Genomic DNA, 107025 nt, shown 5'->3' with positions numbered 1-107025 from the left:
AGAGATAAACAAAGTACAATTTGGTGATATATCTATCAATCCGTAATATTGTATATGTTAATACGTAGTCTGAGAATATCAATCAGATACATCACAGTAGTGCGGTGTAGCTGCACTAATGCCCACAAGTTGGGAGGGGAGCTGTCAGTTGGTACTCACACTTAAGGCAAAGTGATGGGTGTCTCTGATCAGGGGCCTTTTAACAGCGTGTCTGGACCCCTGTCTCAATGGCAGCTTGCAGAAAGTTGAGACCAGTCCCAGACCCCAGCAGCCAGATGCCACTGGAACCAATGAATTCCTTCCTCCTACCTAAAATATATGGAAACAGGAGGATGGCTAAACATATGTAAATTCTGACTTCGGTATGCATGTGTATCTGTATGTGTAAATACACAAGTCTGTGTTCATTTCTACATCGTGTATAAATAATTAATATGTATTCTAAATGTTATTGGGAGATGTTTTGTTTGCACTTTTTTGTAAACACAACATTAATTAAAGTGTGGAGGATATAGGGCACTAATCTAAAGCTATGGCGTTTATTTTAGTGTTGGTTCTGCAAGTCCCAACCTAGCAAAACAATTTTATATTTTTGACATGACCTAATTGCTGCATAGCAAACATCTTTCCAAAACAACTGACCAGTGTTTGTGGAATATCTAAATATAACTGTGAAGTGGAGCGCTATAGTATGTGCAATGATTCTCTAAATAAACACACTTATCTTAAAGCATGTCTCACAGTTACATCTCTAATTCAAACCTCCGTAAAATAAAATACACAAATCATAGTGTAGCACGATATAATATATATATACACAAACATATAATAGGGTGCATTGCACACTCACATTAACGTGAGCTAATAAGCTAGCTCTTGCTGTGTTTTCTTCTAGACTAGGTTAGGCAGCCTCTCTCCTCAATGGACAGTATATCAACACCAATATTCCAGCCGCCTCTACATCCACCTCTCAAAAAAAGGATAATGCGGCAATATATTATACAATAAGACCAATAAAGACAATACACTCACATTCAATGGAGCCAAAACTAATGGTTCGACAAGATGGCAGTGTGTGTGTATAAACTCTACAGCCTTCTCCTTCCCTCTGAGGACTTCTCTTCAAAGCAGAGACAATGTAGTATATTGGAATACGGCTTTATTCAGTAAACAACTATATAAACATAAAATAAATACAGAAATGTGTTTCACCTAAACAGGATTCTTCAGTCAAATAAGTCATCCTCCTCTAGTTACCTTTGTACACTCCGACGTCCCTTTTACTTGGAATATCTTCCTGGCGACAAACCAACAACCCCAGGGCATTTAGGAGCAAAGTCATGATTAGGGTTCATGGGAAAAACTATGCTGCAGAATATGTTTTATATCTGAAAACCAACAATTGTTACTGAAAGGAAAAAGTGATGTTCTCATTAATGAGAACAATATAGAATCTATGTGTTTAGATGTATTGCACGCATTAACAGTTGGAAGCCTACATCAGTAAGCAACCGATATAACCAAAGCATATTCAGTGATCATAGTAACATTCTGACCGTAATAAGACTGACATTATACAAGCTCTGTTACTTATAACAAATTGTCACCTGTAACACGGCAAAATGAATGCTAACTAAAACCAGACTTGAAAAAGCCTCCTTAATGTCCAGCTTGTGTGAGTTCTAACAGCCAAGATAAGTATGTTTAGCAAACACGGGTAATTAAATATGCACGCGTATACCATTTATTTGTAGAAATCAATCTGAATATGCATGAAGACATGCATACCTTAATCACATGCTAATTATTAAGCAAATTTCACATTAATTATCGTATGCAATGCAAAATAAGCATATGAAGAGAACAAAACGGAAATATTTACTGAAACAATTGTAAGCTGGACATTCTGCTTAGAATTAACTTCCAGTGGAGTGTCCAATGTGATAAGTTGTCACTTACAACATACCGTATTTTCCCGTTTATAAGACACCCCCATGTATAAGACTACCCATATTTTTTAAGCCCAAAATTAAGAAATGAATATTTTAAACATCATAAAGGACAACTTTGATATTTTAGAGGTGACTTCTGAGGAGAACAACACACCTCTGATTCTCATGCCTCTCCTGTGCTCTATGAAGTTGATGACTCTATAGTGCATGCTGGGAGACTACAGCTCCCACAATACAGCAGGTGTTGTGAGGGAATGCTTTGACATCACAGTAGTATTCCCTCTGCTCCCTGATCCCCATTTCCTCCCCCATAATTATAAATCAGAAAGCAAGACCGTAATATGGCTGCTCCTTTTATGGTGTGGCATATGTCTGGAGCTCCGTTGGTGGCCATTGCTGATGTCTGCTTCAGCTTCCACTAGGGTTGCCATCTTTCTTGGGGAAAAAAATACCAGTCATACTAATTTACATTATTAATTATGCATGCGTGACATCACAAGATGAAAATCACAAGGAGTGACATAACAGAAAATTCTATAAAATTACCAAAAAAACTACTTAGTTTGATTCTGCCGTATAGTGGGATTGCTTCCACTGTTTCCCTGTCTCACAGCGCCATGACCCCATTTCTCTCAGTATCCACTAATGTCTCCCAGTGTTCCCTAGTGCCTCAGTATACTCATGTCACCCTTACTGTCTCAGTGTCTCCATGTCTTCCAGTGTTCCCTAGTGTTTTAGTGATGTCCCCATGTTTCCCCTAGTGTCAGTGTACCCTAGTTTACCCATGTCTCCCAGTGTTTCAGTGTCTCTATGTCTCCCAGTATTTCAGTGTCCTCATGTCTCACTGTGTCTCCTAGTGTCTGTGTCCCCTAGAGTCACCATGTCTCCTAGTGTCCCCTAGTGTCTGTGTCCCCTAGAGTCACCATGTCTCCTAGTGTCCCCTAGTGTCTGTGTCCCAATATCTTCTAGTGTCCCCATGTCTCCCCTAGTGTCTGTGTCCCCATTTATCCCAATATCTCCATATCTCCCAGTTTCCCCTTGTGTCTTTGTCCCCCTGTTTCACAGTGTCCCATAGTGTCTCAGTGTCCCTAGTGTCTCTGTCCCCATGCCCCCCCCAGTGTCTCAGTGTGCCCATGCCTCTATGTGCCCTAGTGCCCCTATGTCTCTGTGTCCCCCACAGCTTCAAGTGATTAAACTCTAGCCCACTGAGTGAAGGGTGTAAAGGAACTGGTTTATTATGGCCAAGTTGCCTGCTTATATACACAAGCCCAAGACTGGGATCTCCACACAGTACAATGCAAACCCCTCCCAGAGATATCTGTGCCTGGGCAATAATTGCATTAAAGACTGGTAAGTTGGGGGCGGGGCCTGACCGCTGAGCTGAGTGGACGCAGGCAGCAATATCTCCTGCGATAAATGGTGTCCTAAACGACGATTTTCCCTCAAAGACACTGAAACTGGTCACCCACGGGCTGGCAAACGACAAAGCGACCTACGCAACGATACCACACATATGGATGCCCTACTCGAACTCGCCCGGCGGTGCTACGAGGCCTACACTCATGCGAGGCGCGGGGGAGACGGCTGCTCTCCCGCCGCCCATATACTCGACTGACCTCTTCACATGCCCACATCCCCCCCTATGGACCGGTGGGGGTCATCCCGGTCCCGGGAGAGTACCCTCGGGCGCTGTGGCGGCAATCTGAGCTGAGCAGAACCGGCCCTAAAAATGGTGGCGACCGGCCCGGAGACACTCACCGCGACGCAAGAGACAGATAGCCTGAAGAGGCTGGATGCCTTACTCGAAGCCTTCTGGCACAAGCTGGTAGAAAGACAGGCCACAGCAAAAAACCAAGAGCGAGCACTCATTGAAGGCACAGCCCTCTCGCACTCAGTTCAGCAGCACAACAAGACGAAAACTGCAAGCCGGAAAATGGCGCCAAAGACAGCGCAACATTCCATCGACACACGAACATCGGCGCCCACAACTGAAATCTACCCCAAGCAGGATGAAGCCAGCCTCATCCCAGCCTAAAACAAAGCCAAGCAGAAAAACCATGCAGAGCAAGCAACCATACTCACACAGGACCCAGCCGACGAGGACGTACAGACCTGGATGCTATACAGCATACCACCAAGTCGGACACACACCGGGAAACCTAGCATCAGGACTCTGGAGACTGGGACCTGGGACGGCTGAGAAAATGGCGGCAACAGCAAGATCTATTGACAACAGCCCACAACTCAAAGCTACTGATGGACTGAAGCATCCACCTGCTAACAACCCCCCATCCCTGGGCATAGGCTGAACTTTCTAACACGTGGACTGCATCTGAGCTGCAGGTTTACTAGACCCAACAGCTTATATGTGTTCTCTAATGTTACTATGCAAACCAATTATTTAAGCTTATGTTTTAGTTCAACCTTGTAATCACTCTGCTAGGCTGCAGCAGGGCTCACTTAGTTAGATCCCAACGTGTGCTATCCCATCGGTTTACATCCCTTCCCACCACACCTGCTGGTATAGCCTCTTACCTCACAGCTCCCTTATCACTATCACTGCTCGGCTGTCCCATAACATGGTAGACGGGGTCCTATACCAGCCTGCAACCTAACTCTGACAGACCCAGCCTACTTCGACAGGTATACTAAATATAGCTGAACCATACCAAATGCAGGAATGTCTTATGATCACTAACGTATATACTAGCAACCAACGCCTGTTCTGTTCATGCATTACCAGCAGAGTAATCAAATTATACTTTTAGACCTGTCTGAGACCCTTGTTCACCTTTAGTTTTACTTGTACGGTGCACTGTTTAAGAAATTATATAGCGTGCCTACCAGGGGGCCTCGCGGCTCGCCAACCTAACACTAGAGTTTAATCTGTTTCTACTTTATAAAAAAATCTCAGATATATAGCTGACTAAGACCAATCTTGTTTATATGCGCTATATACTAGGAACCTTGCATACTTAAATCAAAATATTGTCAGTTCAACACAAATGTCCTGCTATGCCTTTCAAGGCAATACTGTTTACACTCTTGTTATCCTTTCTACTACTTTGAAAAAAAAAAGTGCAGCATATCTTGCCTTGTGTCATTAACTCTGCAAAAAAAAAAAAGACTGGTAAGTTAATTATCTCCCAGCAAAAGAGAGGCAAACACAAAAACATAAAAATACCCCAAAACATCATAAAAATATGCAATAACCCCACAAATATGCAATAACCATCCCCAAATAGCCATGATCTGAGCGCCCAAGTTATCCGACTAGCGCTCAGATCCATGCAGTGTAGGGGAAATGCCACCGTGTTAAAGTTCTGACCAGCAGCACACATGGTGTGCCCAAATCTTATGCCCAAAATAGTTCCAGGGCGTTCGGTGCTTTTGCCGGTCAACGTTCGGGAGCTCCTGCAGCTGCAATGCAGGGTGCTTTGCCTGGCTCTCAAGTAGCATTTGTTCCCCTTAGTCTCAGGCATCTTACCTCCAAAAAGAACCAAGTTGTCTGGGAACGGCACAGTCACCTCATGCCGAAAACAGTTCCATAACATTCCCGGCTAAGTACTGCTGAGGTGACCGGGGACCCAGAAAGTCCTCATGCTGAAATTAGTTCCACAGCGATCGCTGCTAAGTACCGCTGAGGACCACTCGTGGGTTTGGTTCATGTGAACGGCTGCCAGGGAGCTAGCGTTCAGTTCTATTCGAATGAAGGGAAAGTGCCGAACCAAAGGCATCCAGGGAGGGCTACTAATGGCGGCTGTGTAGGGTAACTCTTAAACGAAATCTCCGACCTGGACCATAGTTGGTGGGGCAGGAGGCCAGCTTCCACACTCCTCCATGAGTTTGTGGCAAACGTCCGAGGAAAAGAGTGTTTGTCACCCCCTTGTCCAATTTTAACCCTTGCAATAGTGTTACAGGGATTTGCTCTGCTTATGTCACCACAGGGATTGCTTGCTCATACTAATCCTAACCCTTAACCTATAGGAACACTATAGGGTCAGGAACACAAACATGTATTTGATCCTACAGTTTTAAAATCCCTATCTAACCCCCCGCTCCTCTAAATATAGTAAAATCTCACCTTTATTACAGTCTGCTGGTGATGGCTCTGCCCCTGATCCATTTTCCTGATCTTTTCCATAGAAAATAATTTGATTGGCTGAGCTTGTCAAGGAGGTGGGGAAGCGGGCATACCCAGATGCCACCCTAGTCAGTCAGCATCTCCTCATAGAGATGCATTGAATCAATGCATCTCTATGAGAAAAGTTCAGTGTCTCAATGCAGAGGGTGGAGATACTGAATGTAACTGTGCAGCACTGCTCCAGGAAGCTCCTCTAGTAGCTATCTGAGAAGTGGCCAGTGGAGGTGTCCCTAGGCTGTAATGTAAACACTGCATTTTCTCTGAAAAGACAGTGTTTACTGCAAAAAAAAACCTGAAGTCTTTTCTACTCACCAGAACAAATACAATAGGCTGTAATTATTCTGGTGACTATAGTGTCCCTTTAACCCTAATTCAAACAACAGTTTTAGTGGAATTCCCACTGAGGATGTCAGAAGAGGGAATCCCTTGCTGATATCTGCACAGGACATCTCTCATAGAGCAGCATGCTTTACAAATGCAGCGTGCAAGGGATTATTTCCATCTTTGCTGTTAAATCATATTGTGACAAAATGTTACAATTTTATTTAATGCCTCCTTGCAGTAGGAATGACAGTGATCAGCAATGGGCAGCCTGCTTGGTGATTGCCCTGCTGGGGGCTTTCTGGGAGACCCAATTGGAACCTGCGCATCTGCCCTTTTAAAAAAAATCCCTGGTGACATAAAATATTACATCACTGGGACCATGCCTGAGTCCGTTAGTTCAGCCATGGTAATTTAAAGAGCACTGGATACAGCTCATCTGTCAGCATTAGGCTAGCCCCAGTTGACAGACAGGAGACTCAGGTATTGAGTGATAGATAGGGTTCTCCATTTACCAACAGGGAAACAGCCCATGCTGGTAAATATTGCACGACAAAATTATTCTGTTATGGGCCTTTACGAAAAAGGACATTCATGACAGAATAATTCTGTCATCGGTCCTTAAGTCGTTAATATCAAAGTGCAACCATAACATGCAAGATTTTCGCAGAACCGAGGAGCCTATGAAAAGTTAGCCATTGGGTGTGGTATATATTTTTTTCAATATAAATTCTCACGCATTCTCATTCTAGCCATTTATATGCCGTGCTGGCAAACGGGTATGTCAAGTAAATGAAATTAACCCTGCAGTGCTGTACACATGGTACATGCCCGTGTTTGGCACTGCTGAAGGAATGGAAGAGAGCACATGCGCTCCTATGGCATTTCCGCATCGATACCATGAGCATTCCCAAGGCTTGATGAGTTGTCCACAATGCGGATATGCAGCTTAGATACGCTTTTTTACATACCTCCACAATGTTATTAACCCTGGTATATACTGCAATAATGTATACAGACAAATGAGAGCTACCCCTTAAATTACACTCTTTTCTTTATTACGGAGGTTTCCATTGCATTGGGAAAGGCAATGCTGCTACAGTAAACAATCTATTGTGGGTCATTGGTTGTTCCAGCCACAACCAAGAGTGCCCCACAGTAATGAGTTGGGAAGCAATTTTATGACCAATGTAAAACAATTATAGGGTTTATTCATTAAATTTAGAATTCGGGAGAATTGTTAGAATTTAGAATTGAGGAGCCAAATTGTTAAAATTCTCCATCTCATCTATTTTAGCTTGAAATTCCCCTTACAGCTTCCCTGCTATTTCTGGCCTTGTGGAAGCCATGTGAGTAAAGACCTCTTTACATTAGTATACCGGTAATTTGCATTACATTGGGACAAGTGGCCGCTGTACAACCACAAGAGCAATTTATAACACATTCCTCAATGTGACCTGGAGTAACCCTGTCCCCGCCCCATTCCCAAGCCACACCCCCCATCTCCCAACGCGCCACTACAGCCTGGCCAATCGCGATCGACCTCTCAATCGGCCTCAATTGACAGCAGGAGAATGGGCACGGGCTCGCTGGACTGTCACACCTCTTCAGAGGCGCGCGCTGATTGGCTGGGGGGAGGTGTGGCTCTGACGTCGCGCCGAAACCGTGCGTGTTCGCGGCCAGTGTCACCGGCGAGCATCTTGTGCGTGAGTGTGCTGCGTCCGTCATCGGAGACGCCATCATCAGCCGGGGCACCGTGCCCTCCCTCCCTCTCTCCTGGCGGTAAGTTGCCCTCTGGCTCACAGGGGACCTACCTGCTCCTTCCTGTTTCCAGATAATTGCTCCCTGTTGTCCCCAGTGCCCTCTGCTTCTATCATGGCCGGTGTCTGGCGGGTGCTGAGACCTAATGTCAACTTTCCAACAGACAGCATGTTTATTATTTACATTATTCATTCAGTAAATGGAGGATCTCATTATTACTAACCTGTAACCATCAGCAGGTCCCTTCCATCTAGTGAGGCTGGGGTCATATAACAAATATATTATACTGTATCCTATTAATATCTTATTATACACACCTTGCAGGGATTATTTATTGCCCTGTATTTTGATAAATTAATTTAGTCTTCTTGTTAGATGGGGGATTCCCCTTTGTTTAATGCCTCCAATGTATAGCCCAATAATGCCCTCAGATACCCATTCTCCCAGTCATTGTAGGTCTTTGTGTGCTGGTTAATGAATACTACTAACAGGGTTATTCACTAAAGGATGAATTGTCTGAGAGCAAAGAGAATATCATCATATTTTAGGCTCAAATAGTATAACTAGGGGGAGGGGGGGAAATATCACCAAGGCAAATATGTTTTCAGTTTAGATATTTAGGCCTGAAATGTTTAATTTCACTTTAATTCCCTACAACTTATAATTTAGACTAAAAGAATCGTGTATATATATTTACGCTGAAGGTCATGAACTTGCAGACAAATCATTTTTTTTTTGTTTCACTTATATATTTCATTATTAGGAGTTTTTTGGATTGTAGGAAAGCACAAGAATTCAATACAGTAAAATTTGTTTTTCAAGCAGTTTTTATTTTTTTTATTATTATTATTATTGGTGAGCAAGATATGTATGTTTATGTATTTGTCTCTTGTTACATAAATTAAGCTTTTAGATTTGGGACTTAACTTGTATAGTTGACTAAAATCCAAAATACTGTGTAATGTGATTGTGGAGAAGAATGGGGCGTTTTACTGTTTAAATAAGTGTGCTATGTTGTACTTGGCATGTATTTGTTGGATATTAAATGACAAAATTGGTTTATGCAAAAACGTGGCACTTTTTAAAACGGTGTTGTGGTGTATTGAGGGTAGTTTGTAAAAAATCTTCAATTCCTGTTTTGGTCCCTGTCTCAGCTATTTTGGATGATCTATTTTCATTGGTTAGCCAGTGTATTTACTTTCTGTTTTCGTTCCTTCTGACTGTTTCTCTTTAACGCTATAGGAAGAATGTAAATATAGATGGAAATCCCAGAGTATTGAAGCATGTCAATGTTTGCCTATCATTGGTCCAATACATACGCATCTTGTGACAGCCCTAATGTGTTTTCTAATTAGTTTTTATTTACAAGATTCTTCTTTTCCTCATTTTGAAACCAGCACCGATGTCTACAGCAGCTGCTCTGGAACCTACTTCAAATAAGCCCAAATGAATATTTCAGTACTTGAGAGTTCTGTATGCTTTGTACCTCTAATATCCTACTACTTACAGCAGTAAAGAAGCAATTTTTAAGTTATGCACATAAATCCGATTGCCATGGTGATCCAATAATCACATTTTCTGGATATCTGTTACAAGTAACATAATTTCAGTTGGAAGTAAGCCATGCAGCGATTGTATATTGAATGAACACTCAAAGAACCATAACCACTACAGCATGTTGTAGTAGTCGTGCCCTGCATGCCACCATTGGGTGCCTGTAACCAACAAGCTATGCGTGCTAAGAGACGTCCAATATCCTCAGAATTAGCAGTAGCCAGCCCAGAACTCTTGATCTGGTCTGGCTAATAAAGCTGGCAGATGTGGAGTCACACTTTTGGCTGCAAAGGTATTTTAAATGAACACTGTATTCCTAGAGCTACAGCCCTAATGCCCCTTCTCAATTACGGTAGTTCCTTCCCAGGGTAAAATTAAAAAGAACAAAATATAAATAAATATTCACCTTTTCTCCAGTGCTGAGTCTACCTTGGGTTGCGTCATCCTAGCATGATGGGCCAATCCAACTCTCCTTATAGAAGCACATTTGGGGAACTTGCCGGTATGCACCTACAATTCCTTCATAGAGAATCATTGTATTCAATGATTCTCGATGTCCGACCATGACGGTACTGCACATGCACGTTTGCCATCACAGTATGATGTGTTTATTGTGTTATTTTCTATGCCTCAGAGCTCTCAGTGGCTTTACTAAAATAGATTAATATTACATACATACCTTGTGAAGCCTATTCTCCATATTTCTTTTTAGTATGATGTGGTATGAGAACCAAGAAGTAGGATTCCTGACCCACATACCTAGAGGACTTGGAGGTGTGGCTTGAAGCGTCATCTTATTGATGTTGTTAAAGTGCCTACAGTGTTCCTTTTAATTTTTTTTTTAAAAAGCTGGTCCAGCCATCATCATCACTTCAGTCTGCTGCAGTGGTTAAGATGTAAGTGGTACCCTGGCCCCGTTACCATATAATGAGGCAAACCGTTTTGGAATGGTTTATACTGTTACCTGAGACCCCAGTGGGTTCCAAGCATCCTCTCTGCCCAAGGTTGTGCTTTGTCGATACCATTAGTTGTGTGAAAGCATCAACTGCCCATTATCAACAAATAAATACAACTGTGTGCATATTTTGCTGCACATACCCCATTGCTGCACATACAGACTCCAGGCACCATGACCACTTCAATTCACATATTGTGCTTATAGATTCTGTTGAAACTGTAATCTAGAAATTGAAGCATGTTTGTAAAACAAACTTGATCTAATTGTGTTTTTAGGAGCCATCAATTAGGTGCATCTGAACAGTTTTTTCCTTAAAATTACTAGTTTGCTAGCTTTGGTTCCTGGATTTTCTCCTCTAACTTTTGGATATCAATGTTCACAAAAATAAAATAACATATGTTTCTCTTGTCTGTCTCTGCTACAGATTGTAGTAGAGCAACATTTTTCTATGACTATACAATTAGTATCTGTAGTTTAAATGTGAAAAGAAAAAGGGGTTAAGGGCTGCGCTGTTAGTAGAAGAATATGTACCATAAAACCTTTACCTATAGGTTGGAGTATATAAACAGCAAGTAGTAGGACCTGAATAGGGTTATTTCTATGCAATAATATATATAAAATATTTAAATATAAAAATTGAAAACAAAGTCCGTCCAAATATTCAGTGCAAATCAAATGGATAAAAATATATAAAATAAAGTCAATAAAAATCAGTCTCACTAATATATGGATAGGATGTGTGTACAATCCTCAGGAGTTGATCCGTCCGGGTTGTAGATGATCCGTATATGTGAAGATAAAAAAGTACAGAGAAACTGCCAATAGTGAAATATTGTAGCTCCAAGATAAAAGTAAATAAAAAGGAGGATTTTCCACTCGCATTTGATGGAGCTAGGGCCAGCTTTAGGATGAAGGGAGCCTGCGTGCAGACATTTGTAGGCAAAAAGTAAGGCTGTAGGGACAAACAAAGCTCCAAATGTGCCTCCTACTTTACAAGTTTTTGTAGTACTCATAAAAACAGATTGTTTCTAAAGGTTTGGTGTACAATTTCTCTGTGATATGTCAAACTTTAGTTTTGCTAGTAAGATGATATGATGCAGTTCCCTGAATTAACTTCGGAACTGCTTTTTAGTAAATATTCAGATTGCAATCCTTGGGAAAATGTTGCAATTTTCACAAATTTTATAATGTACTGTATTTGGAGGTTTGCAAATGACACTGTTTTGCTATGGAGAAAATATAGGATTTCTTTCATTTTCAGGTATATCATTCTGCCTGTGTCCTAACGTGATTCCAGATGTGTTTTTGCAAAGGTCTCTTGAGCCACAGTTTCACCTTGCAGTCTTCAATTTCAAGATTGTGTTCAGACATTTAGCAGGGATGTGCTATTACTGTTAAATCTCTTCTTATTGAAGACGGCAAGAACTGCAAAGATGCTGTATAGATCTGCGAGTTTAGAGAAAACAAGTAAGAACTGCTTCTGAAGGGAATCCACTGAGCTAAAGCCGATGAATCGTGGGCAAGTGGTTCTCATTCATTAATCCCCTGTCCATTTCAGTGACACTGAGAATGCATTTTTTCTTCATCGACTTCAATGAGAAATGACTAAACATGCATTCATGATGTCAAAACAAGTGGGGACTTGAATGAGGTTATTATATGATCCAGGCCTTGACAACAGAATTTTAAATTGTAGACCAAAATAAAGCTGACTTGGAATATTTTTTTTTCTAGATCGGATATTTTGGTCCATAATTTGTAGCATCCTTGTGAATTCTTGTTTTGTCGATTTTCCTCTGTCCGTAATCCTTTTTGTTTGGCAAGGCCTAAATTGACAGAGAACATTCTGTGCGATTTCATAAGCAGCTGAGGAAAACCAAAGATCAGGGATTTGTTTTCAAATGGCAAATTTTTATTTATTTATTGTTTTCTTTCCTTTTTATGTGAATTTTTCCATTAACGTAGACTGAACATATACAATAGATTGTCTTATTAGATTCCTGTTGTACTGTTTGTTTCCCCCCCCTTTGTTGCCACCACACTTTCCACTTATTAATATGAATGCAGGTAAATAACTATAAAATGCTGTAACATCCGCAATCTCTGCAGACAACCACAACTAAAAGGCATGTAAACCTGCGCAAAACCACAAGTCAATATTGAGGCACTAGATTTAAAGATAAATAAAAATACTATACTATTTAGACTTAACTTGGTATATAAAAGCATGGCAGCAAACCTTGAATAATTCCATCTTTGTAGTCTCACAATGTCTAAAACAATTTGTGATTTGAGGAGCAAACCTATTAATTTTATTATGTTTATACTGATTGTGTTTTTTTTTTTTTTATGATTATTGAGCCATGGAAGACATGCAGCTGTTGTGAATTTATTAATTTTATATTTTTGGTAAACTGTTTCAATTCTGTACTTTGGTATTAACCCTGTTAGGAACCCCCGATACATGCTTGAGCCTTATTTCAGTGGTTGCTAATCATAATTCTGAAGATGTTTGTTAAATGCATTCCCCATGACGATCAGCTAGTTAAGATAGTGACATTGATCGTGGCTGAGGGCGGCTTGGGCATGTGGGAAATGTAGTTGGCAAACATGAGCAGTGCCCAGTAAACCATCACCTTGTTTAATTTTGTATTTGGCTTCAGAACAAACCAATGCCACAAGGCTTACTTTATCACAACTTTATATTTGCAGAAAGATGTATTTTAATATTTGTTTGTTGTGTATATACTCATGTAAACTCAATCAGGTGGTGCGCTGCTGTAAGATGCTAATCAGGTTTTGTCATTTGATTGTAAAGTACAAGAAATTATACTATGTTTGATTATAGGTGTATTTTTTTTTCTTTCAGGCGCGTACCTGCCTTATGTAAGTTTGATACTTATATGATTAATTTGTGTATGTATGTATGTGTGTGTTAATGCAATGTTAAACTCAAATACACACACCAGGCAAGCCATAAGACTTGCTTTTACCACAGAAAAAGCTGCCCCTCTGAAAGTGCCGCCCAAGGCAAATGCCTTGTCAGCTTGCGGTTAATACACCGCTGGGCATAAGACAAGATAGAGGTTGCTTTGTCTTGTGGACTATCCAGTTCATAGCAGAATGTGCTGAGAAGTGAAGCTGCATACTACTTTTATCGCAACTTCTTGTTCTTTTTCATGAGATGTCACTCATCCCCAAGGAGGGAGAGTTTCAAGTAAGTATATCTCCCCTCTCCAGGTGCTATTGTGGAAGCAGGTCTGTTACCATGGCTGTATATATTTTTTGTTTTGTTTCTTGTTTAGAAAAATACAAAATGCCACCAGTGACAATGTGGCTTTAAGTTTGGGCTCTCTGTATGCTTCTTTGTCATGGTTCTGTTCTGACTCCAGTCACTAAATACGTAAGTCAGTTGGCACACCTTGTTGTACGAATACGTTGCTCTGTCAACAAAGATCGAAACATAGTAACACATTCTTTTTATATAATTTACTCTGAACTGTAAAATAACACTTATGCTTGCATAGAATATTTATCGAAGAACTAACACAGAATATTGCATTATAGATGCATTGTATACACTATATCGGTTTATTACAGGGCTTGACAAATTTGCTTGCAATCTAGGAGCCAGCTAAAAAAAGTTATGAGCTAGTTTGTTTTTTTTTGGGGGGGGGGGGGAGGGGGAGGGAGTACAACTCACTTTATTCCTGCCACACACCTCTTTTATGAATTGCACCTTGCATGGGGTTTCTCTGTCAAAATTACAAGGCTTTCTTTCCCAAGAGCCCCCCGACCACCAAGACGAACGATGATAGGTTTTTAAACGTGAGAAATACAATTCTTAAAGTGACACTATAGTCACAGGAGCCTTTACAGCTTAATATTGTTGTTCTGAGGTCTATATCATGTCCCTGCACACTTTTCAATGTAAACATTGCCTTTCCAGAAGAAAGGCAGTGTTTGTGTTGCTGCCTAGTGTCTCCTTTAGTGACAATCAATCAGATGGCCTCTAGAGGTGCTTCCTTGCTGCACAGTGCGCAGCACCTATGTTAATGCTCCCCATAGGGATGCATTGATTCAAGTTGATTGGCGTGGTGTTTTGCCATGCATGCGCAATAGTCTCCCAATGCTTTGCTATGGAGAAGCATTGGATTGGCTGAGATTAAGATTGATGATCTCAGCCATGGAGGTTTGCAAAGTGACGGTATCACCACCATGGTGTAGGAAAAAAGGTGAGTAAAAACACCTTTCCCATGTAATTGGAGGGGGCATGGTCAACACCCCTCCCCCTCTCCAACACTCGCAAATGATTTGTTTTGTTTTAATGTGTCCACACAACCTACCTAAGTTTGGGAGAGCTGAAGTGTATCAGTTTCTCTTGGGTCCAGTGTGGCTGCTGTCCTTTCCCTCTTGGATGTTTAGTGATGTGGTGCCGGACTAACGTCATATTCTGGTTCCCGGCATCACTGGAGGGCGTGCGAGGGAGCAGAGCAGGGAGATGACCGCTCCCTCAACACCTCTGCGCTCATTCGACCACCCGCCAGCATGTTTCCCTCAGCTCTCCGTAAACCCAGCCCAGCCGCCAGCCAGCCTCCCTCAGCTCTCCATGAGCCCAGCCTGCTTGCCTCACATAGCTCTCCATGAACCGCACCTGCCTCTGTTCTCAGGCAGCCGGTCAACTAAGGCCTGAATGGGCTCACAAATCCCTTGGGTGTCTGGGATTTGTCAAGCCCTGGTTTATTAGATGCTCTAACAGTTCTGTAAACCTCATTGTGCACTGTAGTCTCTCTCAGAGCTGGCTCAGATTTGAATTGCATTTCTCCGTCATGCCTGTGTTTGGCTACAACGACAATAGGTTTATGGCAGGGGGACACTCTAGCGGTAGGAATACACTTTTGTATACCCAACGCTTTAATGTTTCTTTCAATTCTAATTTTCGGAAATAATCCTGTTAGTAATTTCTCATTTGACTGATAGCCAATGTCTGTCTAACTGCTGCTTGTGTTTTCTCATTCACATGATTGGGAACTGCTCAAGCAAGGCCTTCTTTGAATTCACCGTTATTGCGTCTTTCTTTTTGTTTTGCTGAGGCTCACATAAGATTCCCTGTTTGTTTATTCTTTAGGACAATATTGAGAATCTTTTTGTGTTTTTTTTTTCCCTTTTTTGTTTTGCCTCTTTTTGAGAATTTCTCTTTTTGCCTTTTAAGACCTGGTCTTTTGCAGGGACAATGACTCTTTGTATATAGAAAGGATGCTTCTTTTATATAGGCCTGCAAGTTAAATGAAACAAAAGGTTCAGAAGGCCACCTGTTTGAATTGTAGAATGAGCTATTATAGGATGTATTGTTACTTAATATCCATATCAATAAAACGTATGATTCAATCTGGGTTTATTTATTTTTATTTATATATGGCTTGTGATGAAAATGCTGAAAGATGGACGACATTGTTCATGGTCACATTGCAATGTAGTGGTTATGGTGCCAGGAGTGTCTTAGTGCTCCCCTATTGTAAGTAGTCAAACACTTTTAGAATGACTTAAATTCTTACTTGAGGTCAACCAGCTGCCATTCCTACTGCTAGGACTTGGCTCATTGGCTGACCGTGATCAGTGCACGCTCTCTGCCAATGAGTTATCCCCATTGCAGGGCAAAGCTCATCATTGAAAATGCTTAGGACTTTCCTGCTCTCTATCAGAAGTCGTGGTTGTGAGGAGCGGTGCCTGACGGTCCATAGTTGAGCAGTTAAACCTACAGAGCTTTAACTACTTACGGTTGTGGTGGTGGAGTGAGTGTTACCGGTTACTGTGCTTGGAGTATTTGTTTAATAAGAATCCTTTAACTTTGGAACCAGCAATGTTATTTATGAATGCTTTGAGATAGACAACCCCCATCCCACACATTTCACTGGAAGAAGGGCAATTTGTCTTTTACGCATGGCTCTCACCTGCTGTGTAGCAAGCCATTCGCAGTGTATCAGTGATCAATTATCATGGCACTTCCTTCATTATCGACAATCTATCTGTTGGAGAGCCTGTGTTAGTTATTGTTCCCATTTCAGATTATAATAAATATATAATTACATTTTTATTTTAAATTTTTTATAGCTTAGACATGGTTTTATTATATGTCTGGGTGTCTATCTAGTCTGTCTATTGTTGGGGATGTCAGACTGAGCATCCAGGGATCCTTCAATTTAGCCCATTATATATCTTTTTTTTTTTTTTTTGTTCCCTCTCGTGTTAAGTATGCAGTATGGCATAGCGACCTCTCTTGGTTGGTGTCACAGCCTTCGATCACCCAGCAGCAAGCGGCATGACTTTCCATAATGTTTAAGAGGCAGATGAATGCTCTGCTTTTACTGTAGTGGCAAAGTGATTCAAGAGGCCATCTGTCTTGTATTTGAGTCTGTTAGTACACAGAAAGGAGATTAAAACAAGGTTAACTCTAGTGTTATTAGTGTGTGGGTTTTGAATTCATATATTTCTTGCTTTCACTTATTTAGAGGAGTAAAAATATTTTAACTTCATCCCTTTCAACTTTTGATCCCTGTTACTGTATCACTCCTCATCTTTGTGAATCACTGTCATGTGTACTTATCTGCTTATCTAATTAAATTCCTTCTCACTTACTTTCACACATATATTACTTCTTTTATTTTCACTTGCAGATCTAGATCTCCCATATGTTGGCTTTTGGGAGATTTTTTTTCTTTATTCTTTACATATAATTACTTTTTTGTAATCACCTACAACAAATTAGTGGCACAATTTTTTTTTTTTTTGTAAAGCTGCACTTTGAGAGAACTTGTCCCCTTTTCCTCCACTCCACTTTTGTGTCAAGACATTTTCTACCATGTTGTCAAAAACATGTGGTTCTCCTGGCGCTTTAATGGAGGCCCCACTGCTGATGTAAAAGTGAACATTTGACTTGGGCCATTGATAGACAGAGAGAAGTGGTCTAATCACCCCCCTCAACACACACCGTCCCTCCAACACAAAGTAGTGGTTCTTGCTTAGCATGTCCCTTTAACAAGTTCTTAAATATTAAAATGTTAAAGTGCTGAAGTGGTTATATGATGCTAGGAGTACCTTGACTTGGGTCCCCAGTAATGGGGAAAACCATGCAGTAATCATGGTGCTTGGAATAACCCCTAAGTATACAACTTCCTAGCACATTGTATACCAATATCATGTATGTTTTTATAAATTCTTTATTTTGTGTGTGCAAAGAATAACAGAGCCTCAAACAATGCCACAACAGTATGAATAAGTGCGTGAGTTACTCAAAAGGTTACATATGTGGCTTCGAGTAGACTGCACATTTTAGAAAATTATTATGCATGACAGAATTATACATTACAGTAGCGCCATTTTAACATGTAGTACCAATGTATCCAAGCAAAATTAGTAAGTATTCGAATTAGACTTTGCAGTGGGGATACTTTCAGACTGCTAATACAACAGCGTTGCTTTAAAGTTACAATATTACGGGGGGCGTGGCCAACCACGAGACTGAAAAGACGTGTTTCTGCGGCGCTCTGCTTCACCCAGAGAATTAAACCCAAAAAACCATTGACAGAATTACCGAAGCGGACCACCCACAACCTCACCCCACCAAATATAACATGGGGCGCAAAAAATGCAAACCTCAGGGACCAGGCACCTCCAACACCAAAGATATAAGGCTGGCATTTGGGCGGCCTACACCGCCGGCGCCCTCCAAAATGGCGCCCGCGGAGATCCGCCAAGTCGAGACCTCGGAGGAATCCCTGGAGGAAGAAGAAACTGAACTTACATCCTCTAGACAAGGTGATTCTGATGGGGCAGAAGACTCGGAGGGTGACCAGGCCCCAGCGACCAGAGGAGATATAAAGCAAATGCTTCTGGAGATGCGCAGAACGTGGAGGACGGATCTCCAGGAAATCCGACGAGACATGGGGGACATGCGGTCAAAGCTACAAGAAGTAGAGAGAAGAGACGCGGCAAAAGAATCCCGGCTGCAAACTACCGAAACCAAAGTCTGCACTCTCACGCTGCAGGTCCAGAATCTGTCCCGCACGGTTGCTTCCCTGGAAACCCGACACAGGCGCCGCAACATACGCCTGCGGGGTATACCTGAAGAGGTGAAGGGGGAGCAGCTGCTACCATACTCCCGCCGGCTACTGACAGCTATAGGCATCGCAGGGGAAGCAGACCCTGGAATGATACTCACTGTTTTCAGAGTGAGGAAGGCAACGACAGCCCCAGAAGAAGCCCCGAGAGACGCAATACTAGTAACCAGGGACACGGCTGTCAGAACAGCCATCATGGCCCGCTCCAGAGAGCTAAGGGGTGCGGAGTTGGACGGAGCCGTCATCTCATTCTTCAACGACATTCCCTTCACTGCACTGCTGGAAAGAAGGAAACTGGCTCCAGTGGCATAACAACTAAGAGACAAATCAATGCGGTACAGATGGGGAGCAGACGGAGCGTTGATTGTAACAAATGGAGGAACATCCACCATAATCACCTCAGCGGATGACCCTGAGACAGTACTCCAGAACCTAGTCAAAGAAGCCACACCGACCGAAGTGAACATGAACAGCTGCAAAGAAAAGGAGAAGCGGCGTACTGGGGAAGGCAAACTACGAGCCGGGACCAATATATATAGACTGGGAGCCTGCAAAATGTGAACGTTACTAAGCCAAACTCTAACACAACTCAGGGGACACCTATAATATAATTAAATGCTTTCCGCGCTGCAGCAATACTCCAGTTAGAAGCACACACCCATGCACGTACACACTCACATACCTACTAGCCAACCACGAGACCACACAAAGAAACATACATGTCCAGGTTACCACCTGAGGTTAACACAGGCATCCACAGATCTAGCGCCTTGTTCTAGATGACTTGTGAGGCACAGAAATAGAGCCCAGTTATACGCCAATTAAGATGTTTTAAAATATATCTAAACCCGTGTTAATTGTAATATGTCTTATCAAATGTTGGAATAAGTATTATCAATTGTTGGAATATGTCTTATCAAATGCTGTGAATTTGTCAAATTGGAAAACTATACCCTGAAGTGAATATCTGCTATATTGCATGAAATTCAATAAAAATGTAAATATAAAAAAAAAAAAAGTTACAATATTACATTAGGTGGTATGAGTTGGGGTACAGAAAGAAAAACTCGGGAGGAGCTTGGTTATTACATGTGTTGTCATAACAGTTTAACAAGCTTTTCATTTTAATACAATTTTAGTCATTATCTAGGGGTGGGAGTGGGGTACAAAAAGTAGAGAAGGTGGGGGGTACGGTACACTATCACATACATTTTCTTTGTTGTTGTGCTGTGTCGTTCCCGGTCTGTTTGTGTCGTGGTGATATCATGTATGTTTAAGTTTTTAAATTTGCTTGTAAACTGTTTCATCCAAAATGGTTTAAAAAATAAATTTATAAAAATAGTTAAATAGTTCTGCGCACCTGCTTTTGTGTGTTGAGATACCATCTTTGAGTGTACTGCACTAACCATTATGTCAGTACACAATTCATATACATTTGCTTGGTACATACTTAAAGCACAGTGTAGTCCAGTTTGTGTTTGGTGTATTCAATTTCAATGGTGCATGTAAAAAAAAAAAAAAATCTCACTTTTTGACCATTCCGATTGTGCTGAATCTTCTCAAAGATGCAATACAAATGAGAACCTAGTATGCATAAATTCTGTTATGTCAATGAGTTCATATATGCTGTGATGCAGTTTCTCTTTCCCCCCTCCCCCCCCCTATACATCCATCCATCCATCCATACACACACACACACACACACACACACACTGAAGAAGCTCACTTAACATGCTATCTGGGTGGCAGGAGAGGGTAGGGTCTATGTTTTGAAAAGTTAGTGTGTCTGGGTGTTGGCTTTTTTGGATGATTATCCGCAGTACATGTGTACACATGAAAAAGTGAAGGAGAGACTTGCGTCGCTGCTACTAGGAAATCTGACTAGCTGGCCTGGAAAATACATTTTTGATTTTGTAAGTAAAAGCAGCTCACTTACATAAAATGAGGCATGCCTGTAGGGGACAAGCACAATACACTTTTTAGAACTTTTTTTTCTTTGTTCCTTCTCAAAGGGACTCTGGTCACTAGTTACACCTTGTTGTATGTAACCAACTGTGCAGCTTGTAAATAGATGAACAATATAACAAACACGCTAGACTATTGTTGCAACTATCCCTATTGCCAATGATTACCCACCTAGGCTCACATTTAAAGAATAAAATAGAGGGTGCAATCACGGAGCATAAATAAATATCACCATGAAAACAAACTGTGATACTTATACAGACAAGTTTAGATTGAAAGCTGATTAAACATAGCAGCTTAAATCTGTATAAGAAGCCTAAAATATAACACTCTCATGGTAAAGTATTTTTTGTGATTAATTAGAAATGGCACAGAACCGCTCACATTTCCCAGAGCCTCATATAGCACGCTCTGGCTGAGATCATATTGTATTTGGTCTTTTATGTAGCCTCACCAACCTCTTCTGCCTCCACAGTCTGAACAAAAAGGAACTCAAAGACTCGTATAAACAGGTAGACTTTAATAATTTAAAACCGTAGCAAGATAAAATAAAACGTAGCATATAAAAAGCTAGTAAGCACAACATGTTTTGACAAAGTTAGTCTTTTATCAGGTACATGTCAGTCCATTCTATTCCTCTGTATCCAAGTATGGAGTCTGAAAGTTAAATATTGCGCCATTTTTGTTGTTCCCCCATCGTCCGTCTCAGACGCGCATCCTGGTATCACCTGGTGCGCTTCTTGATGGTGATGCAATCAAGAGTGATGCACTTTCGGTGCATCTGCCTTCCATATCCTAGCTGGCATAAATAGATGTGGTCGTTACCAGCTCACTGATTCAGATATTTTTTTTTTTTTTTTATAAATATCTTTCATGATCTTCACCAGCCTGCATGATAATCTTTGAAAGCCAGATGCAGAACAACATTTCTTAGTGCTGCTTAGGTGTGACTATATGTTTCCCTCCCACCTCCAAAAGTTTAAAGGGTAATCCAGACGTGGACCCCTTGCTCACGGTGCCTAGAGAGATATAAGCTATGTCTCACTGATGATGCCTAACAAGGCTGAATCGATCGTCTGGGGTTGCTGTATCTCTCGTGCAGAGGGAACTTGCTGGCATTTCGGATCTGGACTGCCCGTATGGGTGGCACCAGTCTGATATGTTTAGATATGTTCTCTCTGTAATGGCACAACATGAGCTTAAACCAGCTTGACATCTGAGCGGGGACCGACCGAAGGGCAGGCTATTTCAGCTGCTGCCCGTTCTCAGTATTCTCTTGCGACCCATTTTTTTGCTCCCACCTCCAATAGTTTTATATAAGTAAAAGTATCTTCCTCACTATACAGAATTTTATGTCTAAAACTGCAAACCTAAAGAAAAGCAATTGCAGTGCATACTAATGACTTGGTATGTATGCATGTATACATACAGTGTGGTCCAAAAGTAGGTATACAGTATAGTATTGCACCAGTACTGCTTTGTTCCAATACTGTTCCATATAGCATTGTTCCAGCACTGCTTTAGAATCCACTTTCTTAGTTATTGACTCTGTTATTATTCACAATAACATTAAAGAAAAATAATTATTTTAGCTGCCCTCTACTATTCTTTCTAACTGCCACACTTTTCTTTAAATGCCTGAAGTTTTACTGCCACCTTGATGTGGTTTTGGGGTATGATGCAAATCTGGGTAGCATTTGAATAGTTTCTGCCATTTGTCTCTGTATATTCTCTCAAGCTTTGTCAGGCTAGGTGAGTACAGTCTTTGGCGAGCAATTTTCAGGTCTTTCGAGAGTTTTCCAATTGGGTTAAGGTCCAGGCCAAGTTTCCATTAAGGACATCTCAGTATTTTGCGGCGTTTAACTTTTTCTCAGTCCTCCCAGTCCATGACACTTAAAAAAAAATCCCCAAAGCAAGATGTTGTCACCATCATAATTACAATTGGGATGAGAAATGCTTGGTTTCCTTCAGACATGGAACTTTAAACAGTTACATCTTGTTTCTGATATTCTGAGAATCCTAGTTGCTTTCATGTGCCTTGCAGTGAGGAGAGGCTTGCGTCTGTCCAGTTTGCAATAATATTTTCCCATGTCCACACATGAGCTCAGAAGCCTATCCAGATTCACCATTGAGTTGTCGGTCACCTTTTACCAAGACCCTTCTCTCCTGATTGCTCAGTTTGGCCAGGTGACCAGCTGGTTGTCTCACATCTTTTAATATTTATGTAGGCCACAGCTCATGGGATCCTTTAATATGTGTGTGTGTGTGATATATAATATTTTTAGGCTGATGTGTACTGTAATCATTGCTGCCGCCCAGGAGTAGTGGGTGAGTAGTTTGAACGCAGGGCTTAATTTTGTATGTTTATAGTGAAGTCAATTTACCATCAGTCTATTATCACTATCCCAATGTCTGTATTGTGTGTTACAACATAAAAGGGGGCCTATAATAAGATAGTGTTCTAAATGGGACCAAGCCTTTGTTTGCCTCTCACCGTTCCCATCCCAGGAATCCTCCAAGAGAGAGGGAGGCTGGCCCTTCCTCCTGAAAAACCACTAAGGTCATTCAGGTACCGTCAGAAGCATGACATGGTTATATCCTTGGCAGGGAGGAAAAAATAAAAGGTTAGGATGGGGAAGGGAGGGGTAAGATGGAGTGATTGGGTCCCGCTTTCCCTCCACCCGCACAACGCAACCCATATCTCATACTTGCCATTTTGGAGATGCTCTGACCCAGTCATCTTGCCATCACTATTTGTCCTTTGAGAAAATCACTCAGATCTTTTCACTTGCCTATTTTTCCTGCTTCCAACATATGAAATTCAAGAACTGACTGTTCACTTGTTGCCTAAAATATATCCCACTCATAGATAGGTTCCGTTGTAGCTATATAATCAGTTATTCACTTCACCTGTCAGGGATTTTAATGTTGTGGCTGATCAATGTATATACAAAATGTTATCTTGACATCCATAATGCTCAATATCATGGAATCAGAGTAGCCTCTCTCTGAATTGGACATTCGTTTTTATAGATTCTATCGTCCTCCACCAGATTATTAGTTTAAGGGGAATAGTTGAGGATTTCTATCGAGGGACTAAGAGGAATAACAATTAGAATGTGGATAATCACTGCAGTTAAGGGTCTTAGAATGTTTGAAGAGATCACTTTGAACAGTATGGGAAGTTCTCATGTGAAATGTAATTCTAGTGTTGAAGACTGCACTCTAACTAAACCAGCCATCTATTCGTGAAAGTGGGAATTGGGTTATTCCTTGGTACCGTGCACTTCTTTTGACTATGTGTCTGGTGCTGTCGGCTCGGCCTGTATCTGATTTTTATGCTAACAGGAGGCTGGGAAGGGAAGTAAGAAGCTTTGTTGCTCCCATCACTCAGTGACAGCCTGAGTAACATCCTATTACATGACGTGCTTCCTCTCATGCCTTGTGGAGGCATAATGTAAAGGAATGAAATCAAATGCACTATTCCTATCTGTCTGCTGTTAATACAGTAATATCCAGCCTGATTTATTAAGCAGGAACAGTCACTAACTAGGGTTTTTAATGTTTCTCTACTTATTCCATACATTTAACCCTTTAAAGGGATACTATAGTCACGAGAACCACTACAGCTTAATATAGTGGTTCTGTTGTCTATAGCCTGTCCCTGCAGTGTTGTCACTGTAAACACTGCCTTGTCAGAAAAAAAGAAGTGTTTACCTTGATGCTCAGTAAGACATCTTGTAGCAGTCACTCTGAAGGCTTTCGTTTAGCGTCTTCACGTTCTCCAAAGAGATGCATTGTTTCAATGCATCTCTATGAGGGGATGCTGATTGGCCCAGCGGTTTGCTGGGAAAGCATTGGGTGGGCTGAGATCGTTAAGATTGAGTATCTCTGCCATGAAGGAGGGGTCAGCCACGGCGAGACTGGTGCGGCTGTGGAGAAAAGGTACGTTTGAACATTTTCATCTTCACGGAAAGGGGAGCAGGACACCTAAACAGTGATTCTTGCACTATGGTGTCAGGAATACATATTTACCTAGTTTTCACTTAAAGTGCCACTGTCTTCTCCCTCTGAAAAAATAGATAATCTTTATGAAATACTCATATTGACTGTGTTAGAATTTCACTGAAATTCAAACCCAGTCAATAAATAAACTGAGTCAAAGTAGTATATTTCCTATGTCTGACATTTCTAGACACTGGGTGGAGCTGCCACCATCTAGAAGTGTCAATCCCCCAACCGTCACCAGTGGATCCTCCGACTGAGTGCATGCACAAGAATTCAGCAGTGACACTTGTTCCGTGAGGGACAGGTTCGAATAAAATCTCACTTTTACCTGCCCCCTGACATCTGCAATGTCAAAGGACCAAAGTTATTTTTGTTGTGTGTGTTTAACTGCAATTTCCAGCCTTTTCATTTATTACATCAACACAAATTATATGCCTGTTTTTAAAGGACAAAAAAGACTTAAATTTGATTTTCCATATACATATATACATTCTCATTTATTATTAAAAACGTTTTTTAAAAAAAATTGGGGGAAATACTCCCCCCCTGCCTCCCCTCATACAGGTTTAGCAATACGAATGTCTGCATAATTAGTGCAGCTTACTAAAAGTTATTAGAAATAAATAAAAAATTATGATTTGCAGAGTACATCATATGTGTAGGATTCCAGTTTATTTTTGGTTGTTACAGGTCACACAATACAAGGAGTAAAAAACAAAATTTCAACATGGAGTGATTTAAGAATTTTGTATGATTGCCTTGTAAGTGTAATAGTCATCACAATGTAATAAAAAAATAATAATCTCAAATTAAAATTACAGGGGAGGGTGGGGTGGAGAATCGTTCTGCCCAGGATGGGCACATAAAATAATATTTATTGGTAACCGCGACACAACAAACACATCTGTTTCGGCCAGTAGGACTAATCATGTATGACGTTGACAACTTTTTTTTTTTTTGCTATAGTTCCATAGTTTTAATTTTAAGCAATGTACTCGAAAGTTACAATATGTCAATCAAATCCCCATTTTCTTCTTTTTTTTTTTTTTTTTTAATTAAAAATATTTATCTGGAAAGCAAGTAAAAACAAGATAAATGTTCAATTGGAGATGCCAAAAGTATATCAAATATCTGCAGCTTGGTGAAATTGGTAGCCATAATTCCTCAATCATCAGGGAAACTGTAGAGAATGTGGTAACGTCCATCTTGAGAGTTCTCTTACTGCACATTAAAGGACTATAGTTACTTTGAAACAATTTTTCAATATATTTATTTTTTAGCAAGTTTTGAAAAGAAATAGATGAAGTATAAGTGAAAATAATAACCCATCCCTTCCTTTTAGTATGCGATAGAACCCTTCATGGACCCTGGGTCTGTGTTTGAAAACAGTCTATATAGTCATCCTTGCTTGGCCTATGGAGACTGTCCGTTTTCAAACACTGTCGGACCCAAGGTGCTTGTTTATGGATGAAAGATCCTGTCGTATAATTAAGGTATGTGTGTTGTTGTTCTGTGTAGAACTAGTTTGTGCTCAATCACCGGTCTCTTCCTTTGCAATGTTCAGTTCAGGGAGGAGAAAGCCGATCAATATGCTACTCTTGCACACAATCTCACCTTTCTAACATTCTTCTTGGTGTCCTGAATTATTTCCTCAAACTTTATATTTCACACCTCACAAATACATTTTTGTTTAAACACAGGGATAAGTAAACTCAATATTAAACATCTTTGCAAGTGGTATTTCACTTTAAAGGGACACTCCAGGCACCCAGACCACTTCTGCTCATTGGAGAGGTCTGGGTGCCAACTCCCACTACTCCTAACCCTGCAAGTGTAATTATTGCAGTTTTTTATAAACTGCAATAATTACCTTGCAGGGTTAACTCATATTTAAATTTTTTTTTTTTTTTGTAAATCTCTTTTTTATTGAGGCACAAGAGTTTGTGGGTACAGAATGTAAGAAGGGATACAATAAAGTTTCATACAAGTAGGGAGTAATACAATGCAGAGTGTATCATCTCTAAATATTTGCTAGCCTCTTTTTATGTTATGAATAAACAATGAATATGACATCAGAAACAGTTAAAGATAACATTACGTTTAAATTCAAGTTTACTGAACATTATTTTATGATAAAGGTATAGTAGTTAAACTGCGCTTTTTCAATTATATTAATAAGAAAAGTGGTCAGCGGAGGGACAAAGCGTTTAGAAAACTAGCCTGATTACACTGACTGGCTACACAAAGGGTGTAAACAAATGAATACGTTTTAGCACATGCTGGGTTGGTTAGTAAAAATGTTTAAGCCTAGGTAGGAGGTATGTTAGATAGGTACGACATTGTATTGTTACAGGTGATCGAGTGCAGGTGGGCTTCAGGTGTTAATTGTTAGGTTGCATCTTGCTGTGAGATGTGGGATCAGTGCTGGAGGCAGGCATTTAACCCCATGGCAGCGTGATGGCTGTTATGCCTGCCGGGTGCCCATAGCAGTTCAGCTAATACCGATCGGGTGTTGGGTACAGTCCAGGTGCGTGTAACAGTTCATATCACGCTTAAACAAAACAATTACGCTATCGGTAAGAACAAAGGAAATGGAAAGAAAACTTTCGTTTGCATGAGGTAACATAAGGTGTTGAGTAGTATGTGACAGTGAGTACAAGTCGGTAAGCGCGGCTGTAATTATGTTAGGCATGCCATCTGGTGTTTGGTTCGTAGTCCTCTACAATGGGACCTGTCAGTCGCTATGTCAGTGTTGGTCAGTGAAGGTAATGAGCGTGTTATTGGCGGTTCTAGTCGACCTGCTTAGGTGTTTAAATGCCCCGCTAGGTACAGAAGTTGGGAGGCGAGGGACAATGCTAGACACGGTACCTGTACAAGAAACATCTTGATTGTTGCCTAGTGAAACATTCCCCTTAATTTGCTGTGGTCCCCTATCGAGTTATTGGTTATCGTTGCATCTTCCTACGTGAGGTGATAGCTATACTGGTAAGGTACGACTTTTTAGCAAGGCGTTCTGCCATCGGTTCGGTGTACTGGTCTCCGCCTGAGAAAGGGCAGGCATGTTAGCTCAAGGCATGGGCCATAGGTATCAGTGATTAGAGTAATGGTTGGTTGGTATACAATGTGTGGCCGGGTGTACCAAGCTCCTATAGGTAATGACTTGGTAGAAAACTGTCAGCAACGTTACGTCCGTCCTATAACATGGGGCAATATTAATCTATGCTGTCTAAGGTATAGGGCAGCCTGCCATGTTATGATAGCAGGGCGCACAAGTTGCGATAGGGCATGTGAGCATAGTGTGCATGCAATCTACTAAATACGAGCTAGGCAAGAGTGGCAGACCGGGTTCACTGCTGGTTTAGCCGCTTCTACGCTTCCGTGTGCATAAAGCTAATCTTTAAACGTTCAAGACTATGTCATAGAGTGTTTGGGTCGTCGGGCTGCCAATACAATTGGATAGATATGAGAAAAAACATATATGGCAAAATCTGGCCCTCTTCACCAAGCAATACAATGGATTTAAGCTACTCCCGCCCACATACTTGTTGGTGAGTAAAGGCATTAGCAGTTAATCACAGTTAGTTATGCAGTCTGGAAAGGGTCAACCTAAGTACAAAAATCAAATAACAAAATGATCTGAGAGGGTCGGTAGTACATACAGTTCGTATATGTCTCAGTGAGGTCTGATTCTGTGGTGAGAGAAAGTAAAGTCTCTCATCTGAGGCGTCTTGAAACAGGTGAAAAGAGAAAAAAAAAACACAAAAGAAAAACTGTGAAAGCATTGTGGCCAACTCCATAGTGAGGTGGTATGGCTCAACAGGAGCTCAGTGGAGGTATCTTCAGTAAGGAGTGATGAACTAAGGATAACATGAGGATCTCCGGCCTTGTGTCGGTGTCAGGGATCAAGATCGCCAATGTTCCGACTGGTAACATATCCGGACACCGTTCACTTAGTGACCGCTACATATGGGTCGGGTGTCTGTCCTTGAGGTAGGAATGGGACTATTCTCGACGGGTCCCAGGAGTGGTGTGGTGAGTCAGTGCCTTGTTGGGCTGCCTGGTTGAGGGAGTCTGTGGGTAGGCCCAAGGCCTGCAAAAGTTGCACCGAGTGTGCTGGGTCTTGTAGCCTGTGGGATTCCGTTCCTCGCCGTACTACGAGCATGTGGGAAGGCCGCCAGCTGTATTGTAGGTCATGCTGTCGGAGTAGTGCGGTGATCGGCTGGAAGGAGCGTCGCCATGCCAGGGTCTCGTTCGAGAGGTCTGAGAAAAAGGTTAGTGTTGTGTTATTGAATTGAAAGGGTGTCTTACCCCTAAGGGCTGTGAGGATTGTCGTTTTGTCCCGGGTGTTGCGAAAGACAATAATTAAGTCTCTGGTGGCCGCGGTCGGCGCTTTAGGTGGCTTGGGAATCCTGAAGACGCGCTCAGGGCTAACGGTGATGGTGTTCGAGGGCGCCAATATATTAGCAAGCAATTTCTTAACCATTCGCGGGAGCTCCGCATCAGGTATGGCCTCAGATACCCCACGCACCTTCAGGTTGGTTCTCCGCCTAGCATCTTCGTATTCCGCGAGGCGGAGTTCTTGCCTCCGCTGTCTTGTTTGCAGGTCGTTTACAGCCCGCTGAAGTTCCCCTATATCTTTGGTGTTGCTAGTGGATGTCTTCTCAAGGGCGCCCATGCGGGTTGTCAGGCCCTTTAGGTCTCCTCGCACTGCTGTGATGTCCTTTTGCAGTGTCGTTTGGAGGTCGTTTAGCAGTTGTTTTAAGACCGCTGTAGTTACCGGAGCGGAGTCCGGATTAGGTTTGTTCTGTTGTGGGGGTTGTCCCGTAGCAGGTGTTGTCAGATACTCCTCTCCAGATTCTTCCTCAGAGAAATCTGAGCAGCCTCCGTGGAGCGCCGCCATGTTAGATCCGCTGGGGCCTCGCGCCTGCCTCCACATGTCTCCGATGGTAAGCCCTGAGGACGGTTTGTCCGTGATTGTTTTTCTATTTTTTCGTCCCATGTCGATGGGGGCTCTCAGGGGGGGGGCCTTGCCTTCTTTTGGAGGTCCGTTTAGAGGGTATAATCCCCCGTTTATTATCTTTGAGCCCGGAGCTCTCTTTTGGTGCGACCGCTCGCTCTTGCAGCTAGGCTCCGCCCCTTGCAGGGTTAACTCCACCTCTAGTGGCTGTCTACTAGACAGCCACTAGAGGGAACTTCCTGCTTCATAGCACAGGTTTTCTGTGCTAGAGCGTCGCTGGACGTCCTCACGCTGTGTGAGGACCTCCAGCGTCGCTCAAATTCCCATAGGAAAGCATTGAAATTAGTTTTCAATGCTTTCCTATGGGGAGCGCTAATGCGCATTAGGTCTCCTCGGCCGGTCGGTGGGATCAGTCTCGCCCATCGGCCGATGGAAGCATAGGGAGGAGCGGCACAGAGGAGGAGGCAGCGACGAGGGACATCGCCACTGCCTCAGGTAAGTGACTGAAGGGGTTTTCACCCCTTCAGTAACCGAGGATAGGTGGGTGGGAGGGAAAGGGACCCTCCAGTGCCAGGAAAACTGATCGTTTTCCTGGCACTGGAGTTTCCCTTTAAGACTATTAAAAAATAAATAAAAAAAATCAGTTCAAGGTTTGCAAGTAGTTGTGAAACTCCTAACTGGTGTTCTGATTCCTCTTTTAGACCACCTTATATTTCTTCATGTTCCCTCTTATAAAACGCAGTTGAAATCAAATTCTGTCAATTTTTGAGGTTTTTACATATTTCGTAAAGCCCCCTGAAAAGGACAGATCCATTGTGGTTACAGTAAACGCAGGGTGCAGGTGAGGTACGTTTTACTTACACCAGGCCGTCCCTTGCGGTTGCCACCATCTTCATACTGCAGGTCTTTTTTTGGGGGGGGGGGGCTCCTGGCACTTCGGACTAGTAAACCGAAAGCTAATCTAACCTAAAAGTATCTCGCTTAATTTCCGAATGTCTGTCTGATGCTCACGCTTTTGCTGATTTACATCCTTTGTGGTTTAAAATCTTAATATTTTTAAGTAAGAAAAAGATTCCAATAAATGATGCTACTCTGCATGCGGATGTTTGTTCCACATCATTTAGTGGTAGTAAGCCAAGCAATGTGTAAGGTTTGTTTTGGAATAGACAGAGCTTCAATACACACAAAACTGGAGAATCCACGATTACTCATTTCCTTTTAAAGAGGACCTTTGACTGAAAAACTAGAATTATTTTATTTTAATTTTTGAGTTCTTTATTTTGTGCATGCCTTTCCTATGCTATGTAATGGATGGACAAAAGTACCTCTCCTTGCAGTTATTCTAGAATTCTAGTCCTGTCTCTAGCAAAGGTTTACTTTAGCAGGTTCATGTTATTCTGATGATGCTCTGCAAACGTTCCAAAATGAAAAAGGAGATCTGTGGCTGGCATGACCGAAGTCAGTGTTTCACACCAAAGGGAGTTGTTTGCCACTAACCAATTTTAGTTTACTAATATACAGCTTTATTTTTGTTCTGCATGTAGTTACAAACAGACTTGCAGAGCCTCGACAGCTGTAGCAAACAATTAAAAAGGCATAGTAATAAAATTGTATGGCATAGCGTTAATAATGCACGTTTTTAATAATTATGGCAAGAAAAGAAAATACGGTACTTGGCGTTAAAAACCCCAAATAAATGAACCAGTTTAAGCATATGCACGGAGTAGCTTAGAAACAACATAATGTACCACCAGATAGAGTGGTTGTTAAATTGCTATATGCAGTAAAGAAAACAAGCTAGGTTAGGCTTGATCAGAGTAATTTCACACATAGGAGATTTTGCTTTATGTGTACATTATGGAAGAATTAACAAGCTGCAGCAAAATGTCTAAGATGCAGACAAAACAATGTTATGAATCAAGCTAAAACATTCTAGACATGTATGTAACATGTTGGAGAGATGGGAACATAATGTTTACAGGCTGGATTACTGCTGACCAGCCAGTATCCCACCCCACAGGACCCCATAGGTGAATGAGGACCACAATGCTCCGTAGTAAATAGCCCACTGTGTTCTCTGCCAGGAAGTAATAAACATATATGTATCAAGCACACTAGAAAATCGAGCAGCTAGGCTAGACAAGCAAGGCCATGTTTAGGCCAAAGTCAGCCAATACCTGCGACAGGCAAGATAGTGTCCCATGAGGCAGCGTGGGTTTGTCGGTCCGGTAGTTTGAAAGCTGTGGGTGTGAAGTCAGGAAAACTGTGCAACCTCTTCTGTCTGCTGCCCGCTTAAGAATCTTAGGGCTTGCACCCTGTAACCCTGGAGCAGGCCTGGTCACAGCCCGTCTCGAGTTCTGCATTCTCCGTCTGAGGCGCATTTTCCGTGAGTCGGTAGCCACCGGTTGAGGACGACTAGTAGATTTCCCAGGTGAGCGGGTTAGTAGGTTTTGTGGGGCGGTATCTGAGGTGTAGCTTCTGCCAGAATGCTTCAAAAATGCTATCCAGTCTTCCGAGAGCTCTGGCCAGCACTCCTTGAAGATCACTGTCACACGTGGCGTCCGCCATTGCTAGTGTGCCATTGAAGGTGCCCTTGTTGGTCTCTGCAGGCTGATTGCGGTATTGCGGTGGAGGGCATATTGCTGGCAATCCGTCACGAGGCACAAGTAGAGTGTGCCGGGATAACCCCCACTGGCGGGGGGGGGGGGAGATGGAAGGAGAGGCTGCAGGCATAGTATACAGCAACATGCTGAGGGGTCTGCCACCTCCCCTGCAGGTACTGTGAGTAGGCCTCAAATCTGCTCCCAATAACATTCACCGATCTCGACTGCTGTGATCTCCCTCTGTTTCCTGGAGAGGTCCATAGTAGAAATTCAGGCATAAAACTGGTGTTTTAGAGGCTGCTTTAGCACATTTTTCCCTAGAGCCCACAAGATATGCGGCTGGTCTTCAGTATTGTTCCTTTCCTAGATGAGGTTAGCCTCTCATCCTTTTGTAAGTTGCTGTTTGCAATGTATCTATCTGCAGGTACTTCTTTAGTGTGTAGGGGTAGTGTCTCGGGGTAACCTGCTGTGATTTGATGGATTGCACTATTAACTGAGCCAAGTTAATGATGTAAATCCTTGTGGTGTTGGTTCTCCAGCATGTTTCTGGCCGCAAGAGTGGCCATTCTTCCTCCAGAGATTGATGATTCCCCCCCCTTTCTGTTACATTTGTGTGACATTGTTTGCAGGCTGGAGGGATGAGGTGTCATTTATTGCTGTGAGGGTGTATTCCTGTGCAGTGTCATTTGTGGTTAGTAGCTACCATGTGTGGTACTGCCATGGCAAATTGCCAGGAAAGTAAGCATTAGGTACAATCAAGTTTACGCTTTCCTTTTTGAAGATTCATGTATAAAGTTTTTTTTCTTTCTTAATGCATGTTTGTTTAATTGATGGGTGGCTCAAATATGTAGCTTCTAGGTGGCACAGGATAAGCCTAAAATACACGTGTATTGTTTTGGTGCTGCCGCATTGCAAGTTTCCTCTTCCTGGTTATTCAAGGTTAGTTGTAGTTGTGCAAAAGTCTGAGTTTACTCTGACTCACTTCTCTGCATCCTCTTCTGTCACGTGAAACAAGTTATTCCCTCGTCACAAAATTTTGACTTGTCTCTCTAGCCGTGGTTAAGGGGAGTTCTGTTAAAAGCTGATGCTAATCTTTTCCTCTCCCCCACTCTGCGCCATCATTCGGGAAGCTATGACCACCATCACTAGTCCAAATCTTGTGACACATAACACATGACTTGTACATCTACTACAGTTTACTATTGACTCTTACAGGTTTTCCTGCATCATTACAGGAGTCACCATGTTCACGGGCTACACAGAGTTCAGAGGCAAACTTGTCATATGACCCCCTAACGAATGATATAGATAATGCATTAAAAAAGAGATATTAAGATATACTTCTGACACAGCTTTTACACTATTTATAAGGTAGAGCCGGCACAGGATACAATCTGCACCATAAACTTTTCAATCATGCTTCAGTGTTTACATTCCTTAAAAGGTTACTCCAACCAAAAAAAGTGTTTTAAGAAAACACTTGCTTTGGTCAGAGTAACTCTTCCTATCCTGGTCCCCTCAAAAAATAACGAGGAAAAAATAAAAAATGACTCAAACACGCCTCCATTCCAGCACCAAGGCCAAGTTCTCTCTTAGTCTGAGGTGAGGACTGGGCTGGCATGGTGCGGGGAGCTGTGCAGCCATGCGCTTTGTCGCCAGCATGCTATGGCTCCTGGCGACAGATTCCAAACATGTCCAAAAGTGCATTAGCCACCAGGAAAATGTGTTAAATTCTGTACTCCTAGTGAAATGCTGCACGTATGGACTCCAGGCACCATGGCCACTTACAATAACTGAAGTGATCATGGTGCATAGAGTAACCTTATAATTTGTGAAAAAAAAAAATTTCTTACCCCGATGCACTGTTAATAGCTTGCTAGACCTTGCACTAGCTTCCTGTATGTGTGATTTTAAGATTCAATTTACAAACTTGAAAAAGTAAGATCTAAAATGGAAACAAATATTTTTTTCCCCAATGCAGGCTGTGTCAGTCACAGACAGGGGAAATGTGGTAAGCGCTACATAAACCGAAACAAAAGTGACTTCACTCCTAAATGGCAGAGAATTAAGCTGTGAATCCTCAGAGGCGTGGTCTATACACACAAACTGCTTCATTAAGTTGTTTTAATGATTATATTGCCCCTTTAACTTGATAAAGTAGTTTTGTAGATGGCCCCTGCCATCTTAATTCTCTGCCTTTTAGGAATGAAATCAACTTGTTTTAGCAGTTCTATCTCACTTTCCTTGGATGAGACCCACACCATGCTTAAAATATCCCTGTAAAGGAGCACTTCGGTAACCAAAACAACTTCATCTAAATGAAGTTATGGTGCCAGGAGGTCTCCAGACACGCTCTTTAATGCATTAAACCAGTGGTAGGCAACCTTTAGATGTTGTGGACTTAATGTTCTTACAGGAATAATGATGGCAAAGCATTCATGTGAGATGTAGTCCACAACATCTGTGCCAAAAATTGCCTACACCTGGGTTAAACCATTCTTGAACGGTTTAACCCCAAAGGCAGGCTCCTTTAATTAAGCTATTATGTGGTTACTGAATTATTTATCCCATACATCTGTACTTCCCAGTGGTTTAGGGGTTGTGCACAAAACTCCCAGTGAAAACACTGGGGTGATGAGGTCTGACTTGAAAAACTCTGCCACCTCCTGGTCTCTTTAGACAGAGTGGATCTATGGCACCGTGGTAAATGGAACATTTCAGAAGTAAATATATTCTCTTTATTCTGTAACTTAACTTTTGTGTTTGTGACAGTTTTCATGATCTCTGGGGGATGGGGAGGTCTCTCCTTTAAGTGAGTAATTAACAGTTGGACTATTACATTTAAAAACTTTGCTTTTCCTTTTTTTTTTGTGCCTCAAGGGGATCCACTTTTTCGTGCATATCTGCCTTTTACTTTTGCGATGGAGTAACTATTGGCTATGTACTGATTGTGGTTAAACTATAGCTTCTAAACAGTGTTCAAATCTGATGTGTTCGGTTTTGGTCACATAAGTGTCATTCTTTAAACTGAAGTTGAACTGTCTTCAGCGGTTTAAAAAAAAAAAAAGTGACAAGTCTGCTAATAATCGACGGCAATAAAGTATTTGACAATCCAAAAGTTCACAAAAATCATGACTTTTGAGGGATCATTCTGTCTCGTTTCAGCTCCTTGTATTATTGTTCCTTATCTATTTATTTCAGCAGTCTGGTTTCCATGCTGGCACACACTTCTTCCAGCCACGTTTACATGTACTTTAGCCAACATTGAACTAACATTCTGTATGAAAACTGGTTCAAATTTGAATCATTTCTGTTAGTCATTTAAAAGCGAGTCATACACACCATATTGGAAAATGATGCCTTGATAGATTTGCATTTTAAAGGAATACTCCTTGAATTTGTTCATTTTAAACGGTTAGTTTATAAGTAGAGTACTTCATCTCCTGCTGGCAGAGGTAAGGTGTAGTAAGTATTTGTGCCAACCTCTCTTTGGAGTCTCTAGGTTCAAATCTAATTTTTATCTGAGTGTTGGATATCGTCTAGATTGTAATAGGAATAGTGTGTGTGTGTGTGTGTGTGTATGTATGTGTATATACAATTTCGAATGGGTCGATCAGATGGATGTAAACTTTTATATGGATTAAAGTACCACTTCACTTTATAAAGACCACAGAGTACATCTCCTTTTTTCAAATATTATATATATATATATATATATATTTGGCACCCATTTTACATTGAGCATTGCCACTTTACTTTGGTTCCTAAGTAATATGTCCGACAAAGCCCTACTCTGTACCGTAAAATGAAATATTACGGTTTATATAGCCCTCTTAAAGGGATACTCTAGTGCCAGGAATACAAAACTCAGGATGCTGATTTCCTCGGCACTGGGTTGTGGCTCCGCCTATTTTAATGTTACAGACGAGGAGGTGCTAATGCGCATGCCTGGCGAGTAACACACACATTAGGTTCGCCCTATAGAAAAGCATTGAATCAATGCATCCCTATGGGGAAAGGTCCGACGCTGGACTCCAGAACAAAGGAGTGAGAGTATGCAGCTCATCATCGATCTAATGGATGTGAAGGACACATGAGCATAAGGCTTTCCATGGCTGCTTTGGATTTTTTTTACATTTTATTTTATTTTGTATATTTTGTTTTTTTTCATGTATAGCAGAGGGTCACTGTATTCCTAGTGATAAACTATGTAGTGCTTTACATTTACTGATTAGTAGATACATGTCTGTTCGAATAGTTGTATGATGCATGTTTTTTTTTTTTTTCTTTTCTTGTTTTTTCTCCAGGTATCTTTCTGTTTACACCATCTCCGTTTTTGACTTGTCTTGAACCAAACGTTTTAGAATGCAGATAAAGGAAGATATAAATCCAATTCTTCTCTACCTCTTGCACTTCTTTATGTGGCTGTATGGCGTTATCACATTCGTGCCCTGGTTCCTGATTTCTGGTGCAAGAGAGCGTCAGAAGTGTGCAAAGCGAATAAAAGCCAAACCTCTAGCAGAACATCCTGGCAGTCCGTACAGATCTGTTGACAGTTTCCATACTTTGGCATCCTCCATTTACCCAGGCTGCGATACTCTGGACAAGGTCTTCAAACAAGCTACGGACAATTTTAAAACCAATCCTTGTCTAGGAACTAGAGAGGTACTGAATGAGGAGGATGAAGTCCAGCCTAATGGGAAGGTGTTTAAAAAGGTGGGTGAACTGCTTTCAGTAGTAGACAGATGTGTGTATGTATGTACCAAACAAAATTACAAACGCAACCCTTTTGTTTTTGCCCCCATTTTTCATGAGCTGAACTCAAAGATCTAAGACTTTTTCTATGTACACAAAGGCCTATTGTGGCAAGCCTAAGGCACACCTTTGCAATACTCATGCTGTCTAATCAGCGTCTTGATATGCCACACCTGTGAGGTGGATGGATTATCTCGGCAAAGGAGAAGTGCTCACTAACACAGATTTAGACAGATTTGTGAACAATATTTGAGAGAAATAGGCCTTTTGTGTACATAGCAAAAGTCTTAGATCTTTAAATTCATTGCTTTGTTATAGTCTAGCTCTAGAACAAACGTATAGCACTCTTTTCTGGAAGTTCTAGTCCCCTGGGATCAAATATAATCAAAATAATGACTGTGATTGTTGACACTCGTCTTGTTAATGACATTCCCAATGTTAAGCTGTAGTGCCAAAGGTTTGCAAACACAATCCTTGTGAACTACATATCCCATAATGCTCTTACAGCCATAATGCTACCAAATCCTCAAGAGAGATGCAGTCACAGCATCCGGAGTGCCAAAGGTTGCCTACCACTGCGGCTTTGAGTATTCTTGCTTTATGAATCAGAGGTATCAAGTATCTTCCATGGATGCTATTATTATTATTATTATTATTATTATTATTATTATTATTATTATTATTTATTGCCATTTATATAGCGCCAACAGATTCCGTAGTGCTTTACAATATTATTAGAGGTGGGATTTAACTCTAAATAGGACAATTACTAGAAAACTTACAGAAACGATAGGTTGAAGAGGGCCCTGCTCAAACGAGCTTACAGTCTAAAGGAGGTGGGGTGTAAAACACATTAGGTGGGAGTGAAGCAGAGCTGAAGGCGAGAGTAGAGTGCTGCCCTTTAGGAGAGCGCAAGAGACATGTATGTGAGGTAGAGTTTAGGCTATAGGCTTTCCTAAAGTATGTTTTAAGGCACTTCTTAAACGATTGAAGACTAGGGGAGAGTCTGATGGTGGTAGGCAGGCTATTACATAGGAAAGGAGCCACCCACAAGAAGTCATGCAAGTGCGAGTTGGCCGTACGGGTGCGAGCAGCGGACAGAAGAAGGTTACGGGCAGAGCGGAGAGACCGAGAAGGGGCATACCTATGGATCTGTGAGGAGATATAAGAGAGGGCTAAGATTATTCAGTGCTTTATAGGTATGGGTTAGCACTTTGAATTGACTCGTATAGTATACAGGAAGCCAATGTAAGGACTGACAGAGGGGTGAGGTGTGAGAGGACCGACGAGAGGAAAATCTGGGCAATATGGCTATTGGGAAGACCAATTAGGAGAGAGTTACAATAGTCCATGCAAGAGATTACTAGAGTATGGCCAAGCTCTTTAGTAGCATCTTGTGTAAGAAAGGGGCAGATCCGGGCGATGTTTTTGAGGTGGAATTGGCATGATTTGACAACAGACCGGATGTGAGGCCAGAATCAAACGGAACACCAAGACAAAGTGCTTGTAAGGATGGGCTGATATGAGTACCACCAATCTGAAGGGAGAGCGAGAGAGGGGGATTAATATTAGGAGGAGGAAAGACAAGAAGTTCTGTTCTGGAAAGATTCAATTTCAGAAAACGGGAGGACATCCAATCAGAGATAGAAGAAAGAGGTGGCACGTTGCAGGACATCAGGGGAGAGGTCCCGGGAGGAGAGAGAGAGATATATATATATATATCTATATCTATATCTATATCTAGTGTCATCAGCGTACAGGTGGTATTGGAATCCAAAATAGGTAATAAGTTTGCCAAGAAAGGCAGTATAAAGAGAAAATAGAAGGGGATCAAGGACAGAGCCTTGGGGGACTCCAACTGAGACAAGACGAATGGTGGAGGTATCATTAGAAATGGAGACACTGAATGAGCGTTGGGAGAAATAAGAGGAAAACCATGAGAAGACAGTCACAGAGACCGAGTGATTGAAGAGTTTGGAGAAGGAGAACATGACCAACAGTGTAAAAAGCAGCGGAGAGGTCAAGAAGAATTAGTATGGAGTAGTGACCTTTGGATTTAGCTGTGATAATGTCGTTAGTAACTTTGATAAGGGCAGTCTCAGTAGAATGGAGGGGGCGGAAGCCGGACTGAAGAGGGTCAAGGAGAGAGTTTGAGTTAAGGAAGCAGGCCAGACGGGTGAAGACTAGTCTTTCAAGAAGCTTTGAGGAAAAAGGGAGCAGGGATATAGGACGATAGTTAGAAGGGGAGGATGGGTCGAAACATGGTTTCTTTAAGATGGGTACTGCAGTAGCATGTTTAAGGACAACAGGAAGAGTGCCTAAAGAAAGAGAGGCGTTAAATATGTGTGAGGGCACAAGACAAGAGGAGAGAGATCTGATAAGGTGAGACAGAACAGGATCAAGAGGGCAATTGGTGGGGCGAGAGGAAAGGATAAGCGCAGCCACCTCTTGTTCAGTAGCCTGGGAGAATGTCGCAAGGGTTGGAGAGGCATGATCCAGGTGAGGTTGAGAAAGTGAGGGGCAGAGTGGTGAGAATTTTTTCCTTAGCTGTTCAATCTTGTCAGTAAAGTAGCATGCAAAACTATCAGCTGTAAGGTTAGTTTGGGGAGTGGCCGCAGCAGGGCAAAGAAGAGAGTTAAAAGTATTAAAGAGACGCCTGGGATTGTGAGAGCATGAGCGAATAAGAAAAGTATGACTGTTTGGCAAGGGCAAGGGCTGTGCTGTAGGAATGCAATATGAATTTGTAGTGTATAAAGTCTGACTCTGTGTGAGACTTCCTCCAGCAGCGTTCAGCAGAACAGGAACATCTCTGCAGGTAGCGTGTTGACTTAGTGTGCCATGGTGGGGGGCGTATTCTCATCAAGGTGCGTATTTGGAGGGGGGCTGCATTGTCCAGGGCTGAGGTGAGAGTAGAGTTAAATGAGGCGATAGCCAGTGAGGGACCTGAGTAAGCAGGAATGGATAATAGTTGGGAATCGATATCAGCTGACAACTGCAGGAGGTTTATAGAACGCAGATTCCTTGTGAGTTAAAGGGGGCTATTGAGAGCAAATGATAGGAAATGATGATCTGAGAGAGGAAATGGAGTGTTGCAGATGTTGGAGACTGTACATTTATGAGTGAAAATAAGGTCTATAGTATTGCCTGCTACATGCGTGGGGGAATTAGCCCACTGTGATAGCCCAAAGGAGGAGGTAATAGAAAGTAGTTTTGAGGCTGCTGGGGTCAAGGGTGGGTTAATGGGAATGTTGAAGTCTCCAAGAATTACAGATGGAATGTTAGAGGAGAGGAAGTAAGGAAGCCAGGCAGTGAAGTGAGGAACCAGGGGGACGATGGATAACAGCAATGTTGGCAGAGATGGGTTTGAAAAGGCAGATTGAATGAATCTCAAATGATGAGAAAGAGAGGGAAGAGGGTGTGGGTAGAGGTTTGAAGGAGCAGTGAGGTGAGAGCAGAAACCCTACACCACCACCTTTATTTTCAGAGTTTCTTGGGATGTGGGAAAATTCAAGACCACCAAAGGATTTATCCTCTGTCCATCATAGTCTCTATTTACCCATAAATACACTAAGGGCAAAAGTGTTTTGATTTTTTTTTTTTTTTTTAAAGGTGTATTCTTTAGTATTACAACAAAGATGATATAAATACAGTATTTTGTCATCTGTGGTAAAATGCCCTCTGAATGATCATATCTGCAGTTTTATTTCTTGTCACTAGAGGGTAGTAGTGTCCTTTCTTATTTTTCTCATGCCGTTCATTTCTGTGAGTGAAAGGTCAAATGCAGTACTGAGACAGGCTCCAGACTATCACATATATATAAAGTGTATTTTAGGGTATAGCCCTTTTAGCAAGATTATGATTAGTCCAGAAAATGTCTTGTTGGCTTTAGTGTCAGTCTGAAAAATTACATTTTCAGCTACATTCTTGTACAAAGAACCTTTATTTTAATTTTTTTTCGTGTACCACACCCGAATGATTGCATGGGGGGGTAGGCGACTGGTCTATTTCAACTTGTACAGGAACTAGAGTATGCTGAATAAAAAGGATTAATAACTGTTTGTGCAAAAATGAATAATTAGTATAAAAAGTTTATTAATCATTGAGGTTCATTCACTAAAGTAAATGCTATGGGGATTTAAAAGATTAGGGCCAAAAAAGAAACTGAAATCACAGGTGAATTGGTGTTTATTATTTTTTATTATTATTATTTTTATCTTAATTTTTGTTTTAATTTAAATTAACTTGAGTATAAGTCGACCCGAATATAAGTCGAGGCCCCTTTTACCCCCAAAAACTGGGAAAAAGTATTGACTCGAGTATAAGACTAGGGTGGGAAATGCAGCAGCTACTGGTAAATTTCTAAATAAAGATCCCCCCCAAAAAATATTTAATATTTATTTACAGTGTGTGTGTGTGTGTGTGTGTAACCTTGGTGGGGTGTGGCCATTTTTATGTAAGTCTCTGCCGCACTGAGTGTTGCCACGTTAACCCGTGGCAACGCTCTGACGGCCGCCGCGGCTCTCGCTACAGTGAAGCTGAACGGCACGGAGGAGAAGGGAGCTGACAGGAGCTGCCTGCCAGAGTAAACGCTTCCTGCCAGCCCCCAACAGGACCGCCGGGCTTGTAATGAGCCCTGCGGTCCTGGTCTGTATTATGGCAATGTAAGTTGCCATAATACAGACATTGACTCAAGTACAAAAAATGTGCCGAAAAACTCGTCTCGTACTCAAGTATATACGGTAGAATAGTTGTATACCCTTTTCTGTGCACATTTTAATATTTGCCATGCAATTAAATGTCTGAAAAACGGTATCCAAATGGTTTTAATTATTTGTTAGCTACATTTTCTGTCCTTCGTATTATTTAGAGGGCGTTTATTTGATTGACAATCAACAACAACGAGCAGGTATTTTTAATACCGATGGTCTTTGTTCTGACACAAATATTCTATACCTCATCAAAATGTTTTTTTTTTTTTTGTTTTTTTTTATATTTTCAAAGTTGTTATGATACTTTTCCAAAAGAAAACATTAGTCAACCCTGAACAAAGTTCTGAGATGGCTTGTCAATTCTGTGCACAACTGGCTTCTTACACCACGTACAACAAACCTATATTCCTGACCGTGTTACATTAACTATTTAAGTCCCCAGCACAACTTGCCTCTTAGTAAAAAGGTGTTTCAACTTCCCATTTTTTCATAGATGGTGCCAGTCTTGCCGCAGCTGGTACCACTTCCTTGGCTGAGGTCATCAGTTTTGATGCTCTTAGCCACTCCAATGCTTTTCCATAGGACAGTGTAGGGAGGCGATTGCACACGCGTGGCACCAATCAGTATCTCCTTGTAGAGATGCATTAAATCAATGCATCTCAATGGGGAGTGTTTAGCGTCTCCATGCAGAGCTTGGAGATGCTGATTGTAGGTGCTGCACTCTATGCAGCACTGAGATAGGTGTAGCACCTTTAGTTGCCGTCTTGGTGACTGCATTTAGAGGTGTTACTAGGAAGAAATGTAAACATTGCCTTTCTGGCAGTTTGCTGATAAGTGGTGCCGATATTTTGTACATTTAAACGTTTACCAAAAAAAAGTAATACCATTTCTAAACCAACCTGGCATTAACTGAACATGCTGATAGCAATCACACTCCTATCAGCTAGTACATGCTGTGATCAGGGAGATCCCAGCTTATACAGTGTTGCTACTGATAGGAGTGTGATTGCTCACAGCCAGTCCAGTACATTACGATAGATTATTCTGTCTCACCTCCCTGCCTTCAGCTGAGTTCCACATGAGGAAATTTTAGAGGTCACAATGTGGCGCTTTATTGGCTGGCAGCTACGGTTTCCAGATTCAGTAGATGGCGTGTGGTGACTGGGTGAAGAGAGTAAGTTATTGGTGTGACTGAGCTCCTGTACTCCGGCAGAGTACCCGCTTCATAGCCATATGGGATTGCTTAAACTCTTGGCGACTGGTGTCTCTCTGGAGGTTTTCCACCCAACCAAGCTGCAGCTCTTCTTCCAGGCAGTTATCGTCCCCTCTGCCTATTCCACCGTGACGCCTCTTTCAGACTGGCATCGCCCCCTCTGCCTATTCCACTGCAGCACTTCTTCCAGGTAGGCATCCACCTGCTTGCAATGTGATTGCTATTGCCTTTACACAGACACTTGCAGCTCTCAGGTCTAGTTCTCTTGATTTATCCCAGGGCTAAAGCATCAGCATCAGGTCCGAAGACTGTTACTGGGATCCCTAAAAATCCTCACAAAACACAAACTTCCAAACGTAGCGAATATGCACCGCTTTAATTTTACTTGGGACTAGCTCATATGCTTATTACATCAAGCTTGCTGTGACAAACTTGGTAAAATACAAATAACCAAAACTTGTCTGAAAACATACAAGAAATGTATAATAACATATTTATAAAGCAGTGGGGAACACAATATTTAACACAAGATCTCTCTCTTGCTTGCAGATTTAGCAGTATGCAAATCTACCTGAATATGCAAGTTAACAAGCCTTGCTATTCAGGTAGTGCTTATAGCTGTTGCTACCAACCGAGCCATACAGGCTCCAGAGACAAATCTATTTAGTTGACAGCAAGCATCAGCAAGACAGGAGAGCACAGAAAACATTTAACTGTATTATAATTGGTACAGGGTGACTAAAACACAAGAACAAATATGTAAAGTGTCCTTCTGCTCCTCGTCACACAGTGTAATTCAGGGTAAGCAAGAAGCCTCAGGCCCATAGTCTATAGGCAGGAGGCTAAGAGCATGTGGCAAGTGAGCATTTGCTAAAAAAAAAAAGGCCTATGCCGAGTATCCGCTCTAAAAATTAGCGGAACCCATCATTGGTCTATCCCCAATAGGCAGTACAGCAAACTCACTTGAACTTCATAGTAAGTTGTAGTTCAAATACAAAGAACATTCATTTTTTTTTTTTTTTTGTAGGTTCAATGTCTGTTGCTTGTTTAACAACAATGGTGGCATCACAGGACGTATTACTGTGTGTTGGGGAACGTGGGATATTTACACATTTTCTATAATTGTTACATTTTTTTCTATGTTTTTGTTTTTTTTTGTCTTTTGTTTTCTTTACTTTGTGGTCCTTTATCTGGTTTTGACATGCATGGTTACTGTTGCATACATTGGGGACACCCTATTTACATGTTAACTAGCACTCAGTGTTCGTAATCCATCCTCAATGTTTACGTTTCACCAGGTGATCTTGGGGAATTACAATTGGTTGACATTTGAAGAGGTCTACTCGTTGGCTGCTCAGTTCGGAAATGGTCTTGCTCAACTTGGTCAGAAACCAAAGTCTAACATTGCCATATTCTGTGAGACACGATCAGAGTGGATCATCACAGCCCAGGCATGCTTCATGCACAACTTCCCTTGTGAGTATGTTTCAATCATTAGAAGGGTGTGATAGATGGGAGACACCAGTGTCTAGGTTTATGTTCTAAAATACAGTTTTGATACCGAGTTGTGGAAGACAATTAATCGGCTTGAAAATATTCTGTAACTTTCATATAATTGTCGTACGAGATCTAATCTTTTTCACTAAAACAGAGCAACAAATCACCATTAAATTCCCCACCCTAGCTGTGCTCTTTGTTTATCTATTTATTTGAAACATTTAGATATCAGACACAGCATATAATAAATATATATGCTGTAAGCATAAAAAGTTGATCTAAAGCTTGGAATAAATGTGTTCTATATTTTAATAATGTTGATGTTCTTTTAATTGTTCATAATCTGACCTGGGTAATCCATGATGCCCCTTAAGCTCTCCAGTTCTCAGTTTAATTTTATTCCTTTCCATCCCTAGTTTCATTCTTCTTCTTCTGCATGTTACTATTCTTTATTTTTATTTTTTTAAATCATATATAAAGCGCCAACAAATTCAGTGGAGCTGTACAATGGGTGGACAAACAGACACGTAATTGTAACCAGACAAGTTGGATGCACAGGAACAGAGGGGTTGAGGGCCCTGCTCTAATGAGCGTGCAAGCTAGAGGATATTATAGGCTTATATAGATGACAACATTCTGTAAAAATGTCAGACAATCCTCTCCATACATTCTGAACTATTTCCTTCAAATCTTTTATATTTATATGTACTCTATTTTTAATAAACAAATGCTGCTCTGTATTTAAAGATTTTCCTTATAAAATAAATTGTCTAAAATCCCTGTACTTGCCTAGTCCTCAATTTGACCTACAATATCCCAGAATTATGCAACAACTTGTCACAGGCTTACATGTCACATTACTTCCCATCACCCTGCCTCTTCCTCCTCCTTATGCAATGATCGCCCCTACCAACGGCTAAACTTTTAAAATTCCACGTTTACAGAAAACCTGAGCTTTCTCCACCCCCCTCATCCTTTGTGAAATTAAGGAGCTTTATTATCTAATATAATAAACACTCTCCAGTCCCCTTTTCACCCCTGCTCTGGTTTTCCCATCAAGCTGATGCCCTGCAGCAGGATGTGAGGGGGAGAACAGTGTACTCAGGACATGAGCCTGCTCTGGCTTTTTGAAACGTGCTGTGTCTCACTGCTGGCCTTTCACCCAACACACCAACTGCTATTCTTGCACTTTATACACTGAGCCCTGAGACTCGTTAGAAAGATTAATGTGTTTTACTGACATTTTCGTGTATGTGTATTATGTATATTTTAAATAATTGTGTGTTTTGGAAAGTTAGCATGGGCATGAGTATATTACATGCACAGGGTGAAAGATGGATCACTGAGAGAGTTATAACCTTTGTCTTTTACGCTGTGAACCTCAGCGAACATGAACACATGGAGAGGCTGAGATCTCTCCGCTTATCCTGGTCCTCCTGTTATTTTAAAGGTTAGCATCTGCTTTAGGCTCTCTCATAGCTTTGAGACTGTGACAGTAACTGCAGAATGAAGGCTGGGCGAGACGCAGGAGCTATACAACATAACAATCTCCTGTTAAAACATCTATTGAAAGAACACTTTAATGTTAAAGGGACACTATAGGCACGCATACCACTTTAGCTCATTGAAGCGGTTTGGGTGCACTGTCCCTTTTGCACTTAGTGTTGCAATGTTAAACATTGCAGTTCCAGCGAACTGTAATGTTTACATTGCAACACTAAATCTGCCTCCACTGACTGTCTACCAGACATTGACCGGGGGTGCTTCCTGGATCCTAATGGACCATTGGTTCGGTATCGGATGCTGGATGTCTTCACGCTCTGCATAAGGACATCCAATGTCACGTTTTTTACCCATAGGAAAACATTGATTGCTATGTACTGGCAGAGGGGACATCGGCGCTGGGATATGGTAAGAAAATAACGAGTTTTTAACGAAGAGGGGGAGTGATGGTGTCAGGAATACAGCTATAGTATCCCTTTAAAGATACACATCGAAACATAGAATGTGACGGTAGATAAGAACCATTTGGCCCATCTAGTCTGCCCAATGTTCTAAATACTTTCATTAGTCCCTGGCCCTATCTTATACATAGGTATTAATAATGTTGGTGGGCCCATGTCGAGCTCCCTTATAAGTGTAAGTAAATAAAATTATACTTGCCTTTCTTCTTACAGTGACTTCTTCTCTTCCTTCATGTGATCTCAGCCAATCAAATACTTATCTATAGAGCAGCATTAGGGGCAGTACTGTGCATTTGTACTGTTCCAGTAAGTGTCTCCTCGTAGACACTATAGGGACACTATAGTCACCAAAACGACTTTAGCTTAATGAAGCAGTTTTGGTGTATAAATAATGCCTCTGAAGTTTTCATGCTCAAGTCACAGCCATTTAGGAATTAAATCACTTTTTGTCCATGCAGCCCCAGCCACACCTCACCTTGTCGTGACTGACACAACCTGCATTAAAAAAAATATAGATTTTACTTTCAATCTTGTGTAACTTACTTTAAAGGTTTTTAACTCATGCTCTGTAAATTGGGCTTTAATGACATACAAGAGGCTCCTGCAGAGTTTAGCAAGCTATTACATTAAACAGGATGTGCAATAAAGGAAGTGTACACATTAGATGACTCTTTACAGGAAGTGTTCAGGAAGGCTGTGTAAGTTGCATGCACAGAGGGCTATATAAACAAAGTGATTTAACCCCTTAAGGACACATGACATGTGTGACATGTCACGATTCCCTTTTATTCCAGAAGTTTGGTCCTTAAGGGGTTAACTCCTAAATGGCAGAGAGTTGAGCTGTAAGACTGCATGGACTTGATCTATACACCAAAACTGCTTCATTAATCTTAAGTATATTTGGTGACTATAGTGTCCCTGTATCTGTGTTCTGCATTCTTGTGACTCCGAATGTGAAGATTGATGATATAGATATAGATATAGATATAGATATAGATATATATATATATATATATATATATATATAAAAAAAATTATTTTTTTGGGGGGGGGGGGGGGTGTCTTCAGTCGGATGTGCCTTATTAGTGGTTATTCTAAAATTAAATACAATTAACTCTCCCTAGAAATTCCTGAAAGAGGCTTCAATGTCTCATCCTATCCCTTTTCTCAATATTTTGACAGAGTATGTTACTTATCCCTTAAAATCCTGCATATAGGGGTTTATAGGAAATATGGTTCAGTAAGCTTCTGCTGGTTTGTTCCATAACTTTGTGATTGAAACTAGTTATGTTCACAAGGGAACATGTATTTTCTGAGTAAGCCTGTTGTGAGGGACTATGTGATGGGAGTGAGAACGCACTGTGAGTGTAAAAAAATAACTTAACTAAGACAGTATCCTGCGCTATTCTCCAGTTATATTAACTCTACATGTTTAGACAATGCCCATTGACACTATAATATTGGACAAGAGCCCTATCTATATGTTGGGGCTATATTCAGTAGTCAACACTAGTGGCTTAAGTCGGGGTACCTGGTATTTGAGCCTCAGGCAGGTGCAGTCACTGTTAATCTCTGCAATTTTAAGCTGCAAACAAGAAATTCAAGGATATTACCTAAAGGAGTACTGTATAATAATAAAGTCCAAGTGTGTTTGGGAGATAAATATCTCATTAATCCCTTATTATTCCATCACATGGTCTCCCAGAATGCCTTTTGTTTTGTGAAAAAACTTTTAAATACATTTTTTTTTTTTTTTTTTAATGAATTACATTTTAGCTTCTCAGAACATGTATGTTACTCTGAGAATTGTCAGATGCTGCTGGTATCTATGTAGCTTGCTTGTTTATCCCATTGGGGGAGAAAAGGTCCCATGCATGCGCTCCCACACGAACGCTGTCCCTGAGAATACAAAGCTATCTGCACCTCAGCTGAGAGACACGGGATCAGCCGATTGCAGTGTGCAGTGCTGTAGCAAACAGCTGCTTCCTTTCCTGGCTCATCAACTCTCTGACGTCAATGTAGTGATTTTTGGCAAGTCCATGAGCATGTCAGGCTGGTTAACCTCACCGGGGCTGAAGTGACCGGCAAAGCAGTTTTTACAGTATTGGCCGTGTTTGTTTCTGTGTATACGTTTTGTATTTAAATGTTTTCGAATCCTTTAAGGGTTATTTACCAAGTTGTAAATTGTGGAGAACTGATGACCACTGAACCACATTTAACATTTTAGACTAAAATTACCAAACGTATCAGTTCTCAACTTGGTTTTGTTTCCAGTTGTTACAGAAATTACATTTTGCCACATATTTGTCCCAGTTTATAATATCGTCGGCTGTTTTTTTTTTTTTTTTCTCCCCTGCTCTGCTAGCAATTCTATGGAGTGGTTAATTGCATGAGCTGGGGAAAGCCTGGACCAAGGCTTGTTTATGTAACTGAGGTCAGAGGAGAGAGTAGAGCCAGCTTGTGGGAACCGTCCAAGACACTTGCTCGATCCCATCAGCTGAAGTAAAATGAGTTAGGCATGACTGTGCATGTGTGTCGGCCTAATGTTTCCATCTTAACTGGCCCACACTGATGGACTTGGAGTATAAATAAAAGTGAAGTTTCTGGCGGAGTTTGACTTAATGATTACCAGAGCTCTGTTATATTTCTACATTAGGCATTGCAGACCTTCTTTTGTTACACACTGCGTGCAAGAAACGAAGCCTCGTGTTTGGTAATGCCAACGGTTACCGTGTGTATTAACTGTCACTGAAATAGATATGATTATTAGAAATGTCACAAAAGAGGATTGACTTGTAAAGGAGGTCACATCCCGTGATTTTAATATTTTCTTTCTCACACAGCATCCTGTGTCTCCATGCTGTAAAGATGGGATTTTATATCACTTTGAGTGCTGTCTGAATGCTATGTAGTACATCGGACGCTGTCTGCAGAGACACCACGCAGAGACTGCCTGGTTCCTTGCAGTCTATAAAAGGATGGTTTGGAGAGATCCTTTGATTGGCTTGGACCGCCATGGAGTGACCTTGTTATGAATATGAACACATAGTCTCAGATACAGTGATGTTTACAATTTGTCAGACTACAGGGACAGGGTCTATACACCAACATCACTACATTACAATTAATGATTTTGGCACTTGGTGTCTCTTTTAAATAGGAGTAAATCATGTTGAGCCTGCTTTTTGCAGGTACACATTGCCTTGCCGTTATGAAAAAGTGACATTTTAGAATGGAATGTCCACTCCTGTAGGAACAGCAGTCTTCTATGGAGCGTCTTACATTAATCAAGCAGTGCATTGCAGGTTATAATGACAGTGTAGAATGTTCTTAAAGGGACACTATGGTCACCAGAACCACTAATGCTTAATGTAATGTTCTGATGTGTATAGTATGTCCCTTTCATTGAACTTTGTGACAAAAACCCAGATAATATACTATTATTTGTGAAGTTAACTTGGTGAACGCCTTCTTTTTAATTAAAACCCCAAGTAATTTTACTGCCCTTTTTCCTCTCTCCTTTCCTCTGCTCCCAGGCAGCCGTCCCCTAATGTAGCCCTCTCTGTGGGGAACAGGAAAGGAATCTGGACTCCTTTTTAATTGTCGAAAGATCCAGAAGGCCTTCACTTTCAAGCATCTGGTGTACATTAACTCTGATATGTTCACCACTGCACCGAAACCATGTCAGAAGTCTCTTTTTCCCAAGGATTTATAAGACACGGTTAAAATAGAACATTTTATGTCATCCGTACTGCTTCTGAAAATCTGTTAACCACAAAGCATGTGCTTTGCAAACACTAATGTTTGTAGTTGTTGTTTTTCTCGGGTAATGCTGTAGCCAAAAAACCCAAAGGCAGTCAGAGGGAGTAAGTCTGTGATGTTCTGTTAGTGCCCACATCTATTCATCCCTCACCCCCTCACTCAATTCTGTGTACATATAACTTTTTTTTGGCAGTACACTATCTTTTAATAACAAAAACAGATTTAATATTGTGCAATTGAAAGTGTTATGATCTTCTTATTTCACTGAGCTAGCTAGAATACTTGATGTTCAAGATGAAGCAATGGCAGACATACTCTATACTTGTGTGTGTGTGGTGTTTGGGGTTGCTTGTAGAGGAGAGTCTGCTTATGGGGTTTATGTCTGTCTTTGAGGCTGGTTCTAGTGTAGATTGTAAGGGGGGGTAGGGGCAGTAAAAAAAATATATAAAATATATATAAAAAAGGTTTTATTCCAACGCCCTCTCAGGTTTTTTTGTCAGTAAGGGGTGAGAGGAAAATCCAGATCCCTGATGGTTCAATTCTTGTCTGCACATCTGGTGGGTGCAGACTCTCATTGAGGCTGGCGCTGGGAAAAGTATCAGTGTTGCTACACGATCTGGAGTAGACGGCTTGGTCTGCACTGCGTGAAGTGAGGACCGCCTTCTCTGCTCTGCCCCGTCCTGTATTAAAGCGAGTTGGCTGTTTCTCCTTATGACCCATTTAGCTCCCTTTCTGAGCCGGAGTTGAAGAAAGGTTGGCCCTGCATGTGCTGGCCGGGGTTTTCCCCTGTTGGTCTAGTTATGTGGCAAGCTCTGCCCACCAGACACGAATCTGATAGGTCCGATGGCTGGACATATGGTATTCAGTTTTCCAATTTTGGTCTGTCCTCTGTTCTCGTTACCTTATTACATACAAGTCATATTTAGTACACCTTGTTCTAGTGTGTCCTGTTTCAAGGAAACTTACCATAACACAATCTTTTAGCCTTGTAGCATTTTTTTGAAACCTTCAAAACTACAGTATGATTAAAATAATCTTTGTTTATGCTATTATCTTATAACTCCTCCCTCCCAATATCAGCATCCTGAGAAGTGGAAACCAGTAAAAGGGTCTTAAAGGGGGCAGGCCAGTGAGGCGCCCATGTCCCTGGCTCTATCCAAAGGGAGTGTCTCCGCCTGAAGTACTGGCAGGTCAGCCTATGTAAATGCATGCCAGTCTGTCTTTCAATCACCCAGGTCAGCCCACTGAGGCTAGACCATGCAGGGAGTACTGTTTCAGTTCTCTCTGCTGGGTCCTAGAGTCCCAAGTGTCGCGCATGTGCGCCTTATGATACACTTTTCTGGGGACTGTTCCGTGTTGTCCCATATAGTGGAACACCAGGGAACAAAGTGGGAGGGATATGAACAGACTTATTGGGACTGTCCTGCCACAATCCAGACAGTTGGGAGATGTGTATTATGCCCCATCACTTTTCATAGTCCATTTACGGTACGTATCCCAGCTTGACTCTAAAGTTTCCATTTATCTTATCAAATCCCTGCTAGTTCCTAGTTTAGTTAATAAACTCCAGCAATAACTATCCTGACGGGTTGGAAAACTGTTGTTGTTGAAGTATTTATACTAAGGCCTTCTTCTGAATGACGTAGATTAACCTTCTGAGTTTTTGTTTTTTCCCCTCTTCCTCCTCTACAGTGGTTACAATTTACGCAACATTGGGGGGTCCTGCGATTGCACATGGACTGGTGGAAACGGAGGTCACCCACATAATTACCAGCAAGGAGCTGCTGCAGACAAAACTCAAGGTAACATACATTTCTCTACAGTCCTTTCTAAAACTTCATCATTGGTTTTGTTATTGTGTCAGTCTCTTTAAAATTTTGTTTGCATCTCTTCATTTACCCACACCTTCTGGGCTCCTATGACTGTATGAATGAAGCAAACAGCAATGCACAAGTGTAAATGTATTCACTTTTATTAACTGCATATTGCTAACTGTACATTTATGTATTTAGTTATTTTTAAGAAACGGACACCAACATTCATCTGACTTTCCTGGAATGTCACTGATGTTATTTTCAGTTCTTTGCATTTTTGCAAAAGTTTTAAGTCCTGCATTCTTCTTTGACTGTCTTTTGTCCAGTCTCCGAGTAGTATCTCTGCCATAAGATTTTCTTGTTCCTTTACCAGGCATCACAGATGTGACTCTTCAAAGTCCTCGCTCTTCTAGGGTTTTTTGTCAAAGCTGTCTTTAGTGGCTGTGACGGCACACCCAGGCATAAAATGGGTTAACAGCCATTTAGTAGATCTTCCCTTTCCAGAGACACAGGCACAGCTACTGTAGACACCACAGTGTCTTCTATCCTGGAGATAATTGGGAAGTAATCCAATTATCTCCAAGGACAGAGGCAAAACTCCATTGAACACATGGCAGTAAAATACAATAAAATACACAAGGTTGCATTTATTACATAAAATACAGACATGCAACATATCCCCAGATAGCTTAGGTCTGAGCGCACATTATTACTGAATGGCTCTCAGATCACACATATACAGTTCAATTGCCATGGAGCCAAAGTCTTTTATTACACGAATAGGTTCCATGGCATAGCTATCTGGGTTAAATGAGTTAATTCAGTAAATCCGAGAATCTACCGAACGCCAGAGCAGAAATACATGAATAGACCTTTCTACATAGGAAAATAAAGTATTTAAATGCCGGTCCATAGTCAAAAGGCAGCAGGCAGGCAACCAGGCTCCTCCAATGCACAGTGGCGAGATTGGTCTCGTCACAGTGGCCAAATAAAGAATATGACCAGAGTTGCCAGTAGTGTGAACCATGTTGTGAAATTACACAGTATATCCGTGTAAAATCCAATTTTCGAAATTCCCTGATTAAAAAAAGAAATGCATTTTTCCTTCACTTATAGTAGTAAAGTTATTTTTTAACTTTTCTGGTAATTTAATACATCACTCTGAAAGTCTCTATACACGCACCTCTAGGTTTCCTACCAAGTGGTGGTGATGTGGGGGTGTTCGACATAATGGGGTTCACTATAGGTCTCTCTATGGGGAAAAAATGGTTCTTTGTGTTGAAGTATTTGTATTGTGTTAAACTACCCTAAATTATTGCATAGAGGATTGGGGATAAGCTGCTTCAGACTTTTGACCCTGTTCATTTAAAAAAAAAAAAAAAAAAAAAAAAAAAATATATATATATATATATATCTTCAATATTTGGCTTGTGCTCTCTCTTCAAACACACATCTTTCTGTTTGTTTTTCCATTTGACAAATGAGTCACTGGCTCTGTATTTTTTTGATTAAAGTCTAAGGAAATTTTTTTTTTTAATTGGTATAAACATATACCATATATGCAGTGTGCATGTTCAGGGATATATATATATATATATATATATATATATATATATATATTCTTTTTATACCAAGTGGTCTTGCTTTTTTGGTATCGTGACCTCTGTTCCACTACAAGCGTATATTTATGTATAATCTATATTGCGTACATGTTTTTAAAAAATAAAACTTTTTTGTGGCTTCTGTATATGTAACTTTCTCATATTACTTGGCTTAAACTTTCTTATATAACATCCTTATCTGTTTGATATACAGTCTAATTTATTATTATTTTTAAACAAACGCTGCTGTGCCACATGTTTTCAGATGGCCGCTGGTGATTTGAGAAAGGACTGTGGTTTTGGAATGGTAGATGACTTGCTTCTCACAGACATTTATATTAGTCATATGCATGGTTATACAGGGTTATTAGTACATGCTTCTAAACAATCCAGTTTGAATGGGACAGTCCCGTGACACTCCCCCTCCCAGCCCTTATGGCATTATCAGTGATGTCCCACCCCATCCTAACTTTGTACCCCTCAGTGTTCGAAGACATGTTTGTAGGCAGAAATTCAGAGTAAACTCCAAATTTTATAAAAAATTAACCAATCTGACACTGTGGCTGACTTGGGAATTCAAATCGAGATGCTAGTGAATTTCACATTTTGGCTAAAATAGACAAATTAGAAACATTTTCTATCAATTTGCAGTTTGGTTTATAAACTCGAAAGTACACCAATTAAATTCTTATCACATCTACACATAATAGTATTAATGTCCCTTTTCTTGTCGAGACCTGTATACCACTCAATCAGTTTCAAGCAGAGAGCCATATGGAAAGGGACCACCTTTATTCCCATTATTTTGCTAACCGGTGAAATAATTGATGTCATAGAAAATAATAAGATTCTAGGTGACCTGCACCTCTCAAGAACAAAAAAGCAAACCTTGTGATTAAGATCTGTATATTATTATAGTGTGTGTGTGTGTGTGTGTGTATATATATAATATACACAATATATATACACACACACACACGTGTGTGTATTGCTTATGATCTGAATAAAGAGCTGCATTTGTACACTCAATGTTTCTATTTTTTTTTTTTTTAAATTCTCAGGGCATCCTTCCTCAAGTCCCTCTTCTAAGACACATCATTCTTGTGGATGGCACCAGCTCGCAGCCTGCAGACTTAACACAAAACATTACTGTAAACAGTATGGCCTCAGTACAAGCCCTGGGAGCAAAGAGATGTAAGTCTATCCTATCCAATTCTTCACTTTGTTGAGAAAACTCAACATTTTGTGCATGTCAGTTACACTCTGTTTGTATATGCATGATTGTGTTGAATGCTAAATATTAGCCCAAATAAATACTGAGTATATGTTGAATGGCTTCACCGGTAAAACTAATTTCATATTTATTGTATTTTGTAGCCGGCACACCATCTATCTTTTTACATGTCCTGCTGTTATGGTTTTGGTATATAATGGCAGGAGGGAACAAGTAATCTCCCTTGTATAGTGATAGTACAAACAGAATGAAAAAACACAAATGCAACTTTTTTTTTTTTTTTCACGTCCACAAGGTAACATAACCAGGTTGACACGGCATAACAGCAACTCCTTGCAGCTGTCAGGAGCAATGTGTGTACTCAAGCCAGTGCTCAAGAGAACGTGATGGGGGTCTCTCTATTCATGCAGCGTTGAGATGCTCTGGGCATCTGTTCTACTTTATCCAAGAAGATGCCTGTTCCCATCAATTGCCAGGTGACTGATGGGGCAGGCCAGGAGAAAGCTTGTTGAAGTTCAACCTTTTGCCACATTTTTCCAAATGTCTTATAACAAGACAAATGGTCTCTACTTTTTTCTATGTTTTGCTTGAGTTGGAACTTCCGTATAACTGCAGCTCGATCTGTAGGTGTTTTTCGCAGGTTCTATCTTTTATAAAAAAAAATTAAAAAACCCTCAAAAATGAGAGCGCATGTTACTTTGATTTATTCCTTCCAATTTACTCCATCTGTGTTTTCTTCTGTCAGCCAACGTCACTGTAGGGTTAATTTTCAAACTATTAAAAAAACAGGATATCCCCAATCTGAGCCTCCTCCTCCACAGCAGGAAATCCAGAGTCCTTGGAGCAAATGATGAATTGAATACATCCCACCCATCCCCCCCTTTTAATTTTTTTAAATTGATTTATTTGTGTGTGTGTGTGTGTGTAAAGGATTTCTTTCCATGTGAACAGATGCAGTAGAAGGATGTCTGAGAGATGCTTCAATCTCAGGCCCAATACATCTGGTCCAAATAACATGAACCTGATGCTTTTGTTCCCACAGTAAACTGTTGCCTTACACACTTTCCATACATTGTCTAGCTCACCACTCTCGTGATTGAATGCTAGTTTCGTACAAGGAGCATATGTTGTAATGTAGGCTATTTATTACACACGGCAAAGCATATGTGACCTTTTCTGTTGTCCAAAAAAGGTTTTTTGTGCAGGGCGGTGGGAATGTTAACTCTTCCAGTTGCAAAATTTGTGACACTTGCACAATGCATTTGGCTTTAATTATATAGCACATAATGAGCTATTGGTATTATCGGATGGTTCTTTCTTTCAAGGTTTAATGCAACAGCTTTGGGAATCATGCTGTGGTGTGGAGAGAACACAACATGTGTAGAGTTTGTGGATATTGATTTATAGAATACTGTGTATTCATAGATTTGGTGTTATAATGTGAATCATAGAAGATGTTGTCATTTAGGGTTGGACATAGGGAAGGGTTTTGGAAGAAACATAATTATATGTTGGATGGCCCGTAACATTTACTCTTTGATTTTGGCCCCTGATCTTTTTGCCACCTAATAAATGTGCCGGATTAAAAGAGCCAGTCTTGGCAATAAAACTGCTACAGCCACTGTAGTGGTTTTTGTTCTAGCAGGTTACTGGCACCATCCCCTGTCTCTGTGTCAAAACACTTTTTTTCGGGCAGGTATAACCTAAACAGAGGGTCCCCCACGTGCCTATTGCCCGGCCCCCTCCCTTGCTTTATTTACAATATCAAGAGTGTCATAGAAACCTAGACTGTAACGGCAGATGATCATTCAGCCCATCAAGTCTGCCCAATTTCCAGAGATTTATTAGGATCTCTGATCTGTCACCTTTTTGGTGTCAGCTAGTAAATGACTTTTACTTTAACCAGCAACTATGTGAGATTTCTTCAGGCAGTCCTGGTCTTCCTGTTGTTTTTAGTAGATTTGTATAGTTCATCCATTTTAAGTAGTTTCACTAAAGTACCTAAATCACACAAATGTGAAAGCTAGCGAGTTTACTGGTACGGGCTAGTTGCTGAAATCATTGTTGTGACTTTCATGTAATTTCGCCTCTGGAAAATCACTAAATTTGGCTTTAGCTCATGTCTCCACTTAAACTTGTCAAGACCCTTCGTCAGGTCATACCCTTTCCAAGTCTGTTCAGAATACATCGAAAATGTTTAGTGTTCTCTGGCAGAAAACTAATGCCAGCTCTGCTGCTTTGAGTATGTTCATGTTCAACTCCCTGTCAGTGTCTGTTTAAAACAAATGGAAACCTGACTGCATCTTAGCGAGATCTGTAAATCTAAGCAGCCTTTTTGAAACTAAGGCAAACTTCGGACTAACTTAGATTCTTGACTTGTATTCTCTATTAGCGAACCATTTATAATTGGATATTTTCTGTATTTGGTTTTTGTATAAACGTTAGGCACAAATTAGGCCCAAAGGTGTAGATTGGTTGTACGGTGTCTCTTTGATACATTGGTTAATCTAGCATCACGCTGTTTTCTAAATATGTAGTTTTTAGATTGTGTGTATTGCTGGGGAATAATGTAAACCAAGGACTTGTTCATTCACTTATAACTTTATTATGTGGCAGTAAAGAGGATTTATTAACGTACTAATTTCCGGCCATTTGCCGGAATCCAGAATGCAGGCATCAGCACTTCTAAGTTTTTCTAAATTTCCAGGCACCCTATAAGCACAGGCCGGGATCCACAGCTAACTGGAAAAAGGGCTTTGATTTCGGTCATCCCAATTTATCTTAGGGAAATTCCATAATTTATAAACTTTGAAGACCTCGCTCTACCAGGCTTTTTAAAGTGTGATGGTGATTCATATTGTGATTTCGTGTCTAATTGATTAACCCCGTCATGATTCTTTTATTTCTGAAGTTGTGTCCTTAAGGGGTTAAATCATTTGAGTTATTTAATGTCAGCAGGTGGTTATGAAAAACCATCTTGCACGCAAATAGGGATAGTCCACAAATCTGAAATTTGGGAATGTTCTGTTTTGATAGATCTATAGATCTTTTTTTTATGTTTTGATATACATTGTGTATTAGTCTCTGTAAATAATATTGATGTAGAATGCTTGTCAAATAGCGACCAGTAAATAGAATTCATTTAAGTCTAGTGACAGAACCTGGTGATTTTTTTCCTCTCATGAAGTAAAATTGTTTACTTTCCTGATGATCCCTACAAGCGATTTCAGCTCTGTGATCACATCTTCAGTTGGCCATAATTTGTTACTCTATTAACAAATTATGCCCCAAAGGCATTTGCCTGAGATTGCGATATTGTGCATTTTCTGTACGCGCTGAATGCTAACAGACAATACGCCTACAAGGGGAGGATAACTCTTTCCTCCCTCCCTCCGTTCAACATTGGTGTTTTTTGTGTTTTTTCACTCTCCTTTCCCTCGTCTTCCCGCAGCCCGCACATGTGCTCTGAGCCGTGTAAAAGGTCCGTTTAAAGGCTTCTCCATGAAAAGCCTGTGATCGGGCCGCGCACGGCCACAGTGACTACTTTTTAGTAGTGGTTTTACTACTTTTTCCACTAACTGAGGACCTTCTCCAGTGTGCCCATTATTACATATTACACCAGAATGGTCCCCTTCTCAATAGGATCACAGTAACCCTTTAAATTGTATGTGTTTAATACAGCCTTTGCACTCTCTCTCTCCACAGCAAACAAACCGCAGTCCGTTCCTTTGGCGCATGACATTGCAGTGATCATGTATACAAGTGGTTCTACAGGCATTCCAAAAGGTGTCATGATATCTCACAGTAATCTGATCGCTGGCATCACTGGCATGGCACAAAGAATACCCAATCTGGGGTAGGTTACCACTTGGTTTGCAGATCTTAAAACTTGTTCCTGTGTTTTGTGTTTGTTTTTTCTGAGTGCTGGAGCCACTGTTATCACCGGGAGTGACCGTCATGTGCACGTGCGCTCTGGTTTATAGTTCAGGCCAATGAGCACAATATCAAGGAACTTTTGCTTTGTATGTTATGCCTTAACAAACTAGCCCTAATCTTGTAATCACTAAAATCTGCCCAATTTGCTCCTACAACTGGTTCAATGTCTGTACTCTTCAGAGCCTCTGTCTTGCTCACAACTGCAATAAGAGGTTGAGAGCTGTGATACCCAGTGTTTGATAGTGCTGCTTGTTCAGCTAGTCTTATCCTGCGCTTTAATAGATCACATGTGAGGAGTTGGGAACATGTGTAAACGGATTAAAATGGTTCCCCAAAGTGTGTTCTTTTTCTTTCAGGGACACCGATACCTACATTGGCTATTTGCCTTTAGCTCATGTTCTAGAGCTTAGTGCTGAATTGGTTTGCCTTTCCAACGGTTGCCGCGTTGGCTACTCATCACCTCAAACTCTATCTGACCAGGTAATATATGTTTGAAAGGAAATGTCTGATTGTTATTATGTTCAGTAACAGTGTAGAGTCATGTTTAGAATAATTACGTGAGATGCTTTATGTGCAGGCCCTCTGGACAGTTTTTTTTTTTTTTTTTAAAGTGTATAAAGTTCTCTGTGGTAGATACCAAAACAACAACTTAGATGGTACTCTCAGTGGACTCTAGGGCCGTGTTGATAATGAGAGAGGAAATTCGCCTATTACCACAATACACTTCTTCCAACCTGTTAGTTTGTATGAAAGTGGAGCAGATTAATGGGTTGTAAAAAAGATCTCCATTGCACTGTACCAGTTGGTGGTATCACGCAAAACAACTTATTTTGGTCAGTTGATCGATTTCTGACGAACATGATGTGCCTCTTCTTATAAATGGTACCCAGTTAAAAAAGCATGCAAACCAAATGGCTAAGGACTGCTGATTTTAGATATCTCACATATAGCAATCTAGAAAGCCCCTCTATACGGCTGGTTTTATTATAGAAAGAGTCATTCTGGGGCAAAGTGCTTGAAGTGGAAGCCATTACTATTACCTCGCCCCCCAAAAATTTCAGTTTTTGCAAAGCAAGATCTTATAGAACATAATATTATGTACGTTCCTTGTGCTCTTGGCCTTTCGATTGAGCAATAAGGAGAGAAATGTGAACCTACCATAGCTGCACAGTTTGCTCTCTGTCCTTTAGAATATATAGAAAATATTGGAACATGGAGTTCTCTACATTTTATAAATAGTCTTGTGCTTTACTATTGTAAATCTAGTCCTTGAGAGATGAGTGCTGAGAGCTAGTAGGTCAGAATGTATAATTTAACGGTGAGCTGTATACGCACGCACATGGTATGCTTGGTTCTCTTTAGAAGAAGACAAAAATCACTGTGTGAAGGTAATCTCTCTGCTGCGTCATCCCAATGTTATGTTCCAGCCACTATCGTGTGTCTGAGCTCATCCTCACAAGTCTACCAGCTATAAACTGTTCAATATTTTTGTTTACTTTTGGATTTATCACACTTTCCCCACCCCCCTCTCTTCTGCTTGCAGTCCACAAAAATCAAAAAAGGAAGTAAAGGTGATGCATCAGAACTTAAGCCGACCCTCATGGCTGCGGTCCCGGTAAGTTTCTCTGACCTAGTGACCACCTTGTGCTTTTTCTTACGGTAAATGACTGTATATTGCACTCCCCTGACGTTAGGCCATCTTTTACTCACTGTTCCCAGTCTGTTCAGAGTGTGAAAAGAAGCAGGGATAAATATTTACACTTGTAGCCTTCAAGTGGCAGAGACAAAGCCTCTTCCTGCCTTGCATGCCCTGGGTAGCTTTGCTGTCTCCATGTTTAATTTTAGTTTTCCATAAACCAATTGCAGCATAAATGGAAAGCAATACTCTCTTTATAACATGCATTGCATATAGACTGGAAACCATAAATACTGCAGAGCTAGGCAGCAGGAAAAGCAACCCACACTTTCCTCAGTGGAACTATTTCTGTAGGTTGTGACATTGTGAACCTCAGCCAGTTAGTATTCACAAGTTCATCTGGAAAACCTGTGTTGAGAAAAACCAGCAACCTTTGTGAAGCAAATGGAATGAGAGGATATTCCTTTTATGATGTATGGAGGCATCATGTCTGAATCTGCTTTATTCTTTTAAGTTAGTTATTTGCTGGTTTCACTATTTCATTCCTAGAGTGGTATGTCAGACATTCCCCCAAATATGACTCGCTCTCAAACGTGGCTTGTATTTTTTTTTTTTTGTGCTTAGTTTAACCCCTTAAGGACCAAGCTTCATTTGCCTCCTTCACTTAAAGGGCCAAAGCAATTTTTGCTATGTGTGCGCTCAACCGCAGTATCCATCTTTTAAATGTATTGCACCAACACATATTCTATATCATTTTTTTTTTTTTAAAGAGACAGAAAGGGCTTTAATGTCAAAAAAGCCAAATAAAAATCCATAATTCCCGTTGAACTTCTAAAATTAAAAAATCCAGTGCGAAAAAAAGAATCTATCATCACCCAACCAGGGCACCGTGCAGACTGTGCTCTGCAGGGCAGGAAAGGCAGCCTTCCCATGCCCATACAGCCTTCCCATGCCCTGCAATTTGACTTTGAGTGCTCTGATTGATTGGGCCAGGGGAAGACAACAGGTTCTCCTCTGTCTCCCTCACCCTGCCCCCCCTTGTTACTTTTGGCCACTACCCCGCCGATCATGGGTGAGGCAGTATTCCCCCCCCCCCCCCCTTTTTGTTTTATAGGGTATTTAGGGCCCCCACCCGCCGATCTTGGTTTGGAGAGATGACCATAGCTCCCCATGCCGTTGAGTAGCCCTCACTCACGCTGCATGGGTGGGGCTGGGGGAGGACACTATCTCCTCCCCTATTAATTATTTTAGTATATGCCCCACCATGGGGGACCTGTGCTAGGTCACTTTTTACTTGATTTGGGGTGTGGGGTGTTTTTTTTTTTTTTTTTTTTTTTTTTTTTTATTATTATTATTATTATTATTAGTGAGCAGCCTCTGGCTGCTCACTGTTTAGGAGACACGCCCCTACTCGTGGCATAGTGAGTAGGGGCATTCGGGAGTTTTTAATCTCCCTTATACTCATATTGACACTCATAGAATGACAAGGGGGCATGTAGGAAGTGGCGGATATCCCTGCTCGCCTCCGCTTTTAATTTCACATGTTACAAGGAGGGAGCTGTGAGTCGATCTCCCCCTCCTTGTAATAAACTAAACGAAAGAAGAGGACTTCGTTCATTTGTTTGAAATTTCTAGGGATTGACCGATATTGTTTTTTTAGAGCCGATACCGATAATCTGTAAACTTTCAGGCCGATAGCTGATAACTTGCCGATATTCTGTACATTTACCATTTTGAAAAAAATTAACTATTTCTAAAGGTAAATGCACAAAATATACATGCCACATGTTGTGGATGCAGTGTGTTTAGACAGGGGAGCTGTGTGAGTGTTTGTAGTGGATGCTGTGTTTGTAGTGGATGCTGTGTGTGTGTAGTGGATGATGTGTGTGTTTATAATGCAGTGTGTGTTTGTGAAGGGATGTAATTTGTGTAAAATGGGGAGGGTGGGGGGCATTTTTTATTTTAAGTTTATTTTTAATATTTGTTTTATTTATTTTTTTGTCCCCCCTCCCTGTTTGTTACCTGGCCAGGGAGGGGGGCTCTGGCATTCTCTGGTGGTTATGTGGCATGTACTGAGCAGGGGGAGCCCACAGCAAGCTGTTGCTTACCTCCCAGCAGCTTCTCCAGCTCTCCTGTGTAAATCTCACGGCCTGCGTGCCATGCGCAGCGTTGCAATGATAACCCGTGGCAACGCTCTGACGGGCGCAGGCCTCGCGAGATTTACACTGGGGAGCTGCTGTGAGGAAAGTAACAGCTTGCTGCGTGCTCCTCCAGGACCGGCGGGCTTGTAATGGGCCCGGCGGTCCTGGTATGTATTATCAGCATCTCTATTGGCCAATACCGATATTTCTGAAAATGCCGAATATCGGCCGATAATATCGGTAAAATCGATAATTGGTCAATCCCTAGAAATTTCTATTCATTAATTGATTTTTCTGACGAATGAATGAATAGACGAAATTCCCAAAGAAATTTCAGACAATAGAGAATGCCCTAGTGCAGGGGTAGGCAACCTACGGCACTAGTGCCATGCACGGCACTCGAGGTGTCTTTGCACGGCACTCAAGGCGGCTAGAGCCAAACAGGCTCTGGCCTGTCTGGAGTCCCAGTAAAACTTCAGATATCTGCTAATACGAAAAGGTGGTGAAGGACAATCCTCAGTTTATGCATTGCAGCACATAGAGGAAGTGACCTCAGATCACCTCCTCCCAGCACTTGTGAATGGGAATCCACACTGTAGTAGAGCATCACGCAGTTGCTGTTGCAGCTCCTGTCCTTGACATGTACCTGGCCAGCCTGGTCTCCACTGGAACCCAGGGAAGCCACCCACACTGCTAGATATACACAGACCTGCAGAATAAGCCTCCCCTCATACAAATAATACGAACAGCCCACACACAAACATACACACAATCCCCACAAACGCAACACCACTAACAATCCACATACATGCACACAACCCCACATGCAATACCCCAAACAGCCCTCACACACTACCAAACACACACTGTGACATATCCATCTCCACACACACAATCCCACAAGCAGCCCCCATACACAGCCCACATTCATATGTATCATACACAATACCATAAACTACTCATGAACATATACAATGAAATAGCTCATATACGCAGGGCCATCTTTAACGCGGGGCAAACTGGTCAGCTGCTCCGTGAGCTCTGCTGGCCTCAACTAATTCTAACCCTCTGGCCGGTAATCCGCACACTAAGGAGGCCCACCGGGTGGCCCATGCACAAAGGACCACCCGGTGGGCTTTTGTCAGCAGGGGCCCGGTTGCACGCTGAGGCACTTTAACAGCGCAAGCGGGCCCTTTGCTTTTCGGCAGCAGGCTGGGAGGAAGTGACAGCCGCACATCACTTCCTCCCACAAAGAGAGGAGCGCGCGGGAAAGAAGAGTAGGCAGATTGGAGGGGGGCTGGCCAAGAGCGCTAGACCCCAACTCCCAACACCTTCAGCCACCAGCAGGAAAGGTAGCAAACTGGAGGGTGGGTTTTAAAGTGTATGTCTGTGTCAGTATGTCTGTCAGTGTGTGTGTGTCATCTGTGTGTGTCAGTATGTTTGTGTGTCAGTATGTGTCAGTATGTCTTTGTGTGTCAGTATATCTGTGTGTGTGTGTCAGCATGTCTGTGTGTCAGTATGTCTTTGTGTGTGTCAGTATGTGTGTCAGCATGTCTGTGTGTGTGTCAGTATGTCTGTGTGTGTATCTGTGTGTGTGTGTGCAAATTTCAGTGTGTATATATCTCTGTGTGTGTGTATATGTGCATACATCTCAGCATTCACACACTAACACTACACACAAATACACCCCTGCATTAAAATTTCAACACTACGTCCAAACACATGTCTGTGTTACACACCAAAATTATATGTAAATACACCCCTGCATTCAAAAACCAACACTACGCAAATACATGCTTGCAATCACGCCAACACCACATACAAACATATTCCATACAAAAACCTGTTTACATTAAAACACACAAAAACTGCTTAGTGCTAAATACAGACCTGCAAACATGGGTAAATGGTAGAGCCCCAGCTGTCAATGCATTTCTGGAGTTGCCCGACAGATGGGGATCTACCTTTTTAATCACCCGGGCAACAGGGAGACCCCGAAAAATTATTGCACCTCTCTACTTTAGGTCTGCCACTGCATTGAGGTGGAGGATGTGATTGCATGCCTGGGGAGGGGGGACAGGGTCCAGGGGGCCTCAAGCAAATGCTTTGCCCAGGGTCCAGTTACTATTAAAGACGGCCCTGCATATATGCACAAATACAACGATACAAAGCAATTACAGTAAAAATAACACAAGCAGAATACGGCAGCATACACACCTCAATTAAAAAAAAAAAATAAGACCGGCACGCTACGGGACATCACATTCCTATATCGGCACAGTGCCTACCCCTGCCTACCCCTGCCCTAGTGTTTACTGGGCATGCGCCAGAATTTCACAGCACTATCTAGTGTGGGCAGATGACGTGTCCCACAGGGCTTTCAACTGTCCACACAAAGACTGCGTCACCCAGGACCTAGGTCCGGGCACAATATAAAGTAATACCTAGGGGCATTTGGCGGTGACTAGTGGGGCAATTAGATGTAATGGAGTCAGGAGGGGGATTAAAAAAATAAATAAATAAATAAAAATTGATGCGGTCATAACAGTGCCGCTTTAACTACAAATAAACGACTTTAAAATGTGTTTTTTTTTATTTTGTTTTTTTTAATATAACCCCTTACTAACAACACTACATTTTCCAATTTTCCACTGACCTCCACCCAACTAAATCACCAATTTAAAATAAATAATTGTAACCCCTTAGGGTACAAAAAAACTACTAAAATTACAGATCACAGTAAAGTACTGTGATCTGTATTTTGATCACTACCGTGATCAAAGCTTGGTGAAAGCTACACACAAAGTAACTGTCTGATCTGTTTCTTTCCACTTCACAACTCACATGGTGGAGACAGACGTATCACATATTCCAACAGCACTGTGATAACTGTGATTCACTGTCACAGCATTCACATTTGCTGGGACAGTGCGATTTGCTTTTGTTGATCTGCGTTAATTGGTAGTTGGCGAAATTATTCCATCATTGGTCCTCTTGGCACGGACTGCCATGACGGAATAATTCCATCATTATTATTAAGGGGTTAATGTACACCACATGGTTCCACAATGTTATGTCGTCTTTACAGCAGGAAGAGAGAAAAGCTAGGAAATGGTTCCCCAATGGTACCCTAAGCACGATCTCTGATGTTTTTTGGCGACCCACTTCTGGAAACATGCAATGTTCCCATAAAGAGCAGCATTATTTGCGGCTACCTACAGCTGCACAAGGCTATGTCAGGACACTTCTGACTAAATTAATTGCTTCACCTGTGCTGTAAGTGTATTCTCCAGATTGGCTGTCTGGCACACATGGGTACCAGAGATACCAGACCTCCTTTAAAGCTTCACTTCACCAGTGATGTTGATAGGCACGAAGGCTTTCTGTAACTCATTGTCTGGGTTTGCTGTTTCTCTCATGCAGAGACAGCCAGCCTGAATTTTGGTTCTGTTCTGCCCTTTTGGGTGGAATCAGGCTGATATGCGAACGATGAGCTAAAACCAGCTTGAGAGCTGAGCAGGGACCTACCGAAGGGCAGGCTATTTGAGCTGTTGTCTGTTCTCGGTACTCTCTAGCACCTTGTTTTTTGTTTTTTTTTTGTTTTTTTTTGTTTTTTTTTTGCTCTATGTGGCTCATGCCCCAGATTCATACCGCCCAGTTTTGGGAGGTATGCCTCAAAGAAAACCATTTCCTTTGTGAAAGAAAACTCACGGCTTTTGTTCCTGCGTTTTCCAGCTGAGGATAGTGGGATTCATTCAAAAATGAGTGTCTCAGACTCAGAAGTCTTTTAACTCAGAAAGTGCTTCTGTTTCTCCCCAACCCCTGAATGGGAAGCGGTCCAGGATCAAGAGTTGCATTGACCTGTACAGCAAAGTCCGACTCATCTTATTACTGCTGTATACATCCCATAAACATCTGATTAACACAGGAATTTATAGGATATGTACTTAGAAACAACAGTCTTCAGGAGCCGCTATCAGACGGTTATTGCAGAACTCCAGAAAGGGTCCCTTACCTGATTGCATGGACAACGTCCTTTTTAAACCTCTGGATTAAGTGACCACTTGGATTAAGTGAGGTCAAATCACTTCTTCCTAGTATTCGTGGAAGCCATGTGGGCAGTGAAAAAGGCACCAAACAGCCCTCTACCAACCTGATCCCCCTCTGGGCAGCTGCCCTCCAGGTGTAAAGTGGCAACTAAAAAGGAGCATTGCTAAATTAAATGTATATGTGTAGCATAGAAGGTGTTTACCAATGTAATCTCTCTCTCTCTCTCTCTCTCTCTCTCTCTCTCTCTCTCTCTCTCCCTCTCTCCCTCTCCTCCCCCTCCCCAATAAATTACATGGTAACCACTGAGTGCAGCATATTTCAGAAGGTAAATTCCCATATTATGAAACTATTGCAGTAACATGATAGCCGTACATTGGTAATTTGTTTTGACTTGTCATTTCTCCTCTGTCGCTGACTCATTCAATTTTTTTCCCCCCTAGGAAATTATGGATAGGATTTACAAGAATGTGATGAGCAAAGTTGCCACCATGAGTCCAATCCAGAAAGGCCTTTTTTCTCTGGCTTACAACTACAAAATGAAACAGATCTCCAGAGGCTACAGTACTCCGTTATGTGACAGGTATATCCTGGCTTAATTCAGACAAAATCCCAGCCTGATTTTATTTATTTTTGCTTGCTGTGATTCTAAAGGAAATGCCCCTCATTAGATTACTGGGCCCTGTTAAATAAAGGAAAAAAGTTAAACTCTCCTTTTATAAAGCACCTTCTTAGCCTTACCCTGGTAGTTGCTCCTTCCCTTCTTAGACCATCATTATTGATCACTGGCCAATCCACTGCATTGGAGGCCTACGGTGCATGCAGAGTAATTGCCATAGTCCACATTAAATCCATTGCTTTTCTATGAGAACCATTAGCAGTTTTGGGCAACACCAAATGTGAGGACTTTTTCAGTAATTGAAAGTCTTCACGAGGAAATGCCACGAGAGGCATTTTCCGTGACCAATGTGAACATGGCTTATATCAGAAATGGTAATGTTTACTGCCCGGATCTTTACACCAAAACTACTACTTTAAGATGGTTACTGGTATGTCCCTTTAAATATCCAGCAAGTTTACCAGCATGTGATGTGTTCCTACACATTAAATGATTACTCTTTTACATCTGGCTCTTTCTTTTTGGAATGCAAAATGTGCTCCTTATTTTCACTTGGAATTCCTGTGCCCTTTTTTTTGGTCCTTCCATTGATCCCAAAATACACTATACATGTCTATATTTATTTTTAATTATTCTGTGGTAAAAGTAGCCATAAAATAGTCCGTAGGATACAATGTTTTTTATATTCTTCGTTTATAGTAGTTTTCTTTTGACCTGTAACGTTCATCTAAAGTATGTTGCACAAAGCTTTTTTTTGTGTGTGCTTATGTGCCTTTCTTTTCCATTCTCTGAAAAATCAATGGGAGTGCTTTTAGTGTGATTTTTTTTTTTTTTTTTTTTTTTTTTTAAATGTGGATCACCAAATATATCACCGTATAACAGAAACCCTTGTTGTACCAACCCTCCCTCTCATTTCATATGTCATTTAAGTTTAAAAGTTCAGTGGCTCAGTGTTCTAGCAGCATGATAACAGACTGCATTTGCTCATCTCTTTTGTAGCTAGTTAAGAGCAAACCTTTCCGATTCCATGTATACATTAAGCCGTGGTCTTTCACAGATGCCTTGTGTCTTTTATCTTTATAGAATGTCCGTTGTTTACCATTATTGGGATTTTTCTTTTTGTTGTTTGGTGTGTGCGCATTATACATTTCCATTATTTCCCTCTCCCCCTTGGGAAGCTTTTAAAGCCACGTCAGTCATTTTAATGTTGATGACCGTATATTGTTTAGCAGTATCAAGTCTGGATAGAAAACCATGGTGAGTGAAGTTATTCGCTAAAGATTTGTATATCTTCCTGATGCTTGTGATGAGATCTTATTTAGTATAACCACAAGTTTTTATTAAAAAAAAAAAAAAGGCAGCAGCTTTACATAAGCTCAGTTTTTAATATCCTTGCTCTCAAACTCCCATCACTTGTGAATGGACGGATGGGCAAGTCTTCGGCCCCAATTTATAACAAAACGTCCAATAGAATGTACCTGTTTACTATATAAAACCTCAATGTACATTCAAATAACTGTTTTAAATACCGTGATTTTAATGATACTTTAACTTGGGGAATATGTTTGTTTCAAATACGAGTAAGATCTTATTTAGGACATTTAGAGTCATGGTTATTATACAAATGATCACTTGTAGGGCATTGTAAAGACCCCACTTCCCAAGGCTTACATATCTGCTTTTATGATGGCACCTGTTGTGAGAGGTCCATATTATCTGCAGCTCCTGACCGTTTCATATGCCAGGCTCTCAGATTACTGAAAAGGGGGGAGTCATCGATCCAGTGAGAATGCAGGATCCTCAAAATCTCATCAGATGCCAGAGATATCTACTATCACAACCGAAATGACGTGATTTAAGCCGTTTTTAAATCCCATCTTTTGAGACACTGCAATTCCAAACCCAGTTTTTTTTTTGTTTGTTTTTTAGTTTTTGTTTATTTTGGTGACAATGCTACTTTAAGGGTAAATTTTTTTAAGACTATTTAAAATAAGAAAAAACTGTTAGACGGACAATTCAATGTGAACGTCTGTACCATAACAGGCAAATAATATACTGTATATAATTAAAAATAAAATCAAAACAAGCTTTCCTATTCACTGTTTCCAGGATTGTGTTTCGGAAGGTGAGGAAACTGTTGGGTGGAAAAATGCGAGTCTTGCTATCTGGTGGAGCCCCTCTTTCAGCTGCCACCCAACGATTCATGAATATCTGTTTCTGCTGTCCGGTGGGCCAGGGCTATGGCTTGACAGAGACATGTGGAGCTGGGACTATAACAGAAAGTGAGTGTGAACAGTTCTCTGGCATTCGATAAGCACATTTTTACAGATGTATAGAAATATATGGCTCAAGTGTGCCAAAAAAATAATTATTGACCAGATTAATCACACTTCTTTGAATTGGAAAGAAAAGAAAATCTGATTAGATTACTGCCTTTGGCAACAGTTATCAGATATACCAGTACATTTTTCATAAACGGCAAAGAGTCTCCACATTTCCATGCAGAATCTGTTGATCAATCTATGATTTAAGTTGTTGTATTGTGAGATAGTAGTAGGCTTGACCGTAAATGATTTGTTCTCCTTGTAGATTGGTTTTATACTTGCTAACAGCTTTTACATTTCACAGTGACTGATTACAGCACGGGGAGAGTAGGAGCACCTCTGATCTGTAGTGAAATAAAACTCAAAAACTGGGAAGAAGGTAATATTCCTGCACACGTATTGTTATATACTTTCTGCATTTATGTTTCACTGACCCACAAAGTTTTGTTATGTATTGTAATATTATGACAAGTTAGCTAAAATTAGGATTCACTAACTAAGGGCTGTTTATGTGTGTATGTGGGTGTGTATAGATATGTGTAAAGCGTGTGTTAGGAATTAGAATCTTTTTCAAAACATGTCCAGGGATAACCTTTATAACACCATCACTTACCTTGTGGTATATACTTCTGTATTTCTCAGCTGGAGTATGGAGTTTGGCATTACAACACACATGTGCACCATCATGTAATTTTATTTGTTAGACCTGATCAAGATCGATGTGTGTATGTGTCTTGTGTATATATTATAATATAAAATGTTTTACCTAGATGGGATGACTGCTACATCAGATTTGAGTCTTGTAGTATGAGTCGTTGGGCTTTAGATAGAGACTGAGGTTTTAGGAGTAAGTTGGGTAGATCCTTGCAGGGAGAATGGGTGTTCGAAATATAAAGACGACTGTGTTTGACATAAGATCATTATGGAGTTGAATGTTGTTGCTGAAGATTAATACATATAGGTTGTCATGGATTTAATTTAAATATGAAACATTTCTGTGATGTATAATTGTTAATCTTAGTTTCATGTGTTTTGGTCACTTGTGACAGTGATATAATTGACTAAACCTTTAAAGTGCAAGATAATTTGTTATAGTCAAACAGAGACAGATTTCTTAACACTGTATACATGTTCCCAGGGGCTCTTTGATTGACGAAGCGTGCCAAAATACACATACAAAAATCAGTCTTTCTCAAGTAGATGATAGTTTACTGTGAACATACACAAAATCTGCTGCTCTGCATAACCAGTAGGAGTCAACAGTCTTAGACTCGCATTGTGTGTTTTCAACTCAATGTATTTTAAAGTAGACCTGAGATCTCCATTTGTTGGCATTCTGAAAAAGTCACATTTAATAACTCATTTAACCCGTACAAAAGCAGTTCGAACTTTTTCAGAGGTTGCATTGTTCAGATGGTATGTGTGCTCTGCGGTACTTTAACCCCTTAAGGACCAAACTTCTGGAATAAAAGGGAATCATGACATTTCAGACATGTCATGTGTCCTTAAGGGGTTAGATCTTTGTGGCTATTAAATTAACTCCATAGTACATAGCATGAAGGAGTCCAGTTTTAATCTTTATTTTGTAAGTGATGGTAACTGAATGGATTTATTCACTGATGCTTGAAAAGTAACCTCCTATGTCTACCTCACCCAAGAGTAAAGCATTGTGGGGCACAATATAGATGTTGCTAGGTAAACCTGGAATTTCAGTGAGCCAGGCATTGCAAATTGAGGAATATTATTGCTCATCTATTAATTTCACATCATCCTCAGAAAACCTGTTTGTAGTGCGTCGGTTATTTGTGTTTAAAAATGTTAGAATGCTGTATTTATTATAGTTCCTAAGTACTACAAACTACTTCTACAGGTGGCTACTACAATACAGATGAGCCGTACCCAAGAGGAGAAATCCTGATTGGTGGTCCAAATGTTACAATGGGCTACTATAAATATGATGCAAAGACTAAGGAAGACTTCTATGTGGATAAAAATGGGCAAAGATGGTTTTGCACAGGTGACATTGGAGAGTTTCATGAAGATGGCTGCTTAAAAATCATTGGTGAGTGCAGGACCAAATGTCCTTTGCTGGGGCACATTCGCAGGGATTACTAGAAGAGAAGAGGGCATTTTCTATTTCTTTCTTTAAATGTTAAAGGCACAGTTTAATGGTTATAATTATGTAATTAAAGAAAACATATGGTTTGTCTTGGGTGGGGTGTTTATCTTTTTTGTATACGTTTTTCAAAAAGCTGCTCAAGACCCTGATATTAATGTAACCCTCGGCATTATCTCATTTTCAAAACCCGATAAAGGGTGTTATGCATGCCAATGAGTTAAACTATACATTACTACTTTGCTTGATAGTAGTTACAACATTGTATAAGAAATAATCCCTCATTATTCAGTTACTTAGAAGAAACCTACAGCTGTTAGTGTACTTTTCCAGTGTGGTGTTTTTAAAATAATTTTCCTTTTTTTTTTTTCTAATAATGTAAGTTTAGCTATTGAAGTGATGCTCCAAGCACCTTAACCACTGGGGTGTGTAGTGTTTGGAGGCCATGAGTGCAGTCACAGCTCAAAAAACAAAGCAGACTGCTTGCTTTCCCCCCTCTTTCCTCCCCCCCCCCCCCCTTTGTTTCTCTTCATAATAATTGAACAATGTTATCATTTAATTTACTATTAAAAAGAGGATTCTTTCACTCAACTAGGTAATTTTGTTCTTGTTTTTAGCTTGAAATGTTAAATCCAATATATATGTATTGGCTATGTGCGATGACAACTTGTAATCCTAAGGTACAAAGTTCAATTTATAGCCTGATAACGTCTTTCACATTTCCCTTAGCCTTTCTATAACTGGAGAAGCCCACAAAGCTTTCTAGCCACAGCTAATTGTAGCCGCTCTCTGTAATCACTAGATTGGATTAGTTCTTACTAATGGAACCTTAACCTCTTTGACCCTGGGTTGTAGACCTCATGTGCACCATCTTTTTTTTTAAATGTATTTATTTTTATTTGACAAGGGAGCAGAGATTTGGAAAACCATTGCAACATTTATATATGAGTGTTAAACAATGTACTCCCACAAACCAATGTCCCATCATAAATATTGACCCTCAAACCAGGACTGGGGTTGTAGAAGATAAGTAAGCAGAGTGATTTGGTGCATTCACAAGCCCAGGGATCTTTGCACAAGAGTTACTTTATTAGGGTCTGAGAAGTTAACATGGTACTTATAACCTGCCCTAAGGCATAATATTATTTATAACGGATAAAAAGTATCTTAATCTGGCTTGGTAACGCTTACTCTGAGATGTCTTGTTTGTGGTCTGGTTTCTTGTAGATAGGAAGAAAGACTTGGTGAAGCTCCAGGCTGGTGAATATGTTTCTCTGGGTAAAGTGGAGTCTGCTCTGAAGAACCTCCCTCTTGTGGATAATATATGTGCATATGCAAACAGGTAAAGATACCGTTCCGTCACGTGTAATAGTAAAGTAAGACCGCTGATTTAGAAATGTTCAAAGGACTGTATGTACAGGGTGGACCGTAAGTCCTTACCCATCTGGCACACGTATACACAGGATACATAAGCTATATGGATGGGTAAGGACGTACAGGCCACCCTGTACAGTTGTCCTTGTATTCACACCAACATGGTTTCTCTCTATAATTTTATTAAATAAAATCTTCGTATTTAGAGTGATTTCTGGTTTTGAAATACATTGCTATTTGTTCCTAAAATGTTTGTGTATATTACACATAATTGTACCTCTTCACACAAACTTTGACGTTGTGTGAGCTGTGCAACTATGACACATCCTGAGTGGGTCTCAAATGATTCCCTAAAAGATATTTTCAAATGAACACTCAATTCTTCCGTTTGCTTAAACATGTACATGTGACTCTACGCATGTAATCCCAGCGTAAAGGGAAACTGCAGTCACCATAACCACTGCTTTGTACTGTAGTGGTTATGGTGCCAGAAAACTGTCCTATTTACATACCTGCTATTTTTCTCTTAATTTGCCATAGAATTCCACCTCCTTCACATTGATATCGTATTGGAAAGGCTAGCCGCTCCATTGAGCCATCCAAACACTTGGACAGCATGAGCATGCATAGACTGCACACACTAGTCAAACAAGTCATCTTTACTTGTAGCAACAAGTGAACATACACACACTGCAGTTCCCTACCTGGCTTAGAGCGATGAGTAAAATGGGGAATCATGCCTTGTTCACACTGTTATAAACAAATAAATTTTTTATACAATTTAGTGATCAGTCGTATGTGATCGGTTTTGTGGTGCCGAATCAAAAGGAATTGTCAATTCTGGCTGCACAGAAAGGCGTAGAAGGAAGCTTTGAATCTCTCTGCAACAACCCGACTATGGAGAAAGAAGTGTTGAATGCACTGAGAGGGTCTCCTGCAGCAGGTGAGCACACATAGTCAGGCAGCTAGAATTCAACTTTACCCTACAGCTGTGCTAGAAATGTGAAATTTAGGCATAGACTTTCAAAAATCCATACTCCTGTTTAAAGAAGAATGTGTTGTTATATAATAAAACCTCAATAGAGGATCTGTATTTATTACAAAGAGTACCACTAGGTGGAATATGTTTTTTTTCAATACATTTCAAAAGCAATTATACAATCAACAATACCAGATTTAACAGATCAGCTGTTAAAGGGACACTATAGGCACCCATACCACGTTATGTAATTGAAGTAGTCTGGGTGCAGTGCCCGGTCTCTTTAACCCAGCGATATAAAAACATTGCAGTTTCTGATTTCTTCCAGACAACCACTAGAGTTGCTTCCTGGTCCCCAATAGAATTTTAGTCTGTTACTGTTGGATGTCCTCATGTTCTGCATGAGAGTGTCTTACATCTTCAAATTCCCCATAGGCATACAATGTTTCAATACTTTCCTATGGGGAAGCTTTAATACGAGTGCCACTCATGTGCATTAGGTCCAACCATCACTGTGACATCACGGGAAGAGGAGAGCTAGCCAGTGCCGAGGGACCCTCATTGTTGGCAAGTTTAAAAAAGTTTTTTTTAGCCTTTTAATCATCAGATGATGGGGGGTGGGACTTATACAGTTTTGCCCAACGCTATAGTGTTCCTTTAATGTTGCATCCTTCAAAAGAATATACATAGCGTTTATCCCTTTCTAACTAGATGTTTGCATCCAAGGATGACTAAGGCAACTTGCCTGTCTCCATTCTTCCATCACCACATTGTATTCTTTATATACTGGATGCTGGTGGCAGGCATGGGATTTCATTTAGCATTTTTTAAGTACTGCTTTTCCTCCTTCTGGGGAAAAAGTGACACTTTGAATATCCAGTGCAATATTTTCTTTTTACAGTTTCGAATTAAACCCATCCCAGTGGATTGTGTCATTCAAATTCTAACATATCTAAAATATATAATTTATGTGAAAAATAGTGACCAACTTAAAATTTGACTAAAAATGTTTTCTTAATGTTGGAATCTGCTTTTAAACCATACTGGTTTCAACTTTCTTATTTCCAAATTCCCCAGACTCTCTTTTGGTGTTTAAACAGCTGTCAATGGGCAGCTGCAACAGTTTTCCAAAAACGTTGAGTCCTCAACCTTTTGTGGGAATTTTAGTGTATTAAATGACCGGCTGTGTGTGCTTCTAAACATTTCTGAACAGTTTTCTGGACGAATTGATCCATAGTGTTTAATCTTCATATTTAAAGGTAACCTGATATAACTTACCTCATTCTTCGATCCAGGGCTGCTATGTCCTCAGAGGTGGATGCTATGCTTCTGTAACACCCACCTGTTTTCTGCCAGGTCTCCCCAGTGATGCTTTCCCAAGCAGGGCAGACCTCCTCTACGACGCCAACAATCTGGCTTCATTGTCAGCATGCCGTCATCTGAACGGGGTGACATCGCAGTTCTTTTGAACCGTAGCCAGCGCTAGCAGCGTCGGCTAGTGTGTTACCCAGAAATAAGTAAATAAATGTTGCTCTTATAACTGCCTTATGAGTTTCATGCAAACCAGCAAATTGCCCCCCCCCCCCCCCCGCCCTCCCCCAACCCCAGGTTCTTGTGTTGATGCTTTGGACCACCACTGTTGCTTTCAACCGAATTTCAAACATACACCTAAATTAAAGGCTCCGTGGAGGATTCCAGCATAAAAAATCCAAACGATCCTGGATAAACCTTTTCTTTCAATTTATTGATTCTTTACAAAACTTCACATAATAGTACATATATTGGAGGACCACGTTAGCCCTCCTTACATGGTTCATGCAGTAAACCTACACTTAATCATAAGAATCGGAGTCATGAGAGAAACACACCTATTTAATCTGCAATTTGTTAATTGTTGCAGCTCACCAGCCAATTAGTTTCCAGAATAGAGAGGTGTTTTTTTTGGTTAGCTTTTTATGTTTTCTTATTTAGTGGGCTATGTCATATTTGTTTTATGTTCTTTAAGTTTTGTGTCACTGGCATATTTTATTGCTTTAAGAGAACATTGTTTTTGTTTAGTTACTTTATTTTATGGTGTTGTATACAGTCTTTAGAGTTTTGTCAGTTCAGGTGCTTGTGGTATGATCGCATGTTTTGATTTATACTATATGGTGTTGTATGAGTTGCTGTTTTGTGGTTTGTTTCCCCTCCCCCACCCTATTATTCTTTTTGTTCTTTGTCCTGGAATCCTCTGTGGAGCTTTTGCATTATGTGTATGTAGTGGGTTAGCACATGCACTATGGTTGCTATGTGAGGAGAGAGCAGAAGGACCGCCTTTGTGAGGTATTTTCTGCTCTTCCTTGTCAATCAGTTCTTCGGCATAGACTATGTTAAGAATTGATTGACAGGTGTGTGAAAAACAATTTTAAATAGGTTTTCTCCCAATCTCATACATTTACTAACAAATCTGATGGCACAATTAAAGATCGAATTTAATGCTCTTTAAAAAGAAGAAGGAAAAAAAAAAAACCTGCTATACCAGTTTCAGTTCTGAGTTTTATTTATTTATGTATTTTTTATTTTTTTATTTTTTCCAGCTACTCTTGAAAAGTTTGAGATCCCAGCAAAGATCCGTCTTGTTGCGGAACCCTGGACACCAGAGACTGGACTAGTGACGGATGCTTTTAAACTTAAACGGAAGGAACTCAAAAGTCACTACCAAGAAGATATAGAGCGGATGTATGGGGGAAAATGAAACCGGAGTCTTCTCCTACATCCACCTCTAGTGTGAGAATGGAATGATTATTAACTTATTACACCTGTTGCAGGCTTCTTTAGCAGTGGTTGGGACCAGTAGGCTTTACATCATACTGCTGGGGAAAAAAGGACATCAAATGGAAAAACTTGAATTCCCATACATAAATATTATATAACCAAACCCCATATAAAAACTTTCCATTCAACCGTGAAATAGATTATTTTCATTCTTCGTTAATTGTTGGATTTTCAGGTATAAAATATACATCATATTTTTAGACTTGTACTCTCTTTGACCAGCCAGGCTTTAAAAAAATGCAAATATTAGTACCGTCCTCTGGCCAATGTCTCTGCCTTACATGTTTGATTCCTTTAGATCTGTAAACCAAATGTAAAACTGTTTCTCCTTTCTGTATGGTGTTCAAAGGATGTGTGAATGCAACAGCACATGTGGATGAAAACTCATCATTGTATTTTTGTTTTTCCAAAAGTTTTGTTATCTTGTATTTGATGCAGCAGTCCTTCTTTCCACCTCTGAAAAGCAACGGCTGTACATTTTAGATTCTTATTTCAATATATATTTCTACTTTAGATGGGTTCCTTCTATTTTTCGTTCGCCTTTGCTGAACTCCAGTGATGCTTGCCTCACAGCGGTTTGCAATATCCTTGGTCTAGTTTGTCTTTGTTTTAGTTTTTCTTATTGGTATGTTGGTTGAAGCATGCAGAATATAACATTACAATTGTACAAAATGGTTATCTCATGACTAATCTTCTAAGGCTGCTTGTTATGTTTAGCTGCCAAATTGGGGACCATATAAAACCACAAGGAGGCATCAAACTCTGGTCATTAGAATCTTGGAAACATGTAGTTTAACCTGTTTCCATCCTTACCTGTAAAATAGTGTGTGAGATGTAGTCAGAGACCAGTTTAGCCATCCCAGACCTAGATAAGTGATAAGGAACTTCCTGGCACTGCATCTGTTTTAGACTAGTTCTCATTGCTTCTTGGTATTATAGGAAATGCCCACAAATTCTGTATTGTTGAAGCTTTACTGTTTTGTTTATAGTCTCCAAATTCATACTACATTCTATGAAGAATGTTTGCTTTCTAATAAGATTTGAAATGTTGGAGATATTTCACTTCTTTTTGTATCTAGAGCCTGTTTATCTGCTGCATATTAAAGTGTCTTAGAACCGAAGCTAGCCAAGCCATTTCAGGAGAGCACCCTAGTTCTTCAGTGGCCAGTGTTTTGCCTTGTGGGCTACTCTTGCCTTAGACCAGTGGGAGGTAACAGACACCACTCCTGAATTTGTAGACTACATCTCACATAATGCTCACAGCCATAATGCTGGCAAAGCACCAGGAGAGATGTAGTCCACACCATCGGGAGTGCTGAACGTTGCCTGCCCCTACCGTAGAACAAACATTAGATTTTGCACCAAAGTATAGTCTCCAGTGATTAACAGTTATTTATTTACTGGTCCTGATATCGTACTTTCCATCGCAAAGAAATATGCGAACAAAATCAACTTTCTCATGGTTTTCACCTCATTCATGGGCTGCTGCTTTAAATATAAAGATTTTTAAAAAGTGTACACCTGAGGAACAGGTGCCATTGTATAGTGTGAAAATGTAAACCGATCAAAAACATTGATAAGACTGATTCTGGTCTCTAACTTATTGCATTGTTTCCTCTTGGCCTATTGAACTATATTTGAAAGTTTTGTAAAGTATGTAAATGTGTCTTGTTATATAAAGTTTCTTCTCTTTGTAACATTTTATGTGTATATTAAGGAATTGGCTTACTCCGACCATGTAAAACAATCCCATTCAAGAAGAGAAAAATGCCCCTGCCTTCTTTCAGCATGTATTTTCTTAGTCCCTTTTCTTGTAGGCAAAGTGTCACCAGTGTCTAAACAATCTGATTCCCCATCTTTATTATTGTTGGCCAGCCGTTTTCTGTCATTTTATTTGACCTCTTGCCTATGGAAAGGAGCCATGTTGGTGTATCCATTCATGCTTGCATGATATAGGTTGGGTGTCATCGGAAACTGTTAAAGCAGGAATTTGTGAAATTTTTCTTTACATTTTACTGATATTGTAGCGCTCATATTTGCGTGGTGTTCAAAAATCCACCATATCAGTTTGGTAGTAGTTACTGGACGGACTCTGTTTATAATTTCAAACCTCTAGCCTAGATCAAGATTGCAAATACATCTTTCTTCCAGACTGATTTTTGTGCACACTGTGATCCTCCATTAAAACTGACATTTTCTACATTGCTTATATATAACTTGTATGTCCTTCTTCAAGGTACCTTCATGGTTCCTTGGTTCTTTTACAGTGTAAAACATTATGTTCTTATAGTGGCATCTACATAACCTTGAATATATTGGTTTTGTACTTGACTGCTGGGTGAGTTACTTTTTAGGAAGGTTATTTTATTTAAGTGTAAATCTGGGCTACTCAATCCATTTCTCTGGGCTGCGCTATGGGTCTAGTGTTTGATTACCCAATTCTGTAACGCTGGAAAAATCTGTAAAACCTGTCGTGGTCCTTCGAACAAAAAATGCACCTTCCTAGTAAATGCTGGTTTTTCAGTCCTTCAGGAAAAACAAATTAATTTACCCCTGTGACACCTCTACACGATTCTCCAGGCTCCCTTAAGCAGGCTCTGACAAGTATGCTGAGGTATTAAATTAAATTAAATTAAAAAGTGCAGAGTAAGAGCATGCAGAACCCTCAGGCACTGTCTAAGAAATATATATGATACTATATATATATATATATATATATATATATATATATATTCCCACACAATTCAGCTGTTAGTCCACTGTTGGGCTGCGTATATTAAATTGACCGTTTCACCTTAAGTACTAGTCTTGGGGTTTATTTAAAGGGACAATTTGTGCAGGCAGTATAACCATATCCTCTTACTGAATTGGTTATGATGCCTGGAGTCCCCTGGCATTGTCCTTCCATTCAGTGTTAAACCATTTTTTAGCTGTTTAACACTAAAATGGCTGTCCATCCATAGCTCTGCCACTATTGGAGGTATGGCTAAATAGCAGAGATTACACATTTCCTGCTAGCCATACCAATTCATACCAGCAATAGGAGCTGTGATAAGGTGAAAGTGGTCAGCTGATATTCCGCCTACTGCAGCTCAGGCAGATGCTTTATTATTAGGCCAAGCAGCACAGAGGGAATAAGCTGCTGGAGACCGTTTAGCTTTAAAATCGTAAAAATGGTTTATCACCTAATGGAAGGACAGTGCCAGCGGACTTCATTAGACACTATAACAACTTCAGTAGATTAAATAATATTAAAAATGTAGAGAATCTTTGATTAAGCATTCAATAATTCTTGATCTGCATGCAAAAATTGCATGAAAGTAGAAGAAAAATTGAATAATTTTGTACATTTTTGTGGGAGGGGGGGTCTGAAATATCAAATGGCACAATGAAATTTATATTTATTTTGGGGGGTTTTATGTGTATTTTTTTTATTTTTATTTTATTACTTGTCCACTTAGCATGTGATTTCTATTAATTAAGTGATTATGTCAACCAGGGCTCAACATTTCCACTTTCCACTAATGAAAAATTCACTGTGACCAGTAGAAATTCTGTCATTGTAATGATGTTATGGACACCCCAGGCTTACAGTGGCAAGTAAATTTCACGACCTGGCTAGTAGCGTAGCCCATGAAATCTTTAGCACTACTGTCAACCTACACCTCCTTTCTATTAGAAATACTTTCGGTTAGTTTTCGACTTCATTTTTAAAGTATTTAGACAATGATCTTATGAAATATGTGGAATGAACAAGGGTTCTCTCATTCATACCTCAATATACAGGAACGTCTATGAAGTAAGCATGTTTTCTTGGCTGAAAAACTTAGCATTTATTTGTGTCATGACGATGGATTGGCCCAAGTGCATACTTATATAAAGGGCCCACAATGCTGTGCATGTTCTCTAACACTAGCAAAGTTATTAACTGAAGTGAGAACTGCTGGGGTTTCCAAGTGAATATCAAATTTAAATGGCCACTAACCTTATATATATATATATATATATATATATATATATATATATATATATATATATATATATATATATATATATATATATATATATTTTAATTCCTAATGGTTATCAGGTGCCCCACCTCTCCCTTAAAATCCTGTATAATATAATCTACGTAAATTTACCTGGAATCCAGCGCCAGTCAAAGCTCCTCTTGCTGGATTTCACACCTGGTCCGATGTTGAAGCATCCCTCTCCTTGGTCCAATTAAATGCTTCGTAATGAAGCATTTGATTGTACCATTCTGTTAGCACCGCACATGATTTATACTGGGCAGTCTGGAATAGTTTCACGTGCCAGAAACTGCAAGAAGGGCCAGTATCTCTGAATGTGCATTGTTTGAAGCAGAAACGCTGCACATACAGATTACTACCACCATGACAACTTCTAAAATCAGTAGTAACCCTTTGAGCCAAAATATATATTTAAAACCGAATGCACTTGGGGAAATAAATTCTAACTGGGCTATTTGTCGACTAAATTTTGAAATTCATGTTGAATCCCTGGTAATTCGAATTTTAATGAATGGCACCTTTTACATTCCTTCAGTTAGCTTAGGGAGCGTTGCTCTGTCTGTTTGGAACTGTTTGATCTGTTTGGAACCCTATGTTAGACTGTAAAAAAAAAAAACAATTTTTTTCTTTTCTTTTTCATTGAATGTAGGGGCTAGCAGACTTGATGACAGTGATTTGCACTACAAAAGCACTGCTGTCAACTCAGCCAGTCGAGGTTATGTAAAGGAAGAAAATGTCACTTTCTGCTGTTTCAATTTATTTATTTGTAACTTTAGAGGTTTTCAAATAAACTATGTGAATCAAAAATCCTCGTTTTCATTTGCTGTGTGTTCAAACTGCATTTTACTTTTAATCATCGTGTGTTGGTAGGGATTTGAGCTTGCATCTTTTCACTTTAAGACTTAGGTTGTTATGCAAACAAGTCACTTATTGGTGAATACTATAATGTATGCACATGTTTTTGGAGTACACTGATATTGAAAGTAGCAGAGTGCGATTATGTCTATTCTCTATTCTTGTACGCTCTAAATATCCTCTGGTTGTCTGAAAGGGCATTCCATTACATTTTTGAACATTGATGCAGATAAGTGTTACTTTCATTCAACTACAAGAATATTTGCATGGCCAGGCAATGTACATTGTACACATTAGTGTACATAGAAGTCCTCTCTAATTTTCTGTCTAGATCTACTTTTGAGCTCTACAAGTATTGTATGACTGTTACCTTTTCCATGCCTCAAGTCTCACTCGTAGTGATACCGGAGAAACTGACGGAAGCCAAGCACAGAGAGATGGACACAGGTTTCTTCAGGAAGGAAGAGATTCTTTATTGGATCACCGATCGGGACTCAGAGGGACTAGCGTCACCAAAATACCACAAGTTCTGAGCCCCGGACAATAGTGCAGGCTCCTTATATAGGCATATAACTCCTCCCATATTAAGCTCCACCCGCACATTCTCTTAACCAATCAACACAAATAAGAATTAACTTCCTGTTTGACCGCATGGCTTGTCCAGCACAATGGAGGAGGGGAATACTATATCCTGTATTCTTGCACATGCTCCGTACACTACTGATCGTATCTTGCCTCGTGCAACCAACTGATCGATACGTCAGCATATGCACGTACACATGCCACGTGGTAATCTCGGCCTACTAAATTTATTTTTACCGAGATTCCACCACATTCCCCCCTTTGATGCCTCTTGATATTTTACAATTACTTGAGGCATCACATAACCTTAGTTTTGCTTACACCGCAAGTTACCTTGAACCAGACCAGACTTATCTTATGATGTGAATCTTTTAACACTCATCTTCCTGCATTGGTTCTCCCTGATCTAAAGCCTTATACTTATAAATCGCCATTATCTGTGCAGCAGCCTTCCTCTCTGCTATACTTCCTATCAGGCTTTGCACAGACCTGACTACTAGGGGTATAAGACACGGCAGGAGTAGACACAACATTAAAATCAGTAGGACTCCACCTACCACTGCCTTAAGCCCTCCAAACCACTCATACCAGCTACCAAACCAACTACTTGGATTGTACCCTTTCCATACCTGAGTAGGCACATGCGCTAGTTTAACCATATGGCTAGTAAGCTCAGCTATTGCTTGCCCTTCGTCGTCTATTTGAAGACAGCAATTGCTTAGGTTAAACTTCCCACATACACCTCCCTATACTGCCAAAAGGTAATCCAAGGCTAATCTATTTTGGTAGACTGCTGTCCTCATCCTGGTGTTATGCTTCGCTAGAAGATTGAGCGCTTGTGATGTCTCATTTGTGATAATCTCAACCACCGCCTGTAATCTTATAATACGGTTGAGCATATAAATAGGGGTTCTATAACCAAAGGTACCATCCTCAGCCCACGTGGCTGGCCCATAATAATCTATAATACGCTGGGGAGGCCATTCATTATCTTCCCAGGTGCCTATCTCTATGGGTCCCCTTTTCTTCCTATGATTCACATCATACACTTTAACACCTAAAGTCTCACCTGTTTCAATTGGTAACAAGAAGAAGGATGGTTTGAGCATACCCAACACACATGCCCCTTCCCAGTCCTGTGGCAACTCCGAATAGGCTTTCTTACCACAGATCCAGTACAAATTTGCTGGGGCTCTCCAGGTAGATGTGATGGATAAATCAAACCACACATCCTTTAAATTGGCGTATCTAGCAAACGGGTTAGATGGTTCTGAGACATTTGAAGCCGACCACCAAGTTGTATTCTTTGTATCATCATCATAAGCTTTTTGCCCTAGACAAGTTAATTCTCCTACAGAAGTATTATACATTATTCCTTTCCTTGCTATGCAAACATAACCTATGATGGAGGTCTTTAATCTCCACTCAGATTTACCTCTAACACTCAAATGATAATCGGCTTGTGTAGATATTAGTTGGTCAACTGCCTCAGAACCGGACATTACCTCCTTTGCTTCCCAAGGCCATTGGTCTCCCATGTTAGTACCTCCACACACATAGCAGTTGGTAACATTAAGACTACCGGCAATACTTTCAGCTAGGTCAATGAACAGGTTTTTAGCGTTATGGGGGATCTTATTATCTATACTCATCTCTTCATAAAAGGAATGGTATACTTGATGAGTCTGGGAGGATACCGTATCAGTCTCTATTCCTATAAACAATAATGTCCCAGGATCTAAACCCGTCCCGTATATCTGAAACCCAAATAAATTGCCATACTTATCTAAGAACTTGTCGGGGTTATTTATAAGTATATGGACTGGGTTGCATTCCATAGACTTACAATAAGGGCTAGTCGGCAACTTAGTCACTATCATGTCTTTATCTACTGTCTGTCCCCAAGTCGCCCACCCCACACAAGACCAATATGGGCAAAAGTTATAGTCTTTATTTGGGCATCTAGGACTTACATATTTATTTTTACTACTGGGACAAATATATTTATCATTAGACCCATACGTCCTCTCCCATCTAAGATCCCCACATACATTCCACGGTTTTCTACCACTCGCAATCGCTTTACACGCATCAAATAGCAGAACACCCGAAGAATGTACGGATTCTAACACCGTCTTATTAATTAGGGTCCCCTGAGGATCTCCATTCCTGAGAGTCAACCAAATTGTACGAGGTTGATACTCTGGACTGAAGCACTTAGGTTCTCCTACTCCTAAATGGCACACACTATAGTCTATATTTAGGTATCTACATCTTGATACCTCTCCTTTACACTCGTATTGTGAATGCCAAATTAGGGTTTGGGAAATATGGTTACCTGTTCTCGTAGTCTTAATGCATACCTCACAGCTAGGAGTGTCGGTACCTCTACCTTCCTGAATATAAAAACACATGTAAATAAACACAATCAAAAGCACATCTTTCGCCGTCATCCTCAGTCTTCGTCCGTGCGATGGAACCTCAGCTTCCAGGATGTGAGGGCTGCAGGGAATGGAGTTCTGCTCGTCTTCACAGGTGTCCCTTCGAGACTTTCCTGGCTTATACACTATGTGTTGGTAAGCGGACAGGCTTTATTATGGCCTTCTCACTCACACCTGTAACAATAAAATTTGTAATCCACAATAATTCCTCGTTACTCCGACTGAGTAGTGCGTTTCAACCGGATCTTGCAGGGATTCTCTGGATCTGCTGTAACTTGCCAAGAATCGACTGCTGCTGGCTTAACCCTGGAGTGATGTATCCACGGAGTCACTTCGGCTACTTTTATCGCTGTAGGGGTAGACAAAAGAACAACATAAGGACCTCTCCACTTGGGCCCTAACGGTACATTATTCCACTCTTTAATCCACACTTGGTCTCCTGGATGATAACTATGAACAGGGGGATAAATATTCACAGGTAATCTATCTTGTACCCATTTCTGTACCTCCTCCATAGTCTTACCCAACTCTACAACCTGCTGCCGGGTAATTCCTTCTCCCAACTGACTCAAATCCCCCCTTAAGTTACCAAGTACGGGAGGTGGTCGCCCATACATAATTTCAAAAGGAGAGAGGCCCATCCTTCTGGTAGGGGTACTGCGGATTCGCAATAGAGCTATGGGTAAGAGAACGTTCCACTTAAGTTGGGTTTCCTGACACATTTTAGCCAACTGGTTCTTAATAGTTCTATTCATTCTCTCTACCTTACCAGAACTCTGGGGTCTATATGCAGTATGAAGCCTCCACTTTATACCAAGCATATGAGTCAGTTGTTGTAGGCACTGGTGAACAAAAGCTGGACCATTGTCCGATCCTATAGAACAGGGTAGTCCATATCGGGGTATTATTTCTCGTAGCAGGAATCTCACAACTTCTCCTGCTTTCTCTGTACGAGTAGGACATGCTTCTACCCAGCCTGAATAGGTGCACACAATTACCAGCAGGTAACGATGTCCACCCGATTTAGGCATCACTGTAAAGTCTATTTGTAGATCGGACATGGGGAGTCCCCCCATAAACTGGACTCCTGGTGGCTTTACTGGTCCTTGTCTTGCATTATTCTTAGCACACGTTACACATCTGCGTACAATGGCCTGAGTCAAGTTGGACAATCTTGGTATGTAGAAATGTTTCCTGAGAGATTCTTCAGTACTGTCTCTCCCAGAATGTGTCCCGTTGTGATAATTTTGGACAATTTCTACTGCTAGTGATGCTGGTATGACTATTCTTCCATCTTCTAGCTGATACCACTTGTTCTCCAAATACTTTCCCGGCTCAGTCTTTAACCACTCCTCTTCTTGAGCTGTATAAACTGGAGTCCATTGGGACAGTGGAGTTGGTATAAGAGCAGCTATATGCCCCACATACTCCTGTCTTCCTGATTCAGCAGCACGCTTAGCTGCACTATCTGCCATCCGATTTCCCTTGGTTACATCACCATCTCCTCTCAGATGTGCTCGACAATGTATGATACCGACTTCTTTCGGCTCCCACACTGCTTCCAATAGTTGTAGGATTTCGGCTGCGTATTTGATTTCTTTGCCTTCTGAATTCAGTAGTCCTCTTTCTTTATACAAAGCTCCGTGGGCATGAGTGGTTAAGAACGCATACTTAGAGTCCGTATAGATATTCACTCTTAAACCTTCAGCCAATTGTAACGCTCGTGTTAGTGCTATTAATTCTGCCTTTTGTGCTGATGTTCCTTTCGCCAGTGGCCGAGCTTCTATCACCTTGTCTATTGTTGTTACTGCATATCCTGCATAGCGGATCCCTTCTTTCACATAACTACTGCCGTCGGTATAATATTGAACATCGGGGTTCTGGATGGGAAAATCACGAAGATCTGGTCTACTTGAAAATACTTCATCCATTACTTCCAAACAATCATGTTGACTTTCAGTAGGTTGCGGCAAAAGGGTAGCTGGATTTAAGGTGTTTACAGTCTCTAAATGCACTCTTGGGTTTTCACACAACATTGCTTGATACTTGGTCATACGGCTGTTACTAAACCAATGATTTCCTTTGTAATCCAACAACGTCTGTACTGCATGTGGGACTCGTACATAAAGTTCTTGACCCAGAGTGAGTTTATCGGCTTCAGCTACTAGCAGGGCGGCTGCAGCTACGGCTCTTAGACAAGGTGGAAGTCCGCTGGCCACTGCATCCAGTTGCTTAGACATGTAGGCAACAGGTCTTTGCCATGATCCCAAGTACTGTGTCAATACTCCCACAGCCATTCTTCTTTGCTCGTGTACATATAAGTAGAATGGTCGTGTGTGATCAGGTAGACCTAATGCTGGGGCACTCATCAAAGCCTTCTTCACATCTTCAAATGCCGTTTGCTGTTCTTGGGTCCATAAGAAGGGGTCGTGCTCTGTACCTTTGATGGCTGCGTACAGAGGTTTTGCCAGTATCGCATAGCTGGGAATCCATATCCTACAGAAGCCTGCTGCCCCCAAGAATTCTCGCACTTGTCTTCTATTCTTGGGTATTGGTATTTGGCAGACAGCTTCTTTTCTCTCTGGCCCCATAATCCTTTGACCTTCAGAGATATGGAATCCCAGATACTTGACAGTTGGCAAACACAACTGAGCCTTCTTCCTGGACACCTTGTATCCTGCCTTCCAGAGAATATGTAGTAGATCGTGCGTTGCTTGCTGACATTTTTCTTTTGTAACTGCTGCTATCAACAAGTCATCTACATATTGTAACAATACACATTCTCCTGGGATAGACTCGAAATCCAGTAGATCTTGACTTAGAGCTGAACCAAATAGGGTAGGTGAATTTTTAAACCCTTGGGGCAGTCTTGTCCAAGTCATTTGGCGTTTTGAGCCCGTTACAGCGTTCTCCCATTGGAAAGCGAAAATACATTGACTTTCTGCGGCAATTCGGAGGCAAAAGAAGGCATCTTTGAGATCTAAGACTGTGAAGTAAGTAGCCCCGCCCGGAATTAAAGCAAGCAGGTTATATGGATTGGGTACAACTGGATGTATACTAACAACCGCATCATTGACTGCTCTCAAGTCCTGCACAGGTCGATACTCATCTGTACCGGGCTTTTGAACAGGCAGCAATGGGGTGTTCCAGGGGGAAGTACAGAATTTTAGGATACCATACCGTATGAACTTATCCAGATAGGATTGGATGTTCTTCTTAGCCTTCTGTGGGATGTGGTATTGTCTTAGGCTCACTGGATAAACCCCAAGTTTCAGTTCAATTTTTATAGGTGGAATATTGCGGGCCAGTCCTGGTGGGTTGTTCTCTGCCCAAACTCCTGGTATGTTAAACAATGTCTCATCACTCCTAGGGTTTTGGCTAGTCAACACTGTATAAAGTCGCCACTCTTCTTCCTTTGGTACGGATAAAGTCATAATACCTGAAGGTCCATTAAACTTTAAGGATGTTGTTCCATTTGGTAGGAACGTAATCTGCGCTTGTAATTTTGATAGCATATCACGTCCCAGCAATTGGACTGGACATTCAGGCATATAAAGGAATTGGTGTTTTACTACGTGGCCTCCCAATGTACAGAGTCGACTTTTAAGAACCGGTTTTTCAGCACTTCTTCCAGTTGCTCCTATCACAGTAATAGTCCTTCCAGATGGAGGAGCAACTAGATTAGTCACCACTGAATGTTCAGCACCAGTGTCGATCATGAACGCACTCCTTTTTCCCCCTATTGATACATCGACCATAGGCTCCGCTCGACCAAGGGGGATGGAGCCCGGTCGGTATCAATAGTCCTCCATGACCGTGTCAGCCAATCCTACGAAGTCCCTACCTTCTCTATCGCGGGACCTTTGCGCTGCTGGAATATACCTGTCTTCCCTAACACTTCCTCTGTTCCCATTACTCCCTCTATAACCATTACTCCCTCCGGGGCCTCCTCTACCTCTCGCTCTGCCTCTAAAGTTTCCGTAGCCTGCCCTGGGTTGGTCTCTCTCGTACTGCTCTCTTTGTGGACATTCGTTCCTCCAATGCCCTTCTTCCTTGCAATACGCGCACTGATCCCTACTCAAAGGAGGCTCCCTACTCCATCTATTATTGCCTCTATCTGGGCCCCGTTTATCTACGCCTGCGATCGCTACCGCTAGCATATCAGCCTTTTTACGCATCTTGCGCTCTTCCTCTTTCTTACTTTCTGTATCCCTGTTCATATAAACCTTATTAGCTACCTCCATTAGTTGGGTGATGGACATACCTGCAAACCCTTCTAACTTTTGTAGCTTGCGCTTAATATCTCCGTATGCTTGGCTGACAAAGGCAGAGTTAACCATTCGGGAATTGTCTGCGTCTTCCGGATTAAAGGGGGTATACAAGCGGTATGCCTCCAATAATCGGTCATAAAAGACACTGGGCGCTTCATCGCTTTTCTGGATCACCTCAACTGTCTTCGACATGTTAATGGCTTTCTTTCCTCCTGCTTTCATGCCAGCAATTATAGCGTCTCTATAGGCTCTGAGTTGAACCATATCAGCACCATTTACGTTCCAATCGGGATCAGTGTTGGGATAATGTGTTGCGGCCCATGCTGCTGGATTAGCTTGGTTCAAAACACGGGCTCTATCCTCTAGTGCTTTTATGGCTGCTTGATTTATTCTTGTCCTTTCCTCATTATTAAATAAAGTCATTAGTAACTGCTGGCAATCAGCCCATGTCGGATTATGCGTCTGTACTATTGAGGTGAACAGATCAGTCATAGCTTGTGGTTTCTCAGTATACGAGGAATTATGGGTCTTCCAGTTTAAAAGATCGGTTGTGGTAAATGGGACATATACGAAGACTGGGTCAGCGTGTGCCATTTGACCTGCGGCATCGATATAAGCTGACCCGGGATTCAGACGAAGAGGCATCTGATAGTGCTTTAATTGTTGGGCACCAGTCAACTGTCGGGTTTGGATGGGGCTACGTAGAGAGGCGTCAGTCATGGGTTCCGGTCGGGGAGAGATAGGGTATGGGGATGTGGGAGGTTGGTTTTGGGAAAAGGTCGTAAATAAAACACTTCGAGCCGAGCTAGATGAAGCTTGACCGGAAGTCTGAAGTGGCGCCAAATCAGGATATTCGTTTCTAATGGGGGTGGGTTCTGGTTCCGGAAGGGGAGATTTAGTACGAGGGGGGGTGGATCCTGTACTGGAGGAGGAAGCGGAAGTGGATGAGGGTAATGAGGGGAGGGGTGCAGGGCTTCCTGCGTTTGCGTCACTTCTTCTTAACGGAAAGTAAGGTGGCGGCAAAGGGATCTCGGACTCAGGGGGCGTGTCCAAAATGGGCCTAACACCAGTCCTAGTGGATGAACAAGTCCTAGCTACCATGAGGCGACACTGCTCCTCGTGGCATGTCTGGAGCCATTTTGGCGAGTCATTTACGGCCTGTCTCCAACAGTCAATATAAGGAAACTGGCCGTAAAGTTCAGGCCTACCTGATACAGCCACGTGTATGCGCTGTACCAGAGTTAGATCCAAACTGCCACGTGGCGGCCATGCCGCAACCAAAGTAGGCCACTCCCTAGTGCACAAAGTAACTAAACGCACAGGAGACATCTTAACCCCAAAATCACAAGTTTTGAATCCCTTTTTAAAATTCTTCACCATACAACCTAAGGGATCCGGAATCGTTGACTGCGACGCACCCATACTTAACAATGGAACGTCGTCGACAACGAATACTATACACGCGTACTTATTCAACAATCACACCCATTTCCTCTGGCAACAGCACCACGTGGTACGGTTACCAAGTGAAACGTACACAATAACAATAAACACTCAGGGAATTCCCGTACACACACAGCTGTTACACCAGTCACTATATAATCAATATTATGCCCTTTGGCGTAACTATACAGTCACCCACGCTATAATTCTCTATATACGAATTACCCGTCTATAACACACCCCAGTAACATCGTCTTTTACAAATAGCGGTTTGTGGCAGAAGTAGCCACCAGAAACCCGTATTTACAATGTCATTTGTCCCTGTCAATGTATCTTGTATATTATGCCAGCATGTTAAAGAAGAATCCATGTGCACATACCGTTATTGGGTCCGTGGGTGGCCGCCGTTCGCCTAATCTCCACGTGGCGGCGGCCATCTTAACTGCCGAACAGCGGTGTTTGGTCGTCGAGCGTCTGGAACTAAAATCGGACGCTCGACTACCCAGACACCGCTCAGACCTCCAGGATCACCAAATCATATGATCCAAACTGCCGAACGGCCCGCCGTTCGGTAGTTTGCATTCCCCAGTCTAGGGGATTCATCCGAACCAAAGATTGGGGTCGGATGGCTGAGCTGTTCGGCACTTTCTATGCAGTGAAGTAGACCGACTACAGGGCCAGAATCTATGGAGCCGTTTTCGGCTACTGTGTCCCTGCAGTCGGTCAAATCTTTACATACCTGTAACTCCCGAACCCCTGGTCTGATCTGGGTGAAATTTGAATATGTTACTCACCCAGAGCAGACCTACCAGGGGACCCCTCGTTTATCCTCGTACCCCCCGTATTTAGGGGTCATTCAGAAACTGGGGAAAACTCGGTCCTCTCTAATTAATTTACCTGCTAATCTAAGGGGAGGAGAGGGAGGGGAGGTGATTGTGAGGGGATTGGTTGTTTTGAGTTACCTCCCTTGCATGGGAAAAAGCCATAAAAGAAATTGTGTGAATAAAGCTGACAGTTGACCTCCAAGCTATGTGTCGTCTAGTTCTTGGAGGGAAGGGATTGTAACCACGCTACCCGTTTGATACCTATATTGGATTGCTGTTCCTGTCTACCAGCGGAGCTACCTTGGATCGTACCTCTACTCCGCTACAATTGGTGGCAAGCGACGGGATCGTACTACACAGCAAGAGGCATTCAGCAGGAATTAAAAAGGACTGAATGGAAACAGATTATACCCTCTTGAAACGGGACACGCTAAAAGAGTTACTGGAAGCGAGAGGGAGGATAGCAAGCAACAAAACAAAGGCTATCCTAATCGCAGAACTCATGGAAGGAGACAGAGTCGCAGCTGCTGCAGCACCCCCAAGGGAGGGGGAAGAAACTGAGTTTACCAGAGAATATAGGGCCAGGATGGCTCTATTCTCACCAGCCATGGCAGCACAGAAAGCAGACCAGGTGTACAACGATGTACAGGCTCTCTTTATGCAGCGATCAGCGCAGGGAAGCGCAACAGCGGCCCCCACCCCGCCAGCGAAAGCTAAAATACCGTACCAGGTATTCAAAGCATTTAATGATACCGAGGGGGACATTGATGGCTATTTACAGAACTTTGAACTTTTGTGCCAGCTACATGCCATTAGCACTGAAGAACAAGTACGAGTGCTAGCGGGTAACCTATCCGGCCGCGCAGCAGATGCCTACCGAGCTATGCCGGCAGAGGATATCAGGGACTATCAAAAGGTAAAACAAACCTTGCTCGCACGGTATGCCCTTACACCTGAAGCATACCGAACACAGTTCCGGGAATTACCCAAATCAGAAAAAGACTCACATGCAGAATTTGCACACCGCCTACAACGGGCAGCTGACGGGTGGCTTGAGGCAGCCAAAGCCGTCACGGCCCAAGAGATCAAGCAATTGATGATGCTGGAGCAGTTCTACCGACGTTTGTCTCCACAGTTACAGATCTGGGTAAGAGAACGTAAGCCCCGTACTCTGCATGAGGCCGCTCAACTAGCAGATGAGCATCAGGACTCCCGACGGGAACAGCATGTCTCCAGTAGAGTGCAATCTACGCCAGCTGTTCCCCAGCTTACCCCAGTAAATCCGCCCCGACCAGGGGGGACCTACCAGTCTCAAACCCCCCGGTACAACAACCGGGCATCTGTCCGGTGCCATGCATGTAACCAGCTGGGTCACATGCAACGAGACTGTCCCCAAAACCGGGCCAGACCAGCCTGGACCCCTCAACGACCACCAACCACCCCCCGAGCCGCGGTACACTGCTATCAGGGCAGGCCCTGGGCTCAACCTTTCACCTCTACCCAAATAGCAGAACCCTTGGGCACCCTCCATGAGGTCAACCCGGTCCAGGCGGCCTCAGACAACCGCCAGGGCCACCGACAAGTGGTCCATGTGGAGGGCAAGCGGCTGGAGGGGTTAAGAGATTCTGGGGCCACCATCACTCTGGTACGGAACCATTTAGTGGCCCCGAACCATCTCACTGGGGAGTGCATTGCAGTTCGAGTGGCAGGGGGAGCTATCTACAAGGTACCCACTGCTAAACTACATTTGGACTGGGGAGCGGGGGCAGGACAAATTGAAGTGGGGATGATGCAGGACCTACCTGCCGATGTGATTTTGGGGAACGATTTGGGGGAGCTAACTTCCGCGTTTGTTACCCGGCCTCCTCCACAGGAAGCTTACCCGGTCGTCACCCGCCAACAGGCTCGCACCACGGCACCCCACCTTGACTCTGAGGCTCAGGTAAGCACAAACCCCCCTGATCACACTGTATTACCCTGGGCTGCCCCATTAGAATTTGGTAGCGAGGTCGCCCTGGACCCGTCCCTACAGGTTTACAAGGACAGGATAGATAAAGACCAGACTGGCAGAGAGGGGGAGAGATATGCTTGGGATAAGGGGTTATTATACCGGTATGCAGAAAAAGTAGTAGCCGGGTCAATTCCTGTACCCATTAAACAGTTAATTGTGCCTCGAAAGTATCGACAAGAGTTAATGCGAATCGCCCACGACATTCCCATGTCCGGACACCTAGGGATCAGCCGAACCAAACATCGGCTGCTACAGAACTTCTTCTGGCCAGGGATATCACAGGATATTAAGCAGTACTGTAATACTTGCGATACCTGTCAGAGAGTGGGAAAGCGGGGGGACCGATACAAGGCCAAACTACACACCCTGCCCATTATTGAAGAACCCTTTAGCCGAGTAGCGGTAGACATTATCGGACCACTGAGACAAAAAAGCCCGTCTGGTAAGAAATACATATTGACCGTGGTAGATTATGCCACTAGATACCCCGAAGCAGTAGCCCTAACGAATGTACACGCAGAGACCATAGTAGACGCCCTCATGCGTATCTTTACCCGTATGGGGATCCCCCGGGAGATCATTTCAGATCAGGGTACCCAATTCACGGCCGAGGTCACGCAACAGCTTTGGAAAGTATGCGGGGTCCGAGCTATCCTTAATTCCCCATACCACCCACAGTCCAATGGCCTCTGCGAACGGTTTAATGGGACCTTAAAACAAATGATCCGCACGTTCGTAGCCACTCAGAAGAACTGGGAGCGGTTCTTACCCCATCTCCTGTTCGCCTACCGAGAGGTGCCCCAAGAGTCCACTGGGTTCTCTCCCTTCGAACTGTTGTTCGGAAGGAGGGTAAGGGGACCCCTAGACCTAATAAGGGAACACTGGGAGGGGGGGACGACCATTGACGGCACCCCTATCGTACCCTATGTGTTGGAGTTTCGGAACCGCCTGGAGGAATTGACCCGAGCTGTGCGCAACAACCTCCAGGCGGCCCAGACACGCCAGCGCCACTGGTATGATAAGGGAGCCAGGGACCGCAGCTTTCAGGTCGGCCAGAAAGTACTAGTCTTACGCCCCGTCCCTACTGACAAGCTGCAGGCTTCCTGGCGGGGCCCATTCAAGGTGGTAGAGCAGGTCTGCGATACCACCTATATAATCGGCCCCTGCGCCGGGACCGAGGACCGACGCATGTTCCATGTGAACATGCTGAAGCCCTACCACGAGCGCACAGAGGAAGTGTCCGCCATCTGCGCCTCGGCTGCAGAGGACACAGATAACCTACCCCTCCCTGACATGCTGGCCCGAGAAACGCTACAAGAGGATCTCGCAGCCGTACAGCTAGGAGACCGCTTGAATTCCCAGGAAAAAGCTCAGGCCCAAAGTTTAATTAGGGAAAAAGGAGCCACTTTTTCCAACCTCCCGGGATATACCCCGTTAGCTACCCATCGGGTAGAAACCCTAGATCCGGTCCCACTCCGTCAACCGCCCTACCGCATTCCCGAAGCAGTGAGGGGGAACATGTACAAGGAACTGAAGGAAATGTTGCAGTTAGGGGTAATTGAGCATTCAGATAGCCCCTGGGCATCCCCCGTAGTACTCGTGCCGAAGCGGGATGAAACTACCCGCTTCTGTGTAGATTACCGGAGGCTCAATGATAAAACCATATCCGATGCCTATCCCATGCCCCGGATAGACGAGCTATTAGACAAAATGGCTAGGGGGAAATACTTAACCACCATTGATCTTTGTAAAGGATATTGGCAAATTCCTCTAGCCGAGGACGCCATTCCCAAGTCGGCCTTCGTCACCCCATTTGGCCTGTACCAATTCCGGGTCATGCCATTTGGGATGAAGAACGCCCCGGCCACCTTCCAGAGGATGGTGGACCGACTATTGGACGGGTTTCAGGAGTACGCTTGCGCCTATCTAGACGACATAGCCATCTTTAGTTACTCCTGGGCCGATCATTTAGACCATATCGGAGCAGTGCTAGACCGCATCAGGGAAGCCGGACTGACCCTCAAGCCCAGTAAATGCCATATAGGGATGGCCGAGGTCCAATACCTCGGACACCGAGTAGGCAGCGGCCACCAAAAACCCGAACCAGCCAAAATAGAGGCCGTAGCTAAATGGCCAACCCCCCGCACTAAAACCCAGGTACTAGCCTTTTTGGGGACGGCAGGATATTACCGAAAGTTTGTACCTAACTACAGCGCCCTAGCCAAGCCCCTTACCGACTTAACCCGCAAAAACCTTCCCAAATTAGTAGTATGGGCCCCAGAGTGTGAACAGGCCTTCCAACTCCTAAAAAATGCCCTTGTTAATGCCCCTGTGTTGGCTGCTCCCGATCCGACTAAACGCTTTCTCGTCCATACAGACGCTTCAATGTTCGGATTGGGAGCAGTACTGAGCCAGATCGGAGCCGATGGCGGTGAACACCCCGTAGCTTACCTCAGCCGAAAACTTTTACCCAGAGAAGTAAGCTACGCCGCCATCGAAAAGGAATGCCTTGCCGTGGTGTGGGCCCTCAAGAAACTACAGCCCTATTTGTATGGACAAACATTTTCCCTGCTCACAGATCACAACCCGTTGGTCTGGCTGAACCGGGTGTCAGGAGACAATGCCAGACTGCTGCGCTGGAGCTTAGCGCTTCAGCCCTTTGATTTCAATATCCAATATCGCCCGGGGAAGCTCAATGGAAATGCTGACGGGTTATCCCGACAAACGGAACTAGACAAGTGATCTGTGGGTACTCCTCCAGACATCCCCAAGCCGATCCGTTGGGATCAGACTGTGTATGCTGGCTTGGTTCTGGGGGAGCATTGTGGCAGAAGTAGCCACCAGAAACCCGTATTTACAATGTCATTTGTCCCTGTCAATGTATCTTGTATATTATGCCAGCATGTTAAAGAAGAATCCATGTGCACATACCGTTATTGGGTCCGTGGGTGGCCGCCGTTCGCCTAATCTCCACGTGGCGGCGGCCATCTTAACTGCCGAACAGCGGTGTTTGGTCGTCGAGCGTCTGGAACTAAAATCGGACGCTCGACTACCCAGACACCGCTCAGACCTCCAGGATCACCAAATCATATGATCCAAACTGCCGAACGGCCCGCCGTTCGGTAGTTTGCATTCCCCAGTCTAGGGGATTCATCCGAACCAAAGATTGGGGTCGGATGGCTGAGCTGTTCGGCACTTTCTATGCAGTGAAGTAGACCGACTACAGGGCCAGAATCTATGGAGCCGTTTTCGGCTACTGTGTCCCTGCAGTCGGTCAAATCTTTACATACCTGTAACTCCCGAACCCCTGGTCTGATCTGGGTGAAATTTGAATATGTTACTCACCCAGAGCAGACCTACCAGGGGACCCCTCGTTTATCCTCGTACCCCCCGTATTTAGGGGTCATTCAGAAACTGGGGAAAACTCGGTCCTCTCTAATTAATTTACCAGCTAATCTAAGGGGAGGAGAGGGAGGGGAGGTGATTGTGAGGGGATTGGTTGTTTTGAGTTACCTCCCTTGCATGGGAAAAAGCCATAAAAGAAATTGTGTGAATAAAGCTGACAGTTGACCTCCAAGCTATGTGTCGTCTAGTTCTTGGAGGGAAGGGATTGTAACCACGCTACCCGTTTGATACCTATATTGGATTGCTGTTCCTGTCTACCAGCGGAGCTACCTTGGATCGTACCTCTACTCCGCTACACGGTTACAGTACGGTTAGCATAGGTCAAAGCACAAGTTAAGGTCACAATACAATTATTAGTGGTTATGGTGTTAAACATGCAATGGATGATTAGTACTTATATACAGTGTCAGTAAATATACAGGGTTATGGTACCGTGCACTATAATACAGCAACACACTATTAACACTCTCGCTAGACGGCTGAGCTCGCGCTATCTAACAAGATATACACTTTACTAAAACAATCGTTAACACATTTACAATTCCCAACTAAACTATTGGCCAGTACCTTGAATGGACTACCTAAAACTATATACACCCGTTTTGGTTAGCCACACTGCCCAATCACCACATATATAGCGAGCTAGAGAACCGAATTTACACAGGCGCCTCTTAGTCGCACTATCAAAAGTCTAGTGGGTTCCAAATTTACACGCCTTCCCACTTAGCCCAGATAGGATGAGAACTAGCGAACCGAATTTACACAGGCGCCGCTTAGTCTCCCGGTCCCTCCGACCTAGCGAACGTAATATACACCCTAGAACGCTAGTCTAGACAAGACACCGGTGTCCGGCTAGGGCTATTTACACCAGGACCTCGCCTGACTAACCAAATCAAACGGTCTGACTAAAGAGCGTTCGATCGAGCGGTGCGCCTTCGCTCCTTCCCTCCGACAGAGGGGGCAGATACACAGATTCAAAACCCCTTTGGGCCTACCGCACAATCGGTATACCCCTAGTGGGTCCTGCCGTCTAAAACAGCAGTTGTCTTACCTCCTCGTTCCTGAACCTGAGTTCACACTCATCGACGGGGACACCCCAGCACTTCTCACGTAGAGGCCGATGATCTCCTGGACAACAGACCAGTGGCGCCGAGACGAAGGGAGGTCCACGCAGAAGTTCAGGGGTGCAGCCGTAGAGAACGTGGGCAAAGATAGACCGTCTCACGCCTCTGCCTCTCAGCTACCGTTGAACGATGAGCTTCCCGGCCAATGCACCAAATGATACCGGAGAAACTGACGGAAGCCAAGCACAGAGAGATGGACACAGGTTTCTTCAGGAAGGAAGAGATTCTTTATTGGATCACCGATCGGGACTCAGAGGGACTAGCGTCACCAAAATACCACAAGTTCTGAGCCCCGGACAATAGTGCAGGCTCCTTATATAGGCATATAACTCCTCCCATATTAAGCTCCACCCGCACATTCTCTTAACCAATCAACACAAATAAGAATTAACTTCCTGTTTGACCGCATGGCTTGTCCAGCACAATGGAGGAGGGGAATACTATATCCTGTATTCTTGCACATGCTCCGTACACTACTGATCGTATCTTGCCTCGTGCAACCAACTGATCGATACGTCAGCATATGCACGTACACATGCCACGTGGTAATCTCGGCCTACTAAATTTATTTTTACCGAGATTCCACCACAGTAGAAACTGAGCTGTGAGCTGGAATGAGAACAGTTATGTCTTGCTCTGCACAACGCTCTGAGCCGTGCCAGAAACGTCTGTGTGCATAGATTCCAAGTGATGGACAATGATTTGTAAAGTGTGAGCATGCAGTCACTCTGTTTAAATATGTGGGTAGGTGGTTGGTACATTGGGGAACTTATGAAGAGGGATAACTGTCAAACCAGTAAAGAGACCGTTTCCTAGCCGTAACTGCAATACAACTGTATGTTATATTCCTTGACGTGTAAAGACAATTCAACACCTTTAAGTGAAGTTCCATTCTTAACCGACAATGACGTTCCAACAACAATACTACTATTTGTCTGTCAAGCTTGACCAAGATGCAAACAAAACATTCCTGGGTTTCTCATGGTGGTTATGGTAATCCTGAAGTGTTTAAAACACCACTTTGTTTAGTGTGCTACATCAGGGGGGTATATTCACACTGTATATAGATCTATTGTTTTATAATGCGAGAGACTGGGCAATTGCTAAATCTGCCAGTCTGCTAAAACTTGAAGCGTTTGGAGTGTCCCTGTTAAAATGTTGCAGAGGCTTTTCCTTTCCTGATATCGTAAGACAGAGCTTCGTGTTCTGCAGCATGCGCTCACCAAATGTATGGAGTGCAATAACATTCAACATCACCTACCTAATTGGCAGAACAATTACATTAAATGTTACTAATGTGTAATTGTTATTGCTTTCAAATGTACATTCCCACTTGCTCACCTAGCAACGGACATTGATATTTAGCATAGCAGTAAAAAGAAAAGCAGCTTGGGACAGGTACATGAAAACGTATACATATATGCAACAAAAGTACAAGAGGCCATAAAGTGAGTTGCAGTTATAAATTAGCTTAAAATGTCGGTAAGTACTGCACCGTTCAAAAATAAAAATGCTTTGCTTCAAAATATGAGTGGAATTGCTCAAGTGACAGATCCACTTTAAGAGTAACGATAATTCTCAAGGTGGAATTAATTTGGATTTACAGAAATCATATGTTTAAAAAAAAAAAAAAAAAAATTACCAAAAATGCTTTCTTGTGCTTTCAAATGGGCATATCCCATTGCAAGAAATACATGTATTTTCCTTTTATGCTTTTATTAAAAAATTATCCTTTCATTGGACTGAGTAATGTGATAATTGTCTGGGAGACTTAAGTCTGCAGCTTTCCAAATGACCTCATTGAAAGCTCTAAAGTACACTTATTTTAGAATATTTCCCTGGTGAATTCCTTGCATCTTGTAAGTCAATAAGAAATAACGAATATACTAGTGTGCGTGTGTTTATATAATAGATAGATGTGTGTGTGTGTGTGTGTGCGCATGACTCCCATTCACACACAATGAAATTGTGGAATTTTAGCATGTGGGATCTTACCATTACCAGAATGTCCATACTTGTCTCTCCAACTTGTTTCTATTCTTATCTACACTCAAAAAGTCCCTCCATTGGCAATATTTGTCAAACCACAGTAAGCACCATGTTTCACATAAAGAGGGACCAACTCTCTAGGCGTCATGGGAACGGATCCATAAGAACATATCCATATTGTTCACTAAACTGAACATAAAATACTTTGGAAACTGGGTGGCCATGAATCTACCTATGGATAGTGGCAATATGGTTTTAGGAAAACAGATCTGTATTCCTAATGCTATAGTGTTCCTTTAATTCAGTGAAAATAGAATTTGAAGGCAACACAAGAATTAAGCAAAAAGTGCTGCTGTGCAATAATTCCTCAACTCTTCTATAGCCACTACTTGACTTTTTTACCCTACATTTTGCAATTTCAGTTTACTATAGTTTGGGGTTGGGAACGGCTGATGTTACAGTTTACTTGAGTGCATCTGACAGTTTCTCATGTAACATGAATGTATATTTCAAGTGCTCAGCCATAGCTTGTCAAAAACTGCTACCCTGAGGACTCAAACTGCATCTGACTTCCTAGAAAGTCAGTGCAATTAAAAACAAAGCCATCTGTTTCCTGTACCCCAACACAAACTGTGTATATTAAATGCAAGCGCTTTTAAAGAGCCATGTCACATCAGGGAGATAACATTCAACGGCAGCTCGTGTATAGCTTGTATCCACAACATGGGCAGTAAATGTTTGGTGACTTTGTGATGGCAACAGACTGACTGCATGCAGGCAGTCATATCTGTTTGGCAAATGCTGCGTGTTTTACCCTTCTGTCTTTGGACCTTTTCCATACAGTTCAATTGTTTGATATGTGTGTTTTGTATACGGAGAAGACAACCTATCTTGAAGGAACTGGTGTGGATTTTTTTGATTTTTATTTGCAATAACCAACAGCTGCTATGAATTAGATGTGAACTATTTAGGTCAGTGTTTCCCAAACCAGTCCTCAAGAACCACGAACAGTCCAGGTTTTTTGTCCCTATCTCCATTGGAATAAAACTGGGAAATACATAAATCCTGGACTGTTGGTGGGTCATGAAAACTGGTTTGGAAACCACTGATTTAGGTCATAGCAGATGCTGTGACGTTCAAGTACTGCCTCTAGCATGCTAAGCATTATGGGATTTGTAGTCCGCAGCAACTACAAAGCCAAAGGAATGGAAACTGGTTTTAATGGACCATTTTAACGCTAGGAATTTATATTAGGAGGAACACCTGATTAAATCTGACACAAGACGTATACAAAGATCACTTAGAATATATCTATATGCAAAGCCTGCAAATTATCTTGTTGAAGATGCACTGCCAATTTGCCAGCTGAACATGTAAACAGATAGTGGAGGAGAGTAGGGCACGACTTTGTAATAAACTTGAAAAGTTGTTCTAACCTCCAGGCACCTGAATTGCAATCATCTTACTGACTGGGCAACATGCAAAAAAAAATTTAAATAATCAACGATGGTTTTTTTGGGGTTTTTTTTTTTTAATCCCACTATTTTGGCACAATATTTAAAACGAAGTTAGAATTTTCAGAACTTCGCACTTTACAGAGTTATTCACTGAAGAAAGAACTGCTGGGAAATCAACAAGAATTCTAGGTTAATTTCAAATTTTACGCTAAAATTATTTAGAAAAGAGAATCTCTGTGAATTATGTTTTTAGTTTATGGCCTTAAAATTGTAATTAACTTTCAATTCTCGCAACATTAAAATAATGTTTTTTTCTTTTTTTTTTTCTCTTTTCTTATTGTTTACATTTCATTTGTGCGCCTTGTATCTTAATGATTATACTCCCATATTTCCACATTCCATTATTTATATGTATTTTATTTTTTCTTACTTGTGCTGGATCTAAATACCTGGCTGTCTCCATTTTCTTCTCATCGTTTGACGTTTACCCACAATCAATCTGTTAAAGGAATCCCGCTGAATGGCAAATTAGCTTAGCAACTGAAATGGAACTTTGCTTACGCTCCACCAATTGCAAATGTTTCCTAAAGATCACGCTCCCTATAGGAAAAAGTAGTACCTACTTTTTCTTATGTATAACTAAAAAAAGTCAGATTTTTTTTCCCCCATAGGAAATCATTGAATAATGCTTTCCTATGGGGAAATCCTAATGCGAGCGTGGCCATTGCTGCGCATGAGGTCTCCCACGCTGGCTTAGTTGGTGAGGAGGAGCATGGGCGGAGCCTGACCCAGTGCCGAGGGACATCTGCGCTGGATTCAGGTTAGTGACTGAAGCCCATTCAGTAGCGTGGGAGGGGGCACTGCGGGAGCCTATAGTGCCAGGAAAATGGGTTTGTTTTCCTGGCACTATAGAATCCCTTTAACAAAGGAGATAAGAAATTAAACCCACAATGCAATAACATTAGATCTCTTTTTACAAGATATGTGTATTGAGGCTGTGTCAGTCACAGCCAGAGGAGGGTCTGGCAGCATAAACAGAATCATAAAACATAATTGAGAAGTGAGACTACTACTACTATCGTTGTTTTGGAGCTTAGAGTGCCCTTTTAAAGACTCGTATTGGTCTTGTTAAGCCGTTGCATTGATCCAGCAGACCCATTTCCTAAAGAATTTCATATTGAGACTTTCTGAGCATGTTTTCATGTGCCGTGAATATAAAAAAAAATATAGTTGGTTTTCTTCATAAACCGTGTGCTTTTTTTTTGACAATCTTTATTTTCAAATTTAAATGAGTACATTACATGTGAACAAGTTGAGCTGTAGTGCACACTTAACATCAAAGACATAAAAGAGTAACTCCGGTGTGTGGCATAGGAATTTACAACACAGCATAATTATAGCGAGTATGAGCCACATACGGAGCCTTCCAAATTAAACATAGTGAGCAACTGGTAGACAAGCATATTAGTACATCTGCAAGGAACCATGATAACCTGCGTGTGGTCCGGAGTACGCAATGGTAGAAAATTGTGGGTAACCTCGAACCATTGGCGCGTACAGAAGTAAATCAAGAGTGGAGTGTATTATACAAATAGCATCACGGGCTGGTAGGAGTCAACGTTAGTGAGCTTCTGTTAGGGTTGGTAGCCCATTATAATAGATTCTTGTAGGAATCACACGTGGGGCATCTCAGCTTTGGCATAGTATGAGTCGAAATTCCCTACTATGTGAGTATAGGCTGTGACAATCAGCAGACGGAGTATGGGGTACAAATTAAGGGATAGAGGTAAGCGCCCGTTTCGCAACACCTGGTCGAGAAACGGCTACGGGGTAGTATGGTGGGTGTGGGCTGGGGTCGTCAGGTACAGTAGTCTAGGGATCAGGGTCATTCAGGGTCCGACAGGCCGGACAGCCTTCGTGAGTGGGGTCAGTGTCGTCAAAGATGTGAGGGGTCAATGACCCTGTGTCCGAGGTCGGATAATAAATGACAGATGTCCTGGGTATGGCAGGGCCTGGGTGGTATATGGCCAATACTTCATAGTAGCGGAGTAGGGAGGGGAGGGGAGGGGAGAGGGGGTGGAGAGGGATCCACGGTCCCCGGCCCCGTCCATCATGAGGTACCACAGCCATGGCAACCAGGTAAGGTCGCATCTCTCTAATCTGCCCATTCCATGTGGCGTATCTCCCCTACTCTGTCTAGCCACCGCTGGAAGGTGGGTGCGCCCTTTTGTCTCCACTTGGCGGGAATTAACGCTATGGCCGCAGTCAGGAGGTGTCTGACCAAGGATTTTTTGTAGGCCGAGATAGACATGTCCGTATGGTGCAAGAGCATGGTGAGAGGGTGGAAGGGGAGGGTGATATCCGTTATGAGACTGATAGCTTCTCTGATCTGTGTCCAAAAAGGCACGATATCGGGGCAATTCCACCAGATGTGGAGGAAGGAACCGTCCATGCCACCGCATCTCCAGCATTCCTTAGGGGATCCCGGGTCTATGCGGTGCACAACGTCAGGGGTTCTATACCAGCGCGTGAGGATCTTAAAGCCTGTCTCCTGAACCTTAGAGCTGATGGAGGTTTTGTGTGTTAGTGTAAAGATCTTGTCCCAGTCCTGGACCGTGAGTGTAGTCCCTGTCTCTTCTTCCCATTTTGCTACATATCTGGGGTGTGTCTGATGTTCGCTATCAAGCAGTGTCGCATAAAGCAGCGATATTCCCTTGTCCGGGTGGGTTCGGGAGGTGCACAGGGACTCGAACTGTGTGGGGGGTCTGTGCAGGCACTGTTTGTTTGAAAAGGTGTTATAGTAAGCCCTTATCTGGGCATAGTGGAAGTGATCTAGTCCTGTGGGAACCTTGTCACCCAAGATGTCAGTGAGGGGTCTAAGGTGTTGTCCCTGTAGGAGCTGTCGGAAGCTGAGCCAGTCGGAGTCGGTGAAGGAGCGCAGGTCTGCTGGCGTGAGACCCCCGCCCACCCTCGGGTTGTGGGTAATGGGTGTAAGGGGGCCGTCGGTGGTGGTGAGCTGACGTGTATACCGTAATGAGCACCAGACCCGTAGTGTAGCGTCGATCAGAGGGTTGCCCGTTTGCAGCGATGTTAAAGTGAGAGTGCTGAGCCACAGGCGGGAGGGGAGAGCGCCCCTAGCCTGCGCTTGTTCAATGGGGACCCACTGCTTGGCCGTGGGATGGGCATGCCAGTCTAACCGTGTGCTTTTTAAGTAAGAAAGGAACATACTGATAATGAGGGTGGTTCATTCTGTCTTAGCCTATTGTAAATTCATATTCACCTAAAGCACCTTATTCTAGTTTTTGGGAGACTCTGGCTTTTTTATTTCAAGTCATGTGGAGGACTTGTTTTATTCCCAATTGTTTTATTATTCTCTGGTTTCGTAGGTTAAATTCATCTCTGCTTAAAGGGATATTGCACATAAGTTCAGCAGAAGGAAGTTGTTATGGATGGTGAGGAGGTCATCAATCAACAGTTTAACCATTTGAGGTAAGCTGGTGCCAAACCGTTTAACCCCAAGGCCTTGAATCTAGCGCTCATCAACTCTGTGCGGTTACATGCAATGTAGTCTGAGGCTTGATTCAGGACCTGATGAAAGTTTTTACCATGAAACTGAAACTTTGATGAATAAAGGTTGTTTTTTTTTTTTTTTTTTTTTTTATTAGTCCTAGAGTGCTATCCAGCTTTTTGATTTTTATTACTGCAACTGCTGGATTCGAGCACTGATCCTAAACGTCATTTTTGTCAGTCCATGACTGCAGGTACTTTTGATGAAAAGTCTATCTGTATATGTATCAAAAAATAAATTTGCGAATTTACACGTCATCTAAACTGATTGCGATTAATGAGAAGAAAAAAAACCAATCTCAGCACTTTAATTGGCATTAATTTGGTTTAATCCTACTGAACATTTAAACACACACCAATTATTTCACATAATATTTTTCCAGGCCGTAAGCTGAATTTTGCACTTCACATACAAGTAAATAGTGTACTCTAGATGGGTAGGAATGCACATGTATATAGCTACCCAGTTACAGTTATTTATTAATAGTCTGTCTGTTTTCTTACTCTGTTAGTAATGAAATGTTCTTGTTATATGCTCTCTATTCTGGGGGGATAAATCTGGGCTTCCCTTATGGTTTACATTATCGGGTGATGGACGTAATTCATTTCTGGGCTACATTTCTCTTCTGCATTAAAATAAAAGCCCAAATCAGGATATATTTAACCAACGTGATAACAATCAGAGCTGGGATTCTATAGATTACTGCAATGTGCATTGACTTCTGTTTGTAGATATGTGACTTGATTATTTGGTCAGACAGAGCTTTTGCATTCCAGGTCAACGCTTTGTGAATAGGACTCTTGTCCATTCCTTCATGCCAAGAGTTAAGTCGAAATACAAAAAAAATGTGTGTTTTGTTTTAACAGTCTGTCCCGTGCTCATCTGGACTTTTGTGTTGAAAACAGCTCACATTTTCCATTACAGTGGTTGTATTCCTCAAGATATAGCCGTGAGCCAACTAGACATAAATAAAAAAGGTAGTTTGCTTCTGTGCGCATATTAGAAGCGTCACATTCATAAGTAGTCAAGAACGTTGAGAAATGAATAAAAAACAATTCCATAGCAGGAGATGTGAGATACAGTTACTCAAAATTTATTAACCTTGTATTTCACACATTAAAAAAATAGTCAACTCTACTCAATTTAAGTATAGTGGCATTCATATTAATTATCATAACTCATCAAAATGTTCTGCAGCTCTGTGTGATGTGATTATCTGTACACAAATAGGGTATACGTATTTCTCAAAGTTCTACCCAGTTTCCTGCAAACCATTCTTACTGAATAGGACCTTTTGCCTGATTGTAATGGCTGCCAAAACTACAAATCAAATTATCAAATCACTGACAAGCTCAGAATGGATTTTACTTGTTAATAAGAATTAACAGGGAACATCACAAAAAGCAATATGAACAATAATTTATAGATCAATTTTTTTAAAAATGTGCTGTTTTTTTTTACAATATAGCAAGTATAACATAACTGGGAGGACTATGGGATTTGCTGTAGTGGGACTGGGTAAAGGAATTATGATGCATTTAATTATTTTTTTATTGTTATATTTAGTATATTTAGTAAAGTCTAGTTTACTTGAATACATTTTTTCCATATTTTTTTTTCACATTTTTGTAGTTCAGGAATTCAGTTGTTTGTATTGAAACTCAAGTATGTTGCAACTATAATCAACATAACAATCTGAGATTCATAACTCCTAATTCTCTTGTGACTAATAAAAGTAAACGTCTATTAAAGCGGCACTGTCATGCAGAACTTACCTTTCCCCAAAACATTCCTCTTCTCTCCCTCTCTCAGGATCTGTTCTTCTTTTCTTCCTATCTGCTCTAGTTTTCTTTAAAACATAATACAAAGTAGGGACTATTTCTCTTATGGAGGTTTCCTACGCAGTGACCAGCGGAGGAGCAAAGTGTGCTTCGTTTCCGGTGGTCACAGCAATTTTCCCATGATCCTTTGCTTTCCTATCTGTTCACGAATTGCGTTCTCAGTTTCTCCATTCGTGTTAGAACGCAATTCGGGACTTTGTTCGGATCGGAATTTCATTCTAATGAATGAAACTCCGATCCTATTCACTGCTGTGGCTGCATCTTGCAGCCGCTTAGTAGATAACTCCCTAATTCCCACTGTATTAGGG

The 107025-nt window shown here is 41.8% G+C and overlaps 1 protein-coding gene across 2 annotated transcripts; it reads left to right on the top strand.

Annotated features, from left to right (window-relative positions):
• Window positions 1-8002: 8002 nt before the first annotated feature.
• ACSL3 (acyl-CoA synthetase long chain family member 3) lies at window positions 8003-79080 on the top strand. 2 transcript variants are annotated; one of them, XM_063442451.1, is made up of 15 exons: window positions 8003-8199; window positions 36648-37056; window positions 44316-44493; window positions 51933-52042; window positions 54717-54849; window positions 58595-58745; window positions 59182-59305; window positions 60369-60440; window positions 67093-67232; window positions 69378-69550; window positions 69897-69971; window positions 71463-71654; window positions 72936-73050; window positions 73868-74025; window positions 76638-79080. In XM_063442451.1, exons 2-15 carry the CDS (start codon window positions 36706-36708, stop codon window positions 76793-76795), a joined length of 2130 nt encoding a protein of 709 aa, XP_063298521.1. In that variant the 5' UTR covers window positions 8003-8199; window positions 36648-36705; the 3' UTR covers window positions 76796-79080. The 2 variants fall into 2 exon arrangements, with proteins under 2 accessions (XP_063298521.1, XP_063298522.1); XM_063442452.1 differs by having other exon boundaries at window positions 8003-8203.
• Window positions 79081-107025: the final 27945 nt, after the last annotated feature.

Source organism: Pelobates fuscus, chromosome 2 (assembly GCF_036172605.1).
Source record: "Pelobates fuscus isolate aPelFus1 chromosome 2, aPelFus1.pri, whole genome shotgun sequence".
Lineage (NCBI taxonomy): Eukaryota > Metazoa > Chordata > Amphibia > Anura > Pelobatidae > Pelobates > Pelobates fuscus.
Note: the sequence above shows the minus strand (reverse complement) of the source record. Positions and strands in the feature narration are given on the sequence as shown.

Coding starts and splice junctions, on each gene's coding strand:
- ACSL3 (XM_063442451.1), top strand. CDS start 36,706: ATGCAGATAAAGGAAGATATAAATCCAATTCTTCTCTACCTCTTGCAC. Junction 44,494..51,932: donor CTTCATGCACAACTTCCCTT/GTGAGTATGTTT, acceptor CCTCCTCTACAG/TGGTTACAATTTACGCAACA. Junction 73,051..73,867: donor ATATGTGCATATGCAAACAG/GTAAAGATACCG, acceptor TATACAATTTAG/TGATCAGTCGTATGTGATCG.